The sequence below is a fragment of the Epinephelus fuscoguttatus genome, linkage group LG9 (assembly GCF_011397635.1).
Source record: "Epinephelus fuscoguttatus linkage group LG9, E.fuscoguttatus.final_Chr_v1".
NCBI lineage: Eukaryota > Metazoa > Chordata > Actinopteri > Perciformes > Serranidae > Epinephelus > Epinephelus fuscoguttatus.
This window is the reverse complement of record NC_064760.1, coordinates 34091280-34211906: the sequence shown is the minus strand read 5'-3', so window position 1 is coordinate 34211906 and position 120627 is coordinate 34091280. Positions and strand designations below refer to the sequence as shown.

The following is a 120627-nucleotide window of genomic DNA, read 5'->3' as shown; positions in this document are numbered from 1 at the left end:
GGTCTGTTCTGTTCACATTGACATTTATTGTCTGTCTGTCCGTCCTGGGAAAGGATCCCACCTCTGTGGAGATTCTCCTCATCCATACATAGGGTCTAAGGACAGAGGGTGTCATATGCTTTCAGATTGTGAAGCCTTTCGAGGCAAATTTGTGATATTTGCTATATAAAATCAATAGTTTTACAATTGCTAACAAGTGTTAACCTAAACTTTTTCGTAAGTACTTTTTACCTTTCTACCTGCCTCTTACAACTAGCCAATTCGTCAATTTTCTGCTTAAAACCACAATTTGTTCATTAAATACCAACTCTACATTTCAAATTATAAAAAACCTTTCTCTATGTACATGAGCTCTATCAAAATACAACCTGCAAAACTACCTGCATACAATAAACAATAGGAAATCCATTGGGTTTTTTTTATAATTTAGAGTCATTTTACCATAAACCACTCTGTATATTGTGGTTGAGTGGTGAATGTGTGCAATTTTGCAACACATTATGTAAAAATGAATTAGTCATCTTACTTTTTAGAGTGTAGCCTGCAGCAGAAAACAGCAGTAAGCCAGAATTGCTGCAGTAAAACCTTTATGCGTGAATAACAAAATAAAACACACAACAGTAAAAAATAAGATAGAATAATAAAGGCACAGACAGGGGGAAAACACAAAAATGCAAACACAGAAAAACAGTTTAACAAAGAGAATTGGTTAAACATTTAAGGATGTCGAGGAGAAAAACCTAGTCATTTCTGTAGACAGGAAAAAAGATATTTTGGCCTTTAAGGTAATTTAAATAAAAAAAAACATGTTATATTGAATGTAGGAATTCACCCAGTGTCCAGAGGAGCTGCAATGTACAGAAAATCCAGATAGTTTTAGTGAAAAATAGTTGCTGATTAATAGTGAGGAGGAGACAATCATGTGAAGAAAAAAAGTTTTCAAGTTAAGCTGGGAGAAAAAGAAAACCAAAATATGCATTTGAGCTGCTCAGAGAATATAGCAAACGAGATGCATTGTGATTTATTGTATGACTATAAGAAACCCATTAGTGGATGTGAAATTAATTAGGTAATGTAAGGTAATAAAAAAAATGAGCCTTACAGCCTTAGAGCTTTAAATATATGGATGATGTGGCTTAAAGACGCAGAACAGACATGTAGGGAAGGGAATGAAAAATAAGATTTAAGTACATAAGAAATTACTGAGAAAACAAGAGAGGCATGTGGAAAAAAAAACTGCTAACAATGGCAACATTACAAAAACAAGTCAGTAATCTTAGCCAAACCAGCCATTAAAAGAGATCAAACAATCAATTATATCCATATTTTGACACTTGGGCACACTGGGGACAGTCTTTTTTGTTGTACCTTGACACAGATGGGTTTGGTAGTTAGGTTTAACTGCACAACCAACATGTGACAAACATGTCTGGCAACTAATGACTGACATGACAAACTAAAGCCTAGTTCACATTACACGATTTTCTCCCTGATTTTGCATCGCGGAGACTATCGTCATCTTTTGAGTGTTCATACCAGGCGACGTGTGTTTCTGTCTCGCCTCGCCAACAGCGTTACGACCTGTGTGTGCACACCACAAAATCTCTCCACCGCGCCCTTGCCGACAGAGCCCCAGATAACACAGTGACATCACCAAAGTACGTTTTTTAACTTGGAGACGAAACATCGTAAAGGCATGGATATTCTTCCCAGTGTTGAATCAGATCTGCCTCCAGGGCCTGGGTCCAAACACAACGCACTCCCCATGATCCTGTTGTTGCTTGCCGGCTTGTCAGTGTTGCCAGATCTTGGGAAAGAAACAAGCAACCAGGGCTATGGAGACAAGCCCAAAAGAAGCAACTATCATACATTTAAATAACTTATTAGACAGATATATATAGAGGAAGGTGATGTTTAGAGAACAAGCCCAAATAAGCAACTCCACTTTAGAAACAAGCCCAAAGTCATGGCTAATAAGGGGACCTGGCAAGTGGCAAGTGGCAACCCTGCTGCTTGTCCTCCTCACATTTCTTCTGTCTTCCTGCGTGCTGACGTGGGACTGACGTGCCCTTTGTCAGTTGTGTCAGACTTCTCCAGTTTTCCAGCATGCCAGATATCCAGTCCCAGTCACAGACGAGGGGGCGACTTGCTCGTAGGCTTGTTCACACATGAGGACGGGTCGTGTCAGACTATCTGCCGACTCACCTCCGACCCAAGGTGGCTCTCAAGATCCTCTGCGACATCAAAATCGCGGTGAAAATCGTGTAATGTGAACTAGGCTTAACTCAGCGTTGTCTGCGTTGATGTCTTCATCCCAGTGAGTGATTCTCAGCCACACGTCACCACTCTCCAAAGCCAAAAGACTTGCAAAATAGGCAGCGGAGCCTAAATTTAGTACAATTTAGCAGACCTGACAGATAGGTGACTGGAAGGATCTGCACCTATGTCAATAATAGCAGAGATGAAGGATGTGAAGGAGTTTCATATTGGTGACATACTCCACCCTCAGGAGCAGCCTGTGGAATAGGCTGACCTAACAGACCGGACATGTCCACTTTTCACGTCCTGTCCGGGGCGTCCGGGGGTTGTTTATAAATTGATGATAATGTCCGGTTTTCCTTTCCGAACCCAACAGTCATTGTGTTGTTGTGTCCGAAACCGAACCGAGCCCGACATTATTTAATTAGTAGAGCACTGAGTTTGTGTCACACAGTTGTTATGGTTACAGGCTATTTAACAGGCCAGCCGTGCGCCGTGGGTGCTCTGCAGAGATGGAGACCTGTGAGGGGAGAGGAAGAAATATAGCCTAACAAAATAAGATAAAATAGGAAAAACCTGTTTCCCTCTTTTATTTTATTTTCAGCGTTTAATCAACACGGAGGCAGGCGGCAGAGAGGTAGAAACAAACAGCCAATGTGTATGTGTGTGTTATGTGCAGGTATTGTCACGTAATTTTCACTGAAAGCTGACCGAATCCAACCCGAGCCCGATTACAATTTATACATTTTTGACCGAACCCGGCCCGATCCATTGGGTAGGCCTACCGTCGGGACACACTCTAGTGTGTGTATGTGTCCCCTGTCTATAGGGGCCTATCTGAATTTTTGTCTTTGAGAGATATTATTTTGTAATATAACTGAATTTTCTATCCATACATATAAACTTCAAATATACTGAAATTATAAGGCATCGTTGAGTAAACTGCAAGTATCACCCCGTGGCCGGGCCAAGTGTCCTCTCTTTGGAAATCAAAATATGGTCACCCTACTGTGGAAGCTCTTCAAGTTTTTACCATCTGCAGCTGCCTCCTGCTGTCACATAAAAGTCTCTGAAAATTTGGAATAAGAACTGGAATGGAGGACACCATTTTTTTAAATACCACATGCATCACCATAATTATTCAGTACAATGATGTCTATAAATAGTCCACCTTCACTGGACATTTCAAATGTAAAACCCCTTCAGAGGATGTTGTGTTCCACTAGTTAGTACAGTACCTGCTCTCCACAGTACATGAAAAAGTCCTTTTTGCTGAAGATGTGCGCTCTGTCTTGTTCTCTGTCCCTCAGGCATGTATCCCATGGACCAGTCAGAATACGTGGGCCTTCGCAGCGCCATTGAGAGGCTGACCCTGAATGACTCAAGTGTCACAGTGCAGAGAGACAGCAGTCTGGCCCTGGGAGCAGGCTGGAGGTGAAGACGAATTAGAATGAAAAATGGCTCTTAAGACAACAACAAGGGAGTGGGTCACTAATGTTACAGCGAATCAAACAAAAGTGTGGACATGGAGCGGTGCAACCACCAAAGTTTCAAGTAATTTACTATTGCAGAAAAGTTCTTTAAGGCTTCTTTCCTCAGTTTCTACACAAACTTGACATCATATGATATGATTAATAAGGGAATAAACAACTTAATACATACTGTATGTCGCCAAAACAGACAGCCAAGTAAGAGTTTATGTATCATCACAGGTCATGTTAGTCCAGATGATAAAAATGAATTTGATTCCATTAGTGGCAGTGATTTAGATCATTGGGAAGTATGAAGCTGCACTGGAATAGCAATGACTCGTACTTGCTGTTGAACTCGTTCCAAACAGGCTCTTTGTAATTAAAAGCATCAGTATCAATTATAAAACTTAAGTGAACCTGTGCACCTCTCCGTGCCCCTGCAGACTTGGCTTCCTGAATCTTCTCCATATGGAGGTGTTCAATCAGAGGCTGGAGCAGGAATACAATGCCTCCGTTATAGTAACAGCACCCACCGGCTGTCCTGTTTTCACCCCAACTCATCAAAGTAAGAGCCATTTCCTGCTCATACATTTTCTGCTCTTACCGTAGAGGTGGGCTCGTACCGTACTTTCAGCAAGAATAAAGTTTTAACTTATTTGGAAGTTAACCATAAACAGAGGCTCTCCAGGCTGTTTTGTAAAATGACATAAGAGAGACAGTTGCTCATCAGTATCTAAAAGAACAATCAAAATGTCCTGTTGCAGAGGTTAAAGCTGAGTTCTTATCAGGGGCCAGGGTTCGATTCTGACCCATGGTCCTTTGCTGCATGCAGTCCCTTCTCTCTATCTCCCCCAGTTTCTGTCTATCTTCAGCTGTTCTAAATAATGGCAAACAATCCCAAAATAATTTTTTATAAAAATGTTTTGCAAAGGGGCGGCACGGTGGTGTGGTGGTTAGCACTCTTGCCTCACAGCAAGAGGGTTGCTGGTTCAGCGTGGGAGCCCTTCTGTGCGGAGTTTGCATGTTCTCTCCGTGTCAGCACTCCGGCTTCCTCCCACAGTCCAAAGACATACAGATTGGGGACTAGGTTAATTGATAACTCTAAATTGTCTATAGGTGTGAATGTGAGCGTGAATGGTTGTTTGTCTCTATGTGTCAGCCCTACGATAGTCTCGCGACCTGTCCAGGGTGTACCCTGCCTCTTGCCCGATGTCAGCTGGGATAGGCTCCAGCCCCCCCGCAACCCCCAAGAGGATGAAGCGGTTAGAAGATGAATGAATGAATGAATGAATGAATGTTTTGCAAAGGCAAAATCATAGCTAATTTTTCATGATGTATGCAAGTTGAGTTCCCTTGGAAACACCATTGTTTCATCCCACTAGCAGAACCTTAGTGTACCTGAAGACTTCAAAGGGATAGTTCCAGTTTTTTTCAGACAGCCCTTTCGGATGGGGTACTGAAGCTGTTATCTCCATCCATGCTCTCTACAAAGCAACCAGACTCCTTTGACAAAAACACCTCGAAGAACACGGGAGTTGCTGGTCTACCACTGCCTTGGTTGGTTAATTTATTTGTGTTATTGAGTAACTTTAGTGTTTGACAGGGTGAGGTCAGATTCACCAAAGTCAAACAATAACACAAACTAACTATCTGATCGAGGCAGCTGTAGACCAGCAACTCCAGGGTCCTGCAAGGTAAAATTGCTGTTTTTGTCAAGGGAGTCTGGTGGCTCTGAAGAGAGGATAACAGAGATGGATAACGGCTTCACTTCCCTGTTGGAAAGGACGGTCTGACAGCAAGGTAAAGTGGTGAAAATATTCCATCTGCCACTCCTCCCACCCACCCTACTCAAACTTTCACCCCTTTAACTTACATTGTTGTCCAGCTGCATTTCCCCATGTCACCTTGTATGTGGAAGAATGGCTTTTTCATGGGTACGCTGGAAGTCACTGACCAGGCATCTGAATTCGATAACTTTGTAGTGACATTGGGTTGGACAGGAGTAAAAATCCACTTCAGTTTCACCCTAAAATCAAAGAAATGAAAGATGAAAGTAATGTAACATAACTTACCAACACACAATATAATGTATGCTTTTAGTCCTATTTAGAACATGGGATAGTGGCGCACTCCAGCCTCTTGTAGCCAAAATGAGTATTACGAAAAAGAGTAACCCAAAAAAAATTCATCTGCCATCTTTCTTTTTTTTTTTTTTTTTTTACCTGATTCTGAAGTAATAAACACAGGAATAAAAAAAAACAATTTAAATCAGATTTAGGAAATGGATCACAAGTTTTGTTTTCCTCTTTTGCCTTCCAGGACTTTTGTACTTTTCTGTTTAATCCATCCCATAGTTCTCCGTCTCTTGTGCCCCTTAATTCTCATCTTACATTTAACCATGTTGGATAAAGGTTCTTAAATAAATACTGTATCACTTTTGACTGACTCTGAAAGTGTCCTTTGATTTTATCTCACAGGCTAACTGGCTGATGATTTAATAAAGATGAATATTCTCCTGAATGGGCAGCTTGCAGAACACCTCCTCACAATTGTACACTGGTACTATATGTTTCAAATCGCAGCTGAATTAAGACACTGTCAAAGAAGTTCCTTGCTTGTCTCAGGAGGTATAATTCTGATGCTGCCTGAAAGGATCCTCTCATTTTCTTTATCAAAGCAGCCTCCAATAGCTTAATTATTACTGCTGGCAGATTTTTACAAGTTTACATAATTTCAAGGTTATATGGTCCTTCATTACTTTAGTAGTTCTTCTGAGCCTATGGAGCATGAAATGTATTCAACACCCTGGATAGTATTAAAAAAGGCCTCTTGGCAGCCTGTGTTGACATTATCTATTACAATGACTTTACACACTAGACAAGGACTTCATTCCATTTGTGACAAGGACAATAGAGTAACTTCACAGGCAAAAAGTGATGACGCACAGCAGATCTGTATTTAATGTACTTACGACCAACGCCAGTTCAGACTTTGGTAATTGAAGGGCGCTACGCTTCAACAACGATGCACACACTCTGACCATTTATACTGTAAGCCTTGGAGCCAGGCCGAGCGTAGCTTCTCTGTCTCATTCTTTAAGGACAACCCACCAATCACAGAGCAGTATATCGTTAAGAGGGGGCACGTCACAGAGCGACTGAAATATATGGAACGTGACTGGAGCCGAGTAAGGCTGGGATGTCCTGTCAACCGGAGAAGCCATTTACATCTGTTTGATATGGAGACTTTTATCCAAAGTACCTTACAGTATGACAAGGGCACACAGTCATATAATGAAGCTCAAATACTTGCTTTACCAGTTAAAAGAAGGGTTTGACATTTTGGGATATATGCCTTCTCATTTTCTTGTAGTGTGTGATGAGAAGGTGAATACCACTCTCATGTCTGTGCATTGTGTTTGGAGCTGGAACTAAGAGGTGATTACCTTAGCTAAATGTATGAGACATTCAGAGGCTATCTATGATTCAGAGTCTGGTGTTGGATTGTCTCTACATGGCTCTCAACATGGAGGCAGCTGAGCAGGCAGCTAGCAATGGTGCTAAAGTGGGGATTTATACCAGAGATATTGGATAAAGGAGATACCCCACCGTAGGCTTATCCAATGTTAAGAAAACGGTTACTCTTCCTGGCTTGTGGAAAATGAACGCAATATTTACTTTAGTGGCTACAGGGCGAAAGAATTGACCATAAATTGTGATCACGTTCATTTTCCTCATTGACGACAACATCCAGAGCTGCCGCAAGTCTCCTACGGGGGCGTGGCGCTGGCGTCACTGAATCAGGAAGTGAGCTGAGTGGGGTATCTCGCTTTATCCAATATCTCTGCTCAGTCTACGCCGTAGCATGCACGAGGCCTACACCGTTGTGAACATTTATTTTTTGTGCGGTGGTGTGTCTGTGTCACTCTGCAGTTACACCTCCAAAACAGCGGTTGGCCGTGGGGTTTCTGTAAAGTGCTATAAAGTTTAGTTAATTCCAAACACACACATAAAATATGGCTTAATAGCGAAAATTTCAATTACAAGTACACAAATAGGCTTCATTATAACTCACAGGATTCACAGACAAAGCACATGTCTTTGGCTGGACACATTTTACCCACAAATACAACATGCTAATGTTTTTAGCGCGAGCCTATGGCATTTTACATTGTATAAGTTAGCTTAGCAGCTAGTGGACATTTCTTCTACCCATATGAAGCCAGGATAGATCACACGCAAGACTTAAAATGGTATTTTTGTGGATGCTTTATTGTCTTCACAATTTATTGTTTCTTATGTGTGAAGTAAAAGTAAATAAAAGCTTTGTTTTCACTGAGGGAAATGGTTTCAGCTTACAAAAATAGCCAGGAGGTCTGCGTTGCTGCAACATGTAGTTACATTTCTGGGGAGGTGCACGCCAGGCTACGGCATAGGTAGTGGGTACTGCTGTATGAGCACAGTGCAGAGCAGCAGTGTTTATGCATGTGGGTATCACAGTGGGATAGACACATGTACTAACATGTATGTGCAGCCAGACCATCTACAGCAACAAACAACAGAGAAACTTCGATCATAACACACAAAGGGAATGTTAATTTATTCTCTGCTCAGGACACCATAATTCTATATCTTTACACAGCAAATAGCTGTTTGCTGCTTTAATAATGTTCTGAATGTCCCATACAGTGACTTTAACATAAACACTCTCAGCAGAGGGAAACCGCTGGCCTGGCTCTGTCTAAAGTTAAAAAATACTCCTATTACCACCTCTAAAGCTCAATAATTTAGACATTTTCTCTTCATAAAGTTGTCATTAGTGCTGCAAACTGCTGTAATTGTGATCTGATATGTGTGATTATGATAATGATTTCCACAAAATGCGTCATTACTTTCTCTCTCTGACATTCAACAAATGATTTGCCAGGAGAGGAATTTAAAGATTACATGTCCTAAATTAGTGTCCGCTAAAACCTTCAAAATCTTGCTTTCACTTATCCCTAATTATTTAAATGCTTTATTCATGCTTTCCATCTATCATATGATGACACAGTTGGCTTTTTAAGTTATTAGACATCTTGTTGAGCTTCATTTTTTTTTGTTCTTAAAATTATCATTAAAATCATTGAATTTGTTATTATTTTTACTGTGGATACTCCCTTGATTGCATTTTGATAAGCTCATTGATTGATGAGCCTGCCTCAGGGGTCGGCAACCTTTATTATAAAAAGAGTCAATTTTTACTAAAATCATTTTTAAAAATCTGTCTGAAACCACAAAACATATTTAAGCTTAATGTAAAGATAACATAGCTTATCAACGTTATTAATAAGTCTAAATAAGCATTCATTAATATGTTACTTTGCAGCGTTGTCGGCAAAAGCAAACAAACCTGTCCACACTATATTAAGTACCCTATTTTCCTCCAAGACTTTCCCTTTTTTGGATTTAGAATCTACAGCTACCCTAGCAAGGGAGAACTAAGACTGGCTACTGCTATTGAGGTCCGGCATAATTTAAAAGAAAAGTTGCCGGGCAGTGGATGTATGTAGGTTTACACTGATGATAAATGAAAATTAAAATATTAAAAAGTAACTGTTATTTATTTACATTTTTTTTATTTATTTTTTTGTCAAAGGCACAGGGAGCCACTGGAGTGGGGCAAAAGAGCCGCATGTAATATGAATATGAAAATATGTCAATTTCACTCAGACACCTTTTGAAAAGAAAGTTATTTTTACTTAATGTATTATATGATGGTATGTTGACCCAGGTCAGGCCATCACATTAATTAAGAAACTGCACCAAAACATTAAAGGTGGTGCAGTTTATACTTTTGGAGATATATGAAAAATTAAAATTTAACTCGATTAAACCCCACTGAGTGGTTTCCACATGGTCATACTGCCTTCAGTTTCAGTTTTGTTTTCGGACAGTAAAAAATGGAGGGGCTCATCAATGCCTTCTGAGAAAATGCAGGGTTCATGTCCCCTGTGTCCACCAACCCTTGTAAATTACACTCCTGTTTAGTAGGCCCCTATTTGATCTTTGAAGTTCTACATATTGTGGACTGTATTAAAAGAGAATAACTGAGACAAAGATATAGGGCTAGAGTTTCTCACTCTTCATTTATTTGTTCCAATTATCTATGATAGTCATCAGTTTGTGTGAGAGTTACAAAATATTAAAACTAAACTCATGTCCTACAATGTGAGTGGAGAACATTTCCCTTGCTGGAGGGAACACAACTGTATTTGTGAACAAAATACTTGATCCCCACCTGCTCCTCACTGGTTGCCAACATTTGACCAGTAGATGGCAGTCATAAAAAAATAAATAACCAGAATTCATATTACATCATATGTGCCGATGGTGCTGTGTTTGTGAAGGGAAAAAAAAATCTGAAACACTGTCCTTGAAGTAGAGCTCCCAGCAGATGGCAGCATCAGCTCAAACCCACAAAAGAGCTGAAAGGAATTTAATTTCATCCTGAGCTAATTCCCAATCAGACTTCATCAGCCTCAGGCTCCATAAATGTCAGGTTAAATCATATTAAACTCCAGACAGTCCACTTACCTTCTCCCCTGCAGTTATAGTGGATCCATGAAAGTATCTCATTGTCCCCATGTGCTGCCCTTTGCACCTGACAAATTAAAGCAAATTCCATGTGAGGGACTAATGGGTAGTTTAGCTCCAGTGAAAGGGATGAGAGTGGTGCAAACTGTAGAAATAGCCCTCTGTCATTGCAGAAATGTTGACATGTTACAATAGGGAAAAAAGTTCACTTGTAATAAATAACACTGAATACCCTGAAATGCATACTAATTAATGTTGACCTGTGATTTACCTGCTATGACAAGTCAAACTGACAATATGAAACCTGAATGTGTAAGCCTGTGTGATTGTAATCGTGGCTCTTAACAACAAAGATTTCAGCCATTTATGCTTGTGAATTAAGACTGTAGTCATGAAACCAGCTAATTTTAAACACTTCTTGCAATGATTAAATCAGCAGCAACTTGATATTTTCTTACCAGCTTAATTTCCAGCTATTCCTGATGTTTTGACATTTCTGTATTTTGAGATGTGACTCATTGGTTTCACAAATCAGAATGTAGCCTTGGATTAAAAAAGATATATGATAACTTAAGCTACTCTCACCAAAGATTGATGCATTTGATACTGTTCATCATACTCACCGACTTCACATACAGCAGGGCATTACTGTGGTCCATTACACTTGGTGTTAAAGGGATAGTTCAGTTTTTTTTAAGTGGGGTTCTATAGAGTGCTTAGCCAAAGACAGTATAGATAGATAGATAGATAGATAGATAGATAGATAGATAGATAGATAGATAGATAGATAGATAAACGAATCTAAACGAACTCTTTTAAACAACAAAGTCACACAATAGCACATTAAAACTAACTGATGAAACCAGCAGCTCCTGTGTTCAGCAATGTTTAATTACTCCTTTTCTCAATGGAGTCTGGCTTTGAAGAGAGCAATTTACAGCTTCATTTTCCCACTGGAAATAACTGTCTGACATTAAGGTAAGCAGTGAAAATATTCAAAGTACAGTGTACACTTAAACTGATATTGATTTTTTTAAGTGGGACTTTTTTTTCAGGTGGCGAAAAGATGCTTTCTTGCCAACCCCTCCACAGCAGTTGATTGTGTCAAACTACAGCCTGCCTCTCCAGACTGGGGTGTTCCAACCACTGTATGTAATATACTATCTACGAATAGATATCCCATACAACCCCACTTAAAAAAAAGTGAAAAGCGCAACCTTTAATGATAATTTGGTGTCATTAAGAGATTCCCAGGAGTCTGTTTTAGCTTTTATCCTCCATATATAAAAATAATATTTTTAATAATCTCTAAAACGTATTGCTTCCTCTATGTCCAATCTACAGGCAGATCACCAGGCCCTAAACCTGGCTCTTATTGATCTTTTTGGTACCAAATGAAAAAATAAAAGAACAATAGATAAGCAACTCTCGGAGGTGTGTATATTTGAGTAGCTCTCATACTGCACAGGAGTAATCCTTGGACCTTGGACTGTGGGTTGTTGATAAATTGTCTTTCATACAGTAGTACTGTAGATGTGATATCATATGGCTTTAAGATTTGTAACAGGTGACAGCTTTAGGACTCCTCTCTGATACAGGACTGTAGACGGGCCCTCTATAGCAGTAAGAACCTGACTTGCAATCTTAACTGTATATTTATAAAGCCCTTGCAGTACAGGAAAACACACCTTGTCACTACATTTCAAGATTGATATCAGTCAACAGACTAAATAAATATTTGTTCCACTCAGGTTAAATAAACTGCAGTGTACCTGCACTGATCAGGTCTGAGTGGCTGAACAAGTTTGAACAGGCTTTTAAACATCATATGCCTACATTCAGATTACAGGCACTTATTGCTGATTTTCTAGGCCATGCCTTTTTATCCTGTTGCCATTTTTAAAACAATTTATTCATGTTATTTCTTATATACATTTTGAAACACAATATTTTATTGTGCTTTTATTTTTCTGTGTTCACATAGCACCAATCTAAAAGAGTTCACCCCTCTCATTGCACTACCTGCTACAGGTAAACATAAGATTTTCTAAAACTCCTACCTCATTATTTTTGTGTTTTTTCCATACCAGTTATGGTTTGTTGATGATATTAAGAAGCCATAATTTTTACATCCACCCAGATTTATTATGGGTGATTTAAATTGGTGCAAATTTAAAATGGAACTGTGAATACACAAAACAAATTCCACAAATAAAAAAAATCATAAATAAAAATAGATTCAAAAATATCTATTTGACAGGTGTAATTTTTTGCAAATCTTATTTTTGTTTATTTATTTTTATTTCATTTGTAAATTAATTGTTTTCACCTATATTTAATAGTTTTTTGGATTTTACACGGTTTTTTTGTTGAATGTGTTTTATATTTACAGATTAAATATTAACACACCCATAATATTGAGACAAATTAATCTCCGTAGTTTTTACTCCCAACAGTTGGGCCATACATATCAGTATGGGAAAAAAGCGTATTGGTCTTGTTTGATTCTACGTATTAGCCGTAGTTCCATGCTGTCAATGCGGAAGTAGATATGAATGGCTACAGCGCTAACTCGTATTAGTGTTTTTATTTTTAATTACACCCACAAATATAGAATATAGAGACCGTTTATTGAATGCAGAGACACCTGACTATGTAATATGTCGTTTGACAGTGCGTCCATCTGAAACGGGATGTTCCTGCTCTCTATCTTCTCCTATATTTGGGTAAACAGTGCAGGAAGAGTCATGTCGGCTGCTAGCTAGCAAGTTATCTTACAAACACACTCGTCCCTTAAAGTGTCCGTCAACCAGCAAAATGAAAGTACGCTCGTCCGTGTTTGCCTCGTTCATTTTAATATTTGAAGTGATTGGCATTGCCCTCTTCCTGCGGGGATTTTTTCCTGTGCCTCTTAAGTCTTCCTTCTCATCCAAGACCAAGCTGTCAGATCTGCCAGCGGAGCCGATGACAGGTGAGCTCACAGCATCGTCCGCCTCTCAGACTTACCTGCGCTTATATGCGAGTATCTGCCTGCACTGCTGACTGTAATCTCTTAAAACTCATAAACTGTGTCCTTTAATTACAGGAGGCGCTCCCAACTCCTCTCGCCTCCCCCAGCCCCTCTTTAAAAGGGTGGTTATAATGTTGGTGGATGCCCTCCGGGAGGACTTTGTATTCGGACCCAATGGTCGCATGTATATGCCCTACACCAGACACCTGGTGGAGAGAGGCTCAGCGCACAGCTTTGTGGCCAAGGCAAGACCTCCGACTGTCACCATGCCCAGGATCAAGGTGAGATGTCACTGAGGTATCACTGTGTTGAGATTCAGATGAGAACTCACTCATCAAGTCTGTCCACTATGTATCATCCCACGACTCCAGGGCTCCTTGCTGTGAATAGCTGGATACTTTATTGTTATTGCATATTGATTAAAACACAGTAACCCACTCCATTAAGCAGCATGTATAAATCAATATACTATAAAAGAAATACAAAAAAAAAGTCATATGGTAAATAGTTATGGTAAGCTGCAAATAAAATGCTTTTGTGAGTCAGCAATCAGATCCAACAGATGAATGTAAAAAGTAAGGCACTAATGAACTGCATTTGTTTTGATGTGAGTCTTTATAATAAAAATAAAAATAATAACAATAATGATGTTATTGATACAACAAATTTCATGCATAAAATGCAACACAGAGTGCTGAACATATAAGACAATCAAAACATTTGTGACAGAGAAAAAAGATGAAAAAACACATTATAAAATGTTAATATGATAATAATAGTAATAAATTAACAAAAAAATTAAAGATAAGGTAAATTTCAGTCAAAAGGACAGGCTAAGATAAGATAAAAACAACTATCAGTTAAATACATTTCAGGAGAAAGCAGCGCTAAAAAGATGTGTCCGAAAATCACATTTAAAAGTTTCAACAGGTGTAGAGCCCCTAAGACCCTCTGACAGACTGTTCCAGAGTTTAGGGGCATAATTGGTAATGGCTGCCTCTCTGTGCGTTTTAGTTCTGACCTCTGGAACAATCCAAAGGTTTGAGTCAGAGGATCTTAGGGACCTGGCAGACACATATATCTTGACCATGTCAGACAGATAAGTTGTGGTGAGGCCATTCAGTGATTTTAAAAACCACTTTATATCTGACTTCCATGCAAAACTACATTCATTTAATATCAGCTACTCTACTGAAACAGTCTGTAAATCACTTTCACTTATAATGATGAAATCGTTTAAAGCAGGGGTCTTCAACATTTTTCAGGCCAAGGTCCCTTCCGCTGACAGAGAGATGGACCAGGGACGCCTTACTACATATATTGTATAAAACTCTGAGTGTCCTGTATAAATAAACCCTTCATTGATGCATGCAATACTAAGCTTTAGAATAATATTTTTGGCAGATGTTTAGATTCATCACATTTCTTTCTGAGGTGGAGGGTATGTCAGAGTCTCTTGCTCAAAAAGTTACACAATAGTCTATTGTGGCTCACAAGAATGGCAGCACACTTGGAAAAACAATAGAGATAATTGGACAGTATGTGTCAATGGCACATACATTTTAGCTAACTAGCTCACCTTGCTGTTATGGACAGTGATTAGTGTTTGCCAACATCATTACACAAGGATTCATGGGTATCAGCCTGTTATCAGTGCTGTGTACTGTAAATGAAATGTTTTTTTATTTTGGATTCATGTTAATGTGTATTTTCACACATATTTTAATATAAAACAAACAAACAAACAAACCCAAACCTTAAATTAAAATCTAAATTACCAAACAATGATTTGGCAGCCCCCCCTGCAGTAACTCTTAGGCCCCCCTAGGAGTCGGAGACCTCCCTGTTAAAGACCCAGGCTTTAAAGGATCGGGATGGTGTTATCTATATTTTTCTTATTGTCAGCCAAGACCAAAGACCAAAATAAACAATGTGTTAGTCCGTCTGGATACTTCCAGACTTTCTGCTTTGCCTGTGGCACGCAGCCTTAAGCCCATCTGTTCCCGCTGAAGATGTAGCTAAAGCTTAAAAAATGGTTACAAACATAATTTTTTAAAGGGAAAAGTTAGTTCTTCACTTAAGATAAATGTTAGTGGCCAGTTAAACTTTGATATACTATAAGTGCTCAGGACATTTGGTCCATCTAGCTAAAGCTAATGAAGTGTAATATAACATCCCTGCAGTAAATCCTGTATATTCATATTCATTCATAGTAAATTCAGGGTTGTTGGAGCTGTGTCAGAGGGGTGTTGATTCATCTGAATGATCATTTTTGAGGCTGCAGTTTGTGGTGCTGTTGAACTACATTGCGCTGTACTGAGGTGTTTCTAACATTTTTGATATCATTGAGGGAATTAAGTAAACAATTTGAAACGTTAAAGAGAGAAACTTGTAGTTAATCTAAGGTGAAGGACACTGAGTGCTCATATTTAGTGTTTAAATAAAAGGGGCAGTGGGAGGGATAAAATCTTTGCCAAATTTCCAACAGTTCACTTATGTGTTCTTCACTGGCTGGCTGGAAGACTAAGTTCCCCTTAGGGATATTAAAGTTATAGCTGGAGTTAATGCCAAGTTCATTATGTAAAACAAAAAATTATGTCTGCGAGTGGGAATGAAAAGAGAATGTTGCCTTATACCCTCGTCCACCATGGAGCGCCAGTATAATTTAAAAAAAAAAAAAAAAAAAACGGCAATTAGTTTGTTCTCTTGAAATAAGTTCAGTTTAATGGTAAATGGACTGCACTTGTATAGCGTTTTTCTAGTCTTCCAACCACTCAAAGTGCTTTTACACTACATGCCACGTTCACCCATTCACACACTGGTGGCCTAGGTGACCACCCATGGTGCCACCTGCTACTCAGTAACCATTCATACAATCTCACACACTGATGGAACAGCCATTGGGAGCAATTTGGGGTTCAGCATCTTGCCCGAGGATACTTCGACATGCTGATTTGAGGAGCTGGGGATTGAATCGCCGATCATCCGAATGGTGGACAACCCACTCTACCTCTGAGCCACAGCTGCGGTTGTGGCTTAGTAGTGTCACCTTATCACTAAGTGGCAGTAATATCAGATCAGATCCATGAACAGATTTATTTAATGCTTTTCTATCACTTATTTGCTTGTGAAAGTTGTGCTGAAACAATAATTAATTGAATTGAATCACATGAGAGAATCAATCAAAAAACCATCTAAAACTAAACTGAATAATTTAAGTTGTTTGATATGCAAAATGCTTAACATTAACTGCTTTCATCTTCTTAAATGTAAGAATGTGCTGCTATCCTCTATTCATATTATTATCAATTAAATATCTTTAGGTTTTGGTCTGTTGGTCAGTTCGACAAAGGACGCAATTTGAAGTTGTCTCTTTGGGCTCATGAGAAAACGTGACTTGTAATGAGTAGTGTCATCCAGCCCATCATAAGAGGTGCAGATGTTGGAGTTAAAAATGTCTTAACAGAAGTCCTGTGAGCCCATTATAATCCTGTAAAGGGTCTTTTTGAGATAGGTGCTAAGTCTCCAGCCTACAACTGCAAATAGGGTAACATGGCAGACGCTGGAGAAGGTGAAAACATGGTGCGCTGTCACATTGAGGGTATTCTGGGAGCAGAGCCAGGAGGGAATTACAGTTATGTCATGCACGCCTTTGCACGAGAGTTGGTTGTGCTGAGACACACTTTGTTGGCAGACTGGGGAAGGAGTCAGAGTGTTGTTGTCAATGGTGCTGAAGAGATTTTGCAAAGGGAGTGATTTTCCAAGTAAAAGAGCAGCTCAGTCTTGTCCGTACGGGTGCTGGGCAGCGGTGAGGTGGTGGGAGGGTTGAAGTTGTCAGGTGAAGCAGAATACAGTATTCAGCCTGAGTGTCAGAGGGCTGAATAAAAGGTAGCAGTCATGCTTCAGCAGTGGTGGGAGGAACGGCGATGTGCTGACAGTGTCAGGCTGTTGTAGAGATGGAGGAAGATTGGAGCCAAAACTTCCAGCCCAGGAGAAACTTTGAGCTTAAGACACACAAACTGGACAGAATCCTCGTCAGTGATGTCGGATAAATGTGGTCAGACAGGTAGGATGGGGACCGTGAGAGTACTGACTCGGCAGTCTTCAGGTCAGATAGGGCAGCAAAGAGCATGGTGTTGGTTGACAGTGTCAGACAGTGGACAGGATGAGCACTAAAGACAAGAAGAAGAAACTCTGGAGGGGAAACAGAACATCAGTAACAACCTGAAGCACTCTCACTAATAAAAGCCTTTCTGAAGCCTGATCCAACAGAGCATGCTACTGTTACTGTTTGTCTTTTAATGAATGAATTATTTAGCTTATAAAATGTCAACACTAATGACAAATACCTATTTAACCTTATCAGAACCTCTTATTTTAATTAATGCTGAATGAATAAAAGCCAAATTTGTGAATGTGTCCAGCTAGAGCTTCAACTATCTTCCTTTCAATTAATCCACTCAATTGCTTTTTTTTTTTCTATAAAATGTCAGAAAATAATGAAAGATGCCAATCACCACTTTCTAAATCTCAAGGTGATGCCACCACCGTGCTTGTATTGTCTGATCAACACTCTAAAGTTTACTATCACATGAGACAAAGAAGAGCAGGACATGCTGGCTACTGAGAAATGCTGCAAACTCTCTGTTCTATCACGAGACAGAAAAGCCTAAAAAGCTGAAATTAGGAACTGTTTTGTGCTTTTGCTGAATAAATAACTGACACAATTAACTGATTATCAAAATAGTTGCTGATTATTTTTCTGTTGATCCGTTATTCAGTTAAATGTTTCAGCTGTAAATGTAAAAAAAAAAAAAAGACAATTTTCCCAGAGTCTAAGGTGATGTATTCAGTTGCTTTTATACAACCAACTGTCCAAAAGCAAAGATACTCAATTAATTATCATACATGGCATAGAAAAGCATTAAAAGTCCAGAGTGTAGGATTTAGGGCAGGGGTCGGCAACTTTGGGCACGCCAGTAGCACGTCGTAGCTTAACTAATGGCACACTAGGTTCCCCAGTTATTCATTTATTTGCGGCAGCCCATCACGATAACATCTGCCGCCACGTAGGGATTTCCTGTAGTTGGAGCTGGAGCGTTCATTAGGGGTTCTGTTGGTATATGCAAAGCCTACTGTGTGGTTATTCATTTCGTGTATTCTGGGCACAGACGGAGCAGCAGAACGCCAGACACAGTGAAACAGAAACTTAACCGTTTGTTTTGCTGGGTCTAAAAATGTTCTTTCACTCACAAACGGCTGCTTCTCTAATCCATTGATCTGATCTGATCAACTGTGATCAGATGGACTGTTATCTACCTTGCGGCTCAAACTCCACAAACTGCTGACAAGGAGGAAAGGAACTCATGAAGAGTTTGACGCTGCATTCACAGACCCACAAAAACATCTGGATTAAGAAAGGGGACACAGAATGATGCAAAGAGACAGATACACACACACACTTGCGCACACACACACACATACAAAGTTTGCAGTGACATGCCACATTTGGTGGTCATAGCAAGACACTGTGATTTGACTTAAGGGAGGAGCTCTGCTGCGTCCACACTGCCACACTGATTATCAAGAAAAGTTTCAAATGGCACTTCATATTAAAAATGTTGCCGACCCCAGGAGCATGTATTGGCAGAAACTGAATATGATATCCAAAAATATGTTTTCATCAGTGTTTAATCACCTAAGGCAAAGAACCATGTTTTTGTTACCTTAGAGTTAGTAGTTTATATCTACATATGCAGCTGGTCCTCTCCCAGTAAGTCCATCATGTTATTCTACCGTAGCCCAGAACGGACAAACCAAACACTGGCTCTAGATATGGCTATTCGCATTTTCAACCAGTGACTGGGTGGTATTTTCACTTGACAAATCACTAAAAACAATCAATCCAGTTGTCACTGACTCTCTGTAGATTGGGTGGTCATCAATTGACAGCACTAATATTCTTTTGATCAGCTAAATAGGTTGAGTTTCAACAAAACAACTGAACAAGCGTTCAATTGTCTTTTTTTCATGGGGGAGGATACACCTCCAGTTTTTGATGATGTCTACAGCAGTTCTTGTTCCTGTGGAGTTTTAATGCATTTAGGTATAAGTGTCTGCTGAAGGAATGTAATGTTAACTGTTTTCACACATATTGAGAGGTAGATGTGAGCACACTGAATTTTAAAGTAAACTAGTTAACTGTCTGTAAGTGGATAGAGAAACAGTTTCTCAAACAGAATCAACTCCTGTTTCAAGGAGGAGCTGAAGTTGGTTGTCATGAAGTGGAGCAGGTCAGCGATGATGTGGAGGAGGGGTGACGGGATAAAGCTGAGCGGGATTGAGGTGGACTTGCGGGGAGACAGATGTTCCAACATAATCCGGGGGTTTAGAGAAGGATGCAGTGATGATGAAGGGAAAGGAGGCCTCAAGGCAGCTTGGAAAAAACAGGTCTGTGTGTGAACCCTCTCAAAAGATTTGTTGACGGTAAGAGAGTATGTAGAGGAAAATCAATAAGAGAGGAAGTTCAAAATAAAATCTTTCTGATTTAGAAGCACAGGCATGAAGGGTTTATGTTGCAGCGGAGATGTACAGTACACTATATGGGCAAGGTAGATAGGGGGAATTGGAAATGCCACTTCATCAGCTGCCCAGAAACGTGTAAGTTTGATTTGTGGGCTTGCTGAGAGCACACAGGCACATCTGTAAGCCCCCGCAGAAGGGCCACTTAATCACTTTTTAAGGGGCTGGGCAGTTACAGTAGATCTGAGGCACAACAATTCACGTTCGTACCCTAATGTAGTGACCACTGCTTTATATTCTTAATCATATACTCTCAAAAAATAAAATACTGAATGACTGGATATTAATTTTTGAAGTATTTTTGATTGAATACAGATGAGAGCCTGGTATGAGGAAATCCCAAGATATCACATTGCAGTTGGTGCATCATGAAAACAAGCATGGTGGCAAATTCCTATTCTGTATTAAAACATAAAACTCAGGTTAATATTGAAGTGATTGAGAAGTGTTATTAACATAGTGTTAACAACCTCAGAAGATGAATTGTTCCATCACAGCGTTGAGGTTTAGCAAAACACCAGTAGGTGGCAGTACAGACCAACTGCCATTTACTGCCCACTATCACTGCATTGCACCCAATTAACTGGTATGACACAGACAACTAACCTAAATCATAATCTCTCAGTGGCACAGTCATTAATGTACACACACACACTAGCCCTAACGCTCCCTCCACTGTTTCTAATAAAGTTACAAGCTCCATGTAGCACAGCAGACTTATTCAGATGCACAGTTTTTGTTTTCTGTCTGTGCGTTACTTTTTTATTAAAGGCCAAACAGTTGTTACACAGCAAACTCTGCCCCAGGGTCTTCACACTACATTTAATAGTTCCAATTTACTTGCTCTGTCTAACCAAGACAGGAAGAGAAAAGAAGTTGGTTTTCTTGCCTCAGTCCTGTATTCACATGTGGCCAGTTGAGCCGCACTCTCAGACTGGCACAGCAGTCAGCGGACATTACTGAGGTGGTGGATTTTTGGACAATGAATTCAGTTAATCATGACAGTAGCTGCAGCAGCAGCGATGCAATGTGACCGTTTCAAAGGCTTGTATCTACCTGGGTAGTATGCACGCAGTAGATCTGGGGCCTCATTACAGAAACTTCTTAAGTCTTAAATCCTATCTTATTTCAGTTCAGGATGGCATTTAGGATTTTTATTACAGAAACATGTTTCCTAACTGCGTTTAGAAGAAAAAATCTTATTTTTCTGAGGATAGGAATTGAGCTATTACAGAACCATCTTAACTTAGGGATTTCCCAATTTAGGAATCCTAAGTTAAGATTGCATCAGACCTGTCCTTAATTTAAGATAAGTATCAAAAGTGGCAGCAGCAGTGTTGTAAGGTCTGTGTCACAGTAACAGTGAAGATGGGGAACTACATGAGCACCGAAATATAATGATCAAAAGGGTACTCAGACTAGTATTTTCACCAGTGAAATGCAGTCATCACTTCCATCACTTAATATATGTAATGGGTAAATACCGACTGCCAAGACGATTCATTTTGAATTTGATTGCCGTGTTTGGTCCAATGGTCAGATTGCAAACACACTTTGTTTTGTATAAAAGCCCCTTTTCAACCAAACACTTTTGGTATGGTACCTTTGGAACCAAAAGTAACCTTTCAGACATGGTACCTAGACCCTAGGTCCGTTAAGCGTTTCCACTGCAACCAGTTCCCTTAAATGTGGGCGGGTTGTTGTCACTCACTGCTCCATAAATACAGAGATACATATAGACATGGCAGGATGAAAGATAACTGAAGAATCAAATTAGGATCTCTCAAGTAAAGCAGAGCACAACGCTAACGTCTAAAAGTGGTTGCCAGGTTGCCACCCAGGCATCAGTTTTTGGTTGGCGAAACTTAAAATATGGTGGCCATTTTCATTTCCATTATATTTTGAATAAGATTCCCTACTGTTATATTTTGGCTTAATAATGAAAATGTGACATCATATTTGTAGAATGCATTTTATCTGATACATTGCAGTTCCTTCAGTTAAATCAATTCGCTCATTCATTGCTTAAACTACTTAATTGCCTCGCTGTTGTCTCTAAAACAGATGCTAAGCATAAATGCACCATTGCATTTGCAGCATTGACTGGTTTCGGCTCTGACTATAACATAGATTCATTTCATTTTCCGTAATTGCTTATCCTGTTAGGGGTCACAGGGGGGCTGGAGCCTATCCCAGCCGACAATTGGTGAAAGTCAGGGTACACCCTGGACAGGTCACAAGACTATCACAGGGCTGACATATAGAGACAGACAGCAATTTTCACTGCCATTCAACACCTAAGGCCAATTTAGAGTCACCAATTAACATGCATGTCTTTGGAAGCAGGAAACAAAACCCATGCTGACACGGGGAGAACATGCAAACTCCACACAGAAGGGCCCCCCATCCTGGGTTCAAACCAGGAACCCTTTTGCTGTGAGGCAGCAATGCTAAGCTATTAGCTATAACACTATTAGACATCACACTGGCAACAAATCTAAAAAAATTATATGTTTTGGGGTGCGCGTTTTGCTGTTTGCTTTCCCTATTTATGATATGTTAAAAGGTGGTTGCCACTGAGAGCAACAAAAGGCCAAGAATTGGTTGCCAATTTCTCAAAATGGCTGCAGATGGCAAGCTAGCATCTGTTACTGTAGAGCCCTGTTATGATCAGATAGGAGGTCTGAGATAGGACAAGACACTGCCATGAGTTTAGGAATTGCTTCTGTAATAAGCAAGTAGGATTTTTCCTAACTTTAAAACTTTAGATAGAACAAGCACTTAAGATATTTTTTGTACTGATGCCCTTAATCCATAATTAGTCCCCTGTATCGCCTCTACAGGTATTACTTGGTAACAAAACCCAAGAGGATTAAAGATATTTTCAAGTCAATGGTGGAACATCTTCCGTGAAGTGAGTAAGTGAATAGGAAACCAAAAAATCTTTTGCCAGGCTCAAAGACTGTAAGTCACAGCCCCTTCCGTCTGTTTTTGGCACCTTTACACGTTTTCCTGTCTGTGCCAGAGAGTATGTGTATATCCCACTGATATTGTATTCAACATTTAAGCAGGGGCACATCATGAGCTTAGACACATACTGTGGGCCAGTGATTAGTACGTTGTTGAGTCAGTGATTAATTTGGGCAGCTTCTCAATCTTTTTTGGCATCTGGAGAAATTTTAAGATTTAGCCTTTTTAAGCTGAACTTTTTCACAGAGCTTTTATGCATCTCAAGCTGATCCTTTGCCTCTCAGAAGAATCATCTCCATATGCCTCCGTGTTTAATATTGCATAACAGCAAAGTGTTCCACCAGTTTGGCAAAAAAGGGCCTGTTTTTGTTCGATCCACTGGTTTTATTGGTCAGCCTATCTCTATTAATAGACGAGGGACCTCGGTGAGGCTGAACGGGCAGAAAGAGAAGACCGCCTTTGAAGCGGAACCATCCATCTCTTCCTGAAACAAGCATCTGCTCTGGCAGGAGCAAAACAATCGCAGGGAAGGAAGTGTTAAATAATTGAGCTCTGGAACAAAGCTCAGAAGATGAGGCTCCAAATTTCAGTTTCTAGTCAGAGCAATAACTGTGAATCAGTCGACAAAACTGAAAAGCTTCTGACATTACTCATGCGTAAAGAATGTTTATTAGTTTGTCATTTTTAAATAGGAGACGCAAACCTTTTTTAATGTGACAGAGGAGAAGTTTGCTCTCACACAGCAAGACGCAAATTGATAAAATAATATCATCTGCGAAAATGTGATAGCGAATAAAGAAAGGTTTGAAGCTTGTGACAGTTCCTGAGTTTGTATGTGGGGGTGTGACAACTTTAGTTTATTGCTAGAGTTGCTGTAGAACAGTTAAAGTGGTACTTGCAGAGTGACAACGCACAAACTGCTCCGGAGTGTTTTGCAAGCAAACAAAACTCTAATATATAGAGCCGATAAGATCAACAGAATACCCAAATGTGAAGTGGAAAACAGGGTTATATAAGGACAAACACTTCAACAGTGCAACAGATAAAACAGTGTTTTAAGATGTGATTTCAAAGATGACTTTGACTTTGCCAGCCCAGCTCCCTCAGCAGATTCGACTAATACCTGGGCCCTCACACATTAAAGGCTGGTCACCTCTGATTTTAGCCCGGCTTTTTGAGTGTACCGGACGATCTCAGGCTGTGCTCCAGGCAGCTCACAGGGAGTATGAATTACAGTGTTTCCTGCCAGCATCTGCATACTCGTGTCTCCTTCAGTGCATAAAGACAAGGCCTTTGTACTTCCCCCTCGACGATGCACCGAGCTCTCTCCTGACTTCCAAAATAGGCTGTGTTTCACTTGTCAGTCAAATGGGGGCCGGTGTTGTTTTATTTCAGATTCCATGATGAAATCAGTGGAAACTGTACTTCATAAATTTTACCAATCTACCTGATTCAGCTTTCACTTTCCATTTGTGGCAGCAAGATTGGTTTGGGGATGTGGGGCGTAGTTTGGTTCAGATCAAAGTCGTGACCAATCAGATAAAAAGGAGGGGAATTCATTTCATTTATTTTGTTTTTGAAGATTATTAATATGTAAAAACTGTTTTTACTGAACACTGTACTGCAGCACAAATCTTAATTAGCTGGATTAATATGATGAAACTCTAAGGTTGTATAACACCATTAAAAGGCAATTATTGTTCAAAGGACAATGACAAAAACACATTCCTCCCTAGGCTCTAACCACTGGCAGTATCCCAGGCTTCATTGATGTGGTAATGAACCTGAATTCTCCTGCACTGCTGGAAGACAACCTCGTTTGGCAGGCCAAAACAGCAGGGAAGAGGATGGTCTTCTACGGAGACGACACCTGGGTGCGCCTCTTCCCCAAACACTTCATGGAGTACGACGGCACGACCTCCTTCTTTGTATCTGACTATACCGAGGTACGTGTCAGTCAAACAGCCAAGAGTTGGCTGTGTGAACGCTATGAGTGATGTGTTTTTCTGCTAATAGTCGATATAGGATTAAAGCACCTGTTGGCAGATATGACACGGGAATTTTAAAAATGGTGAGAAATCAGATTCCTGTGTCATCAAGGAACAGAGGAAGGGAGAGGAAGGAATTATGAAATCCTCCCATCCTCACTGTGAATATTCATGAGGCACCCTGAATTCTGTGTGTGTGTGTGTGTGTGTGTGTGTGTGTGTGTGTGTGTGTGTGTGTGTGTGTATGTATGTGTATGTGTGTGCAAAAATGATTTACGTAATATAATTTACAGGCATGTTCCTCAATTTTTTCATAAACTACTTCTGCTATGCATTTACCGTGTTTAAATGCACGTCACCGATTTTCAACCAGCTTTGCATCATAATGTCAGTTGTATGTGTGAATAAACTGTAGTAAACTTCCCTCCGTCTTACTGGTGCCCAGATCTTCCTGCTCATTTCCCAGCTCAAACATGTTATCTGGCAGATTTTCACCGACTCTAGCCAGCCTCTACCATGGACACAGAGTATAGAAGTGGATTGAGAGAGCTGCTCTCTCTCAAACTCATGCCAAACTCTGATCAAACTTAAAACTAAGCAATGCTGAAAATTTTTGAACCAATATTCTATAACTGTGTTACCTATCTAATATGTCTTTAGAAATTTTAACTTACTGTTTAACTGCAATTTGAGATCATTTTGTTAACTGTGTCAAAATGGACAAGCTCACACTACGTCACCCAACAGTGGGAGTGTTTATTAGTCTGGTGTGGTGCTGTGCATACTGGTAGTTGTACGTTTTCTACCTCTTGAGCAAAAGCACATGGAACAGCCCTTTTTCTTTTTTCTTTTTTCTAGTCATGTAGCGTTAGAGTTCGGTACTGTTCACGTTTGAAGCCGGTACCAGCACCTGGAATTCAGTACCAGTACCCAACAGTACATTTTTGCGGTACTTTTCATTCATTCATTCATTTTCTATCACCGCTTAGCCTGTTAGGTGTTGTGGGGGTACTGGAGCCTATCCCAGCTGACATTGGGTGAGAGGCAGGGTGCACCCTGGACTATCTCAGGGCTGACACATAGTGACAGACAACCATTCACGCTCACACTCACACCTACGAGCAATTTAGAGTCACCAATTAACCTGGCGTGCGTGTCTTTGGATTGTTGGAGGAAACCAGAGTACCCGGAGAATACCCACGCTGACACAGGGAGAACCCTGCACAGAAAGGCTTCCCCACCCCTGGGTTCAAACCAGGAACCCTCTTGCTTTTTTGGCGACAGTGCTAACCACTGCACCACTGTGCTGCCCGGAAAAAAACTGCAAGGCTGACGTAGTCAACCAAAATGCAGTTTTGCTCCTCTGCTCTTTTCTGTTCACGCATAGAGCTTATCTGTTGTCTCTGTCTGTCTGTCTGTGTCTGTGTGTGTGTGTGTAATAATGTATGTCTGTTCATGCAGCAGTAATGCTAGGCTATTACCAAAATAATATTGAAAAGAACATAGCCCAGATGTTGAAACTGCCACAGCAGATCGGTGCTGCAGTGATGGTTTTTGCTCACCGGGAAGCCGATGGAATGGTCCATAGAACGTCCCACTGAGCAGCCGACTCAACAGCTGACGAAGCGGGTGTGGCCCTCTGTGGCTGGCTTCCCAGCTTCAGGGCACTTTGCGGCACATCTTCCTCTTGTCTAAACCCAGTATTCTCACTTAGATGCTCTCAGGTTCCGGAATTTGGCACCGATTGATTTAATGTGAATCAATTGGTTGGCACCCTTAAAAATACTGAGTTCAGTACCCAACCCTATGTAGCACCAGTGTCAGAAGTATTTGCATCTTTCTACTGCATAGATACCCCAGTGTGGTGAAAAGACCGTCTGTTCATCACTGAAATACTTCTGCTATTTGAAACTATGCTATAACCCCATAGATACAGTAAAGTCATAATGTACATAATGTATTAATGATTAATTAATCAGTGGTTTATGCATGTATTCTGTGGAATACTCTGTGTGTGAATATCTGGGAATGACTCAGTCACTGCATTATCTACGAGGCCAAGTGATCTGCATTAAAGAGATGGAGGCAGCTGAGCAACCAGGGAGGCACAGAGATGAGATCACACACAAAAGCTGCTCATCAATTAGCTCCGTATGCCACAGCTACAAATGCAGTGTAATATTTGCCCGATGATAATCAGATAATCATCAGACTCTGTCGCAGCTTTGGGTAAAGCTCCTCTCAGCTCAGTTTTTATTTACTCCAGGGGGCGGTTTTGAATAATATCAACCTAAATTGGTTATCAGTTGAAATCCTGCGGATCAGTAAATATGCATCTTTATGCATCATGTCTCCCATATAGGTTGACAACAATGTGACCCGCCACTTGGATAGCACCCTGAAGAGGGATGACTGGGACATTTTGATCCTCCATTACCTAGGCCTCGACCACATCGGTCATATCAGTGGACCCCACAGTTCTCTCATTCAGCCCAAACTGCTGGAGATGGATGACATCCTGAAGAAGATTCACAGCGCCCTTGTTTCAAAGGTAGGTTCTTATCCTAATCTCTGTTTATGTGTCATGTTGCATCCACACGTTCTGTTGTTGTGGGTTTCAGAATGTATTTTCTTCTGCAGTGTGATATTTTTTGCCGAGATTGTTCTGTAAAAGTGTCATGAAAGTTCGTGAAATTTGTTTTAAAGCTGCATGTATCAACATTTTTTGTGAAAGTGGTCACTTGTAGTAATGAAAATACACCTTTCACCTTAATGTTTTGGTTTTATGCCCTAACACAACTGTACTCCCTCTCACTGCTGTCATCTCAGGCAAATTTACTTAATAACTTGTGAACTTAATGAAGCATTTAGCAACTGAAGAGCCAGACTACTCCCCTAAGGAGGAGACCAAAACAGAGCTAAAAGGAAAGTGAACATTGGGCTACATTTGTGAATGCTAATGTTCCTTCTGCATCTTCTGAGTCTGCTCAACATGTAAAGATGCGACTCTTTGCCAACACATTATCAAGGGAGCTAAAACAATTAGTTGGTCCACAGGAAAAAAAAGGGTTACAATTTGTATAATTAAATAATTATTGTCATTGCCAAATATTCACTGTTACAAGCGTCTCAGTTGTGAGAGTCTGCTGCTTTCTTTGTCTTATAGGTTGGTGACCTAAATATCTTGAGGTTTTGATTGTTGGTCGAATCAAACAAGCAATTTGATGACATCACCATGACGTTTAGGAAATTGTGATTGGCATTTGTGCTTTTTTCTGACATATAACAGACCACTTATTCATTATTTAAGAAAATAATGGGCATACAATTTGTTTTACAACCACAAGCAACTATTGCTTCCTGTGAATTCCTCTCATGGAGGTAGGCAATTTGAGTCCACCAAGGGAACGGTGAAAACTAGGACTAAATAGATCGATCAACAACATTTTTCCATGATTAAGAAGAGATGATGACGAGACAGCACCCACATCATTAAACACTAACTCTGACTGTATCAACGTGCAATACTGTGGGTGAGAAAAGAAAAGATTAAAATGAAGTTTAGAAAATAAAGATTGTACCCAAATTGTTTTTATTTTCGTTGTGAAGTGTTACCTAAGCATTAAACCTGTTGGGCTCCCGTCAGTACGTGATCTGCAGTGATAGTTTAAGCGTCTTGTCTGTCTTCCCTATCAGGACTAAACCAGCAGCACATAATGAGCACAACAGGGCCCACTTTAATTTATACATGTTATTCCTATGGTCTATGACAGTCCAACAGTATAAGTAAACTTGAACAACTTTCACTTAGCTTTAGCTTAAGTGATGAAACTCAAATTTGTGATGTCATAGGGTATAAGATCTGGAGCACCTCCACAGACAATGACGAGTGACAGATGTTATAGGTGACCCTGAGAGCAGAACATTTTCTGTTTCAGAACTGACAACATTACAATAGAATAAAGCTCATTTCAGTATGAAATAGAAAGCAAACATTCTGTGGGTCCACAACATCAGGCTCCTATTTATTGTCTATGGAGCAGCTCCAGACTTTACACAGCTATGACATTATGAGTTTGAGTCTTACTAATGTGGTTTCTGTCTTTGAGTTAGAGTAGCTCATGCTCGCAAATATTGATTGAACTTATAGTTCACAACAACAGGGGTTGGGTCTGCACAGCTGTTATTGTTTTATTATGGCTAGAGTATATATTTTTTTTAGTATATAGTATTGAGTCCTAGGCCTGTTGTTGAATCATATTGGTTCAAAATAAATACAGAAATCAGAACATGTTCCATGTCTGAAACAGGACCACACTCTTTCAGTAAATTTGCCCTCTTAATCACTGAACCTGTGTTTTTCATCAGATATAGGAAATAAGTTTGACTGAAATGACAAAATTATTCATTTTAGTTTCACTAAATTGACTGAAATGTTTAATATAATCTAATGACTAAAAAATCTAAAATGACAACAGTTTTCATTGCCTAAAACTACTAAAATAGTGACAGTTTTCTTTGACTAGATAACATTAAAATGACTTAGTCAGACTTGATTAACAAGGACATTAGATACAGGATGAGACTGGTTTCATTTAATGAAACATTTTAACCTGTGTATTATTTACTGGATGTATTTGGAGGCACTGGCTTGGCTTCTGATTTCCAATTTAAATTAATTTGACCAATTTACTCTGTGTGGCTGGGCTGCTGCTTAATTCAATTGTTTCCTGTCAACATTTGTTTCAAATCATCATTATACACTACAGTTTATGGATAGTTATTTTGTCATTTTTTAAGGGTTTTAAGGGTTATTATGAAATAAGTCAATGTCATAATAGAGTAAATAAATAAAAAATATGCAAAATAGGAAGTAATGATCAATAGTTAATATATTAATGTGATGCTATCAGTGGATGTTTTAGCATGATCCGTGTTTGGATGGTCATTTAATTACACAGATAATTTGTACTGTTTCTAGCAGTCATTATACTATCTGTTAAACCACAGAGATTTAATAAACTGTTAAGCTTTTCTGTTATCTTTAATTTTGTCTTTGATCAGTGTGCAATTCTTGTGGCCTTGTTTAGTCTGCGCGGTCTGACAGCTGTGCATGCATATTGTCTTTGTGCCGTGTGTGTGTTGTTAATGGGCATTGTTTTGTTGTCATTCAGCTGTGCAGCTTGTATTTAGATTGTCAAGTCATGTCAACACGAGCCTGCAATCTCCCTCTTCTCTCTCATCGCTTTGCATCTCTGAAATGGCAGAGCGGGAACAGAGGCCAAATGCAGATATGCTTGTAAACTTTTCCTCTTTGCAAAAGATACAGCGAAGGGTATGTCTGGAAATGTTGATGCAACATTTCACCACATCCTCACAGTTGTTAATTCTGTCTTGTTAAAGCCTGTCTCTGCAGGCTCATGGCGACATCTGTGTGTTGTGGGCAGCCTCACACGGGCTCCCAGTGAGCTCTTTGAATGAAATGCGTTTGAAAGTCTCGCTTCAGTCACATTAGTGAAAGCTGTGGCTGTTCTTTTCTACAGCAGCACTGTGACCTAAATATAGGCACAGCCCAGTGGGGTCCCGCACGATACCTTAGAAGCTTCGACAAAAACAACTATGTTTTCTCTGATCAGCTTTTAACATGTTGACTTTGACTGGCATTTGACTGCACAACTAAGCTGGCCATTTTTTGTCGCTGAATCCTTTAGTACCAAAAGTAATGATGGTTCCTGCAGCAGCACAGTGAAGAAGAAAAACAGGGCAGCATTCAAATGACACCCCTCAATGTTTCTGCTCTAATGTGATGCGAGTAGACTATTTCAACAAGTTCATATCAGGGCAGAGACATGCTCTACCTGCAGAGTGGACGGACGCAAAACTCTCCATTAAAACATGATTGGAAAAAAGGACCTCCCGGTCATAAAGACCTCCATCAGACCTTTGTGTTAATGGAGATCGCATGGCCTCAATCTTTTCCTCTGGATATTTCAGATTTTAAGGTTGGGCTGCTGCTTGTGCTGTTTGAAGTGCAAAACATCTTAAAGCTGACCTTCAGAGCAGCATGTAATCTGAGCCATGTATTTCATTTGAGAGATAATGAGATGTTGCTAATGTTTGTATCTCACTTTCATTTTTCCTTTTTTCGTCCTTTCTTCTAACATTCTGTCCTGAGAGAGGACCTGAATATTGTCCTGTTCACCATAGTGCCTTTTATACAGCCAGTATATAATTTACCATTCTGGTTCATTTTTTGCCTAATGTACCAACACAGCCCAGCTGAATATGATGAGCTAATAGAAGTAGGTCTTTGCTGGCACCACCAGTTCTTTTTTTTTTATTTATTTATTTTTTATATATAACATAAAGCACACAAACAAAACAAAGACAAACAAATAAGACCCATACCACACTACACATAAACAAGGAAAAAAAAAAGAAAAAAAAAATAGTTCTTATGAGTGGTTCATATACAGGGTTCTATTTAAAGGAGCTATATACAACATTTAGTGGATTAGTGGCATCCTTAGGAGAGAATCAAGTCATGTTCCCTCGTGGGTGTTGCCGTACGAGCTTCTCTGTTCTTTGCTGTGGGAACTGGACCGGCCATGTTAGTGCATGTGTGTATCCCGCTGGCTACCTCACTGCCATCGCTCTGCACTGTGATTGTACAGCAGTTATCAGCAGTAATGCTGTCCCAAGCGATGGTGGTGATGGTGTTGTTGCGGTAGCACAGCGCACACCGTCCAGTTCCCCTCTGGTTAGACCCGATAGCTCTGTCAACACTGTTGCTGTTGTTAGCGCTGTTCAAGCTCTTCGCACCATTATAGCTGGAAGCCAATGGCTCAGCCGCCTCCATGTTGAGAACTGTGAGCAGACAATCCTGCTTTGGACTCTGAATCATAGATATGCTATGAATGTGGCGTACAGCTCCTTAAACACTATTACTAATATGAAAGTATTTATTGTTACAATACATTTTTAATACAGTTGAATTGTCATTATTAAGGATGCTTTAGTCAGGTTTTCATCTGCACTTAACTATTTATTACTCTGAGCTGACTATTGAAACTTCTTCCATTACTTTGGCTAAATATTTTCAACTATTTATTCATAACTACATTAGCAAAATAATTCAACTTACAGTTTACGATTTTACCATAATTTCATTTTCACAACTCCTCTGTTATTTTTAATTACTTTAAGCTAACTACTTCGACTTCTCCACTCACTTGCTAATTCTGTTTCAACACGTTTGTTACAACTGACTCGTGTTAGGTTGACGGTTCAACATTATACCAATTTTTGATTTTATTTGATTTTTAATGTTCCTCCCTAAAAAATTAGCATATAATTTTTTTAACGCACATTACGATTTGTATTTTTTAGTGTAATTGATTACTTGAGCCCAAGATACTCTTTGACAAAAGATACTGCCCTACAAGCTGCACCAGTGGGATGAAATGGTATACACTTCAGGTCTCCAAATGGGCATGGGCGTCTCTCCTCAGCATACCCCCACCCTGTTTTGAAGTGTTGTAAATTGAAATACAATACAACACTATGGGCAGTAGAAATTTAATGTTTGTTCCTTATTTTGCTGTTTTATTGTATCTGCTAGCTTATCAACCCAGGGCAAGGGTGTTTTCACACGTGGTCCTTTTCAGCCTTCTGTGTGGACAGCCTGTAATACTTGCAAGGATGCAGGACAAGGAGTAGTTTGGTCCATGGAAGATGCTGCACGTCTCCAGATGTGGAATGTAGAATACATCAGATAGCAACATGTTTTCTTCCAGCTTCGAGTACATCTGAAAGCAAGGGGTTTCGTAATCACTGCAGTGCCATATCAAAGTAAAAACATAACTTCACTATCAATATATATCATATAAAGGCTGTAGTGTGACCAGAAAGAGAACTGAGCTTCTTTTAACAATGTGAACACAAAAAGAACTGAGTCCCTTTTCTTTTGGTCCACTTTTTGGTCCACTTTAAGAGGACTGAGTTCGGTACATTTAAAAAGGCCTAAAGTGAGCTGTCTCAGTTTATCAACAGTCTCTGGTTGGGCTTTCCATGTACCCTGTGGCAACTGCAAATGTACCCCCTGGGGTACAAGTACCAGTGGTTAGGAATCACTGATCTACCAGACAGAGTAGCATGATTTCAGAGCAAAAATGAAAACCATTTAGCTTTTTTTTTTTCTCTGGCTTGTTGGTGGAGAACATGAGCTATTATCTGATTCAGCGTGGTGTCTTGTGTATGGGTTTAAAAAAAGGTTTGAAGTGTGAAAAAAGTCTCCCAAAAGACGAACACCTGGTGCTTTCATCGTTGAGAACAAGAGTAAACTCTGACTTATCCTAAACAGAGAAGAGGCTCGCTCAGCGTGCGGCTCAGTGGTGTTTAGTGCTGGTCTTGAGGTGTTTTTTGGTTCCCTTGTGTCCCATGCCATTTATAACAAGCATCCAAGAGGTAAAATCTAGGACAGAGGGCAGTCTTTTGCTCCCGCTTTGCTGAGTGAGTAACAGATATAACAGGTCAGCTGAGAGCACAGTGGCACAGTTTGGCTCGGGCTCTGACCTGCAGCGTTGGCTCAGTGTATTCATCATGTTTTTGTGTCACGCTCTAACACTATCAAAAAAAGGTAGGATCGATTTTACGATAGCTACGGCTAAATAAACTGTTATGCTGACACTGGCCTTTTCTGTGTGTCTGTTTGGATAAAGTCATCCTCAATGAAACTACCATTTTATCTGACTTGGCTTCCAAACACAAAGCAGAATTGATCTCAGCCTTTCAGCGATCATTGCTTTTTCTGTCTTTCAGGCTGTCTATTAATCCAGGGTGGGTAGAATACAATTTTCGAACTTTAATAATAAATGAACTCTCTGGTCTTTGATATTGTTTTGTCTGTACGTGTGATACAGTACAAAAACTGAGGAGTCTTTTGAGAGTATTGTAATGTGTGGGAAGGTTTGGCTTTTGTTTTGTTAACATCTGTAGTCGTGTGTTTTTTTTTCCCTTTTAAATCAGCCCCCACTGCAGTGACTCATAAGGCATCCTTGTCGAAGTCTTAGTCAATGGAAGGCTCTCATGAGTCTCGTTGAAAGGGAATCACTTAGGGAGGAACCAAGCTTGATCAAAGTCGCTCGCCCTCGACAAACGATTCATCCTGTGTTTGTTTTCTGCTGTTACCGTACTTTTTCCATTCTGGAGATGCAGTGAAAGTGTGCCAGGAAGTGTTTGTCATGACTTCCTTTTCTAAAGTAATAATTTAACATCTTCCTTGTCTACTGCTGTTAAATATCTTCAACATAATAACATCCGATATACCTTGTGAAGCAGTCGACTACCTGAGCAGCTGTCATTTTATGCTCTGTTTTCTAAACTGGCTGTGTTTTTCATTTATTGCTAGGTTTAAATTATTCACATCTGTGAGCTTTGAGGTTTTGCTCCTCCGGATCACATACAGTGGGAGTCCATTAACCTTGGTGTTTGCTTTTCTCAGGAGGCAGAGGGATCCTTGCCCTACCTGCTGGTGCTTTGCGGAGACCACGGCATGTCGGAGACCGGCAGCCACGGAGGATCCTCCGAGCCAGAAGTCAATACGCCCTTGGTGCTCATAAGCCCGGCCTTCAAGAGAAAAGGTATACCGTCTAATGTTGCATAAAGGAGCCGAGGGCTGTAGATTAAATTGAAGAGATTCTGTTTGGCGGGGGCCAGCTTCACCCTGTCAACATGCAGGCTTATGAATGACAGTGTAGACATGACGTGATTTTCGACTGTCCAGTTAAGGCAGTGTCTGCTGGTCCATCCTGCTGCATAGAATATGTTTCAGTCATGACTGAAAATTATGGATCAGTCAAACTAAATGTAGATGTGTTTGGGAAACAGTTTCTTTCATGCTCACACATAACTTTCCATTAGTTTTAGCGCGAGGAGCAGCAGCGTCTCTGAAGAGTAGAAACTCCTGAGCAGAACTTTTATTTTGGAGTGATGAATGTGGTTGAGTGTGAAAGTGTGATTGTGATAATTGCTTCTTTCTCAGCCAAGTCTATTTTTGAGATCTTTTCTTGCAAAGGTTTTTATTTATAGACCATTCATGTTAATTAATCATTTACAGTTGCTACAGAATTGGGGGTTTTGCTAGCACCCTGCGCCTCCTGCAGTGCCAACAGCTTGAATCACTTGCCTACCAGTCAGATTTTATGCTTACAAATTCTAAAATTTTACAGAAGGGGGAGGAAGGAGATGCCAAACTCTGTGTTCTCCTCAATGAAATACATCCAAAGGCAGTTGAATGAATTCCTTCAGTTATTAATGAAGTGGATTTCTATTTTTCATGGAGATAGATGTTTATAGAGGCTGATGCAGCTTCACAAAGTGTTTCACAATAAAAATCAAAGCAACAGACATAGAATTCAAGCACAATACAGCTGCTTAGAAGGGCGGCTCTGTGTTGTGATTTGCTCATTTGTATTGACAATCTGCAGTCTGTCATCTGATTCTGAATCAGGTGTTGCTTAATCTTGATTGGTGCATTGAAGCACATGACACCACTTGTTATGCCTTTTGTGTTTTCAGGTTGTATGGTCGTACTGTAAAACTTCAATTAACAGCCCAGGCTGTTACTTGCTTAAATCACTGAAGTTAACAGGCCCATGTATGGGACAGGCATCTATATGGGACAGACCTTTAATTCCTTATACTTAAAACTGTTGCTCAGCAAAGATGGTAAGTTCCATCAAATTTTTTATTTAAGCCAGTACAAATATTAATTGAACAAAAATTAGACTCCAGTTAATATATCAATCATGAATCATTCATTTGATCTAGATCTGACAGACAGCGCATCAGAGACAGTTACGACACCCAGTGTACTGACACACCACTTTATCCTGTGAAAATAATATTCTCAACTTGGATCAATTTTTATGAAAAACCCTTTTGATTCTTACATCTGAGGACCCTTATGGACTAAAGGAATATGAATAAATTTCAGAGTAATGGAGGAATGGACACATAATTTGACTTAATGACCACTTCAGAAGTAGGAAGTCACCACTTTTTTTTCCATCTGTCTTGTTTACCAGGCCAGTTAATCTGAATGAATTATCATTTGGTGCTCATGGTTTCAGTAAAATGAACAGAATGGTTGAATTGTGGAGAATCTAACCATGCTAACGATGTGTAGCATCACCACACTGACAGAAGAGTAGATATTTATATTTGCATGCACTATTGAAGCACCTAACTAATGTTAGCACAAGTAGGTCGCCCAAAACCTGGTTTATACATCGAAAGAACTATAAAAATGAACTGCTTGGCAACCAGTCAAAATGTGTAGCCACAGCGGGCTAGTAAAAGGGACTGGCTGGTAAACTGGGACTAGAATCCGTTTACCTTTTTCCGTTTCAGCCCTGTGTGAGTGTTACAGTATGTGTAGGACACATTGTTGTGAATGCAATATCTCAAGAGTGCTTCAAGGGAATTTCCTCAAATATGAATTTACTGATGATACTGATTAGATTTTGGTGATCGGAGGTCAGTGCGACCTGAGAAATCATGTTTTTGACCATATTTCAAGAATTGACTAACCTGGAAATCCAGATGCCCTGCCTCTAGCAAATTCTAATTTGCACTGCACGGGGATCTGGCCCCAACGAGCAGAGCCCGCTGAATCGCCATCGGACCAATCAAATCAGTCTATCTGACAGAGGTAGGCTCTGGGCGGGCATTTTGTACCAGCTGCAGGCGGTGCAAGAGTGAGTGGTCCAGGCCAAAATACAGTGAGTTACAGTAATCCAGTCGTGTGTTAATAAAAGCATAGATTACAGTCTCGAGATCTCTACCTTGGCAGGTACCCTTTTACTTTTGATAAAATCCTCAAATGGAAAAAGCTGTTTTTCACGACCAAACTAACCTGAAGATCAAATTTCAGCCTGTCATCAAATATTACACCAAGATTTTTCACTGATGATGCATCATCAAATGTCATGACTACGTATGAGTCTGGACAGACATAAACGTAAACTGTAACTGCAACTTGCAACAGTAATTCTCGTTTCAAACTGAGTGCTGCCCACTCTACACCAATGAGAAGAGCGCAGAGGAAAAAAAGAAATACAGAAATATCCAATGTGAGAAAACCTAAGTAGTTCTTACTTCAGCAAGAAATATTGTGTTAATGTAGGATCCCAGGGCTCAAAATAAGAAGCTGGCTGAGAAAATAAGTTTTCAAAGTCTTTTAGTCCATCATGAGGTGTTCTTTTGTCCACTTTTGTTGTCGCTGGTATATCCAGCTGTCTGTCTGTGTAGACCTTCACCTAAGAACAACAAAACACATAAAAAGACATAACAAAAACTTCATCCTTACTCTACTCTAAGCCACCTGTAGAAGGGAAAATTTGAACTGCCTAATTTAATATTTAGAAAGGAAAATAGCCTTGAATTTATTGTACCTTGAGTTCTTTGCAACCGTGATGCTCAAAGAGGCAGACTTTCTATTAATACTACCTGGATGTACATATGTTGATATGGAAATGTATTCTGTTTAATGCATCAGTTATTGCAATCAGTGGCCTCATCAGAATAACTGGTTATTTTTAACATAGTGAGGATGGTGGGTCATTAGTAGAAAGCTGAACTGCCTGTTGTTTTTCATTAGAACATGCTGCAGTGGATCAGACTTCATTACTGGCTCAGTACCTGAGCTTCACTTTTTAATCTGAATGCATCATTGAGAAAACGGCCGTCTTACTGCAGATTGGCAGAACATTTAGTGCTGGGAGGATCCTGAGAGGCGCTGCCACTTTAATCAGACAGTGTAGCTATAAGAAGACATCCAGTTATTGTTTACTTTAGTACCTGTGTATCTTTGCCTTTTTCTTAAGACACTGTATTGCAGTCAAAACCAGGAAAAACAATAACATAGAATGGACAAGATGATAACATGCCAGCCTCAAAACCCACAGCAACAGTGTTGCAACCACATCAGTAACTGATGCAAGAATGTTTTGATACATCCATGGACAAAATTTCAGCCTACTGACGTGAGAGAGATATTAGTGAACTACAAGTATACATCAGAACGGCACATACGGGCACTTGGGTAAATGTCAAGGTCATTTGTGGGTTAGAAGGTCAATGATTCTATTGATGTCAATGCAGTTTGACATGTTTTTGGATCAAAATTTTGACCCGTCTGTGTGCATTTATTTATGTTAACGTTAACGTTTGTCTAATAGACATGTCTAATAACTGTTTTGCGACCTTGCCTGAACCTGAGCGTTCGTGATATCTGATTGCTGTCATATCCCTTCAGCCTCCCCCAGTCCAAGTGGATGCATGACACAGCACAGTGGGCGGATATTGTTAATGTGGACATCTATATTTGATTGAATCACCAGGTACCATTAGGCTAAGTGTTATCTATAAATAAGCAACCGGTAATAGCCAACTGTTTGATCGGGGCTCAGATTCAGTTGGAGAGGACAGTCATGCTGCTGTACTGTATGACTGTAATATTAAGGTAGCAGCCTCCCACTCTAGCTAACGTTAGTTGTCCATCAGTGGTAACTGTCAGCAGCATCATTTAGCGGTTTAACCACAATGACAGTGAATATTCACGTATTATATTATAATGTGCCTCAAATCTGTGTGTGAAAGCCTTGGTTAACCCCTATGTAATTGCTTTTTTGGCATTTTCCTGTTTCTCTCCTACAGCGCGTTTCTTTCCACTGAAAAGGGAAACAGAGTTGGTGATAATGCTTTGCAGGTCTGCTCTGTAGCTAGGAGTCAAGGCCCGAGCTGCTATCTTATCTTATCGACATGATAGAAAGAAAATTGGAGATCAGCATCTTTGGATTGATTGTTGGTATAACCAACTACACAGCAACTCCTCACCTTGTGTTATCAATTTCCGGTCTGATGTGTGGTCAAAGCAATCCTAACTTCACCTTTTGGTTTGTGGACTACTGTTTTTAAGCCTCGAGTTCGGCATTTTGGCCGTCGCCATCTGGGCTTTCTGAAGCCAGAAGTGACCATATGTGGACGAGAGCGTGAAGCTGTGGATGACACACTTTGTTATGCCTATATCCTGACTGACAGTTCTCCATTTTAGAGATTGTCAATTACAAGAAATCCTACCCTGCTTTATGGTCTAATTTAATCTCAGAGGGGCCATAATTTACTAAATGAATGCCATGCTTTATTGAAGAAGACTTGAAAGAGACCATTGAGACCATAAACTCAGGAGGGAAATGTTTACTGAGGAAATAGATCCAGTGTGAAGCAGCGTCATTTTCTCACTGACTTATTTTTACAACCAGTGGAGTCGCCCCCCGCTGGTCATTAGAAAGAACTTAGGTTTAAGGCACTTTGGCATTGCTTCACTCTTCAGACCCAGAGGCTACCTCCTCTTCTTTAAACAGTCTGTGGGTGTAGCACAGATAAACACACTTCATACATGTGGCAGCCTCAGTTTAAATCACATTATAACAAAGAGTAAATGTGCAATAATCTGTTGAGAAAACCTTGTTAGGGTGCCAGCTTTGGCACAAAGTCATCTCTAAGCTGAGCAAATGCGTGGCTCTGTACAGTCATATTGAGACTTCAGAAGTGGCTGTGGTGGTATTTTAGAGATAATATTAGCAAGCTACATGCATATGGCTTCGTCGTCAGCGGCAGTTTTCTCATCTATGAATCAGCATTCTGTGTGTGTAACCTTTTACTGAGTTATGACACATCTGTTCTGCCATAATGTGAGTCGCTCTGTTTAGCACGAGCCAAACAGAACAAGCAGAGTGGATATCGTTCTAAAGAGGTTTGGTTGGATGTAACAGTAAAGGCAGGCATGTGGTCAACGGTCTGGCAAGCAGATTTCTTCTTCTTGGCTTGTGTTTCAGAGAACAAATCATAAAATAATAATGCTGGATATTACACACAGTTAAAATGGGATTAGTGTTTGATAAAACATCTCCAGGGGGATTGAAAATATTTAAAAAGAAGGCTCCGTCAACTCTGCTCATTAGTGTAATTACTGCAACTAAAAGCATAACTTAAACATTTTTAGACATTCATTGCTAAGTAACAGATTTAAACAAGCCTCATATACTTGGTAGATTTATGGCATTATCCTGAATAGCTTTGGGCTTAATACAGCGAAGTCCTTGTCTTGTTGCAAATCCGTCTCCTTTTAATGTGAAATGGATAATTCTCCAGCTTATTTCATTGTGTCCAATTACCAAATTAGCTCATAGCTCAGGGGTTTGTCCCGGTCTTTAGTCTGCAGCTGTCTCACTTCCCCACACATGCAAGCTGCATTGTTCATTTTTAGATATATTATATGTCTGTATAGTTCATCACTGCAACCCAAAAACTTCACTCAGACACAGACAATTTGGGAAACGACTCCCACTCGCTGTTTGTATTCTTGAAAGCTCTCTACAGGAAGCCAAGTGTCAACATAAAAATGCCTGTTCGCTTTTGACAGGAGACGAGCTTCGAAAAAATTATAATGATTTCAGTCTTTCATTCAATTTTTGTGTTTGTTTGGGTTGTTTTGCATGTTGTCGTGACAACCCTCCCCATGGTCGTACCCACAGGCATTGATACAGGAGTAATTATGAGGGGTTTGTTTGTGGTGCCTTTGTGTTCAGATTCAGGTTTTCTGTGTTAGAATTCAAATTAAGCATCGCCTTGATTCTAATCAAAGAACAATATGTCACTAATTCCCTTTGCTTAAATCAATAAAATGAGAGTCAGCTGTGGTGAGAAGCTGTAGATGTTCTACCGCACTCTCGCCATTTTTCCCCGTGACCGCAGTTTGACTGTCCTGAGGGGAAAGAGCACACAGCAGCAAATTAGATGCTGTAGCTGCTGTGATTAGAGCAATACATCCCAGTAAAATATATTATACGTAATCGCTGACTTCCAGATGACACAAAAAGTGTGGGATTTTTCATTGTTAGTTTTCGTGTCAGGTGTATGACTTTAGGAGAAGGACCTCCTTTTTATAATTTATCTAGTTGAGTGTTGTGAAATTCTTTCAGACAAGCTCTTATTGTGCGAATGGTGGAATCCTCCACGGCGGACAGTATGAAAATTGAGCCATTTCCATTTGTCCATCATGCAAATAGTTTTGTGTGGATTGCTTTAGAGTTTGAAGTAATAAAATGTAACTTTTGTTCTTATTAAAAAATATCAATTTTGCTACCAGCTATCGCTGATTGATGTAACACAATTGTGATTCAGCACTTGGTGTGTTATTGAAAGCCTTTCCATTTTCTGTGTCAGACACTGCAGGTTCATGAGGGAAAAATCCACTGGCATGAGAGGGTGCATTCTAAATTTCAAGTATTTCTGGAATAAATAGAAGAAGAATCTGATAGTTCAGGTTGAGCAGATTCTTTGAATTATACAGGCTGATTGACAAGTGAAGGTTAGAAAACGACATAACAAAACAAAGGCACCACCAAAATATGAAATACACTTAATTTGTATGTCACTATTTCACCATCTTGTATTGCAGGTTCAGTAGTTCACCGTTCTGTTTGTGTGTTTTTGCCCTGTGGTGTCAGGGGGAATGGAGAAGCCTGGAGTGGTGGAGCAGGTTGACCTGACTCCAACCCTGGCCCTGGGACTTGGCCTGCCCATATCTCAAAACAGCGTGGGCCACGTCATCCCAGGCGTTTTGGAGGAAACTTCACTGCGAGACCAGCTGCGATTCCTGCATCTCAATGGCCACCAGCTCAGCTGCCTGCTCAAAGACAGCATGGCAGACTACGAGAAAGGTGGGTTACAAATTCACTGCATCCAACCTCTGGACTCGTTAACGCCCGGAAAGCCAGGACCTCGTCTGACAGGGAGTCTCATCATTATGCTGTATTGTTCACAGGCTGCTGATAGTATCAGTGGCTACATTTTTCCATGTATGCAGCAGTGTGACTAAGAAAACAGCCCAGTGTAAGGAATAGCTCTTTCCAAAATGAAAATGCAGTCATTTTTTCCTGACGCTATTGGAGTTTGAAGAACCACCAAACACACAGCGGGTCAGTTCCCATTACTCCATCTCAGCCTTCTCCCAAAATATTGAAGTTAATGGGGCCATCTTTTTGATCCGCCAAAAAAATAACACAAAATGTCCAGCACATACAGTATCATAATCCAAAGGTTTCTTCCTCACACAGTTTGCTTCCCATTTCCACCTAATGAGCTGCTTTATGTGACAGACGGTCATTACTCAGAAATATGCACAATTACAGAGCAACATGAGCTCTGTGACCTGCCACTCATCACACTTAAAGCTGCACTAATCAATATTTTTTCCTGTTAACAATAGGTCAGATTAATGTGGGGTCAGCCGCAGTGACAAACCCACAAAGAATTATCACCTGACTGACATACTTTACACATTTTTGCGTTCAGTGAACACTGGTTTCGCACTGAACACTGCACGTTTGCTGTTTCTTTTCTGTTTGCTGAGAGATTAAAAAAAATTGAACTTAAATGCTGCAGCCACTTGTCACTGTCACATTTTACCCAGCCGTCCTATTACAGAGCAGGAGGGCTAGAACAAATACCACAAAGACCGACCATCACATTGCTGAACAATAACAACAATTTAGGAGAAATTAATACTGAGCCTACACAAAGCCCCAATTTCGTGCTCTCCCCCTAAGCGCTTCAGCTTTCCCTTTGTCCAGAACACGTTCTCTACCTTGTACCAACATTCTTACATCCATGGATTTGCTGTATCATAGCAACCACATGTAACCAAAGCGCCTTGGCTGAAAAAATGCTGCTGCGTTTTCTGTACTTAACAATGACCAAGTATTTAATTTGTCTTAAAACTGTGTCATCTTTGTCGTCTAAAAAGCAACAATATACCTAACAGTAGCCAAACAATAAAGCTTATTTACAAAGCATTAAAATGAATTGATTTGCAAAAACGACAAAAAATTGTGGTAATACCGCAGATCGCGCTGTTGAGCCGTCCTTAATCACCCCAGGGCAAATTTCATCAACAGCGTAGCAAGAGGAGTTCCAACAAGAAAACTGCAGCATGCATGGTGCGCTTGCTATGCATACAGTCTGGGTCTGCCCAGGCCCGCATGGACATGGGTGGATGATGACATTGATGACATGCGGACCCATCTGGATGCAGAAATTATGAAATGGTCTTTCCTGTTTTGGTTCACTCTCGCATCACTCATCAACTTCAGCTGTTGTCAATGATTAAGCTTCACCACCAAACAGTACACAGAGAGATTTGGCGACTAGCTGGTGAACATAGTGGAGCATTTAGCGGCTAAAGAGTCAGATACTTCTCTCTAGAGGTGGTGGAGACCAAAAACAGAGCTAAAAGGAGAGATGATATTAAGTTACTGGGTGTGTACACTGTACTTTACAGGCAGCTGTTCAGTTAAAATGACTGTCAATGTTGTGCTGCCCCACAGAGGTTAATAAAGGTTAATGCTACTACAGCTACTAGAATCGGGATGCTCTCCATAAGTTGTTGAGACAAGACATGTTAGCTCAGACTAAGAGGATCACTGTCTTATTTAAATAATTGTTGTTTTATTTGTATTCCACTCACGGTTTTGTGCATGTAGGTTTTTCTCTGAAGAAACACAGATGGCAGAGACTTAAGTCAACTCAGAAATGGTTTGTTGTAAGTCCATCTCCTCATTATTCACACCGTGTTGTCAGCTACATCAAAGCAGTGTTTAACCTGAAGCAGTCTGATTAAGACGAGGGTGGAATCATCTTACAAGTTCAAACAATTCATCGCACCGAAGCTCATCATCACTGGAATCCTTTATGAAAATGACACATTTTGGAAATTTCAGCTTGTCTTAGATGAAAATAAATCCATTCAAACACACAAATATATTTTGTTTAAAAGTCTCTAATGGTAGTCAATAAAATTGAAAGAAGTCATCTTGCAATTAGATAATCCTCCAAATGTTTTAGCCCACAGTATGTTTTATAATTTTTTTGTTGTTGCATTAGAATCAAGTACACATTCACAGGAAGTAGGTCACTACAAGCTGCCATGAATACTGACTGTGCATGTTTACAAAGGAGAAAGACTGAGCCTAGCTGCACCACAAACCAAGTATCAGAGTGAGAAACAGGCAGACCTGTTCCTGTCACGTCATGGTGTAAGTGTTGAACCCTGAGTTGAGAATCTGTTTACTGATTTCTATAAGTCCGGAAATAAGTGACCTTACAGCTGGGAAAATTCCACATGGGAGACTCACAAACAGTCTGAGGTCTGTTCTTAAACATTAATGCTGCCCACTCTTTGTGCAAATGGATGCACATATCCTCACTGAGTTCTGCTCCCTACTTTTATCTCGGGGTCACGCTGTTTGTCAGAGTTATCCATCTTGCAGGCTCTCCCCCACGCCTCTCATCTGTCTCCCTCTCCGTCTGTCTCTCTGGTGCTGTCCTTCATTTTCACATTTGATACACCAATGGCAGCAATTACCATTGCTAATGTTTGATCGGTCCGAAGTTATTTATGTTAAAGTTTTAAATGAGACAGAGGGAAGGAGGCAGGGAGAAGCTAGGCGCTTTGATAACTGGCTTGTTTGGCAAATAATGTGGCATTTCATTTAAAATATCATATTCTCTGCTGCTTTCCATAAAAATGCATTTATTACTGAATCTATTGTCAAGGAGACTGTCTGTCTGTCTGTCTGTCTGTCTGTCTTAGTGTATGTATGTATGTCCTTCAGTTTTCTCGACAAGTGTTCATGCTATCGACTTCACACTTGCCGGATGTAAGTGCAGTGTCGAGTGTGAGCGCTTGGGATCTACTGTATGTATTCACTGGCAATGCTACAGTACTACAACCTGAAGTAGGCATTGTATAGTGTATTGAGAGTGGACTCCTATTAACTGTTGCCGAACGGCATGCTGGGTACAGCTCAATCTCTGTTGCTGCTACAGTCAGGGTTCCCACACATTTTCATGACCAAAATGTAAGACTTTTCCATGACTTTTTTAAGGACCTATAATAAAATCTCCAAGACCATTCACAGTGTAAAACACAAACACAACTGCACAGTATCCTTTAATCCAAATGTTAATTGGAGTTGGACTTGGATCAGTAGAGCTCCCACACTGGGTGAGTGATAGCCGACAGCAGTGTTGGCTCATTGGTTAATTTGTTCAAAAAAAGATTGCTCTCTACACTCATACTACAATACACTGCTTTCAAAGCAGTTAAAATGAAATTGAAGTGTGCATTGATGCTTGGGATGACTATTGAATGTCATAGGCTGCCCATTTCAATTGTGTTATCTCAAAAATATGCCACAATTTAAAAGTATTAGTGGGACATTGTTATGGAAACTCTTGGATTCATGACCCTACATTTTAAATCACACTGCCACAACATAGTGTTTCTTGCCTAACTTGCCCAGCTTTATTAAAACATATCAGATTAAAACTCTATTCACTCTATTATTCTATTCAAACATAATTGCAGCTGGCTGGCATATATGGAGGGAGAGATAGAACACAGTGAAAAATAAAGAAATGTGCTTGACGGTTATGCATTTATGCAAAATAGAGCCACAAATGTCAACAGCTACAGAAAATGTATTTGGCATAATATGACTTTGTATGGAAGGTCATTCATGAATAAAGATTACTGTACCGATTTCATTGAACATGTCACAATTCCATGACTTTTCCATACTTTCAAGGATTCTGTGACTATTCCAGACCTGGAAAATGAGATTGTGGAATTCCATGCATTTTCTAGATTTTCTATGACCATGGGAGCCCTGTACAGTGCATTCAACAATAGACGAGGACAGAGAGACGGGAGATATTATATTGTAGCAAACTTAAACATTTCAAACATCAGTAATGTGACTTTCAGAATGACCACTTTTGTTCTCAGAAACAATCGATCCCAAATAGCTCGCTGTGAACAAATGATGCACATACTCTAGCATTATAGGGGACACAACTATGTCACGACAGGTGTAGTGCTCACGGTCCAAGGAATCCCATTGTTGGGTGTAATGCGTTACAAAGTAACATGTTACTGTAATCAATTACATTTGTCACTAACATAGTAATGTAATGCATTACTGTTTTAAATGCAGTAATCACATTACAGTTACTAATCAAACAATTATGTCATTACTTGTGTCACATAAGTTCTTTAATCATCTGCATAATAAGCAGTTAAAAAATAAAATCAAATGTGCCGACAACAGCTACACCATCCAGTGCATTTTTTAGGCCTATTCATATATTAATTTTAGGTAATTGATATTTGTTCTCCGCAGTGTTAGGAAGGCCAACCTCTCTTATATATTGATATAGTTGTATTTTGAGGCAGTTATAATGCCATCATCATTCTACAGATTCTTGTTTTGTGCTGATATGTGGGCATATAGTTTAACGTGATATTGTTAACTTACCTTACTGTATGTCTGAGATGATGTTGCAGGCTAATATTAAAGTAACGTAACAAGTAGTAATGAATTATTTTCAACAGTGAGTAATTAAGTAATGACCCCAACACTGGTCGAGGGGGAAGTTGTTTGGATAAGTGGTTCTTGAAAACGTTGCGATACTAGAAGCTAAGCAAGCAGCCCGCTGCGAACAGGCACGTTTGATTGGGCACTGCACTCGTGTAGTGAACATAGAATACTTTTTACATGATGAACAGATACATAATGTGTGGCTAAACGACACTACAGAACGTCATCACGACATTTAAGTGACATTTTAATTCTGCTGATTGCATTAAAGTTTAAAACACTAGAAAAGTGGTGTTCAGTTGTAAAGATTATCTTGCTGAACAATGCGTGTACGTATCATAAACTTTTCTTTGCAGCAGACCTTATTTTCTGCAATAATTCAAAATCCAAGGGACAAATCCCATTGGCCTTTTGACTAAAGAAACGGGGCGATGTGGTGTTGGCCTGCAAATAAATGTCATCACTACAGCACTTTATAGCCGGCTTCAACCAGTAAAGGGCAGTCGCTATGCATATTTATAACACATTATGTAGAATTCATATACTTTGCACTATATTGTCAAGACCTGATATCCCTCAACAACACTACTAAATACCAATTTACTTTGGTTTTCAGGGGAAAAAAGAGGAAAAAAAGTGGTTTGGGGGTTTAGTTACTCTTTAACAAATCAGATTTTAGTATCAAACATTATAAAAACTACCTGCTCTCTCAAAAGTTTTTCCTTGTGTTGTGTCTTCTTTAGGCCTACAGTCAATTCTGTGCTGTCCTTGTTTCCAGTACATGTTGTCTTGTGTGTCTCATGTTGATTGTAAGACAAATGTACAGTTTGCTATCTAAAAGAAAACCCACGTGTTTAGAACTGCCACGAGCTTGCGATTGGGTAAGCAGCAAATAATGAATTTTCAGAACTTGATTTGAAACTAACTACTTCCTTTCACATTAAAAAACTTACCGCTCTGGCAGCACATTTCCCACTCTATTTTGGTCCCTGGTTTCCATAGTGATGGGATGAAATGGAAATTATTTCAGCAGACCTACATTTGGATGTGTTGATTTTTTTGAATCTGTCCACTTGGGTAATCATGAAGCTGTTATGCAGTAGAATGTAATAGTCGTCAACGTGTCACTGCTGGGAAATTCACCTGGGATGATATTTTAAGTAGCGTGCCTGTTGGACACCTGTTGGGGTCAAAGCTGACTGGGTGTGAAAGAAGTTGCTTAAAGAAAAGTTGCCATCTGTCTGAAAAGAAAAGCAGCATTCAATTATGTTTCATCAGGGAGACAAAAAGTACTTCAATTGAAATTTCGTCTTTTCAGAATGATTCATAATGCCCAGACACTCTCGGCTTGAGTGTGACGCAATTGGGTATTTTAAGATTTGTCATTATTGTGCAATCTCTGTTAAGCTTTTGCAATCAGTTATCTTTGTCTTAAAGTAAGAATAACCCGCACAGCATGAAACTGGCTTTTTTTTTAAGTTTTTAAGTTTAACACAAGTTTTGCTCTGCCTCCACAGTCTCCGTCTGCCTTGTTTCTTTTGTATGTTGTTTGATGGTTTTAATTACAGTAATCACAATGAAATCAAGATTGCAATAACTTTTTTCCATCCTCTACTCTCACACCTCAAAGTAAAATATTTAATTTAACTTTAAAAAATAAATAAATTACCAAGCAAATGAACTAAATTTGTTGCCCGTGCATTTACATTTGCTTAATTGTCCTCCTGTTGGTTTCAGATAGTTTTGTTGTTATCTGCTTAATTGCTGCTACTCTGAGAAAGAGAGAGGTACCTATCAGTTAGTTGAGAGAGCAGCTGAGGCGTTCCACCCATTAATAACTGCTCTGGCCCAAAGAGGAGTGTGCAGTGAAATACTGTTTGGTATCTATAATTTTACTCCTGCAAAACTGAGCAGGAAAAAGAATACATGGGTGCCCCACATCTTCACCAACAACATGATGTAACTCATTAGAGTACTTAGATTGGATTTTACTGTATAGGTGTAACTGAATATCCAAGAGTTATCTCTCTGAACTAAAAGACAGCTGGTGATATAGTTAAATTCATTCTCCCAGTTGGTAACTTTTTGGATTTTCTGACTCTTAGATTCCTCTTTCTTAACCCGATAAAACTGACCCACTGTATTTTTATGCCTCTGTGCCGGTGATAGCCATAGCCAGAGGCGTTATGTTTTCAAGTTTTCCATCTATACAGTTGCATGCAATGGTCTGGGCATTCTGGTCAAAATTTTGTTTACTCTGAATAGCTAAGTAAGTAAAAGATGACCTAATTTCCAAAAGGCAAACCGTTAAAGATGACACATTTTCTTTAATAATTTAAGCAAGATTACTTTTTATTTTAATCTTTTACAGTTTCAGATAACAAAAAAGGAAAAGGGCCCGAAGCAAAAGTTTAGGCACCAAGTTCTTAGAAGCACCCCCCTTAGCAAGTATCACAGCTTCTAAACACTTTTTGTAACCAGCTAAGAGCCTTTCTGTTCTTTGGTTGGAGGTTTTTCACCTTTTTCCTGCAAAAGGCTTCTCATTGTGATTTTTGGGCCATCTTGCATGCACTTTGAAGTCTGTCCAAAGATTTTTAATGATGTTTCGGTCGGGGGCCTGTGAGGGCCATGGCAAAACCTCCAGCTTGTGCATCTTGAGGTAGTCCAAACTAACTCATACAAATAGGGCTGGTTATCACCACTGATTTCCTGAATCGATTTGATTTCGATTGGGGATATTTCAGTTACAATAACAGTTTTTGTTAGTGTGTGAATGTGATTCTCAGAGAACTAATAGCGTACATTTAACAAGGGGTTGTTTTAAAAAAAAGAATTCAGAACAGGAATAAAACTGAATATTTTACATCTAAATGTTTTTAGAGCAACAAAACAGCAAAGTCACAGCATAAACTCAATGTTTCACTAGAAACAAATCCAGAATATCAATATAGCAAATCATAGTCCTGATGTCACAGTACTGAGTGAGGTTTAGGAGGAAAAAGAACACAGACATCAGTCAGTATCAGTCCTCTTGTCCTCTCTGCTCCTCCCCCTGCTGCTGAGGCAGTGGATGAGAGACTGCGTACGGAGCAGATTGAAATTTCCCTTTTCTACATGTTTACATGTTGCTAAACAGCTGCAGTGATAAAACATTGGCTTCTTCCTCCTTCCTCCTTTTATTGCACTCCCAGTAACAAGCATAGCTGTCGTCAGCTCAAGTTATCTTCACTTCGATGTCTCCACCGCGGCATCTCTACTCAGTGTGCGTCTGTGTGTGTTCATAAATGTGGCGCAGCAGCCTGGACACACAGACAGCAGGAGGAGCGGCTGCTGCGGCATGATGATAGAAACTAAAAAAAAAAATAAAATAAAAACAGTAAGCTAGTACTACTGTCGTTAATAATCAGTGCCGCGGCTCATTTACTACCGGCAAGATTAGTAGGGTTAAAGCTTCACACATCTGTTGGAAAAAGTGTATATTGAAGGATCGATCTTGGATTTTATCATATCGATATCAGTTTGAATCGATGATTCGATTATTTTAACCCAGCCCTATACAACCATACACTGACTGAATAAGTGCCTCATGCAAGCCAACTTTAAAAATTCAAACAAGCCTTTTAAAGTCTTCACAAATAGTCACTCCTTAACATTTTGATTAATTTTGGTCCCATTGCAGATGATGTTGGATTCAACAAGTCCCATGTATCTGCATAGTGTCTGTTCTCCAAAGCTCAGTTAAAAACATTGCATAGTAGGGTACAAGTAAATGCAGCCTTTCCTTATAAAACTCCATCCCATAAATCCATCACTGTCTGCCTTGTTTCAATCTTCATATTGTGTTTTTTTACTTGTGCTTCTAACCTCAGGCATCTTGGAGGGCCATTAACCAATCTCTGTACTTTTAGACAGATGAAACATGGTCAGGGCCATCGATATTGTATGATTCATGCCTGTGGCTTAAGGTTCTAATATTTCTACCAACCCCTCTGTCTGCCAAAGCCACAGTCACTATTTATCACCCCCATGCCTATGCTGCTGAGATAGGTGTTATACTGGAAAATATTGTTTTTAGGAGTGTGTGTGTATGTGGGTGTGTGTGTGTGCGTGCTTCACTGATGTATACCGCAAATCAAACCTCCACATTGCTTTGTCCTTGAACATGTTCCTAAAGCACTGAAGTAAAATGAAGGCAGGCATCATTTAGTCTGCTTTGAGTAAACATGTGAGTGAGTCATAGCTTGTCGTCGTTAAGATTCTGACAAATTATACATTGCTTTTTCAGGACTAAATGGTTTTTACCACAGGGATATTATCATCTCTTCCATTTAAGGGACATTATCGACACAGGAAACAGAACAAGAAAATACTGAAAGTTAATAGATTTCCCATTGAAAACACCCAACATGCATCAAAATGATTGATGAAGTCATAAATGGGATTAGTGAGCTCTCATTCATAAGGAAACAAATGGTAAGAAAATGCATCTTTATGATGAAAGGCAGCAGTCTGAGGAGACTTCTTCTGAAGTGAGACAAAACACTCCAGGCTGCTTTAACTTGTCTTCACTTTTTTCATGCTTCAGTTTGTATTTGAATAAGCTAACAGTAAAAAATTTGTATTTCTGCCCGTGGTTCCAGCTCCATTCATAGCTCAGCATACAACCACGGTCATAACGCTGCTGTATGTCACAATATGGCAACAAATTAATATATGCCACCACTGACAACAGTGCTCTCCTATAATACTGAAAATATTGCAGTCAATCTGGAGGCACTCTGCAAACAGGAGTCCAAGTTATATAATTGGAAAGCACAGATTGTTTGGTTTCATAAATAAGTGTAATTGTCCTGATGCATCAGATGGCATTTGGTGATAAATAAGCAGTGCAAAATTAATGTGCCGCCGCATCAGGAAACCCACAGAGGTTATTAATGAGATGCCGCAAACATCCTCATTTTGACACATCTATAAAAATGCAGTAGCTGCTGCAGATCCAACAAGAAGTTTTACAGCAAATCACAGTAAAGCCAAATCTTTGAGTACCTGACAGTAAACATCACTGTCATGTAATCCCTGATTAGTGCTCACGTCTGAAGCGACACTATTTACACATGCAAGTTGTTGATGCTGACGTCCCCCTCCCCACTTCTCTTTGATTCCAGAGGCAGGCTTTGAGCAATTCCGTGTGGCGGAAAAGGCTCACGGGAGCTGGATGAAGCTCTTCATGGAGGGCAACACCTCTGAGGTGCTTTCCAACATGGGCAAGAAGGTGCTGAAGCAGTATCTGGAGGCCCTGACTGCCATGAGCTCAGCTCTCAGCAAACAGCTGGGCAAATACGACATGTACTCCATGATCGCAGGGATGGTGTTTGTGTTTCAGGTAAGCGCAGGGGAATGTCAGTTATGATGCGCGGGTCAGGGATCTTTAAAAACTCAAACCAACCGGGCCTGTTGTGAGATCCACTCTGCCTCACCTGACAAATTCCTCAATCAATGACCCGAACCCAACACGCAAACACGCAAACCGGAGCTGAAATTTTCTGTTAATGACCATCCCTAAAGGGGATATATTGTATCACAATATAGTAACTAACTTCCTGTAAATATCACAATGAAAAGTACAAACGTTGGAAGACAGCAAGTAGCCTACTCACCCATCTTTGAAGTGGTTACGTTTTGAGTTTGATCTGGAGCACACAGCTAATAACCTAAGTGGTTTAGCTTAGGTTGACAGGTACAGTGATTTGTGTACATGACATTATAGAAGTGCATATTAAACAGAGTCAGTGTGGACAGAGAGGCACTCAATTGCTTGCTTTTAGGACACAGTTTTAGGCCTACATATTTGCAGAGAGAAATATTTTTGCCGGACATTATGACTGGAGAGATTTAAATATGTCGAACTTCAACAGATTTTCCTTGTCAAAAACCAAATAACAGAAAGCCTGTGTGCAGCAGTGTTGCTGTACTTTGGAAATGTTCTAAATGACATTACTAGTTACCCTGTTAAAATGTAACAAGTAATATATTTTTTATTTGTTATGTCATCAAATAAGGTAATATATTACATTTGATTACTCTTCTAATAAATGTTATAAACTGGGCAAAAAAGTTGAAAAGTCCTAAAAACTTTTTACTGGGCAGACACCTAAAGCTAAATGATGTTTTGAACACACATGAATAACATGGTGTAGTGAAAGGCTTGACTAATTATGGTTAACCTGTAGGTGTTTTCTCAGGTTTGACATCCACCATTTTAATATTAAGAGCATTTTCACCTCTTGTAAACAAGCGTGTTTATGAATATTAATCAACAGTCCTGCATATAGTGTGCCTTTAATTTAACAGCCAAAATAAAGGCACTCAGTCTCCACTGTTCACGTACTGTAGATTTCTGTGGTTTTATCAGTTGAACAAGAAATTGATCCAAGTCATTTTTCCCTCTTCTTTCTCTCCCTCTTTCTCGGCCCTCCAGCTCCTGTTGGTCTTACTGCTGGCTATGCCTGAAGCCCTCAGCAGTGACGCAGTAGTGGACCTTCCGGTCCTCTCAGCCCTGCTCTCCCTGCCTTTCTACCTCTTGTGCCTGCTGCTCGCCTCAGTGCACGTCTTGGTGTGCACATCTGCTGAAAGCTCCTGTTACTTCTGCAGCCTCTCCTGGGGTCTCGTGTTTGCTGCTGTTGCCTTCTCCTCAGCAATGTTTTGTATTCTGGTCTCCATGGCAACGCGCCGACTCCCCCTGGGACCAAAGATTCACGGGAAGGTGAGTCTGTGCACCTAAATATACCACAAACACACAGTTACAGATTGGAGCAGATGTTTGCGCTCAGAGGTGTGTACACACGTGTGCTTGATCTGCATGTAAAGCCTCAATTTGCAGCCTAACTTGTGAACCAGTTCAGCTGGTGGAACAAAGAACATTAAAGGACAAGTGAGGAAAAAAGATGTAATGTTAGTTTTCCATTCAGAGACGGCTGGATTCATTAACTGCTGTTTAAAAGATAGATTTTCTGCTTTTATGATTTAATTTGTCACTTCCTGCTGGTGGAGAAACATTACCTACGAGACCATCAGAATTTATTTGAAAGGAAATCTCCTAAATCCAGCGAGGCTCAGGGGGGATAGCACGCTCTTGCCTGTTGTACCCCCACTTTGTGATTTAGCTAAGTTAGCAAAGTCTTTACTAATGCTACTTTAAATCACTTGAATGTGCTGTGAAACAAAGGCCCGAGAAAAAGTTTCAGTAGATTTTCTTGGAACTGAGACAACTGAATAATCACTTCACCAAAACGCGGCTGAATAGAAGTGTTTCAGCGAGTGCCTCTTAGTTGATTTAAGACTGGGCACCATTTATATTAATCAAATGCTGCTTGGCCGTATGCAGTTTATCATGAGCTTTTCATGGAGGATTGCAAAGAGCTCTCTTAATTACTCCTTAACTACTCTACAGTATAGCACAGGGAAATTGTAAGCTAATAAATAAGGAGATGTTTTAGTGTTTTTATTTTGCAGTAATTTAACGTTAAACACATTAACACATTAAACGATTGTGTTTGTTGACACATAAAAAGTATGAGTCTTTTTTGTCATGCAGTGCAGTGACTGTGAGAGATATAAAGAAGGAACTCTGTGTCAGTATTTCTAAAACTCCAGAGTTTAACTGTTAATGCCAACAGCACAACAAAGGCGACGTGAATCTGTTACAGATGCTGCCACAGTCTGTTGTGCTGCAGGTTTACTCCGTGTCCCAGAAGTCACAGGCTCCCATTGTTTTCAAAATCCATTAAAACCAGCTCACATTTCTGAAACACGCTGCCGCATTGATGAACATAATCCATCATTTTAAACGGCATATGTTTTGTATTACTTTTTAACGCGACTTCATAACCTCGCCGTCATTGCACTCCGTATCAAAAATGTTCCAGTCTACCAGAATTGAATCTGCAGAGATCATTGTGTTTCTCCAGCTAGATGGTGCCCTCCACTCTGAATTATAGAAAGTATTGTTTTGTCTTTTTGTTGCCAGAGGAGGGTCATGCCAGTTAGGCCTGGTGGAGGAAGTTAAATAGCTCTAAGAATCTTGAATATAAGCTGCATAATGAAGTTATGTTAGAAAAGAAACTGCAGTGGATGTGCTGTTCAGCATATACTGTAGCATTACGTCAGTCAGTGCAGCAGGATGGATATATTAAGACAACTAGACACCAAGATGGCACTCAGTTAAATCCAATATAGGTTGTTCACAGGGTACATATTCCAAAAATAGTTTCAGGCTTCCTCAGGCTGGTGGACGCACAGAGCATGCTCATTGTACACTCAGGTACACTAAAACTGATGCAGTCCAACACAACAGTCCTGCTGTATATCCTCCCTCCATGACTGTTCAGTGTTTATTAAAGTTTCAAAGGTGTTGGTTCAAGTTGGATGTATTTTATAGTGCTGTTAAACTGTGTTGTGTTATACCAACAGGTGTTTCTATTATTTTGTCCACCCCATGTTTATCAATGAAGGTTAGGCTGAATAACAGAAACAACTCTCTGTCAAATGTAATACAGTTCAACAGCACCACAAACTTCATCCTCCAAGGGGACCATGAAGTTCAATCAACAGGAACTGAATATTAAAACCTTAATGAAAGGAGGGTTTATTGCTCCACCCCTCCAAGATTTTGGTATGGTGCGATTGCAACAATTAACGCAAATTTAACCAACATTGTGGTGGAACACAACTGACACTGACTGACGAACTTTTTTTTTTTATTATAAAACACACCTGGAAAATGTCTGAAACATGTTGACAACGAGACAGATCCCCAAGACAGAGGATGTTGCATTCACATATATAAGAAAAGCTAAAAAAAAAAAAAAACAGCAACAGGCTACAAGAGGCTAAAGGTCATTTTCATTGGATGCCGGTGACATGAAGCTACAGTCTGATACCTGACGCTTGTCACTGCCGATGGACGTGAGTTGGCCTCCACTTTTTTCAGCACTCCAATGACACGGTGAAGTGTCAGCCAATAATAGATTTTGTTTCTAGCTGTGGTACTGTGTTATTTAGCTTAGTTAGCTGACATTATGCTAGCTTTATGTGCAATGTGGTGCTCACAGGGATGCACTTGGGTGGCGAATGGGATGTTAAAATGGGGCTCAGAGACTGATCATGAGCAAAGATATTTTTATGACCAAATACAACCTTTAGATGATGTTCAGTCGAGGTGGTTTGTGGCAATTAACAGACACACACAAGCCTGTGACCACCTAACTTCATTAACTAGTGCTTAAGCAACACTTCAGCAGCAACTTTGTGATAATGTAGTTGGTCACACTGCTGCTTTGTCGCTTATAGTGTGAACACAGCATTAGTAGTAACGTATGTTAAGTAAAAACTCAGAGCAGAACAATGCGGTTTTATTCTCACTTGAAAAGCTGCCTCAATTTTTACTGAATTACACACACAAAAAAAAACATCTATGAACTGTTTTGTTTTCAATTTTGACCTGCTCCTGCAATTTCTTTTAAAAACATGCCAACAAGCATTGCAATTGTTTTTGAAAAGCTGCTGTGAAATCAGGCATTTAAGGCCACAACAATCCCCAAAAAACCTGTGAAATCCCAGAGGGGCTGATTGCAGGACTGTTGTATTAGACTGCATTAGTTTTAGTTTGGTGTGCCTAATAAACTGGCAGCTGAGTGAAGTTCTTCTTTGGCTGAGTCGGCCGGCAACCTGCTGGCTCCCCACATACATGAGTTGCATGAAAATAATTTACTGATGCAACTCTCTGAGGTTTTGACTTTGTTGGACTTAATAACTCAAAATTTTAAAATGCAATTAGTCATGTTGAAGTTTACAGCTGTTTCGTTTGTAATGATGCAATTATGGCCACGACATCAAAATCATCACTATGTCAGCTGTTTTTAAGACACTTCTGAAGCAGTGGGACCTTGTGAAAATTGTAAATGAAACACACTTTAGTATAGCAGACTGAAGGACGCTCTGACTTCACTAACAGCTAAAGAAATAAATTGATATATTTACATGAGCATCATCTTTTACTGAATAGGAGTGGCAGAATAATGTAAACACATCATTAAAAACGACTTCAGCTCAGTAGTAATGAAAACGCTATTACCAGCTCTGTAACAAAGGCAGGTTGTATAGTGATGAATGCCTGTTTTCAGCGTTTGTCGGCTGTAAAAGAGACAAACAATATGTTTGTATGTAAGGTGTCAAACTAATGAGGATTAACATGGAAAAGAAGCCACATCTTCTCTAACAGCCCACTGTTGTGCCAGTGTTTTTCATGGCTTCCGGTAGTTCAAATGTGTTTCATTAATTGTTTATGTTATTTTGTCTTCCCCCTATAACAGCTACGTTGAAATTTACTTCAACAAATAAAAGTGCCAGCGATGCTTAGATCGCTCCTCCGAATGTGGGCAATCAATCAGGTATAGTGGGACTAGTTACTCAGGAGGTGGAAGCTTTCAGTCTTTAGTGTTTGTTTAAATTGGCCTAAAAGATGAGTCCTCTTTACTGCTGCACCTCTTTGCTCATTATAATTTATCTGTAAAGGTTACATCTCATTTCCCTCCTGGGAACTTTGCAGAAGTGCTGATAGGGCAAAAAAGTCTGTAGAAATCCACTCGGGCCATTAAGTTGGGTGAAAAAATAAACTCCCAAATCTATACACTAGAGCTAGTGAGGGAAATGTGTAGTTATTTTTCTGTGACTCGGGCTTCCTTGAAAAGACTGTGGAATATTTTCTCTGAGTTTGAACACCACACAAATGTCTAAAAAGATGTGCACATACAGTAGCTCAGCTGGCAGGTAATGATTGGGCTAACTAAAGAGAAGTGTGCTTCCTCATCCAGCAGCAGAGAAATCACCAGACTTTGGCTAGAAAGGTAAAACAGTCAGACAGAAAGTTCTGGCTCGACTCCTGTGGGCAAGCAAAAACAAAAAAACTTAAAGCTGAGGTAGACAGTTTTATTTTAGTATCACTAGGCTAAAATCCCATAATAAACACTTAGCATATTGTTATTCAGCTGGTCTTGGAGAACACTACACTTCTGCACCTCCTGTTGGAAAATCTAGTCCGTGACGGCAGACATTGGTCAGTCACAGGTCATTTCAGAGGGAGTGCGTTCTTATTGGCTGTTCTGTCAATGCTTTTGGTGAAAAGCCTGAATCAGTGGTGGAGAATCCTGCAGAGAAAGTTGCTATTTCAGCATTGGCGACAACTGCTTACACTGCAGAGCAACGTGTCAGGTGTTTCAGAGATGAAAAGAAATTGTTGTTTCTAGTTCAGCCTTGTGCTAACTCTAACCAAAGGCTCATGGCTGTGGCTTTAAGTTCATGTTTATGTAGCTAATGTTAGCTAGGGCGTGGAATACGGCATCTCATCCGCCTCACTCCCCGCCAAGGAGAGCAGGCAGCAGCACCAGAGGAACCCAAGCCAGTGGCTGCAGCAACTCGAACTCAGCCAGCAGTGGGGGACAGGCCCACTCCGACTCCCCGACTCTTTTGTAACCATTACACAGGTTAGACCCAGCGCTGCCACTGGTCACCAGCCTGCTGTGACTGCTGAATATGAGTTGCTGCAGCCACCAACCAAAGGTCCATCCCTGGAGCTGCCCCCTCTCCCCCTAGCAAAGAGTCCACAGTGGCGGGGAGCGAGGCAGAGGGGTCGGGGAGTGTAGTAGCTAGCTAATTCTTGCCTCATAATGAATTATTTATGTGAAGTAATGCAATAACACATAGGTCTATATCTTAAAATGCATGTAAAAATAAACATCTACAGGAGAATCAAAGTGTAGGATCCTGATTGGCAGACCAGCCACACAATTCAAAGACACAGACTATAAAAGCTCATAACACTATACATTTATGGACAGTAAACTGTAGCTGTAATCTGTCTTCAGCTATAAAAGCTGTTGCTTATATTCATTTAGTTCTGACTCCTGCTGCAGATATATTTTTAACTACAGCTTTAATAGTCTTAGAGGGACCACATACAGTAAAGCCACATTAGCATTTCAGCTTCCTTATATTGACCTGCAGTTGATGCTGGAATCAGTTTTAAAACGTTATTGATTACTTTGAAAGGAAAATATGGATCTGTTCCACGTATTGGTTATAAATCTTGTTCCAAAAACAGAGAGTGAACATTTACGGTCATGGCCCATTTTCATGGCCAAAATCTTCATTTCTGTAATGACCTGAGTGAGGAAATACAGTTAGTAGAGTCTGTGTCCTCTATCTCATGACTGACAATCTCATTTTGATATTGAGATTAGATAATAAAGTAGTTTTTATGCTATATTAGTGTTGGATGTGAATTTGCAGGAAAGATTATTCTGACAGGATTGAATCTGCTTTTGCCAAATTGCATCTTTTGGGACAGTTTTCAACAACCTTTCAGTTTGCTGAAATACTTCCAAAATACAGCTTCAGTTACCATTCAGGAAAAGAAGATATTTTGCAAAAAAGTTTTATTATAGAGACGGAAAAGATAAGACATGATCTAAAGTCAGATAAAGTGTTGTTATAATCGTTTGAATCAGTTTGGTTCAAGGTGCAGAGCTGTGCCTGCTTTGGCTTGACAAATGACTGCATTATGGATGGCATCCAAACCTTTTATTAGAGGTATCTTGATTAGTTTCTCTACAACGGGAAGATTAAGCACACTTTGTAACTCACCACTCCAACAAAAATGTGATTAGAATTCCAGTTGAATGAATTTTAATAACCTAAAGGTGAGTGTACTTCATTTAAAAAAAAGTAGTGTCTATAAAGGAGGTGACAAGTTGGCGAATATATGAAAAAGAAATTGAAGAAAATAGAAATGCCAAATGTGAAATACCAGCAGTATTAAAAAAAAGAGCCCCTTAGCAAATATTATAATTGAGTCTCATATAACTTTTGGAAGGAGCCCATAATACAACAATCTAGCAAGCTTTCTTTTGTGGGTGGATTGCAGGAAAGTGGGGGCTAGCGCCATGTATGTGAAAGTCTGTCACTGAGTGAATGTTGATGTCCCTACTGGCCTTTGCTCTTTTAAAATGAATAAGCACAGATTTTTTTTTTAGCTGGTAACATCTTTGCCTTTGTGATCAATCATCTGATCAAATTCCTTTATACAGACGCAGTAGGGCTGAGCAATATGGGCTATAAATAATATTGCAATATTTTTAGATGGTGTCACAATATACTATATATATTACAATATTTTGAAATCTTTTCTGAACTACTGTAGACCAACCATTATAAAGTTAAATAAAGTAGCGACTGTTAAATAATAAAGTTAGATAAGAAAGTGAAATAAATGAGTCAACAGTTGTTGTTAGCAGTTAGCATAAGGTTAAACTGTTAAACTGCAGCGCTGTTAAACATGAGGACTGATTCGCTGTGAGCTGGAAACATACTAACAGCTCTCCAGTTCATACATTAACAATATTTGCATATATTTTCAATATATGACACTGGTGCTCCATGGTCGCAAAATGAGACTAAATAGTTGTGATATGGAGCCCTGCAGATACAAAGAAGCACGCCTCACCAGCTTACACTATCATTAAATTCAATTTAAGTTTAACTGTTACCGTGCCTGTGAATATTCTCATTTATCCAGGTCGTAGTTATCTCAAGGCAATTGAATCGAACGCAACTGGACTTAGTTTTGTCTTAGAAGATGTTTCACCTCTTATCCAAGAGGCTTCATCAGTTCATGCTTGTCTGACTAGGCTGGAACTAGTCTGACAAACTGATGTAGAAAACCCAGGTATTTAAAGCAGCTGTGCGGAACTTTTCGTTTTCGTTGATTATAGCGCCCCTTTGGTCGAAGCAGTATGACACCCACAGCCTGGTGTCGTAAAATTCCGACTGCAGCCGGCAATTACCGCATGCATTTGTTTTGGAGAGCGAGAGGATTAACTAACGTTGGGTGAGTCCAAGTAATTAGTGGAAACAACAAAATTACTCAGTAAATTCTCCTGTCGTGTTTCTGTTCTGATCTAATCTAATCTGTTGTGTATTTTGAGCTACTAAGGCTACCATAGTAGTGTGAGCCTCAAGTTATTCTGGGTAATGTAGTAACCGTTGTTGTGCTACTGGAAACAATTAGAAGCAGCCGTGTACGTTCGGTGTAAGGAGGAATAAACAGTTAACAAGTCATCTGCTGAGTCTGCATTATTATGTGAAAAGAATACTCCGACGATTTGGGAGTCTATCTTATATATGTATATCTTGGCGCTTGCAGGGGGTCAGTACATCTTGCGCAGAGGGATACACCGGTGAGCAACAGCTGCAGATGGCTCTGGGACAGGTACGCTAGGTCACTCGGTAAAAGCAAACAAAGAGACGACACGGACGATATTACTCACCCGACTGAAAGCTGTCCATCAGCTCCTGCAGGCCTGGGGCGTTTTTTCCAGTTCATCTTAGGAACATGAAAAAAAGTTTTAATCACGCCAGGATTAGTGTTTGCTACAAAGTTTTCACTCCTTGTGATGCGCTCTCTGTGGCGCTTTTCCTCCTGATGATATACCTCCCCGACGATGGTAGCACCGAGTCCCATTCTGTGCAGCCGCTGAGACCCAGCCACTGGACGTACAGACACAAAAAAGATATCGATCATGTTGTCTCAATATGAAAATGATAGAGAAAGGGCATAACTCCCAAATCGTCGGAGTATTCTTTTATGTGAAGATACACAGTGAAGACATAACATAATCCTAACACAGCAAAGCTGTTACCTGCAGCCTTCGCTTGCAAAGCTAACGCTACTAACGTTAGGTCAGTCCAAGTAATTAGTGGAAACACGCTAACATGCTAACGTTACAGACAAATTAGTAGTAAAGTAAGACCTGTTCATAAATGTTCTGGTGCAGCTCTGAATTTCTTAAAAACGGAGGACAACTGCCGGCTGTATATTTGTGTTCATGGTCACAGTCACAGATAATTTTAGATGATGCTCCTTCGTTATCCGCCATGACATCAAAAGTACAACCAAGTCCTCATAGATACATCTCTGGTAAAACTGTTAGGTGTTATGTGTTCAGCAGTGCCCGTTGCGTACTGCTTACTCGAAGAACACTGTAAACGTGGCTCCTCCTTCTGTGGTTTAATCGCTGCGGGCCGCTGCGGGCGAGCAGAATCACTTCCACCTCGGGTGCCGTATTCTGGTTTGCTGACTTCTGCTGTGTGTCCGACCCGAGCGAGGCTACGCTAAATAGCCATATAGAGAAAGGCTTTTTTGTCGCTGTTGGGTTCAAATAAATATGCGGATCTTCAAGGGGGGGTGATACGAACTAGGGGCAGTTTTATTAATGGTAAAAAGTTCTGCACAGCTGCTTTAACCTCTGAGGAGATCATCACAAGGCATCATTGTTAGTAGTTCCAGCCTAGTTAGACAAGCATGAACTGATGAAGCCTCTCAGATAAGAGGTGAAATGTCTTCTAAGACAAAACTAAGTCCAGTTGCATTCAATTCAATTGCCTTGAGTTTAACTGTTACCACTTCATTGTTTCACATGAGGATTGAACTGGAAACAAGCTAACAGCTCTCCACTTCATATTTGAATAATATTTGCAAGTTGCACTGGTGCTCCATGGTTGCAAAATGCAACAAAATACTCCTGGTCTGGAGCCCTGCAGATAAAAAAAACTCACGCCTCACCTGCGCATACACTATTTCTCGGCAGAGAGTGGTGTGGATGGGCAGGAGTGTGTGTCTGAAGTTCCATGTTTGTTACTCTTTTTCTTTTAGTGTCTGTGAGAGGGAGAGAGCTGTTGGCTTAAAAATATTACAACAATTCATGCTCAGTGTTCATGAAACAGCCATTTTATACATCCTACGTGGAACCTGCCATGATACATTGACTATAACTGATGTATTGCCCATCCCTAATACACAGTTGTTGTTGTTGTTGTTGTTGTTGTTGTTGTTGTTGTTATTGCTTTGCAATTCTATATTTGTAGGTTGCTGACACAGTGTGATGCATTTGTTATAACACCATAGCTACCATTAGGAATGGCTAGAATGTGTGTGCGTTCTGAGTGTGCATTTAAGTGAGGAAGAGAGAGACAGATAGAAACAGTGTATGCCAGAGAGCAGACGGGTATTGGTAATCGGAGCAGAGGAGAAATTATCAGGAAAGTTGTCAATTGGTAGTAACTGAACAGTTCAGGTTTCAGTTTTTCTATGAATAAATGGTGCAGCTCCTCAAGACCTAAGTAAAGTAAACAAAGTCTCCCCTGTGCCTCCACACTGCGGTTGGCAAGCTGAAGCTAGAAATTTATCTGGCCAGGTTTCAACATTTGAGGCTGTGGGCATGTTTGTAATTGTCATGGGATGCAACCTAGGTCTTGTCTGTTTAACACAGAGGCTGTTTACATCTGGTTTTAACATGTGTCCTGGGTGATACGATCACAAGTGAATAGCTTTAAGTCTGCCTGCTCACACCTGGCATTAGAATGCATTTACACAGGTGTCTTGAGTGAACACTTGTGATTGGATCTCACTTTTCCGCTCTACATGCGTCTGTACTGGGAACAATTAGTGAGAGCTTGTTTGCACACATTCACAGTGACTGGGCTGTTGGGACAGCTGCTGCTGTAGTAATTTGTGCTAACTGAGCAAATATTGAATTGACCATTCACCAGGAGGAGAGCGGGTCCAGAGACAATCCTTAGGCTTCGCATCTAACCTGTGTATAGGCAGCAACAGATAGTTTGCTTGAGTCAGACGAGCAAGGATAGAGCTGAGAAGGGGGTCCTTTAGTATGGCCCAGGACACATTATCATTCACAGTGCTGAAAGAATGAGGACATATGGATCCCAGACCTCTTTTAAATTTGGTCGGAGCGATCGGATCTCTTGGGTGCATTCACACCTGTACTTAAAGCTGTCCACTTGTGAGCCAGTCATGCAAAACAAATGTTAATACCAGGTGTGAATAGGGTGCAGTAACACAAACCCTACAAACCAATGCCCACGATGTATTGGCAAGTGACTGAAATGGGATGATAAAACTTTTAGATGGGTAATCCAGAACAACAAATTGACACGGATGGCATGATGATACTGTTTATTTCTTAAATTGAAGCAGTCCTTAATTATTTGACTTACACATAGATTAACCATGTCATGTTATATGCCACTCTAGTATACTTTGTGGACAAATATTACTGGGACCACTACAGAAAATAGCAAATGAATATTTAATATCCCCAAATTAACGCTATAGACACTACTAGTGATTATCCCTGTTACAACTTGGCTACAGTTTAGTACACTGACCATACACAGCTCAGCCATATACTAGATTTCCACCTCGTTTTTTTGAGTAAAAATATCTATATTTCAAATGAGAAAGCCAGAAATTCCTCCCACAGAGGACTGAGTCTGAAAGGGTGTTTCACAACTGCATGATGGAAAGTCTTCAATAGCCTGCCAGTAGTATATGATAAATCATATGTATTTCCAGGGGTATTGTGACTTATTTGTCAGGTTCAAAGTACTTTTGCCTAAAGTCATAGAGATTTGATACTGACTGGCATGGGTGCAAAGATGGCACCAGAGGTCCTCCAGTAGTTTTAAGGCAAAAATTACATTTTAGACAAAGAGGTCATCATCTTGTCATTTCCCTGTGATTTGTCATGATGTAGAGAGGGTCATTGACAGGGTAGAGGAGTAATATCCTTTATCCATCCTCTGCACATTAGGCTTCAGTTAAGGTTTTGATTGATGGGTGTTTTATTGTATATGTTGGCCCTGAGGCTGCTTAGAAAATGTTCCCCCCCATTATACTGATTATATCACCAGAAGAACCGATCCTAGCTCATTCATTGTTTCAGTCGTAAAACAGTTTTTTTAATTAAAGGAATAGTTCAACTAATGATGAATATTCTATTCACTGTCTGATGGAGGTAGATGAGAAGATCAACACTCATATCTGACCATTAAATATAAGGCTACAGTGAGAAGGCCGTTAGCTTAGCCCAGCACAAGGACTAGAGATAAGTGGGAGACTGCTAATCCACCTACCAGGACCTCTAAAGCTCAATAATTAACACATAACTTTTTTTGTTTGTTTAATCCATGCAAAAAGCAAAATGTGAAACAACAACAACTGGTTATGTGCTGGACTATTTCTGGTTGAGACCTGTAACTGGCCCCTGCTAATTGGAACAGTCAGCCGAACTGAGACTTAGGTGTTTTGAGAAAGTCATATAGAGAAAGCATGTCAGAAATATAATTTGGTTCTAGCCCCGTAAGTGACTAGATCAGCAGTGTTTTGAAGTTGATTCTCAGCCAATGCAATTAGTTCAAATTGGGTGTGATATGTTCACAGTTGTTGTTTTTTTCTTAAATTTGGTTAGAACACATTAAGCATTTTGGCTAAGCTGTAGTTGACCAGGAGCGTTCTGTAGTAGACATGAGAAAAAATGTTTAAAATGCTATAATACATTTGAAATGAATGCAATGATCAACTAAATCCTGTTTAGATCATGCTCTTAGTCTAGCAATAATGTCAAAATAAAATAAGGCTGTCACTGTAACAGTATAAGTATGGTAATTAAAGTTATTGTTGTGAAAAATGTGGTTTAACAGCTGCTTTTATAGATCTAACAGAAGGGGACCAAGTATTGATCCTTGTGGTACTCCAATAATCATTCTTGTCTTGCAAGTTGGTGTTAAACCAATGCATGAGAGCCAGACACAAGTCTGAGAAGTGTTAAACAATAGAATGTGGTCCAGAGCATGTGAGCGAAATGAAGCGTAGCAGGAGTAGAAGGATTTTGGATGGAGTACAGAACAGATTTTTTTTAAAAGTTGAAGCGTGTCCTGTTTGTCCTGAGTTAGTGGTGAGCAATTTGAATGGAACGAGTGAAATCTGAGTTAAGCTTGGAGCGATATTGAGTGGAGCAGCCTGGAGCGGCTTTAAACGCGGGAACAGAGAGAGCAAAATCTCCTTGGACGAGGAGTGGGAATTCTTACCAGTCCACCCTGGTGTGATCAACTGTGTCAACAGCAGTAGTGAGATCTAACAATACCAGAATTTATTAGGTACTGAATCAGATATGTGATACATTGCTAAGGCATACAAATTGCAAGTTGAGAAATGGAGTCAAATTGCATCCGTAGTATATTAACAGTATAGTATATAAATACTGATGCTTCCAAATATTTTTCTCACTAATACTTCCATCACATTTGTCTTTCTTCTGCTTTGAAACAAGGCCATGAACACAGATGAGTATACAGAAGACTTGCTCAGTCAAGTAAAACATGAATTGATGATTTTTGAGATTTCACAATTTGCCAACCCCTGTAGGAGAGAGACTCGAACAGGGAGCAGTAGAGCTGGAAAAACATATTGGAGCTTTTTTGGGGCTGTGACATGTATCTCGAAGACAAAGAAGTTGGAGGCATAGAGGACAATTATCCTCTTCGCAGTAATCTAAGGGTGAAAAACTAATGGGCAGACCCTTCTTAACCAAAGACTCTACCCTGAATTATGTGCAGAATAGAAACCCATATTTCATGATAATTTAGTAACATACTGCTTAACTGAAGTTACAGTCTCCATTTCGTCGTCTTCTGCGGCACCTGTGGCGATAAGTGATAATTGCTGATGCGTGTTTTGATCTCCCGTCTCAGAGATGCAAACAGTGTTGGTTGTGTAAATTGTTTTATTTGCACTTGTTTTAAAGTTTTATCATCTGTAGTCATTGGTCTTTCCTTCGTTTGTTTGGCCATAGTGACCAAACAAACAAATATGGTTTGTTTGGCCGTAGTGACCATTTATTCACAACACTACTTGAAACTAGAAAAAAACAGCACGCTGCTTCACACACCAGTGAGTTGAAGAGCCAGTCTGTTGCTTTAGCTTCACCTACCCTTTCTTTTGGACCAACCACTGCTGGATGATGGAAAACACATCACCAACTGCGGGCCACTTGTGATTTTCCCAAGAAATGTCACCACAGACACCCAGTTCGTAAAACTCCAAATGCAAGGGCTTCTATCAGTGAGCCATTGGCTGTAACACCATTGTGTTACCTCATTTGGTGATAGATAGTGACTTAGCAGACATTTATGTAGATGGAAATCTATATTATTACTTTAAGTTGTGAGACGTTCATGAAAAACTTGGAAACAAAAATTAAGATTTAAAGAGTTTCATAAAAAACAACTTCTATACTTATAATGTATGAAAATGTATGCAACCTAGAAGCTGAATATCCTAAATTTGCCACAGTTGAGTGATATTGTTTTCCTTTTTTGGAACGCAACTATCAGAACTAAATATTTAATGTCACAGCATGTTATGCAAAGTAAACAGGCATATGTGTGAAAGTTGGGAAAAACAAGTAAAATTATTCGAAATAAGTGCAGTCCCACATTGAGCTAACTGCTGATAGTGTAAGCACAGGCTCAGCCTCTCTTTGTCATCAAGGTGAACACAGGCTGAGATGCTTGTCTATATTTGGTAGTTGTTTGTTGGGCTAAAATATTGCCACTGAACTGAGAGCTTGGCTGAGCTTCATTTGAACTTGCTTTGCACGGCAATGTGCTGTCACCACCAAACAAAATTAATTTGCATACAAGTGTGCGACTGGACAGTGCTGAAATACCAATTTCAAAAATGTGATGGAAGCATCCACAAGTGAACGAGCACAATTTATGAATGACAGGTCACGGTCACTGTCTGCTACACTGTTGCAAAAAAATAGCCTCTATACATGCAGTCGAATGTGAGGAGTGACTAGCAAAAAGACAGCAGCCTGGATATTGTTCCTTTGACATAATGTGGATTTGAAAAGTATGTAGTATTCATCAACAGAGACGATTTTCTCTTTCTGAGTTTGACATGATGTGGGTGAGATAATGGAGCAGGTATAAGTGGTTGCAAATTGAACAGTTTTATTATAAAGGACATGGGTCATTTATTGAGTGTCAGCAGATGAGGGTTTTTTTAATATTGAAATAGACTGGTATGAATCACCGAAGCAGTTCTTTGATCTAAATAATTATCCCACTGAGTTGAACAATTTGAACTGCCACTGGATCCACAGCACAGACAGAGGTCTCCAAGGTGAAAATAGGTTGAGTGTCTAGTCAGGCTTGTGTGGCTGTGGTATTTCCGTCTCACACACCATTTACTAATGGTGTGTGAGAGAAACTGGACCCTATTTTCCCATGCTTTTATTTCTAAGTGACTAATGGAGACAACAATTTTTGAAATTGGTGCAGTATTGAGAGCGACCACTGCAGCCGCAACAGAGTAACAGGCTGCCATGGAATCTCGATGGGCAATTGTGCACAGATTGTTATTGTGTCTCACAACATTATGAAAAGGATCCTACGTCTCCTACATCCTGCGTCTCGCTAGTCGCAAGTCTTGTTCTGAAATCTCGCGAGAGGTGACTTGATTCAGGAAAAATGAGGGTGGAAAATGAGAGTTAGAGAAAGAAGTGCCGAGAAAAAGTACAGAAAGTGTAGCTTAGTGTTATCTAGAAGATTTTTAGTGTCATGGCTGAATACTTAGTTGATTTCGACAATGTGGAAAAGTCTGCAAGATCTCAAATTGAGACTTCTACTAAAATGAGACTTTTACACTTTTTCCATTGTCCCTCTTGGCTGCACCCATTTGTGTTTCCATTGTCAGTTTAGATGCACCATACAACGCCAAGCTGCGTTGGACATGGACCTTCCCAGGAGTAGGTCCAAAAGCCAGGCTGTCCTCTCTTAAGCGGCTAGCTGTGACGTCTCGTCGACTGCAGCCAACCTCCGACAACCCCCCTTCTCCCCCCAAAACAAGGGTGTGTGTTGCGAGACTATTCACCTCTGTCTGCAGCAGACCAGAGAGAAAGGTGTTTCTCAAAGTCTGTGTGTGTTCAGCTCTCACTACTTTTGTAGCTTCTAACTGAATATCTGTGGTTTGGAGTTTAGTTTCTCTCCTGCGTCCTGTTTTTACTGTAGATATCTGCTTTATTTTTACTGTTTCATGTTCGCTATCAGCCTTATTGGAAGTTGTGTGGGCTGCTTTATTTTGCTGCTTCACAATAAAAGTTTTTACATAACAAAATACCTGGGGATATTTACTAGAATCTACAGGAAATGAAAGCCGTCATCAGTTAAAGACACACCTTCAAGCAGGTAGCCCTGTTGTAATGGAAATGCAAATTCAAAATCCCTGCTGTGCTAGGCTGACTGCCCAAACCAAGCCAAGCCAAGATAGCCCATGCATATCGGAAAGGGGTATTAGGGGTATACATACACTAACAAACAGACCAGATCAGCAAAAGGTAAGGGGTGATATTTAAAAACAAGCACTTATAATGGATGTAAATTAACGGTGCACAATTGTCCACAGGGATTATATTACAGCCTGTTTAGCTGCTGCAGCTGGAGCACTCTCTCTCAATGCTGGACCAATTAAAAAAACGTTGTCTAAATGAGAAACACTTAGAAACAAAAACATGGAAAATTAGGGTCCATGTTGAAAAATACAGAAGTTTCCCTGTAAAATGCTCCCGAGTTAAGCTGATTTGTTGAGGCAGCAAACTTACTCCTAAGATTTGGAATTTGGCCAGTGTCTATTACTTTTGTACTTCTTGCCACAAACATGATAATCAGCTAATGTGGAGATCCCAGATTGAGATACTAAGGCACAAGACCTATGTGTCCTACCTGTGGGCATCTGTTTTTTGATTTATAAGACACCAGGCTGAGAAACAAATGAACAGACGAGCAAAACAATGACATCTTTGTCAGGAATGACATATAAATGTTTTTTGCACTCCACTGTAACCACACTAAACACATTTTGGATTTGTTTCCACCTGTTTCTCCAAAGCCTCTCTTTTTGTTCTCTTTCAGTCTCCTTTGAGGAGCAGTGGCAGTGAATGGTCGCTATCGGAGCTGGACGTGTTGCTGCTGGCCGGCACGGTCGGACACACTCTCAGCTTGGCAGCCAGCAGCTTCGTGGAGGAAGAGCACCAAACCTGGTACTTCCTGCTCAACACCCTCTGCCTCGCCGTCTTCCAGGACGTCTGCCGCAGATACTTCAGAGAGCAGAGAGGCTCTGGAGATGACGACGAGCCTATCCTCCCTTCCAAAGACTGTCATCCCTCTGCTCACCCCAAGGCAGAGATTTACTCAGAGAAGTGGCTAGCGTTGGCCACGCCGCCCTTCACTCTGGTCTGCTGCCGACTGCTGCGCTCCCTCAACCAGACCGGGGTGCAGTGGGCTCATCTTCCCGACGTTGGACACTGGCTTAACAGGTAAAGTTCACCATTCCTCTGAAATATATAAATACAGAAAAATATTAAAAACAAACAAAACAAAAATGCTATTTCTCAAAATGCTATTTTTTATTTTACACCAACATTTTTGTCATGACAGTTGTGTTGTCACCAGTCCCCACATCTTGCCTCTCATCCAGTCACATGCTCCCAGCCTTTTAGCAGGCTCAACAGCTGCTACCAGATTAACAGATTGACACCAAAAGCTCTGTTTTAACAGACTTGTACACAGGAAATCACACATTCACGGCAAACACAGAGTTTACATGCACAGAACAATGGCTACACATTACGAAAAACCATTACAAGTAGCATAATAGTAGTATATGTTTTTTTATTTTTATTTTAATTTCAAAACTCATTCCATTTGTGAGCAGCACAATGTTTTAAACCATTTTTTTAGGTTCTGTTTGAACATGTGGTTTGAATAAATGTCTCCTGACCTGACATTATAATTATTGGATTTAGGTGTGATCAGAGAGTAGAGATTAGCCAGTTAGCTTCCGTTAGCAGGACTTATTTAACTCAACAAGGTCAGTCAGTGTTGGAAATGAACTTTTTCTTTAACTTATTCACTTATGGTTATACATTTTTAATTCTCTCTCCGTCACGCCACACACACCCGCCTGCGGGTTCCTCATCAGCTACAACAGCAGTGGAGAGACAGTTGTGTGTACGACAAGGACAGTGGTTTGGCATCTCTCTGTTGTAGGGGATGTGAATTGAAACACATCCAACATGTTAACGCACATTTAATGGATCCACGCAGGTGTGCTGATCACCAGGATGATGAAAAAAAAAAAACTGGAGCCTGCCATCTCATCCCACTGCTTTCAAGCAGTCTTTTGACGAAGCGATCTAATTGTTTGTTAAATGCCCCCTTTGTTTACCCGCCGCCGTGGCTGGTAGGTTGATCAATCTCACCCACATTTGGCCAGTGGTGGCTGCTAACTTCCATCCCTGTTAAAGATGCTACCTAGCTGGCCAGCAAAGTTGGCTTGTAAACTTGGATGTTTTTACTAGGCAGCAGAGCAAAGACAGAGTGTTAACAGCAGCAGCTACCTGGCTGATTTAGAATTACTGTTGGCAGCATTATGATTCCTAAGAGGTCCCCGAGGGAAAAGCCACACCACTCTATGAATAGCAAGAAGATCGAGTGGTTTGTCTTTCTCCTTAGGTTCTCTGAAGTATTTGGAGTTCCCTATTAAAGAACATGAAAGAGCTGGTTATATGAAGTGATTATATAGAAGTTTAGAAGTCTATCTGGAAGTATATTTGATAGAAAACCTGTTAAATGCATGCATTAATGAGTGTTTGGCTCCATGTCTTTTTCTCTTGTTACTCAAGACAAACTTTACAATTTCAACTCCCACTGGCGAGGCTCTAAGAATAGCAAAATCTTCAGCATGTTGTTTGTTCTGTCCAACACTTTTATGTGTGGACTGTAATGAACATGGGGCTGCTAGCAGAGCTGAGGATTATTAGCCTTTTCTTTTTTTTTTTTTTTGTAATGCGGATGTGTGGGAGAATGTGGCTGACCGGACATTACAAGAACTCATTTTCAACACAGCTACATTGGAGGGTGAGAAGGGGAACAAATCTGAGGTAAACTCGAGGTTTTAGTGCAAGTCTACAGAATTCAAGCAAATGGGCTTCTTTCACTGTTTAAGTACCGGCGTTCAGCAGTCACACGGGGATAGATTCATTGTTAAAAGGCAGGGATAGCAATTTGTGCAACAACAGGCGTCTCAGTAGACTAGAATACAATGCAGTGACAATCTCCATTTGTCTCTCCACCTACACATGAGGAAACAGATCAATGTAACAAGTTCACTTCTCTGGAGATTATTGAAGGCCATTATGGGAAATATAGGAAATAGAGGAGGCCAGTTGAGTGAAATGTAAGGAAATTACACTTGATGACAAAATAAATCCCAGAATAATTTGGCCGTCACACATTTAAAGAAAGGTATAACATTATACAAGTCTTCTCCTGACACCGTAACATTTTTAAGGGTGTTATCTTGGTGGAGAAGCTGACAGGACCCTACACTTAATATTTTAAAAAAGCATTCAAGAAGGGAAAATAGCTTTCTGTGATAGCTCAGACTGTAGAAAAATGGTGATTTTCTCAGTAAAACTGACTGTTTCATAGCCATTAATATTCTGTCAAGAGCACGGGGCAAGGGATTATGGTTTGTTCTTTAACATGCATCACATTGAGGAATAGAGATGTGGATTCTGACCTTTTCCCTGTCCAGCGTTGCCCTTTCTTCCCACTTGCACTGCCTGTTGCTTGGATAATGAGATCTAGGTACTGTTACGCCTCGTCTTGTCTCAAAAGCGCCTACCACTGCTGTCGGATCCAACAGCTAAATACATAGTTTTCATTCAAGCTTGATATGTCCTTTGAGGTCTTATTACCTGTCCGTGCTCAGTGGCAGAGTAATTTCAAACTATATAGCCTTAAATTCAGTTAACAATTGAGGATCCATGCCTCTTTAAAGTTTGAACTATTGCTGGAGGATTCGACTGACTGTTTCATTTCCTTAAAATGTTCTCTGTTGCTCAATAAATAGTCCATTCAAGGTTTAAGCTTTCTTCTTTTGATTGATCAAATAATTAAAGTGGAAACAGACATCTTTTCAGCTTTTCGCCCACTAAGTGGTATTGCTGTTGATGCCACTGTGGCAGACAACCAGATCACTTTCCTCAGAGCTTAGCAGCTAACACAGTTCAGTTACTTTGGTTGTTCCACTATCCAACATGTCTACTCCTGAGGATTGGAACTGCAAGAACTCACAATAATACTCTTTGCTAACAGGGGATAGCTGCCGATAGCTACCGGGAAAAACAAAGTGCTATCCTCTTCCTGTTTTGGCTGTGCAATAGTTGATGCATTTTCTTTGTGCCATAATACAAGCCTTCATTTACCTGGGAGATCACACCCAATGGCAGACAGTGCTGCACATTAAAAGCAAGGCTTACAGGGAACCAATCTAAACGTAGATGGTGTCATTGTTCTATAGCCGTGAAATGGCGCAATTAACATTTACTTCATAATAAGTTAAAGCTAGAGTTTGTGACTTTTATAGAGATAACCTTTTGTCATATTTGCTGAAACTGTCACTACATCCTGACAGCAGTGCATGAGTCAGAAAATCTGTGAAAAACATTATGCTCCTCTGCCTCCTGGTAGTGTTTCTAATGGCATTTGCATGAATCATGAAAACAATCAATCACAGCTGAGGAGACTGTAACGCAGCTGTGAATCGTGTCGATCACTGTTGTGGTCAAACTGTCAAACTAGTCAGCGCTGATGAAATATGAATCAAGATTCTGTTACTGCATTGCCTTTTTTTCCCTCATATGTTTTCAGGAACATATTTTAGTGTACTGTTTAGCTGTTAAATGAGAAAGTTGGTCCGGCTGGTGGGCGGTGCTTGGGTTTTCGGCTCATTACTTCTAAAGATGACGGCTGGCTCACAACCGCTCTCATTTTACAGCTAAACAGTACACCAAAATGTGTCTCTGAAAACAATTTGAGATAGGAAATAGACAATGCAGTAACAGAATCTTGATTCATATTTCATCAGTGCTGCCTAGTGACAGTTTGACCGCAGGAGTGATTGACAGCTCTGACTCCTCAGCTCTGATTAGTTGTTTGTCTTCAGGAGCTGGATTCTAACAAATGCCATTCGAGGCACTACAAAGGAGACGAGGAACTTGATTTTTATTTTTCCCACAGATTATCTGGGTCACCTAATTCAGTTATATAGTGACAGTTGTCAGCAAATATGACAAAATATGTACTACTATAAAAAGTTATGAACTGTAGCTTTAAAGCAAATAAACTTTATATTTCCATTTTATTTAATTGTCATTATATTTCATGGTATAATAAAGAAAATGTTGAAAGACATAGAATATGTAAAGTAAATGTATTTTAAATGGAATTCAGTCGTAACATTCAAAGGACTGCTTCATATTAGAGTGCACAGCGTTCCCCTAACCTCATGACTGTGTCTGTCTTTTGTTCTCTCCAGCTCTGAACACAGGACAGTACTCTCCCTGCTGGCTGCCTTCTGTTTGGTTCTTATCTACCTCCTAGTTCAAAGACGGTGCTCGTGGGTTTCTAAGGTTGCCCTTGCGCTCGGACTTTTGGGTGTCTACAGCTACCGGGCAGCTGTCGGCAATGTCTTGTTTCCCTGGCAACACTCTGGTCGAACTACGTCCAAGTAAGTTTTGTGAACCCCATGATCGTGATTTCATTCCCCATAACAGTTGGCAAATTGCTGTCCTTTGTTAGTGAGTTGATTTACAGAGCGAAGTGCTGGGCTGCTCTGATGCAGCTGAGCGTGCAGGCTGCAGTGCTGCATGTGTCATTTGAGAGTAACTCTCACACCCGCATCCCTTAAACTGTGATGATGAATTGCTGTACAGTTTTCTTCTTTACATCTACCTACTGTAAATCTCCCCAACTCATTGTACTCAAGTCCAAAAAGAAAGTCTGACAGCATCTTAAATTAATTACGCTGAAAAGCCGAGTCGCCCAATCTATGACTGTTGATTTAAGTTGACCGTCTGTAAAAATTGCAGTAGTATCGACAGTTTTTTTCTCCTCCAACACAAGTCTCTGGCACAGCCACCATACCTCCACCCACCCCTCCTGTCCTCTGTAACGGATGAAAACAAAGTCACATTTTCACAACACAAAGGAGTAAGCTAATTAGTGTACAGATTGAACAGGGATAGGGAAGAGGTAATGTATCACTGTGCAGTGTATTGGGATAATAGTTTTGTAAATTTGCTTTTCATTTGGCTCGAAAATTAGTTTTTTTTTTTTTGCTTCCATGACTGAAATACAAAACCTCTCCATTGTGGAGCAGTAAAAATGTCAGTAGTTGGAGGGAGAGTTTGTAGAGATTCCTCAAGATGTGCAAAATACTGTACAGGCCAGAAATCTTAGCACTTGATATCAATGAACAGCAACTAGTTTGTAACTTTAGATATGATTATTAGAGGTCTTTCAAGTATATGTTTGTATTTAGCCATGCAGAGTGGCTTTCGGGATGTTAATAAGGGTCTGTCTGTGTGTCAGTCCACCACTTTGGTCTAGACTGGAATATGTCAACCACTATCGGATCGACTGCCATAAAGTTCTGTACAGACATCCAGTCTCCCCAGAGGATGAGTCCTAATAACGTTGCTGATCCCCTGACTTTTGTTTCTGCACAACCAATGAACCAGTGAAATATCTCAACATCTACCAGATGGCTTGGCACAAAATTCTGTTGACATTCATGGTCCCTTTATGATGTGTTCAAGTGATGTAGGTGATCCCCTGACTTTTTTATTTTCTTTGGTGCAACCAGAAGGTTCATATTTGTAGTTTTGAGCAAGATGCCTAAAGACTTACTGTATTGAATGGATTGCCATGAAATTTGGTCCAAACATCCATGTTTACCATAGAATGAACCGTATTAACTTGTGATCCCCTGACATTTCTTTTTAATGTTCAATTATTCAAACTTTTGGTATATAAATAAATACCTGAAAAACTGGTGACATTCCTTTCAGCTTCAGTTGCACTTTGTGTTTAGTACTGTGTACTAAGCACTAAGCATCATAGACTTTATAATTGATGTAGCTATCATGACGTCACCCACTGGGGTGGGGACTCGTTCTGAAGCCTGGAGTTTGGCATTTTGGCTGCCACCATCTTGAGTTTTTGGAGCCAGAAGTGACCATATTTGCTCAAGAGGGTGAAGCTATGAAGAAGCGAGGGGTGGATCTGACTGAGAACCTGAGGTGACACCTTGCAGACCACCTGTCACTCAAAGCGGGCAAATCCTTAATTTTGTGTAACTTTATGCCTTCATAATATTTAAACGGTTGACTTATATAAAAGTTCAACCCCCTCTACAGTTGTCATGAAGGGGAAAATTAGCTATAAAGACCAAATGCATTTTTGTACCAGGCTTTAAACATATTTCTTTGTGCTATAAAGTTGGACATTTTAACATGGGGGTCTGTACGGATTGACTCGCTCTTGGAGCCAGCCTCAAGTGGCCATTTGAGGAACTGCTGTTTTTAGCACTTTCATGTTGGCTTCATTTTTGAGCTCCAGAAGTTGCCAGTTAGTTTACACGCTAATTGAATTTCCCCTTGGGGATGAATAAAGTTATTCTTATTCGTAATCTACGATGGTAAACATGATAAATATATTATACCTGCTAATAGGGCTGTACCCAAATATTCGGATATTCGTTATGAAAATTTGATATTTGATATTCGTTTTTTTATTTACTTTTTTTTTTTTTTTTTTTTTTTTACATATTTTTTGGGTGCTAAATGTAGTCTTTTTGTTGTTGGTAAATGTAGGTTATCAATAAAAATCAAAACTTTTAAATTGCATTGTTAAACATGTGAAAATATAGTAAATCCTACCAACGGAGCTTGTGCGCATGGCACGCTTGAGCGCATCCATCTGAGGCTGTGGATCAATGCCAAGTTTTACCACTTTATCACTATTCCCTCTCACTTGTAACTGTTTTTTCGTTATCTTTTGAATTTAATATGAATTTTGGAACCATTTTTGTCAACGTTTGTTTCCCCCGTTTTGTACAATAAATTATTGTTTAAAGTTTCAACAAGTTTCTTTAGGAGTGCGTGACACAAGTGTGTTTTGGAAACGACCGCAGACTGTCACCTGCTCAACGCATCAGTACCTTCGGATGCCATGACAGTAATTGCCAATAATGTCAAAATATCATTTACAGATGGATTTAACAGACGATCACTGCTGCCCGACCCGCAGGTCCATTTGCGGCTCCTGTGGGTTACGGGTCGACCCGCACATCACTACTCAGCTCAGTCTACAAGGCTGTACACAACAGTAAGGCTATAGACATTATATTCTATTCAGGCCGGCAGAACCAGCAGTGCATCGGCTCTACAGTGCACGGCACTGCTGATTAACCATGTTATTGCAGCACAGAGTGTCTGCCAGCAACCAATTACTTGCAGAGGCTTCCTACAACTTGTTTCAGCGGTTCCAATTTAATCAGAAGACAAATTAAACAGGATGACTAGCCAATGTGAAAATCAAAAGAAAGCATAGAATAATGTAGTGAAGGAGAATGCTGTGCCATCACATTATTTTGTGGTTTGAGAGCAAAGATCCGGTCGCCGCTGTGCAATACAATACCCCCCCCCCCCCCCGTGAACGAATATTATATATAAATTCTGCCGAAGGTCCGAATGTTAAAAATGGTATTCGGGACAGCCCTGCCTGCTAAACAGCTTGTTACCGTTTGTCATGTTAGCACCACGACCTTAGCATTTAGCTCAGAGCTGCTAGCATGGCTGTAGACTCTTTGTCACAATAATAATATTAAGTCAAACAGTTCTTTGACAGAACTGGAGACCAGATTTAACTCTAACCCTGAATTGGAGACATTTGTACTGATGTAAGATGCAAAAGCTTCAATATCAGGAAATTTTGCTAGTTACTGTGCTGCTTAGTGATAGGAAAGTTGCTTTTTCAAGCTTGTTGGAAAATTAAAACTTTTTTATCTCGATTCTTACATTACTCTTGAGTTCCTCCTGCTATCATTGAGAGATAAATGTTGTGAAGAGTTTAGATTTCTTAAACCTGCAGCTGCACTGAAACCCTTGTGGTATATACCTGAGGGTAAGACTCCCTCAGACCCTCAGACCTTAATGAAGCATACCAGGTTCATAAACACCTTCATTTTACACAGTATATTATAAAACAGCTCATGTTCACACAACACGTCTGTGTTCAGCGCCCCTTAGACAATCTGTGCGTCCTTGAACTCAACCTGAATAATGAAAAATCATGTTTAATGTGGGCCTTAAAGATACCTCATTATTCTTGAAGATTGATGCCTCTTTTCACTATACACATCTGATCCTTTAGCAGAATCTATATGTAATAGCTGTTGTTAGCATTGTCCAAAAAGAGAGGAAATTGACAATCTTGCAACTCCTTAAGTGTGGTAATTTTTCATTCTGCAGACTGTAGCTTGGCACAGAGTTATCTGCTACTAACCCCCGTCAGAAAATAATGAGTGTGCAGGGCTGCACACAGTTCTCCTGTCTAGTTTCCCCTGACCTCCCTTCATCTACCACCAGTACCTGGCCTTCCCTAACCTTTCCTGTTCTCCTTGGCAGTCTCTCCTACTTGCTCACCTAATTAAAAGCTCAACCTCTCACCTTTACCGACACAAAGACACCTGACTAAAGCCATGCAGGGACCGAGCCTCATTTTGACGAACCGCATGATTGACAAGGTTGACGTTGACCCAGTCCTTCAGCTTCTTCTTTCGACCTCAGCAAGTTGATCATTATGGTGCTCTGCCTCAAGGATGTATTTTAGAGCTGGTCCGTGGATTGCTTGTCAAAATTCTTTATATAGCTAAGACAAACTCTAATGTCATTAGAATGACATGCAATCCATCTCAGGTGCTGTATTTTGATTACTGTGCAGGGAGAAGTTATATTTCTGTGATTATTAGGGATGCATCAAAAGTGAAATTCTGGGCTGATACCTATGTTTATAATAACAATTTTGCCGATATCCTGTACTAATGTTTTTTTGGTTGTTCATACTTATTCCCTCTTTTGTGCCAGTGAAACAAAGAAATCTACATTATAAAAAATAAGTGAACTACTTTAAAGTCATTCAGCCCTTCGTTACACTACCTTTGACTGAGCACAATTTCATGCACATGTAAAACCCGCTGACAAGAAAAAGATTTTTTCTTCTTTTGCCAAAAAGTTTTACAAGATAACATTTAGACACATTACAATAGCGTTATAATTTACCTTTGCCCAATGCTCATTTTTATTATGTAGAGCTTGAACGCATTATAATGTGACTCAGTGCAGCCTCTGTTAGCTGTTAGTTCAAGCCACTAACTGCTAACAGCTAACGTTTACTAGCTCTCTTGCTGATTTCAACACAGATTTGTTGTTCACCATGTAGCATTATCAGGGGGAAAAGGGTGTATCCTCTGATGTTTTCATAGTGAGGTTACTGTATTCTTTCCTTCCAGCAGAAGATCTCTGTTTGCCACAAACATATTTTGATTGCCTCTGGCATGACAAGACGCTGTTAGTCTAGAGCCCTGCTTTTTTAGCCCGCGCAAAATTGATGTGACACAACAGAAAAACATCGGCCATTGCCATCGATGAATGTCATCTTGTCAATAGGCTGATTACAGTCAACAAGGCGAATATCAGTAAATACAGATGTTTGCCTGATAAATTGTTGCATCGCTACTACATAGAATAGTGCTTTGATTTTGTTGTAGCTTAGCATTCATCTGCTGAGTTGTTGCAATCAAATAATGTTGAAAATTTCCCATGGGTCTGATTTTTTGTTTTGGTATTTTTGAACAACCATATAGTTGAACCTGTGATTATTTTAGATAGAATATCAGAGCCGTTTCTTTTTCTCTGAAATGAAAAAGCCCAGAATGTTACATTTTTCCCTTCTGTGTTTTTTTTTTTTTGCCGTCACACCATAATGTGAATGTAAAAAGGTTTGACTTTGTATATTGACCCTTTTTAAAGTCTGGTCTTCCAGGGTTACTCTTTCTGTGTTTTTTATCAGAGTAAAGCCGCCTGACAACTCCCCGGTTCCCTCCTCGCCTTCCCTTTGTGCCTGCTGCCTAATTGCACTGTTGCATCTTTCAAAATGGCTAATGGGGTTGAGAACCGCCAACGCTGCTCACTTTAAACGGTTCAAAGAGTTACTCGGATTGATGTCACAGTGGATACAGTTTGCCTCTCTTTCTGCTTTTCTCTCGTGTGCACACACCCATCCTTATGGTATCTTCAGAAATGAACCTAAAAATAGACAAGCAGTCAACTGACAGGGCAAAGATGTACTTAGCATCGCTTTTGCTTAACTGGATCACTGATTACGACCCAAACACTAAAATCAATAAAAAAAGATCTATGAAGAAAGGAACAATGGAGGCAACATAAAAGATGGAGCGAATCAAATTTCATGAACAAGCGTTCTAATAGGAAGTAGCTCAACATCAAAGCAGCCGGCTGAGGGCCAAGCCTGTCTAAGCCTCTATACGTCATAGCCAAAGTTTGCTTGAGTCTCCGTCCTCCTTCTTTGCATTTATGGCACATTTTACACCAAACACGAAGCCACAAGAAACATTTACAATGTTTGTTTTCATCTGTGTGTGTATGTGCTTCACACTTGCACAAAACATGACCCATTTTTATCATGTACTGCTTTATCTAGAAAGGGGGCTGTTGTTGTGCAGGTTCCCAATTTAAAAATATTCATGCATACCGATCCCTCTTAAAAATGGAAATGTATTCAAACTCGTCTCAAAACACCTGTGAACCCCTGCCACACACACACACACACACACACACACATACACACACACACACACACAGACCGACACATACTCACACACAGAGTTCTGTTTTATTACCCAAGAGGTAAACCATTTTATAACCCTGTTTCAAAGGCAATTCTGTGTTGGTACAACACATCAGTGGTAACATTTAACAAATCATTATCCTCCACTGAATTTAAGCATTGTTCATAAAAGTGCTTTTGTGTGTACTTTATCTTTCTAAATCCTGCTGCTGTTATACAATGAAAATGTGATTTCTTCTAATCTAACATAAAGCTGAAAAAATAAAGACATCAGCACAGGCTGCCAGCAGAGCAGGTATTGATCTAGTGGTTTGTAGTGTAATTAGATGTTTTGTCCGTAGCCATTGTTTTAAAGTCTGCCACTTTGTCCCAGTGGCATTTCAATAGTTGCGACTTCGACGTGCCCAGATTTATCCCACAGAAAGACCACGGCTCAGACAAAGTAGGCAGGCCCTCCTCATTCTCAGGCGTCTGCTTCAAAGCCTTCCTCTGGCAGTGAATTACTTGTTTTGGCTGATTTACTGTTAGCGTTAGCCCGATGCAGGTGATTGATGAAGGGGATATACCAAACATGTTGAGGGGATTGGACGTAGTCTTACCTTTTCTTACTCACTTGCTGGAACACCAGCGCTTGTTTCCAAGGTAACATGAAATCCAGGCAGCTCCTCTGTACCACATCTTGACAAGCTACTGTTTTCTGTCCACTGCTACTACTATTAGGATTACAAAATGCAGCAAATAAGATCAGATTTATTCGACTGGTTGAGTTTTTTCACCGAGCATTGTGGAGGATTCCCTAAGGCTTTAAAATCCCTGGAAGCTAGTTTCACATTTCCTCAGTAATATTCAATATTTGTGACTAAATAAGCATATATACATAGTTCACCCCCAAATCAAAAATGTTTGTCTTACCTGTAGTGCTGTTTATCAGTCTAGATAGTTTTGGTGTGAGTTGCTAGATGTTGCAGATATCAGCTGTAGAGATGTCTGCTGTCTCTCCAATATAATGGAACTAGATGACACTCAGCTTGTGGTGCTCAAAGCGCCAAAAAAATACATTTGAAAAATTCAACAGCAATGTCTCTTTCCAGAAATCATGACATAGTTACTCAAGATAATCCACAGACCTTGTTGTGAGCAGTTTCATGTAGGAGCGATATGCTTTCTATGGAGCTACATCCGCCAACCACATTACTGCACAGAAGGAAGAGTGCATCTACTCATCTAGCCATCTCACACTGTCACAAGCCTCTGGTCTATGAGTGGATGCTAATTCCTATTTGTTATTAGCACTCCACGTGCTTTGAGCACCAAAAGTGGAGTGCCATCTTGTTCCATTATATTGTAGAGAAGGCAGACATCTCTACGGCTAATAACCAACTGAGAGCGAAATTATTACTGACTCCACGGTGGTTCCAAAAAGAGGAGCAGCTCCAGTAGTGTGGAATAAACTGTGGTGTCGTTAGGCCTGGGCATTCTGAATGTTTTATGAACAGCCCTGGACTTTTCAGACTCTTTTAGCAACTTACAGCTCAGAGGGAACTCATTCAGCAGCTCCTCTGGCAGCAACACAATGTCTCTTCCTCTCCTCAGTTGCCATGTGCACATAGGAGACAGTTTCGACAGTGATTTTGTCTGGTAATGTAAACCTACGTGACACTCGCGGCTCAACAAAAGTCTACATATATGTGGATGCACAATAGATATCGTAACATAACAGCCTGTCACAGGTTACAGTGTGATCATAAGTGCTATATTGTAGGCAACTGGATTTGCTTGCGTTTCTTGAAGACGTTTCCCCTCTCATCCAAAAAGCTTCTTCAGTTCCAGAACTGAAGAAGCTTGCCTATGATATAGCACTTAGGATTACCATGACGACTGAGAATCTTCACCGACATGTTACAGTGTGATGATTAGGGGAGAAATGGCAAAACATAAATGTCCAGGTGAGAGAGAAGAAAAACACCTGTTGATTTTTATATACATATCCCAGGGTGCATTTTTTGAGTTTGGGAGCTGTTTAAATATGTAATTTGTGGTCGTTTTTTTTTTATTTTGTTGAACTATTAATATTGTATACAGAATGTGAATCTCACTCTGATTTACTGTTGTTGTTTACAAATTAAAGAAATGAGAGATCATTTTTGTTTAGTTTTTACTGAATATTTGAAGGCAAACTGTTGGGGTTGACATGTAAAACTACATCACTTGTGCTGCAGTTCTATTTTCTTAAATAGATAATATTCATTTTTTTTCATATCGTCAAAAATATCATTATTATTTTAGGGCTATATCGCCCACCCCTAATCTAGACTAATAAATAACACTACAGGTAAGAGGACAAATATGTATTTTTGATTTCTGGGTGAACTGTCCCTTTAATACTTACAAATCTCAGCTCATCTGCCTTATCAGGACACTGTGTGTGGCTTCATCAGATTTGAATGACAACTCCATGACTATCTTCAGTTCTTTGATTCAGACATTGGTAAATTTTGATTGGTGCGTGAATGTACGAAGCTGTGTTTACAGCATGTGCACGTGTGTCTGCTAACAATCCCACAATGCAGTGCATCGCATTTAAAGATGCAAAAATCACAGACATAAGAAATGACAGTGATTCATAAATGTCTGATATCTCAATTTAAAGCTGAATATAGAGTAAACTATTGAGTGTCCATTATAAAGGGAATGATGATTGAGGAAATGATTTCCGACACAGTAATTTCTGAAACAATATTGATCATCCATTAAATAAAAATATGATCATATATTTAGTATAAAAAGCAATACCAGACAGAATCAGTGTGAGTGATGCAATTTTGGACATATTATTAGGTTAAGTCATTTCCTATGAACCTGACTAGATATGCTTTGATTCATTGATTAATGAATACATTCAGGATATGGTGTTACTGTGTCTGCTTTAATGAACGTTTAATGACCTGCGTCATCTTATTAATCTGATCGTGGCACTATCTAGAAAGATTTCTGTTATGTTTCAGGGCTGTAGATCCACATGTTTTCTCAACAAATAATGCCAAAAATAACAAAATGCACTCTTAGCATTGTTCTTTAAGATAAATGTGCTGTGCTGGAAGACACAGCTGAACACCATTATCACAACAACTTTGGCCTCTTCATTGTTATTGTCCTGGAATAACAGCGAGCCCGCTGTGACCTCGGTGTTTGCATGGTGGTCTAAGCTGAAGCATGCTAAAGGGCAGCTGGAGGACTTTAACAAACTCCTCAATACAAAATGACAATAACATATCTGAGGAGGGCTGATAGGATTGTTGCTCAGTACTAATGACTTAACAATTACACTGTCTGTAGTCTGGAACAAAATCTCCCTCTAGACTGAAGTTCCAAGATGCTTTGCACACTGCCACCAAGCACACACTTCAGACGCAAATAAGAATGCAGCATTATTAACCCAGCATTTGCCATCGTAACATGCTGCTCCTTAAACAGGCGATTAGCTCGCTTACACCTCCCTGTTGGAAACAGTTAATGCTGTGCAATGTGTGTAATACAAGCTGTGCCTTAAGTGGACAGCATCAGAGGGCAGAGACATGTGAAGTGTTGTTGCAGTTCCTGCTGCTCGTCTGTAGAGTCAGATGGAAACAGATTACGTAATCCCCCTTAGTTAAATGACTCATTTAAGTAAGGGCAGGAAAAGTTGAGGGATGTGATAGGTGCAAAGCTGTGCCGTGTGATATACTATAATCAGGAGACACTTAAAGTAACTGCAGCACTTTGAGGGGGGCTGCAATTGGGCAAATGACATAAACAGCGAATAGCCTTTATTGCTCAGACAAGGAGGATGGCTTTTACTTTCTGAGTTGAAAATGTCAAAGTAAACAAGATTCCTTCCAGCATTCAGAATTTTGCATGCCTCCGTTTTTATTGTCTCAGATTGACATGGATTAGCACTGTTGTCTCTCCGAGTTAAATGAACAGGTTTCAGACAAGAAGGCTTCGTGTAACGTCTCACATGTAAACCTCATGTGTTTCCCATCCTGCTTTCTGTGTGATGCATAGACAACAGCTACGTTAAGGGCACAGTACAATACTTTTCTACATGTCGGATGGAAAGCTTAGTTTATAATTCTCTCAATTTTTTCACCCAGCACACTCGTTAACAAGTAAGCCCGGCAGCTCAAATCCATCACTGTCCTCGCATGAAAATCAAATCCAGGCCAGGATTTTCCACTTTTCCTTTGCATGAAATAATGATGAATACAATCCCTGCCACATTGTTAGGGGAGTAGTGAATAATAAAGAATAGTGCTGTATGGAGCATATTACTCTGCTCCTTCCCCCCCTATTGGAACAGGTTTCCACAAAACACACTGATTAATAATACATGTTCAATACTTGCTCAACTCCTTCAGGGTCAGCTATTATCCTGTAGTACTTTTTCAGCTTTGACTGCATCCTGCTGCAAAGAAACAGGCCCTGATTGTGTGTGTTTGTAATGTCATGCTTGAGAACGTAAGATTTTCTAAATGTGTGAACAGCATTTGAGATGTCACCGTTTGGAAAAATTACAAGAAGCACGATAGATATGATCTGGAGCACTGTGGTCAATAGGCGAATGTATAAAAAAACAATGTATTCTTATTGGCTGAGTTAATCTCTTCATGTTTGCAGAGAATACAATTAAAAGCCTCAGTTTCCCCGGGCTGTAACTTCTTGAAAACGCAGTGTAGCTCCCTAAACTTCATTAGCTCTGAATGCTCTTTATTTCCCCTCCATCCATTCTGAAATAGAATAAAAACAACTTATCATGGCCATAACTCTTGCCACTCTTTTGTTGTCTGTTTTCTGTTTTATAAAGGCTAATTTACTCATTCTTCTTTTTTGGACAAATATTAATAAATGTAAGTTAATTAAAGAGCAGATTTGAGGGGCGAAAAAAAAATCTTTTCATTAAAGTTTCTGTGGATAAGAGACCATACACTGAATGCCTGAAATGGAAATTAGACTAAATGTAATTGCCTTCGTAATCGAAAGCACTTTTCCTTTAAAGCTTTAATTTGGAGTTTTTAAAGCATATAAATTATTGATAGTTGGAAAATGATTTTTGTAGAGTAAGCCTTTTAGAAGGAGAGCAGCCTTATGGAAACTTTTTTTTTAACCTTGTAGTAGCTTCAGACTTAAGACCCAGACTCACAGGGCATACATTATGGGCCTTACCCGTCTTTAATTCTGTATTAAATCTTGCTGACATGAATTCAAAGCTTACATAGCTTACAGCTGCCTAACTATTGAGGATGGAACTTGGTATTTCTTCTTTTGAGTCTCCCTCCACTCAGAAATGTGCTGTTTCCCCTAAAAGGTCTGACCTTGACTATGCTGAATTGTATCTGTCTAATATATTGGCCCACTTCATTCATATTATGCGGGATGTATACTGCTGCGTCACATCAACGCCATACCTACAGCATAGGCTCTGCGTCAACACAGAGTGTGTTGAATGCGTCAAGGCAGAGCCTACGAAGTTATCTGACATGCACCACCCAAGAAATGTAACTACACGTCACAGCGATGCAGACCTCCTGACTATTTTGTAAGCTGAAACCATTTCCCTCAGTGGAAACAAAACTTTTATTTACTTTTATTTTACAGATAAGAAACAATAAATTGTGAAGACAATGAAGAGGTAGAGCATAGAGGAAATGTCCATAGGCTTGTGCTAATAACGTTAGCATGTTATATTTGTATGGAAAACATGTTTTTTAGAAGACAAGTTGTTTTGTCAGTGAACTTTTTGAGATGTAATGGAGCCAAATTTTGTAACATTATGTTTGTTAAATGTTGCTGTTGTACCTGGCTTCATAAGGGTAGAGGAAAAGTCTGCTAGCCCCTAGGCTAAGTTATACAATGTAAAATGCCATAGATTTGTGCTAAAAACATTACCCTGTTGTATTTGTGGGGAAAATATGTCCAGCAAAAGACAACTCCTTTGTCTGTTAATGCTGCGAGTTGTAATGAAGCTTATTTATGTACTTGTGTTTAAAATTGTCTCTATTAAGTCATGTTTAATGTGTGTTTTGAATCAACTTAACTTTACAGCACTTCACAGAAACCCCACCGCCAACTAGTGTTTTGGAGGTGTAACTGCAGAGTGACACAGACACGCTACCGCACAGCTATAAATGCTCACAAGGGTTTAGGCCACTTGCATGGGCTATGGCGTAGGCTCTGCAAAGAGCTGGTGCTCAAGTATAAATCCGCCTTTAAACATAATACATATTGATGGGGGAAAAGACTTTGACACAACGGCATAGTGAATGTTTTGACAGCAAACATGGTAGAGTGTGCAGTTTTGGGATGTAACCCTGACCTTTCCCTCACTATCTACCAGAACCCCCATCATCGCAGATATAAGTGTACGTTTCACAATCACTCGTACTGTATCAGCCACAGCCAGTTAGCCCTACAAGCTAGCAAGCTAACAAGCAACACAGAAATAAAAGATGCTAACTGCAAGGAGCATTCTGATGTGTCTTGTAGTTTCTGATTTTGATGCACAACAGACTCCTCATCTGGGTCTGACTGAGGCTAAAACATATATGGCTGAATCTCTCCAGTGTTTCCTCTAACACTCGCCACCTTGATGCGCACTACTCTTTCACTGGACCACTACTCTTTCACTAAGCTAAACTTACTGCAAGCAAATTCTTAATGACGGAGACCGAGCAGATGTGCTTCCAGCCCCTTTATAGAGGGTTTTTTTCTTTAACTATTTGGTTATGGTCACACATGAGTGACTGCAGGCGAGTCACCTGCGTCTCCCGACTCGCTTGCCAGCCAGGCACCATCTGCTTGCATGAAATGGAAGTGAACGCAAGGCGAATATTCGCCAGTGTTAATTTCGCTCATGTGTGACCATACCCTTATGTGGAAAAACAAAAATTGGTATTATTATTAATGTTTTTTTTAAAACCTGTCAGGAGAGGGACTTTGTTTAGAGAAAAACAGGTCAAGTCCAATTGAAACAATTTGGGATCTAACCAACTAGAGCTAAATGACCGTGCACACACTTTCTGTTGTCTGACAACAGAAAGACAAACAGTGTAAATGACAAAACTGAAGTGGACACAACAAGTACGGAGCCAGCTGGCAGAAACACTGTGAGAGTGAGCCATGCTTCTGATTACAGTCTAGTGTCTGATTTGTTTCATTATTTTTAATAATTTTACTTCTAATTAAAAAAAGGCAAACATGCATCAGTTTGTACATTGTGCTGATTTAATAACTCATACAACAAACTTGACTGCTCGGGTAAACAGTATCCTCAGTACACTTTCCTGCTGTATAGGCAGAAGTTCCAGTTTATTTTAGCCTTAGTCCACTCACACAGGTGCTCCCACTTATGTTGCCTAATTACCTCCACTAGGCGTAAGCCTGGAGGGGACCATGTGTTCACATGTGTCTATCTGTCTGTCCGCATCTAATTTTGCATACTACTTCATGACTGCGTGCTCAAAGATCTCCCACCCTCTTCACTCCTCTTAGGCGGCCTTTAGGGCACACAAGTGATCAACAAAATCACATGACAAAAGGCTTTCTGACTATTGGCTGGCTATCAACAAGCAGTCTGTTGCAGGCCACATTTTGGCCTTAGTCCTGACTCAAAAACTGACATACAGAGAAAAGTTTGGTGTCATTTTGATCCGGAGCATCTGTAGATTAATTCCATACCCTATATGTTATGATCCACTAAAGTTGAGCATGATATGAGATGAAAAAAATGTAAAATGCTTTTGTCATCTTGTCACCATCTGGACTATGAGGGAGCAGGGAAAGACAAATGAGTGAAAGGTAACTCTTCTTTGTTTGGGAGGGAAGAGGGAGAGGTTTTATCGGACATCATGTCCAAGGTTTGTCTCCATAGTCTGTCTACTCTGCTTACACTTTGATAATGTAACCTTCATAATGTTTCCTCTTCTTTCCACTATTGTCATGTATACACACTGAACACACAGCCTGGAGACACACCTGGCAGTGATCTGCACTTTTCTAATTAGTGCTGTGCTTGAATGACGTCTCCCTCACTATGATGTTAATTTTGTTGCACCTGGTAAAGCAGGACAACTTGTCTTATTATCATTCTTATTAGTCCATCAAGTTTTGTGACATCATGTTGTTCCTAAAATAGCTTCACCCAACTTTAACTAAGCAGAAGTCTGATCAGCCACAGTATTATTAGTGTGCAGGGCATTTCATATTGGATAAATATTTCATGCTTTATACTGTAAAATTGTTTGTGTCTTTGTGTGAATTAAGGATTGCTTACTCCAGTGTTCACAAATGTTCCTGATATAAACAAACTTTTAAACAATTACTGTGAGATCATTGGACATATGTTTAGAATTAATTGTTATCTTTAGTTATTACAGACTGATAGTCCTTTAAATTGATTTGAGAGTGGTTTGATGCAATAGTAGTAAAAGTAATAACTGTTGTTTAACTGTAAGTTTCTTGTTGTTTTTTGCCTTCCAGACATTGGCACTTCCTAATTTGTCCTGACTTAATCTTTTTATCATTCAGTATAATTTTTTATTCAAAACTGTAAGTGGAATGTAAACAACAATATCACCTGCAGTGTGTTCCTCTTCTTGAATCAGGCAGTTTAGTCCTTGAAATACTCCGAATGCAATAGAACAAGTTTTTATCAATCCCATTTATTGGCGTTTGGTCCACAGGATGTCTACGGTTCCTAAAAATGTCATTAAATAGTTTTAAATTTAAATTTAAAACTATTTAACTTAACTGTTATAAACATTTTATAATTTCATTTGTCCATTTTTAAATTTCTTTTTGTGAAAATGAGTGAAGCCTTTCTATGTAAAAGTCCACATTTCTAATGTTACAAATCTTTAAAAAAAAAACTACTGAATTACCTCACTCTGATAACCATATACCTACATAACACTTACCTCTGTACAAGAACACGTATATACTACTTTTCTGCAATGCTTAACTGCAATGCCTAAATAAGTAAAACATGATTTGTCCAAAAATCTGTGAAATTTGATTAAAAAGTGCCTTGAACGGATCTTAAAAAGCATTAAAGTTAACTGTCTGATACTGTACCTGTAGACAGCCTGGTCAAATTGAACCAACTCTACAGTACTGATATGACATATTAGGAACAAATACAGGCTTTAATGAGGGATGGGCCAGTGTGAAAATTTTCATACCAGTTTTTAAGACAAGCACCCAATCAGACCGGTATACCAAGTTTTACCAGGTGACTCGCCTTTTTCAGTTTTTGTTGTAAAATAAGAAAGTATTGTAAAGATAAGTCTTCATTTCAGCTTCATGATTCGTTGTTCTTTGTCCATTGCGGCACTTTCAGAGCCAGTGACAGAAATAAATAGAAACACCGAGTTACGCCAAAGTTTAGCTCACAACGGCAGCTCTGTGTCACCTGCAGACATCTCTTTCATTGGCCTCAAATCCAACATGTTGTCATATTGGTGTAGTTTTAGTTTTCTTGGGAGTCTATCTCTGCTTTGTCTCCTCTCGTCATGATTGTGCTAAGTGGCTAATGGGCATGTAGCTACTTACATGTTTCAGAGGATACGTCATGTTTGTAGTCGACCAATGAAAATGAGTTTACATATAACCTTGGGTTTGTCCTTCACCTTCTCAAAATGATTCCACACTTTGGATTTCCTGTCCGACATGTTATTAACTAGCCTGTGGAATAATCGCAGGTCCCAGCCCTGGAAATTAGTGTGACTCCTGTCTGACTGCTGAGCGTGGCAACTTCCTGTGTGTCTTTTCAAATTAAATTCCCACATGGTCCAGTCAAATAGGTTTTGATTTATAGAGTTATAAGAGTCCTAATAGAGTTTCACTTTTGTTTTGTTTGTTTGTTTGTTTGTTTGTTTTTGTTGTCTGTGACTAAGCAACCAATGAAATTTTAAAAACGACTGACCTCTCTGGTCGACTGACATTTGATCAACTATGAGGGGACCGCTCTTCCCTCTCCAACCTTTAGTGAAATTAGATCTCCTTCATGTTGCCGACACTGGCCTGGGCTTAGCAGTACATTGCACACATCATGTCAGACACTGGTCCACATACACTGTGGTCTACATAATAATATGTAAATCATTGTCATATTACTTCAGCCAGTTTGCATAAAATTAAACCAGTTATAGCTCATACACCAGGCCGGACTGGCAAAACCAGAAAGCGACCCAACTCTAGCTATAATCTGTCAGTGAGTTTAGACCTGAATTAATAACGAAAGAAAGACTAAAGTTCCAAAAGTTTTAGTATTCCAAGTCAGCTGTTACAAAATCCCTCTGTGACCTTCAAGAGTGTTCTATAGTCTGGGTTGTTTCACCGCTACTGTTGTTATCCTTGCAATTTACAGCTGGTGATACTTCATTTAAAAAGGGAGAATTTTGATGTCAGTAGCAGCCGAAGAAAGTCATATGACCATAAAATGCTCTGAGAATATGTTAATACCATATTTCTCAAGTGATAGCGATGCCGAAAGTACAACAGACAGAGTGATGGGTGTGAGAAAGTCTGTTTTCCTCAGGCGATTCATTCTGTCTTCCAGCCTCATACCTTTAATTATTAATGTTACACTGACACACTGCATACTGAATGAAAAAAGGGTTATGAGTAACAGAAATATAAGGAAACCTGTCTAACAAGAGATGGGGTTATGAAATTAATTAAAGTAGTGAACTTGGAGAAGCTATTATAACAAAGGGTCTGAGTGAAATATGCAGGAGCCACAGATACAGTGTGTTAGACTGCAGATCATTGGATTGTTGTTATTTATATTAGCAAATGTTTATAGTCCCAAACTTTTTCTGTATATCAAGATTAATGAGTGAAACATCTAATTCACTAATTCAGTTAGATCTGAACTATTGTTTGAGTTTCTACACTCTGTTTTTCATATCTGCTGTTACTGTTGCTGTCATATTTGCCCATTTATTTTAAGATACACCATTTATCAAAGTTTTCTCTCTCCCCAACAAACTGCCAGTATCACAGAGATAATATGTGCAGACTTTCTGTCTTCTTTCAAAGCTTTCGTCGGGGCTTTATGCTCTGTTGCATTTGATTTATTAAGTGTGTTGTTTTGGTTCTGTTAATTAGTTTTATTTTCTTCTTGGCCATTGTTTTACATCTTTTGTTGTCATCTTTATTTGATAAGACACTCTTTTATCATTCAGTACATAAAGTCCAAAGTGAAATTATTTTCCTCACGTCCCCAAACAGAAAATCTGTTGATATTTAATAGCTAAATGCATGAACAGGTACAGCAAGACTGCCAGAATCCACATCCCAGAGTCACTTACCACAGTTACTTGAATATTGAAAGAGGAGTTTTGTAGAGAAAAATCAATACTGCCTTGCCGCAATTGCAAAGATGACAAGTCTGTAATCTCTCTCTTTTAGGGGAACAGTGGAGGCGCGCTTTGTTTACGTTTTCATCTTGGGCATCCTCTTCACGGGCACCAAAGACCTGTTGCGATCCCAAATTCTCACAGCAGATGCCAAGTTGAAGAGCAGGGGATTATGGGAGATTTACAGCGGCTTGGTCTTGTTGGTTTCGCTGTTGTTTCGTGCTCACAACCTGCCGGTCCTCTGCTGCTGCCTGTTGATCCAGACGCTCATGGCTCAGTTTATTTGGAAGAAACTCCACTACGACGCGGCCCAAACCACCATCATGCATTACTGGTTCGGCCAGGCCTTCTTTTACTTTCAGGTAAGAAACCCTAATGAGTCAGCCACTTTGTCTGTTAAGTATTACTGCATGTTGCACAGTAGAAGGTGTATTAAGTAATGACGAAGCTTTATGTATTTGAGTTGAAATAACATCATCAAAATCCTGCTCTTTATTTGGAAACTTGGTTGTTGGTTTTATTGAGTGGCCGAACACCAAAACCTCAGAGTAACATTTCCCCCACAGACTGTTAGGACTGCATAATTAATCAGTTATTTCAATTCTGGCTTGCTGCAATTAAATAACCATGATCGACTGTGATATTGACATTTATAATATGTGCTTCGCTCATAGAAAACTCTGCTGCATATTAAATCAAGCTCTTCCTAAACTAACAGCCAGGCAGCTGTCATGCTGTTGGACGTGCACACTGCAGCAGCAGCCTGTAAAAAAAACCTTTCTAAATATTGCGGCTGCAGTCCAGAGTAAAGTAGAAGAGTAATATACAACAGAGAGCAGATGAGCAAAATGAAAATTAAATATCTGGAGCAGAAGGCAAAGAGCTAGTCCCCTATACATGGATCATCATCTGTTGTTTTGGATGTATATTGGATTTAGAGTGTGTGAGACTTGTTGTCTGCGCTGCAAAGCAACACAACTAAGTTGTTCAACCACCTGAAAGAAACCCCACAAACTGCAGTGCTATGAATGCATTAAGGCAGTGGTTTCCAAACTTTCTGTGCCCAAGGCACACCAAAGGGCAATCCAAAATCTCAAGGCACACCTGTATTTATATCTGTGCACGACAACTTCTATAACATACCTCTTATCACGACATGAGACAATAAAAATAAGAAAAAAGGAGACAGGTAGCTTTTGCTGGTGCTTTGTTGTAATTTGCTCCGTACAATAAAGCCATCCATTGTCCCACTCACGGCTGTCTCCTTTCAGTTGTTATCATCTCTCACACTGGCTGCCAATCAGGGCTTTTGATGTGTCACACATTCATAATTCCCACGCACAAACAGTGACAAATAGGTTCCCCATGAAGATTTTTGAAATTAAATGAAATTAAAATAACATTTTCTTCAGCTAGGGTTTACTTCTTTATTGGGAAATGGGTGCACACAACATACTGATACAGTCAATTAAAAATTCATTCATAACTTTTTGTATAGGCCCAGTTAGACTCACAAGTCAGACTTTAGACGCTTTGCTTAACTAAAGACTGATGACTGCCTCCCTGATTTTGTGTTTAGATGGGCGGATACAATTTCAGAGTTTAAGAAAACTCCCTACGTTGCAGAACCAATTGTAAATCCTTTGGTGGCTCGCTGAACTCTTGTGCTCGTAAACATAGTCCGACTGCGTTAAAAGTTTCAAACAAAGTCACTGTAAGTCCTTCATTTCCACAATCTTGTGGACTGAGCACACGTTTGATAAAACGGAGTTAAATCTCTCGGCATCCATTTTCAAGCTCTCTGTGTGTTTCCTTGTGGATGAGAAAAGGGGGAGCCCACATTTCTGGGAGGGCGTGTCCTTTTAAAAAAATGCAAGAGGCGTTGCTTTGTTGCCAGCCGTTTTCTCCTGTGTGTTAAACACACTTTAGAAAGGAGTGTCCCCGGACTATCAGAAGGCGGAGATCTCTGATTGTCTGGTGGCGAGACTAAGGCCCAGTTGAATATTGCAATAATAATGTGTGGTTACCACAGAATCCCACAGCACACCTGGGTTGGCATACACCATTTGAGAAAGACTGCATTAAAGGCCAAGAAGAATAATGTGGATAACATTACTCCACTGAATCCAGCACATCACTGTATCCATCCAGCTCCCAAAAACGGACTGAAATAACCCATGTAAATGCAGTCCATTTGGCCCAAGATGTGTGTCCACTACACACTTTTCTTCATATTTTGCATTTTGGAGATGTACTGAGTTAAGGTGAAGAATCCTATTTAAGTCTATGCTGCTGCAAAGATTTGTACATTAGCAGGAAAGTAGCACAGTGTGGAAGTGAAAGCAGTGCTCTGTTTATTTAAATGTGACAGGTCAATAAAAATATTTTGTCTCTAAATTTAAAGAATAATTGTAATAATAGTTGCGATCTCAATATTAATCAAAATAATAGTGATTATTAGTTTGGCCATTATCGTGCAGCCCTATAGACTGCATATAGACTGCATAAACGAGGTGGACATAGCCACCATAACATAGAGCAGGGCAATATGGAAAAAAATTCATATCTTGGTATTTTCAGGCTGAATGGCAATACACATATACATATATATATATATATATTTATTTATATATTTATATATATATATACATATATATACATGGGCTACATGTTAAGTTTCAAGTCAAAGCCACATTTGAGATCTCACAAGTACTTTCATAAAAACAGAATGTGATCAAAATAAAATGCAAAAACAGGGAGCAGCTCTGTCTCCCACACATGCAGTGCAGCACTGGTTTGCATGTGTGCTACTGCCATAATTTCAGTCATCTTACAGGCTGATTTAGCGTAGCATGTGCAACGTGTTATGTAACGTAACTTGACCCTCTGTTAATATAAATGGAGTTGTCTTAATCTATATATATATATATATATATTTTGCTCGAAAAAAATATCAATATAATTGTATGTAGCCATTATATTGCCCAGCCCCATCGTGACATCACGTGACATCACATTGGTGGTGGACTACCAATTTAATGCCTTGAGTTTGGCATTTTGGCCATCGCCCTTTTGGTTATTTTGGAGCAAGAAGTGACCATATTTGGATGAGAAGGTGGAGCTGGAGAGGATACGCTTCACTACACCTCTATCCTGACTGACAGGTCACCATGGTTGTGACTTGTCAATCACAAGGTAGCTACGCCAAAGATACTGGATTACTACAAGATGGCCCATCTACAATATACTCCCATTGTATGAAATGGTATACATTTCCGGTCTCCTAAGTAGGCGTTGTCCCTCGTACCCCAATCAAAGACGATGGAGAACCGCCAGTCAAAGACGAGTATCCCCAACCTCGCTTTTGTCAACATGTGTGTAAATAAACGGTCCGTGAAAAAAATATTTTTTCCAGCGGATGTCTTAGTTACAACATGATTGAGCTAACTGGAGTAGTTTCATGCCGTATCCGACAACGGGAGGCTTTTAACAGATGACGTCCTGATGTTAGCTTTGCTGCTGCTGTTAGCTGTCCCTGTCAGCTGCAGCCACTGATGCTTTCTTGATATCGTGATTTCCCAAAACTGAATAAATACCACACATAGCAACACAAAACTGCTTTGCTAGCTCAATCATGTTGTAACTAAGATATTCGCTGGAAAAAATATTTTTCTTTCTTTGGTGAAACTGCACTGATTTCAGCACCAGAGAGGAGATATCTGTTGCCAGATCTCGCGAGAGTGTGTTGTTGAGACAGAGACGGGTCTTGAACAAAGTAAATTTTCTCCTGATTTGTCCGTCTGAAATTTGCCATTTTGGTGTCAGAATGTTCTGAAGATATGTGGCTTATGATAAATGGTTCCAATATTTGCTTCCGTGACTATGGGGCAAAAGAATCGGCCATAATCTGTAATCATGTTCATTTCTCCCACTGAAGTCAATGGACTCAGGACCTGCTGTTAGTCTCCTAAAGGGGCGTGGTGGTCGCGAACCCCACATGACACTGATACAGGAAACTGACTCGCAGTGAGCTGTCTTGATTTATCCACCGCCTTTGGCTACGCTCTAAAGCATACCGATTTATCATCTATTTCACTCTAAATGGGACCATCATTCACAAATTGAACATAATGCTGTATTGTAGAAGACTTGAAACTAATGATTGAGACCATAAACTCAGTAGGAAAATGTTTATTGAGTTAATAAATCAAGTGAGAAGTAGAGTCATTTTCTCATTGACGTCTACACAATCAAACCTCTTTTTGCAACCAGTGGAGTCGCCCCCTGCTGGCCATTAGAAAGATTGTAGTTGAAGGCACTTCCTTATTGACTTCATTTTTCAGACCCAGAGGCTTGGTCCATTTCTTTTTTACAGTCCATGATTTCCCCACAATGTTATTAACAACTGTTTTATCTTCACAGTAATAATAGTGGATGAGGCAGTGGGGAGACAAACTTGTTTGAACCTCACTGCCGACCTCTCCAAATTAACTTTGATTGTAGTCCAGGCCAGTAAAATTCACCCTACGTTACATCTAAAAATAAGTCTTGCAGTTAAAAAACAATTATCAAACCATTAACAGTTGACAAATTACAACCACTCCACAAACTGCAATACGTATCAGTGCTGACGGCAAAAGGACAGAGGCGTGAAGATACGAATCAGAGCCAAAATCACCTCCTTCCATATCTACAAAAGGGACTTCGGGGAACAACAAATCAGTAAGCAAGTTTTTCTTGTCTGATTGTAAGAGACATCTAATTTAACGCCCTGACACAGAGTGTAGCAACATTTAGAAGAGCTATCACCACTGATAAAGTGTTGGATACTGTAATAGGGGCAGTTCTTCTGGCCAGAGGAAGTGTTTGTGTGTAAACTGTGCTACTTTCATCCGGCAACTGGACGAGTTGTTTCCTGTGGATGTGTTATGTTATGAGCTATGAGTGTTCCACAAAGGCTGATATGATATCTGCCTTTTGATTTAACCTCCACACAGGATAGATATTTGGTTAGCAGATGTGTATTGTTGTCAACACTGAACTTCCACATTGCTAACAATTTAATAACCGTCATCACCCTTGGGTCATTAATACTGTGATGGGCTCGGGAATAGACCGCCACCAGACAATTTTCAGCCCAGGCGCCCAGGCATGTAATTACAGACCTTTGAGTAATAACGTTCTCAACGAAGCTGTAACCATAATGGATCTGTAAAGCAGCGACATGTGTGATTTAAATTTGCTGCTCTGAAACAAAAACAATCAAAGTTATGTGGAATTGAATCTAATCAGCGAGTACAGTTACAGCTAATCAGTGAGTTCTGGGTGGCAAATTGATCACAATTGTAAGACATTAAAGGGCACTTATTATGCTTTCCCTTTAATTCTGTTATATATTTAATGCTACAGTGTCAGATGGTCATAATAAATGTGACCAAAGTTTAAACCTCTGTAAAAGTAATCCCTGTGTGCAATAACCTCAGGCTTTAGACTGTTCTGAATACTGTTTCCAATGTTTATTCTACTTTCAAGACAAGCTCACATCAGATTTTGTCAGATTTTTCCTTGTATGGCCATCTGCTCCAGCATGCTACTGCAAGCATTTACATTACATACACTGCTACGTGTAGCTACATGCTAGGGTCAGGGAAACATGTATTCTTGGTTCCCACTGTAAATTTAGATCACATTCCCACTGGAACATGTGTGGTTGTGTTTAGAAGCTCTCATTATTGATTTTAAAGGGATAAAGTGCCACTATACACAGTCATCCATTGGCTGAAAGTACACTGCTACATGTAGCTACATGCTAATGTCAGGGAAACATGCAGTCTTGGTTGCTGATGTTGTCAAATTCTTCCCGATTTTGAAACATGTCACTCAGGCAGATAGTATGAGTTAATGTTCACTTGGACTCAGTGATGAAGTGATCAGATTTTGGTGGTCAGTAGTCAAGGTCACCATGACCTTGTATCTGTCTCGTTCTTGTGAAGGTAATATCTCCACAACAATTTCTTCAAATTTGACCCAAACATCCAATTTGATTGAAAAATAAACTGATTAGAATTTGTGGTCAAAGGTCAAGGGTCACTGTGACCTCACAAAACATGTTTTTGGCCATAAATCCATAATAACTGAATAATGTTTATGCTGATAATGTCAGAACTTCACACAAATGTCTAATAAGATAAAATGATGAAGTGGTGGCATTTTATATCCACAAGGTCAAAGGTCAACTTCACTGTGACATCATGATGATCTGCATTAAATGTACTTTTCCATCTATTACTCAATGTCATATCTCAGGAAGAGAAAGGGAGACATTTGATCAGATACTGAATTGGTGACACTTATCTTGGGTGCCCACCTTGAAACTGTTTTGATTATTTAAATCGCCTGTGCTGCCGGGTTGAAGATGTGTGTGAAGCATCCTTGTGTTCACTGACATGGATGTAAACTGTAAGAGAAACTTGACTGATGAGTGGAGGCATACAACCATGGGGTGATAATTCTAGTTATAACACTGTAAACATGTTCTAGTAAAAACCCTAAATACAACCATGAACCTGAAAATGTGCCTAATAGGTCCCCTTTCTTGTAGAGTCTAGACACAGTTGCTTTTGCTGTTATGTTTTCAGAGGCTTTAATTATGAAAATTGCAAGAAAGCTGTTGTTTTCAAAGTGTCCTTGTTGTTTGGCAGCCAAACACACCAAAGCACAAGAGGATTATGGGAGATACTCCATGTAACCTCAGATGCAGACATTACAAGTGTCACAAAAAGTTTAATCAGGTCACATGATGAATTAACTGTCTTACGGTAGAAGTTTTGGCTGTCTGCATTTATCCATCTTGATCATTTAGAGTGATGGATGACTCGGATTTTGCAGTGGATTTTTTTGTAAATTTATTGGCGTCCCAAAACCAGATGGTCAGTAAAGCAGAAAGGAGGTATTTGTTCTTCACAAATGAGCCGGCTTGTGTTGCCACAAAAGTAGGGACGTGTCATCCTGCAGGTATGAATTTAGATGGAATTGTCTGTATAAAAATAGGAATCATCACAAGGATGTTTTTAACTACAGCAAAAGCGGTTTATTACCTTTAGCACAAGTCTTTAAACTTTAGCACATTTCGTACACATGGGCAATTCAGTCTGCTCCACATAAATAGAATATAATACATAAATATAATTAAAAGAATTATAAAATACATAAAATAGTAATTAAAAACAGAATAATATGATCAAAAGGCAAGTGAAAATAGAAAAAATACATAATGTAGGTAACCTGAGGTTTGCCGGGCTCTACGTCTATCCATGAAGTGGTGCAGAAATACTAAGTTTAAGTGTAACGCCTTCTTTAGACCAAGCAATGTACTTAAATGAGACGAGTATCTGGTACAGATAATGTTTTTTTCATGTGTACAAGTATTGTTCAAGAAAAATGTGTCAGTATCTGCTCTCTTGATGATGAAAAACCGTAATTTAGGTAGCTGTGTTCAATCTATTACTCTTGTATTACTCTTATAAACAAAAATATACATTCTGTAAATAAGTTTTTAATGAATATAGCAATTTCAAATCAACCCATATCATTTTCAGGCTTAAAATAACAACTTAGATCCCACACACTTCTGGTTTAAATCCTGCCCCTTCCGAGTACAGATACAGATAATTGTGTTGGTTGAACAGATACAGATACAGATAATGGTGCACTTGCTCATCCCCAGTGCTCCCTAGAGTTGGTCAGTACATCAATATTATATTGATATGGTGATATGAAAGTAGATCAGGCCTATTCAATCGGCAGCCCATGGGCCATATCCAGCCCAGAAGGAACCTCTGAGAAGCCCAGCTAGAGATGGGTACTGAGAACTGATATTAGATGGATGTGGGGGGTATTAATAAGCTCTGACAATATTGGCCCTTCTATCATTAAATTTTAAAGTTTTGGTTTAATTTATCGTCATATTGCAGCCTCTCTCTCCTGCTCTCTGCATGTCAGTGTCCTCACACACACACACACACACACACACACACACACACACACACACACACACACACACACAAACACTGAGTGAAATCAGCAAACAGTAGAGGCTGCGATACAGATGAATTAAAAATAACTCAAATATTAATCTAGTTGACGACAACTAGGCTTGTTATTCTAGTGCAATAAAACCTCCGCCAGTAGAATGCCAGTACTTTATCAATGCATGTGTTCAGCATGTAGAAGGAGATATTTCAGTCTGCTCTGTCCACAGTCTCTCATCCAGCACCGGTATGTTTTATACAAACACAACGCGCTAGTATGGCTAAGAGCTGATTGTTAAAAACAAAATAAAATGAAAGCTGTTTGTGTGTATCTAACTGTTCAGCACGCCTTGCCACATACCTTAAAATTTTGGTGGCGGAAGTCTACCAACAGACTGAATTACATCAGCAGCAGAGGGAGGAGCACAGAGGACAGGGGAATTATTGATACTGGCTTATATCTGTGTTCTTCAAGTGAAATTTGTTTACTTCACTCAATATTGTGATATCAAGAGTAATATTTATTTTATTGACATTCTGGATTTGTGTCCAGTTAGATGTTGAGTTTATATAATGACTTTGCTGTTTAAGCAAGACTGTTGCTGCCACAGACTCTATAAAACTACGTCCTATGTATTTTCCCAAACACTTGACATGAGGTGCATGTGTGTGTTTGTGTGTGTGAGGGAAAGGGGGAGATACTGGTAGAGATAGAGGGTGTTATTGGTATTATTCTGTCATGGCCACTTCTCATGGTTCTGTGCATTGATAGCAGCAATAGCTCTTTTTTTTTCGGTTTCTACACTTTGTGATGTGCCTGGATCAGATACATGATTAAAAATATATGTATTTTTATTTAAAATGTGAAACAATAAACACTGCTATTTTTTACTACATGAATGTGCATTTGTTTCAAATTTCTCATTACTAAAAGATTAAAAAAAGTTTTGAATAGGCTGCTTGCTGCTGAAAATTTCTTTTTTTAAAAAGGGCCGGTTTTAAAATCCAGCCCAATTAAATTTGTAGTTAAATAGCCCTGGACTAGATATTGTCTGAGATTTTGGTAAAAAAATGATGTGATTTTCTGAGCCTACTACATTGTTCTATTATGGCCACATGACTGATGACTGTTCATCAAAAACTCATTGTGTAAACATTTTGTGAAAGCACCAATACTCAAACCTACAATATCGTCATAACATTGATATCGAGGTATTTGGTCAAAGATATTGTGATATTTGATTTCAACCATATTGCCCAGTCCTAATCTGTAAAGTGTGGACAGGGCCTAAGAGCCCTGTTCAGTTTATATTCTTGAAGCATATCTGAGATGTATTGCAGGCCTAAACCATCCAGCGATCTATGCACCACTAGCAGTATTTTCAAATCTATTCTATAACCATCTGGAAGACAGTGTAAAGATTTCAGAGCTGGAGTAATGTGCTCTGTTCTCCTGGTTCTAGATATATCTCCAGCAGCAGCATTCTGGATGAGCTGTGGCTGTTTAATGGTCCCTTTGGGGAGACCAGTTAAGAGACCATTACAGTAGTCCACTCCACTGGAAATTAAAGCATGGATGAGCCTCTCGGTCATTTTGGGACACCAAACACTTGATCGTGGCTGCATTTTAAAGATCATAGCAGGCTGTTTTAGTACTTGTTTTGTAATGGCTGGTGAAAGTGACATCTGACTCTATTCAAACACAACAAGATGTTGAGCATGTCTTTGGTTTTTAGAGCGGAGTTGTTTACAGACACTTGTGCTCTTCTTTTTGTTGTCAAAGACAGAAATCTCTGCTGTTCCCTTTTTAATGGAAGACAATTCTGGCTCTGCTCATCAATGACACAGTGAGTCTGTTGAGCCGCAAGTCATCTGATGAAAGAGCCAGATATGTCTGAGTATCATCTGCATAATTCTGGTAATCAGTGTTGTTGTTCTGTAGACCATCTACAGGCAGCATGTAGAGATTAAACAGAAGTGGTCCGAGAACAGATCCCTGGCGGATTCCATATGTCATAGCCACTCTATCAGGTTCATAACTGCCAGTGTTGATAAAGTAACTCCGGCCTACTAAATAAGACCTGAACCCTTTTCAAGGACTGCCCGGGAAGGTCCTGCCTTATTTTCCAACCTGTCTAGCAGTATTCTGTGATCTACAGAGTCAGCTGCTGCTCAAGATCTAGTAAAACCAGAGCTGATATTTTTCTCCTGAGTCAGTATTCAGCCATATATCATTTAAAACTTTTATAAGCGCTGTTTTAGTACTGTAGTGGGGTCAGAAGTCTGATTGAAATTCATCAAATACCACCTGAGCTCAGAAAACTGCTTAGTTGATTACAAAATGACTTTTTCAGCAATCTTAGCTATAAAAGAAAGATCAGAGACAGGTCTCTAGATGTTTAAAACAGAGGTATCCAAAGTTTTCTGTTTTAAGAGTGGCTAAATGCCAGCTATTTTTAGTGACTTTGGGAAAGTGCCTGATAGCAGTGAGCCATTAACTACTTGCCGCAAATCAGTTTTTACAGGGTAAAAAATACTTTTAAAAAGTCAGATGGCCATGTATCAAGACAGCATATCGATGATTTAAGGTGCAGAACTGTGTTCTCTAGAGTTTTTGGTCAATAGTATTGAATTGTGACATAGTAGCCAGATTATTTCTAGGTGGTCATAAAGATGGCACATTTTCATTGTTTGACTGTGAGGCTTTGATGGTCAGTCTAATAGTTTTGATTTTTTTTTTTTTCACTGAAAAGGCAAGCTAATTCATTACCTTCCTCTGTGCAAAGGAGTGTTCTGTTTGTGGGGGTTTGTAAGCTTGTCAACGATGGCGAATAGAGTGTGGGTGTTATTGATGTTCCTGACTGTTAATCATTTTAGAGAAATGTAGCTGTCTAGCCCTGCATAAGTCATAGCTGAAACTAGAAGGACTTTGTTTATATAGGTCATAGTGGATTTGAAGTTTGGTTTTTCTCCACTCATGTTCAGCTCTCAGCATGTCCTTCTCTGGGCTTTTACCATCATAGTATTTCTCCATGGTGCCTTCTGTTCACTTGAAGTTCTTTTGAGTTTTACCAGTGCAGCATCCATGGCATTTGAAATTTTCAAGTTACAGTTATCCAGTGGTGCATTAATTGTCTCTGAACGCATGGTCGTAGGCAGAGCAGTTTCTTCTGTTTCTTCTCAGTGCAATGCAAAAATGCAGAGCAGAAATACAGAAAGTCCACATGTGAATTTTCCTCATGACACCTATGCATACCTGGTCCGGTGAGAATAATCGGCGTTGCTGTTTTTGAATTTTGCCAAGAAAAAAAAAGACCCTTACCCTTTAGCAGGTAAAAAAAATGGTAGAAACCTCAGGAAGAGCAACTGAGGAGGGACCCTTCTTCCAGGACGAACAGACATGCAATAGATGTTGTACAGAACAGATCAACATAATAAATTTAAGTAATCCATATGACAAAATGATACATAAAGAGAGACAGAGAGAGATGCAGGGCAGACAGTAATGATCATAGCTTACAACAACGTTCATTTACGTAATAATATTATAATAGTAATTACTGCTATTGTGGTACAATATGTTGAAAGTATATATTAATATCTGATAGTATGTGACAACAATCATATGTGTTTAATAACAGTAGAAGTATGACTAATGATAACAGCAGCAGTAGGCGGCATCAGGCAGGACCACGGCAGCAGCGCAACCACGTCACACCATCCATTTTATTATTTATTATTAATGTGGATGTTAAAATCCCCTGTTATGATTTAAAGAAAAAGATGCATTTATTAGTGAGAACTAACAGTAGTTCAGAAAAGTCATCAGTAAAATTTCAGATCTCAGGACTGACCTGAACTTCCAGTAAACATACAAGTTACAGTAGATATTTCTGTTTGGTGCACATGTTGATAAACATCACTTTTAAGTTATCCTCATCACACACACTGCAGACATCAGACTCTCCCCAATATAGATATTCATAATTTTTCTTTTGACTATCATGCATACGCTGCAGCAGGCAAACCAGCCCCACTCCGACAGTTATGATCAAATTTGTCTTAATTTCAGTCATAAAACATTTCCTGCGCGTCTGTTTTCCCGCATCGATTTGTTGGTGGCGCAGAATGACACTCCTCACATTTGAGAGATCACAGCAGGATTTCAGTGAGAAAGCAAGTAGAAAATACCCATATGCGGCCTCCAACCTGCTCTCTGAATTTCACTGTAAGGAGCCAGCTGTTAATGTTCTCTTCTGCCATCAGAGATGTGTGCACAGAAGGGAAATAAACCATCACTTGATGTGTTGCTGCTTATGGATCGTCACTGCATTCGAATTGAACAAGAAAGACGTCCTTGATGTCTGCTGATTCCCAGACGTTTTTCTGTTCCTCGCTTGTGTGCTTATACGGGGTGGAGCGTACATGTCACAATCACAATGAATTTTAAATGTAATTATCACTTGTCAAGCATGTGGAAGTTGAATTTAGTAAGTAAAAACACTTACAGAATGAAATACTGTAAATGAGCCAATTTGAATTTTGTGGGAAAAGATGTGAGCAGACGTGACAGTGTTTGTCAGAGGTGCTGTTCAGTCGCTTGGGCTGATTGATTTGTCTGAAGGCTGCGTCTCCGAGGCGTGAACGGGACCGCAGGTGATGTCAATAACCTTAATGTTCCACCAGGAAATCAGATTAAGCACCTGAGCACTTTGCCTGTGTGTTTTTTTTTGTGTTTCTTTTATTTTTTACTTAATTTGATCTATTTACAGTCCTTTCACTGTAAAGGTTGGGCGAAAAATGATGTCTTTTGGTTCAGTAGTGTGTTTAGATTCACTGGAGTTAAGGAGCCTCTCTGGTCAAAAAGACCTGCTTACTTTATGATCTGCACTGGCTGAAGACAGACCACTTTATATATTTTAATATTCTGTACTTTAAAAAAAGAACAGCTATAATCCTCTCTCAGATGCCGGCTGAGCTTGTGAAGAAACAAGCTCATACAAAAATCCTTAACGTATATTTTAAGGCTATGAAAGGTCGCTTCATATCTCCACAGTTTTTCAAACTTTTTCTTTTTAAGACTTATAATGATAACATTTGAACAAAGGCACATTTTCCTTATGTAAATATATTCTGCTGCATTTACAGAACCAAACACCCTTTATATTGTGGCATAAATCCTGATTGCATTGCTGTGGTAACATCTTCTAAAGCTCAAGATTAAACTTCTGAACAATAGAAAAAAGGAAATAAAACAAGGTTAGAGAATTTTAATATTTTCAGTTTACTGCAGGCGCATATGGCTCGATCCAGAGATAGTTGAAATTGGTTACAAAGTTAAATAAGCCAGAAATGTACTGTTTTCACAAACAAAACAAAACCTGTGTCCTGTTTTGGTCGAACTTACACAGGATCCAGACAGGAAGCTGTGAGTGCAGCTCTGGTCAGGGACTGGAAAACCACAAACAACAACTGGGCCGCTGGGAAGTCGCCAGAAGTTCAGAGTAATGATGATAAAGCAAAGGGCCCTTTCTTTAGAGCTCTGAAATGCTTACGAAGCTTCACCCACAGATCTTTGTGTGCTCATTTTTGTCTGTATACAGGGTAAGTTATTCCTGTACCTGTGGTGATGCTAAAAATAAGATTTCTTTGTGCTCCTGCAGGGCAATTCCAACAACATTGCCACTGTCGACATTTCAGTCGGCTTCGTTGGACTGGAAAGTTACGTGGAGGCGCCGGCCATCTTCTTAACGGCCCTTAGCACTTACGCAGGGCCCCTGCTCTGGGCTTGTCACCTCGTCTGCTACCTCAGCTCAGAGAGAGACAGGTAAGTGTCAGTTTTAAAGTCACTCTTTGGTTCTGGGATCCATGCAGAGGGGTTTATACCCTGTGTTATTTCTGGAGTTTCCAGGGGGTATATCCACTCATCTGTATTTATGATTTGAGTAAACAAGACCAGATACCTTCTATATGGCTGCACCATGTGTGGTCAATGTGCTGAATTGTGCCCCAAATTGTTCCAGGGTAGTCAACAGTGTCTAAAAGGTTAATTCCTGGGTATTAAATGTTAACGTGCAGTTTTCTGTAGTGGTCTCAGTAATATTTGTTCTTAATGTGTACTAAAGTAGTGTATCACATGGCATGGTTGAACTACATTTGAGTCAATGATTGGGACTGTCTTCACTGTAAAAGCCTCCTGAGAATGTAAGCTGTGTTTATGCTCACATGTAGAACAGCCCGCCACAGTTGCTGTAAAGTTTCACATGGGGGTCTGTAGGGATTGACCGGTCTCTGACGCCAGCCTCAAGTGGCCATCAGAGGAACTGCAGTTTACGGCACTTCGTGACGGCTTCATTTTTTAGCCCTGCAAGTTGCCGCTTGGCAAAGAATTTTAATTAACTGTGAATTTATTTCTATTCAAAGACTTAATTGTCTCTATAAATCCCAGTATTTGGAACAACAAATGTATTTTAATAAATCCAAGGTTAGAAGGTTTATTATCTTCTAAACAATACTGCTGGCAAATTGTTATTTACTCAGATGTAAATTCAAGATCTCCTTTTTAAATTCTTGGTTAAAAGTATAATTTCATTCTGTAAGCTTTTATCAGTATTTGTGGCTGTCATGCCACCACGACTTGTGGAGCCTACACGTGACGCAAAAGGTACAATGACATCCCTTGTGCTAGGGACACCACATTGGGCAATAACAAGGCTGTGATAGAGGGCTGTTTGCACCTATTAATTTTGAACTTAATCACTCAGTCAGAAACAGAATTTCAAGTTTATAGGGATGGCCCTGCTTTTCTGTGATCCAGCCAAAGATATATATATCTACAGAAAAGTTGAAATGGCTCACTTTAAGTAAAGGAAAACATCCATTGTCACTCTAAGTGGCAGTAGCATCAAGACACCCCTAAAACTGGCAATTCAGTTTTATGATACATTTTTCAGGTAACATTAAACACTTTAATATCATTAACAGTTTTAAATATCATCCACTTTATAATCCATTAATAATCACACATTTGGAACAGGTGGTGCCATTGCAGGGGGACTTTGGATCGTCTCAGAGGTCCAATCGCCAGAATAGATGTTGGTGTTGTACTTTTCTGCAAACCACAGATATGTTACATTTGTATATGACTATGTAGAGGATAAGCTGAAACTTTACAATTCTTTACAGCTCAACAACACTGTGGTTAAAGTGTGGTTATATTTAGGCAAAAAAACATTTGGTTATGGTGCGGAAAAGATCGTGCTCTGGCTTAAAATACCTGTTTTTTGTGCTGCTTTCCCAACTGGATACCCAACAGTGTCTTGGTGAGAAACAGCCGCTCTTCGTGGCACTGTCCCTGGTAGAAACAGAGCAACGGGTTGCTAAAAAAATGTGTTGGCTAAAAAGTGACTGGAAACAGCAAAGGCTCATTAAAAAACAACCGGTTTTGCCATTTGTTGGTTTCGAACAGAGGTCTGCAGCTTGACACCACTTGATAACAAAGTCAGCTTTTACACTATGTCGCTTTAGAAGCATTGATATGGTATGTATGAAACATACATATGTAACGTGGTTTGCAGGAACATACAATGCCAACATTCTCCTCTGGCGACTGGGCTGGATAGAGCTGCCAAAATATATAAAGTATAATATAATTTGATTTCAAAGTGCTACACTCTTTTTTTATTTGATTCTACCATCTGTACCAGCACAGCCACACAGCATCAACACTATTCCAGTTTTTTCTGAGTGTTGGTTGTTTCTTTTTTGTACTTTCTCGTACTGAATCCTCTCTGTGGGTGGGACAGTACAGGTGCATAGAAATATTCTCTTAATTGGTTTACTCATAGCAACAACAAGACTCGCCTGCAGGGTATCAAAGATGCATGTAAACAGCTTAACCTGCATAAGACCTTAACTGGAGAGAGGCCAGTTGCTGCGTTGCAGTGTGTGTGTGTGTGTGTGTGTGTGTGTGTGTGTTTGAATGCAGCCAATAACTACAGCTTCCCCTCGGCAAGAGGCCCCTGCACAGTGCTGAGTGATGAGGTGTGTGGCTGGGCAACAGCTGCCCTGCTGATGGAGCCAAAAGTAAAATGCTTGTTTTAATGTCGACAAAGGATGTTTTTTGTGTAAAGGAGTTAACCTGCCTCTTGTAGTTAAATCCCAGTAACAGAAATAGAAGGATACATCTAAGGCCGCAGCCTTGTGATTAAAGTCACCATGTTATGTAGAAAAAAAGTTTTCATTCTGTTAGCACAAAGGTCCCACAGAAATTAGTCTGCAGAGGGTGTGTATACCCATGCATGATTTGTATTCTTAATAATCTTTGATCCCACATTTGAATGTGACGTGTTTAACATTTCAGAAGTCTAGCCAGTCTCTGATTAAAAAGTTCTACTCATCTTAAAGTTTTTGTGCTGCTCACAGCAGAGCCTAGAGATGACGAAGTTGATTTTGATTTGATTTGTCCATCCAACACTCTGGACCAGAACAGCTCCTGGCTGGCTTGGCATTAGATTTGAGGTGGATATTAAAGGTCCTCAGAGAATGACTGTGATGTCAGTGACCTCTCTACCTTTCATTTAGCACAACAATGAGGTAAAAATGTTATGGGGACCAAAAGTTTGATCCAGGACAAGATTTTGTCAAAACCCCTGCCCAGATATGCAGTTTTCACCATCATCATTCCACAATTTCCATGTTAGCACAGAAATATTTAAATTTATTCTGCATTCATGCTTCCAAGGTGATTATTATGACCTCCATCATCCTCCCTGTAGCACCACACTAAGAGTAAAGGGGTTGCAAATGAGAAATAAAACCAGGCTGAGATTGAAGGTACAGCACGGCAAGCTAGGCAGAAGAAGGAAACATGACAGGATCTCACGGACATTAGCAAAGGAAAATCACTTTACAGTAACCAGTAATAATATAACACCTGAGATGTGCTTTGTATGTAATTTAGAGGTGCAGTGATTTAATTGTCATTTATTTGATTAATCACTAACTAATTTAATAACCAATTAATCGGTTTGAGTAATTCTTGAAGACAAAAAAGGTCAAAAGTCTCTGATTCCAGCTTCTGAACTGTGGATATTCTCTGGTTTCTTTACCCATCTATGACAGTAAACTGAACATCTGATCAACAACTTATTGGCTTTTCTTTCTTTTTTTTCTGACATTTTATAGAACAAACAGTTCATTAAAGCTACAGTTGGTAACTTGAATAAAAATAACTTTGTCATATTTGTTCATATTTACTGAAACCCTTACTATATTCACACAGTATTGCATAAGACAGATAATCTGTAAAAAAACAAAAAAAAAAAAAAAAAAGTGGTTCCTCTGCCTCCTCGCACTGCTTCCAGTGGCATTTGCTAAAATCCCCTGTGGCTGAAGGGAGGAACCAATCAGAGCCGCGGAGTCTCCAATGCAGCTGTTAGTCATGTCAATCACTGCTGGTGAACTGCAGTCAAACTGTCAAACTACGCAGCGCTGATCAAACATGAATCAAGATTCTTTTACTGCACTGCCTATTTCTCACCGCAAATGTTTTCAGAAACGTATTTTATGCCAGGTTCACACTACACGATATCAGCCTGATTATAGCCAGACGCAGCGTTGTACAATGTCGACTCAGATCTTGGAATGACAGTACGCAATAATCCATTGTTTAATCTCATGTAGTCTGTCATAGTAGACGACAACTGATGCCATGTCTGGAACACATCATGACATCCCGACAGAAAGTCTAGCGTGTTTGATTTTGTTTGATCTGTACGACAACAACACCCCAGCCTTGGGATGTTACCAGGACGTAGTGATGTTATGCTCGAGCCAGTTTGCTCGACACAGTGTTGATCTTTTGAAACACAAGTGTTCCGAGGCAGTATTTCGATCCCTGCTTCGGCACGGCCACATTCACATGACTACCAGGAGCGAGGCCTCGTTACAGGCAGTCTTGAGGCTTTTCCAGGTCTTCCACTGACACACAGCAGAAGATGTCACTCTTCTGACTGTATGAAATGCTTCGAAGCAGCGTGTCATTCTTGAAGCAGGTGTGTCAAAGTGGTTCAATGCTTCATGAAGCTTCAATTTCACCATCACTACCAGGACGCAGTAAAAGGGGAAAATGATAGTGTGAATCAGAGGCACTTTAGCAACCTGGTGATAACTGCCATTAGCATCAAGCTAGCAAACAATGTTACTTCTTCATAATGGAGGACATAAAGGAATAAAATTTTAGAAATAGTAGCAGGGCTTTTACTTACCACAACTACAGAGCCCTGATAAAGGTAATGCATCCTGCTGCCATTTCAAACTCAACACTTGTATCTGTTTAAAATTAAAAGCCCATTATAATTTCGGTTGAGAGAATCCCTTCATTTTCTAAAAAGGCTTTTATTGCGAAACATTTGCACGAAGTTCTTGTGGAGGATTCAGTGACTTGGATAGTTGGCATGCGATGCTTCAAATGTAGCTCCTGCCATCTGCTGGCACTTTTTACGTTGATACAGTAACATTTCGGCTGGGACGTGAACCGCCATAGTGAATGAAATAATACTACTAATAATAAAAATATGAAAAGAATAACCTGAAGACATCACACAAGACGTGAAAGACGACCAGGGATTATTTGTTGGGACCATTTTGTAGTCTGTCATGTCTGTCGGCCAAGTCATGGCACGATTTTATGGCTCCACAATCGCCTAATCTGACATAGTGACTGTTGGAACAGACAAAAATGTTGTGTAGTGTGAACCCGGCGTTAGTGTACTGTTTAGCTGTAAAATGAGAAAGTTTGGGCCAAATGCCGGAAGACGCACTCAGAGGAAGAAGAACAGGATTTTTTTTAACAGACTATCCATCTCACATAGTGCTATGTGAATACAGTGAGTTTCAGCAAATATGACAGAAAATTATTTTCTATAAAAGTTACCAATTCTAACTGTAATCAAGCAAATAATCGACAACGACATAATCATTAGCTGCAGTCCTAATTTAATGTTTGTACGTTCAAATTGCTGCTTAAAATGATACATCTGGAAAAAAAATAAATAAATTCAGACTCAGATTAATGTGTTTTTCTAGTGAACAAAACTGCAGTGACACAAGTGATGTGCCTACAAGAGGACCACAATGTGGAGTCATGGTGGAGCTACATCCAGTGTGGTTTACCCTGTGAACTGTCAAATCACCAGTATGATGTTTGGTCTGCCCGTCACTGTTATATTGTGGGCTACAATGAACAGCGCAGCCTCTAGAGGCCAGTGCAACAACTTGTTCTGTGATGCCCCTCAGGCTAACGTCACATTAAATCCAGCCTGTAAACATTACATCACCATCTCTCTCTGTTGCTGTTATCGATGGCGTGGTGCTTTCTACAGAAACCCCACCTGTAATAGGCACTCAGGCACTCAGAGACATTGTGACAAATGAAAGTCTAAAATAGTCTCATATACAGTCGCTCATTAAGAATTCACTCTGCACCATCAGCAGCTCGACCACAAGGCACGTACTGGAAATGGACTTTGATCGATAGCTTTCCAGCGGGTCTCCCTTGACACCGTCAAACTCTACTTAAAGCAAAGAGAATGCTTTCATTGTTTTTCTGCACATAGGCACTGTAAACATCCCAAACTGGCCAATCAGAGGAGATCCACTAATACAAGTTCACTTTGATGATTAAAACTGCCACTAAAGAGTCTGATATTCTGACATAAATACAAACATTGAAAAGCATACTTGAGCCATTCTATTGTCCCTGTCTACTTGATTTCAAAGAGGCTGCATTGGCTCTTTGAAATCACTTTAGTTGAGGGCTTTGAAAAAGCGAGTGGAGATGGTGACAGACGGATGATCTTTTGTGCAGCTTGCTGCTTTGTGAGCTCAAAAGTGAAATTATTTACTGAAATACAATGAACTGAAGGACGGCGTAGCCTTCCATCACACTCTTATTTCAGTGTTCTGGTGGAGGATTTCCAGCGGTGGAGTCAGAGCTTCATTCATCCTTCATTCTGCACATATTACACTGTGTTGTTTTGCACATTTATGACAGCAGATGAAGGATATTCAAATATACTTTGGGGTTTTTTTTTTAGTTCTGAACAGGCCTTCGTTCCTGTCCTTTCTTTAGTTTGGTGATTTTCTTATATGGCTTCTAACCACGCAGCTGATAAATGACAAGCTGAAGTTGAGCCTTATACGCTTCCTTTATCACCTCATTAATTTATAAAACTGTGAATTACAGAAGATGCCACAGATGTCGCTCATCTTCTCCGCTGAGAGAATTAAGTCCTGAGTGGTCACACATGAATGTTTTAGTAGCTCTTTGCTCCTTGAGGTAGGACACTGAAATAAACTCAAGTTGTTTTAAAAACTCATTCACAGAGCATGCTGGGATTTTTTTTATGTAGCTCAGGGCATTTTTACTCATTAACTTGGTCACAGACTTACAGATAGATCCATCAGGGCAACACAAGCGATCAGACAAGCCCTCAGTCAGATCGTAATTCCTCTGCCTCATGACACCAGTCTTGTGAATGAGGATTTAACAAAAGACAATATTGAGTTGCATTGTGGGAAGTATAGGATTCAGTGTTTTTGGAGGCTGTCTTCATATCAAGGTGCTGACACACCAAACCAACATCAAAGAACTAGACTACAACCGATGGCCAAGTAGCACGGACATTCTGTGCCTGCGTGAGAGAGCGGAGTGAGAGAGTGGTACATCCTGTCAGCCGAGGGGTTTCCTATCTGTGCAGCCGAGCACCACAGCACCTCCACGGACTATTACATCCAGACGGTCCCGGTGTTTCCTCCGCAGGCTCCGCTTCACTCAGCTGCCCGATAAACCCGCTGCTTCTTCCCACTTTAACCTGAATAACAAACCGGGGCTCGGCACTCCGGTTGGATCCAAACGGAGAGCCGGGGCTTGCTCGGGATAGCGGAGGCTAACTGGCTGTGCTTCCCTCTGGTCATGCTGCGGCTAACGCTCCGCTAGCCTCACAGCAAGCCCCGGTTTGTTATTCAGGTTAAAGTGGGAAGAAGTAGCGGGTCTGTTGGGCAGCTGAGTGAAGTGGAGCCTGAGGAGGAAGCACCAGTTAGCCCTGGTTTCACTACAGGCAGATTCACTCACTACAGGGGCGAGGGAATAAAACCTGAACAGCCAATCAGAGTGATCTCTCTCACCGACTTGCTCCGCCGCCGATTCAACATGTTCAAATGGCCGAAAAGTCGCAGACGCCGAAGTGCCGACGGTGCGGGACACACCGCAAAAACTAGGGCCACCTCCCCTATTTAGAGACGGCTTCTCTCTCAAAGAAACACAACGACAGTCGTTCACTGGTAACCACACATTATGCCTAACGACTGTTGCTCACCAGTGGCCCCACTCACTCCTAACGACTGTCGTTCACTAGTGTGACTCACCTGACCCAAACAATGGTCCAGTGAAACTCCACTAACGAAGTATTGTCTTATGAGGGTGGTGGGTGTACACCTCCACAGAGGTTAAAAACCTGAGTCTTACTCCACTGTTTGTCAGACTAGTGAGGACTAGTCAGACCGATGCATTGAGAACTGATGAAGCCGCTTGGATAAGAGGCGAAATGTCTTCTAGACAAAATCAAAGTCCAGTTGCCTACGATTTAATTGTTGCCAAAATGGAATTGACCTGGATAAATGAGAATATCCACAGATTTACAAGAGTCTGTTTTCTTAAGTGATAAGAAGAATAATTTGAAACCAGGATGACTTACTGTTTCTGCATTTGCTACAATGAATATGATATTTACCCATAAGAATGATCATATTTATCATGTCAGAAATAGATTAGGGTAACCTTTCATTTTACAGTCTGTTAATTAAATGGTATTTATTAGGAAACTAGATGGTCACAAAATATAATTATTGAGAAAGTACTAGAAGAACTGGCGAGTAAATACAAAGTTATTAGTTAGCAAGTCCATGAAAACCTACCAGGAAATTAGATCATAATGAAATGTAGGTATCAGTAACAGTACCATAATAAAACGATAATAAGTCATAAGTTATGTACTAGTAAATATAGAGAAACCTACTAGGAAACCAGGTGGTAATAGTACCCATCAGGAAAGGTAGTAAGTACAGTAACAGTACAGTAAGTTATTAACTAGTAAGTCCATAAAAACTGACCAGGGAGATAGATGGTAGGGCTGGGCGATATGGCTAAAAATGTTCTCATGATGAAAAATTTCATATCAGTCAATATCCATAATTATCACGACAAATGTCAAATTATTATTTCTTTAAACTCTAAGGGCTGATTTTTGCTCCTGAGAGAAAGTTGAAGAAACTGTACGCTTAATTGCTGTATGCTGTAAAGCCCTGTGAGGCAAATTGTGATTTGTGATATTGGGCTTTATAAATAAAATTGATTGATTGATTGATTGATTGATTGTGGTTTAAACTACTATTAATTGTCAGAACATGCCAAATATTTGCCAAACAGCAGAACAGTCAAAACAATTATAATCAAAAGAATGTCAATTAATAAAACAATAAATAGACAAAGAAATCCTAATTTTGGTCAGCAGTGTGTTCAAATGGTTTGTACATCTTGTAAGTTCTTTAGCCGACATTTTAAACAACATAAACTGACAAAAACAAAAATCTCAACGGTGTTCAGCAGTCTCTTTACAAGTTTTACACCCATAGTATTTAAAATCTGCCATTTCTCAATCAAAACAATAACAAAAGACGGACTTTGATGACGCGGTTAAGTAACGTAGGGTCATTTATTGCCGATGAAATTCTCTTTGATGTGACTGAGGCAGAAATCATGTTTAGGGTCAAGGAAACGTACAAAAGTTTTATGTCATATCATTCTAATGACACAACCGCATCTCAGCGATGTCAACCTGCTAACTCGCATTAGCATTAGATGAGTCAACTACCCATACAGCTACTGTTGCTAACGATACGTGGATAATTCAATCATGGGGTAACCCTGCACTGTTAATAGTGGTCAAATCATACTAAAAATAACTTTATGAGCTTGGTGGATTTTGTTATAACGTTATAATTTCTTCTTCTCTTCTACTTCTATTTCTTCTTCTTCTCCTGGTTAATGGTGGTGGAGGATATGGAGGATTTAATAAAATTGTATTAATCTCCATCAAAGAAAATTATATTAAGATAATTATCACTATAGTTGTATCACCCAGCCCTACTAGACCGTAACAAAATCTAGTACCAAAAGAACTGGCTAGTAAATACAAAGTTATTACTGAGTAAGTACATGAAAACCTATCTAGCTATCCATCTAGCCATAAAGAAATAAGTAGTTTTAGTTATCCATACAACGAAAAACATGAGAAATGTCAAAAGTTGGAATGTCATTTACCTTTAGAAATATCCCAATTTGTGTGTTGTGCACACAGGGCATGAACAAAACAATGTTCTAATGTTATGTCTGTTACATTATAAAAGGTACAAGGATGCACTTCAAATCTGAGCTGATCGTATTCATGATGCTCCACATCTCCAGAAATGAGAGTGACTAAAATGTGATCACAGCTAAAAGAAATGACGTCCAACGCTACAAAAAACCAGAGTTTATAAAGTGGAAGAGAGACTCTTAGCACACAGGTGAAGATTTGCAAGTTAGTAACGTTGTTTAATCGAATTTCATCGACCCTTTACTTCCTCCCAGACCGAGGCTCTTTCTCCTGTGTGCCACTGTATTGAACTGTTGCATTCAAAAAAGCTCATCATTGATTATCGGTTAGTGTTTGACGTGTTTGTGTGTGTGTGTTTGTGCGTGTGTGTTTTAACTGGCCCTTTGATTGAATATCCACCTCCTAACTGGACTCCTTCCCATGTCTCCTACTTCTCTTGTCTTGGGAAACGGCTTGAAGTTCCTCCCCCTCAGCTGGGACTCTGCCTGTTTGAATGAACAAGATCCCTGTGCTAATTTGCGCATGTGTTTCAGTGCGTCAGAGATGAAGACTGGTGTACACAAGTCTTTGTGTATCTGTGTGTGTTTGGTTTCACATCATCATCTCCTAATCTCCTCACTGCACCCCGCACCCCCCACCCCATCCCATCATGCAGGTTTTAAAGTCATTAACTTCTTTATCAGAATTTGCCAGCAATCCGTATTATTGTGAGAAGATAATTGGATCAGACTCTTCTCCTGGGTACATGCATAAAGTAAAGAAAAAAAAACTCCAAAATTTGAAAATGTGGCCTTGGTTATGAATCATCAATCTGCAGCTTCACTGATTTGACATCATCATTTAGAAAACACAAAGCAGCTCAGGATGACCTTGGTTCACGTGTAAACTTTTCTGTGTTGCTCGACAGGAAGCATGCCTGTTATTCACAGCACAGCGTCGGCCTCTGCAGTGCTTTCCTTCTCTCTGATGAATCCTTTTCCTCTCTGCAGGAGTCCGGTTGCAGTCGGCCATGGCTGCTACTGCCTGGCCCTGCTGCGGTCTGTGCCAGCTGCAGCCTACATTGTGCTGGTAACCGCTCTGCGGTACCATCTCTTCATATGGAGCGTCTTTTCACCCAAATTACTGTACGAGTCCATGCACCTGCTGCTGACTGCAGGAGTCTGTCTCTTCTTCAACACGATGGAGCAAAGCCACAGTTCCAGTAAGTCCTAGGAAGCCAACAACGCAGATCTCTCCTTAAGGGAAGTTAAAGGGTCTGGCACAGTTTCTTCATATGGTGTGTAAGACTTTCAGACTGATACACACTATAATATGCTTTCCCTCACTCTATAGTGTACAATGTGTGAACAGATGCTTCAGAAAGACTCCTTTCTTTTGACTCTGTATGTTTGGTTTGCTAAAAACACTTTGAGAATGCACTTACAATGTATTTTTGAGCAGTCTATTTAAATATTTCATTCTTTCCAATGAAAATGAATAAAAGTGAAATGACATAAAGAAGCCTTTTGAAAGGGAAAAACTTTTTTAACAAAAACAAAGCATATTACCTCAGGGAGTGCTATACAGTGAGGAGAGTTTGATGTGTCGGCTGCATGTATAATTGAATGACTGTGGGGTTACAGTACGTGGGAGGACATCATGTATTTATGTTGAGCAGAATGTAAATGTGTGATGTTTGGGTGCTCACGGAGCTCAACTCTTCTCTTAACAGCTGAGTACAGACCTGCAGTCAGGTGCAGGTGTTTTCAATCATTCTGGCTGAGTAGAGCTGAGCAATTCTGGGAATTACATAAGGTGACTAAACTCAACAGGTCTTTTTTGACTCATCGCAGCAGGAGAGGCAAAGGTGTTAAAGCTGTAATTGGTAACTCATATTTGCTGAAGCTGTCACTACATCCACAAAGAATTTATGAGACAGAGAGAGTGTGAAAAAAACATGTCCTTCCTCCTCCTCCTGTTGCCTCTAATGGCATTTGCAGCGCACTGAAAACAACCCATCAGAGCCGAGGAGTCTCTAAAGCAGCTGTCGGCCATGTCAGTCACTGCTCATGAACTGCGGTCAAACTGTCAAACAAGGCAGCGCTGATCAAATATGAATCAAGATTTTGTCACTGCATTGTCTGTTTCTCACCTCAAATGGTTTTAGGAACATATTTTAGTGTACTGTTTAGCTGTTAAAGGGGCCGTACACATGCCACATCTTTAACCACATGGAAAACGCGAGGTCAGGTGCTGGGTGCTACTCTTGTGTCTCTTCTGTGCCAGCTTTCAAGAGCGTGGCGACAGGTTGCACCTGAGGTTACTAAGCAACCTTAACAAGCATCAAACCATAGCCTATTTACCTGAAATCCTGAGTGCAGAGCTGATCTTCTTCCAGGTGCTATTTGTGTGTAGGCCTGTTGCTGTGGGAGAGACGTAAAGCTTTGGCAGCCCTGCACCAAAATGCCTAACATCTTCATATTTATCAAAGACTGATAGTTGCAGAAGAAGGGAAAGATATCCACCGGGCATGATTGGTTGTTCCTCATCATATGACATGTAGCGTGCGCTGCAGCGTTCCAAAAGTTGAACTCTATGTATCTCAGGGCACAGCTGTTGCACCTTGAAAAACAGGTGCTCGGGAAAACAATGAATTCGAGGGCACAAGAAACGTGGCATGTGTACAGCCCCAAATGAGAAAGTTTGAGAACCAGCCACCATGTTGTAAAAGGTCCACCCAACAGCCAGACTAACTTCATGCGTGGTAAGCCCATTAGAAAGGCTACAAGGAGGCAGAGGAATTAGACTATTTTCTCCATAAATTATCTATCTCATTGAGTGCTGTGTGAATACAGTGACAGTTTCAGCAGATATGTCACAAATGTATTTTTTATAAAAGTTACCAACTTAAGCTTTAACAATAAAATGAATGATGGCTGAATTCCATTTAGCTGCTTCATATTATGCCTCTGTCACATACATAGGCATGGGGCAATATGAAAATTTAATGTTAATGAATATTCTGACCGAAAGAATGCGATTCACCATATTATTCAGTTAATCATCAAAATATGCTTAAAACTCTTAAAGTGGCACGAAAACATACTGGAATCCCTTTACCTGGGATTTTTATTAAATATTTTTATAGCATTACAGATAGGACACATCTTTTATTAGTGGAAAAAACAAACACTAATTAAAAGCCAGGCTTTTCAACTATTTGAAATGGAATAATCTCTTTTGATAATGAAATATGCGGATGCTTGATTAAGATTTTTGTTTTATGAGGTTCAGGATGTTTTTGCAGAGTCTTTGTTATTGTTGTTTGCCCAGCAGTGCTAGTGGACACAATATTCACAATGGCTCATATGCAATCACGTGACAATTATGATGCACAAAATTCCGATGGAGGGCAGGAAGTGATGAATCCATATACTGTGTGAATTGGAAACAGAGGAAAGTGACTACATAAAAGGGTAAAATGAACCTGCAGGCAGCAAGTATCATCAGAAAATTGAAACTCATGTTGGATGTAACTTATAAAAAAACAAGGAAAAATTATTTTTCCCACGACTTGACCAATTTGGCCAGTGTGGGCTTAGTCATTGTTACAAATTACCTCGACCGCCAGACTTCCTATCGTTACAATGCAAGTAGATGAAAGCGTGTAAGAGTGTCATGGATCATAAATTCTGTGTGCAGTTGGTCCATGACATGACCACCATTTTGTTGTGGCCGGGTGAGTAAATGTGCTTTAATATAACTGACTCTTACATTTCAGCTCTGTATGTGGATTCACTGCCGTTAGGCTAATGTTGCTAGGTAACGTTAGCAACCTTTGGCTACTGTTTTCTATGTACTTGGTCAACTGTTCCCAGAGGTTTGGTCAATCTAGGTCGTGGCTAAAAACACAGACAAGTTGTCACAGCACATTGTAATTGTATCCAACTTGAGGCATAGTTTACACAACACTTTTTGTTTAGCATTAATTGACTGCTCCTCCAGACTGAAGACGGAGGCTTATGATACACATCTGCCGCTGTTTCTCAATGAGTTTTTTTTTGTTTGTTATCTTCTCCCCTTCATGTCCTACTATTTTCAGGACTTGAAGTGGCCCTTGTTTTTCCCTAATTTAATCAATTGGAACAGCTGTAAACAGCGCAAATCATAGGCCTTTTTGCAGTGTTGGTAGTGTTTGCCTCCGGTTGCCTCCCCTCCATCTGGACAACACACCAATGTTTGATGTCATATGCAAAGGAGCTGTTTATCCCCACAATGGAAAATCACCACCCTTAACTTATTGTGTGTTTTTTTCTCACCATCCGCGATTAAATTGTGTATCGTCCCATCCCTGCTGCCGCATGGCTTCCCAGCACACTGAGCCCTCATTAATGTTGTTAGCTCTCATGCTGCGACAAGTCAACATGTCTGCTGTGAAAAAGCTCTGTGGACAAATTCTAAAGGTTTAAGTTGTCCAGGTACAAGAGACCTCAATCAGGCAGAGTGTGTGTCAGCCCACGCAGTCCTGAGAGGAGCTCTAATCAGGCAGCATAAGTGAAAACACCTGTGTGGGTTTACCATGGAGGTGCACAGGGGTTTCATGTGGGAGTTTTCAAGACATTTTATTTGTTTCTCTTCAGAACATTTGCTGGGAAAATATTATGTAATCTATTTTTTTTTCCTTTTCTGTTTCAATCTCAAAAGTATTAAACACTCCATTTAGTGATTTTGGGGAAAGGCTGATGCAGAGCTGCACTAGATATCGCTCTGTGTGTGTGTGTGTGTGTGTGTGAACACACAGTCTGTTTCTACTGATATGAAGGTGAGTGGGTTTATAGATTCTGTGTTTTCAGATCAGATGGGCAGTGAGATCTATGAGCCATCGTGTTTATAGTCCTTATTTCAAGGTGTCTGTTTGGATGCATGGCTGAATAATCACCTAAATCAATGGAATTATATTGATTTTACTGCAATATGGTAGTTATAAGACACTTACTGACCTAAATTTATTCATCTCAAATTTTTAAATAAATTATTATCATACATTTATTACTATTCCTAGTCTATCAAAATTATTTTAATGCACTTACATGATTAAATGTGACAAATAAAGCTGTTTATTCCCATATAATTAAATTGAGAATCGTTATGACCTATGACGTCTACCGGGTCAGTTCACAATTCAGCCCAGAGTCTTAAACTGGTCATACTGACGTAAGCCAAGAGCGGACGGGAAATACCACGGTGTGTGTATCATCAGTTTCTGGTTATTTTCTTCAGCTCTAACTGCAATTTTATTAATTCAGTAGCAATTTCAGTGTCTTGGCAGGCATTGCTAATGCATGTAATGTCAACTAGAGGTCTGCAGCCCATCAAGAACACCAGACACACTGTTCTTTTTTAAGTCTATACACATATATGTGTGTGTGTATATATATATATATACATATATATATATATATATATAGATATATATAGATATATATTCAAGTGTATCTCAGTAGGAATTTAGCCGCAGTTATGTTAGGCGCAACATCAGTGTAAGGCTACATGTGGCCATGAAACTGGCACACAATGCCACAGTTTAGTCAGGTAGTTATCAGGCCAGCGTTAAATCAGTGCCAGGAATATATTTTATGCTATGTTACATTTTCTATTTCACCCTGCTGA

At 39.8% G+C, this 120627-nt stretch overlaps 1 protein-coding gene across 1 annotated transcript; it reads left to right on the top strand.

Moving 5' to 3' along the window:
• The first annotated feature begins 12842 nt into the window (after positions 1-12842).
• pigg (phosphatidylinositol glycan anchor biosynthesis class G) lies at positions 12843-120338 on the top strand. Its single transcript, XM_049586008.1, has 13 exons — positions 12843-13277; positions 13392-13597; positions 24605-24814; positions 27219-27407; positions 34359-34497; positions 41431-41643; positions 51528-51745; positions 52841-53125; positions 69250-69653; positions 73721-73912; positions 91564-91873; positions 105205-105368; positions 115968-120338. The coding sequence occupies exons 1-13, from the start codon at positions 13124-13126 to the stop codon at positions 116188-116190; spliced, it is 2907 nt and encodes a 968-aa protein (XP_049441965.1). The 5' UTR covers positions 12843-13123; the 3' UTR covers positions 116191-120338.
• Positions 120339-120627: the final 289 nt, after the last annotated feature.

Bases quoted from the DNA above. Each gene is read 5' to 3' on its own strand.
- pigg (XM_049586008.1), top strand. From the start codon at position 13,124: ATGAAAGTACGCTCGTCCGTGTTTGCCTCGTTCATTTTAATATTTGAA. The intron at 13,278-13,391 runs GTGAGCTCACAG...CTTTAATTACAG, and splicing joins GCCAGCGGAGCCGATGACAG to GAGGCGCTCCCAACTCCTCT. The intron at 27,408-34,358 runs GTAGGTTCTTAT...TGCTTTTCTCAG, and splicing joins ACAGCGCCCTTGTTTCAAAG to GAGGCAGAGGGATCCTTGCC.